This window comes from Nesoenas mayeri, assembly GCF_963082525.1.
Source record: "Nesoenas mayeri genome assembly, chromosome: 6".
NCBI classification, from domain to species: domain Eukaryota; kingdom Metazoa; phylum Chordata; class Aves; order Columbiformes; family Columbidae; genus Nesoenas; species Nesoenas mayeri.
Genome location: NC_137545.1, coordinates 7,294,001 through 7,407,961, shown reverse-complemented (window position 1 = coordinate 7,407,961; position 113,961 = coordinate 7,294,001). Strand labels below are relative to the sequence as shown.

Below are 113,961 nucleotides of genomic sequence, written 5' to 3'. Positions count from 1 at the left end.
AGATCTGATGTTTGAAGTGAAAAATACCCACCCAAACCAGAGGATGGAAAACCAGAGCAAAATATAATGGGACCTGAATGTTTTACCTGCCTTTCCAGCCCTCTGATCCAACAGCCTGTGGTCAGGATCCTGCTGTGTAAGGGAATTATTTCTTCCTGTGAATGGTGGAGGACACTATAACAGTCCCAGTTGCTTGAAATTGCTTTCTCATTACACAGAAATCCATTGTTGTGCCACCCTTACTTAGATTGAGGCATTTTGATGAGGGAATAGATCTGGGGAGGAAATGGATGGTCAGAATATGTCAAATGCCTACATAAATATATGAACGGAGTATGGAGGCTTAGACTGTGGTCCCTGTATTTCAAAAGTAACTTGAATTTGCTCTTGGACAGTGCTGACTGAGACAGCTTAACGTGACCACGAGCACTACTACAGCAATTTCTGTACAGTAATTCTCTAATTGTATAGTTATTGGTGTGTTTCGGAGCAAACTAGACTGCTCTAAGTTGCATTTCAGAAAGAGATTCTTGTTAGGAAGAGAAACATCTCTTTACGTAAGCTGAAGAGATGAGTGGAAGCGTACTTTGTGTGACTGTGCTAAGGCTGATAGTCAGGCTCTGCCAGACTTCAGTGCTATGGACAGTTGGAGTTACCATTTTTTAATTCCTCTTAAATTAATGCTTGTGCAAATAGCACTGGGTTTGAGGTGTCTAGATGATTTTCATGCTTGAGAAGAAACTGGCCTTCATCTTAGCTGGGATAGGCAAGCAGTCAAAAGTACTCTGTTTGTGTCACTGTTTAGCTGGACACTGTCCAGGTTAGACTGTGTGGGGACTCTTCCTTTCTGCAGAACAGGCAAAACTGATATTATGGAGCCACAATTACCGGTCTGTAATGAACAAGTGTATCATAGGCTCACACCTTGGCCCTCGGTTCATGGCTGTAATGACCTGTACTTTAATGGGTATCTACAGGGCTTCAAGCAACAGGCAAAGACGTAGGTAGTGCAGGTGAAAACCTATTGCTTCACGGTCCCAAAAGCAAATTCAAAGCGTGTCTTTGCTCTGCTGACTGAGGAAATCTGTCAACATATGATATATGAACCAGTAGAGAATTTAAGTGGTGCAGTGTTATGCCTATGAATTCTGAGAACTGGACTTGCACCAGATTTGTTCTGGTTTCTGCCTCTTCACAGTTGTTGCCCAACAATGTGTATCCTGAAAAGGACTGTGTCCTGGTGCTGGGCCAGCAGCTCTGTGTGGGGACTGCTGGGGGACTGAGGCGTTGGTTAGATCAGTGCTGAGAGCAGGGGGTACAAGGGATGCTGGGCACAGCTGTGTCCTGCAAGCAAGAGCGGGTAAAAATCACGGTTAGCTCCCTCCTGAGCTACCAGCTTTGGTGGGGAAATCCTTGTGCTGGCTCACTGAAGCCTGTTACGCTATTAGTGGTGAAGATGAGGGGTGTCCTGTGACTTGTGACAAAACCAAGCTCTTTGCTCTTGTTAAAATTTTAAAAGAGACTGGCACTCAATTATTTGGTTTCTGCAAACGAGAGTGTTCTGAATTACGCCACCTTCAGAAGTTCGTGGTTGCTCGGAAATAATATGTGTTAAGTGAATGTGTGTGCTGGTCTGACGTGGAGTCCTTGCATTACACACTTCCACTAAGTCACCTATTCCAGAAACCTGCAAAAATGCAAGGATGTACTGTTGTGCTTGCCGAGTTCTGAAGAGTAAATCTCTGAATTACAGTATGTGCAGCTCTAAGATGATTTTTTGGTGACCTTTTGCTTTCAATAGCATTGGTTTGAGTATCACTACTAGTAAAATTCCTGGTTACTTACGTAATTTTTTTCTCCAAGCTTTCTGAGGGCACCTAAACAGTCTCTATTGTATTTCTGATGGATGATTCATGTTGAATTAATTCTTCAGCTCCTGTGGGTAGGAATCTGTAGTAAGTTTTTTTTCAGGTTTGTACATGACTTGCTGTCATGCTGTGTTAGTTTTGTTCTCAATAGTAAGTGCCACAGCAAGATCGTTCTTCACTATTTCGTGCTGTACTTGTAGAAGTTTTCTGAAAACAATTTTAAGAATTTGTCTTGTAAGATCGGAAGCAGACGCGCATCTATCTAGATATTGCTTTTGTGTTCATACACTGCAAAAGGCTTAACTCCTATTTTAGGAATGACTGTCTACTATAATTATAGCCAAAATGTTACATGTTCATATTGAGGTTACAGAGAAATCCTCCTATAGCCAAATGATAGGAAATAAAAATAGATGATAGTGGGTCCGTTAATGGCAGTGTTCCCTCACGCTGTAGCTCTAAATGAGAAACATGAATTGATACACAGCCTTGAGAAATGATATTAAGGCAAAGGTGTGTTTTGTTTCCCTGTCTGGAGCTGGAGAAAGCAAAAAATAGGGGTAGTTATTTGGGAACTGTGTCATGCATGCATTTATTTTTCCCAGGCTGGCTTCACTAGAGTTAGTCTGGCAAAAAAAACAAATACAAAAACAAAAAGGGAAACATTAAAATGACCGTATTATTTGGTTATTATGAGGCCTTCAAGATATTTTTTAAATAATTATATCATTTTAGACTTTTTGTAATTACCCAGATTTTTGAACTGCAAAAGGCTTCCCTCAAACCAACACACACATACAGGTCTCGTTCAACTCTGTGAAGGCAGCGGGTGGGTCTAGAGAAGCCCCAGTAACCCCCCTGGTGTGTGCTCAGCCCCAGGCCATTTCCAATACTATAAAGGTGCTGATACCCCCAACACAGAAATTAAATAAAATGGAGAGATAAATAAGGAAAAAATGATTGCAAATGAAAAACTACCCCATTCCATGTTCATGACATTTTTAATACTCATCTTGCTAAGATGCAGAACAAGGACTATTGAATTTCCATTCATTAGCAGCCAACAAGATATGAATGAGTATTAACGTCAAACAAAAACTGATTTATAACATCAAGTTGTGCACTTAAAAAATAATTACAAACCATTATTAAAAGAGTAACAGTGGAAGCAATAATGAATGTAAAACATGACTGATTAGGCTTAAAACATAACTTCAACTATTCTATGGCATTTCCTCAGACATTTGTCTTAAATTTGGTTGTGCAATACCCATCTTTGCATAGTAAAGGAAAATTGGTTAAACTCCAGTCTTAAGTAATCTGCTTCTTTTAACATGCACCTATACAGCTGTGAATTTGCCCAGGCGACGTCTCTGGTAGGAGGATCAGCTCAAATCAGTGAGATCATGCAGCAAACTGGAACGAGCTACACAGTTACCACAGTTTCTTGTCCAGATGAATAGATAAATAATGGAGCAAATGTATAGTGGATGAAATGGAGGCAGCGCTGACCAGGTCTTCTTTTGATGTTGCTTTGTGATGAACAAATTAACGCTAAATGCATGTGTACTTCCTAAAGCACAGCAAAGGTGGGACGTAGCACATCAACACCTACCAAAACCAGTTCTCTGTCTGCCACCTCAGCCTGTACCTGCTCTGAGCTGCGTTGTTCACTGTGTTGTGTGCACACAGGGCAGAAAACAAATGTGTTCTTCATATACACACAATGGCTGATGCGTGGGGAACGTTAATTCAGTCAAGAAATCATAATTCCTATGAAACTGCTGGTGTAAATAAAAAAGTTACTCCAGCACTGAACATATGTACATAGTAGTTGGGGACCACTGTGGTCTGATTTAAAACATCACATCACCCACTAACAACGTTGTTTGTGAAATGCTTCTCAAAGGTTTTACTACACAGGTAGTTTATGTATATCCAGTTGATTTTACTTATTTTCATTTTTGGTAACTGCTGGAGTTTCTGTTGTGGGTTACAGTTGCTTTGGAAGCAGAGGCCAAACAAAGTTCAGGATTATGTTCCCGAGCCAAGTACTTTTTAAGAAGACAGGTGCCAGTATTTTTGGTTTGCCATAAAAGTTTTGTCACTAACTTCATTCTGCTTGAAGCCAGGCAGGATTTTTTCAGAATAAGATTTAGAATATATTTCAATGTATACTACCTGTGTGCAGCACCTTTAACTCACCACATAGTAAGTGTTAATGTGATTATGTTAAAGCTGTTTAAAAACATTTAATAATAACTGTCACCCAAAACAATACATCGCTGCTTTCTTGTGAGACTGTTGGATTGACCATTATCATAATAAGAAATATAATGCAAATGAGATATTGTAACTCATAGGAACTCTGCAGCATTTTCTTAATGATTTGGCTCTTAAAGCTAACTCAGAAAATGGATTTCCACTGAACAAAGACGGAGTAAGCAGTGTAACTGGATTTCCGTTGTGACTAATAGCCAACCTTTAGATTAAAGCCAAATCACAGAAGTTTTAAATTCTGATTATCAGATGCAGCAATGAAATGTTCAGCTCACTTCAATTACATAAACTGAACTACCTAAGTTTTAAATCAAGATGAAAGGGATGAACCAGACCATACAGCTTGAATACTTTAAGGGAGGCCTGAACTAGACACCTTCATACCTTTCTAGGGGAAAAGTGCTGCCTAGCACTTCTCTGCAAAAATCTGTTTGTACATAAGGTGTATCTAAAAGTAATTACAGCACACAACCCCCTGAGATTTGATGGGATTTTGTGCACTCTGTGATGGTAACTAGCTCTCGATGGCCAAGGCTCAGAGTATTAATTTTGCATTATACTTTGAAGAGTGAGATGCATCAGGAGATCCAGGGAGTGAGTTACAGAAGTCAGTCACCCTTGCGAGCCAGTTTGGGTGGGTGGGCACAAGGCAAGAAAAGAATAACTAGTTCCAAGCTTTTAACATTTGTGAGTAATTTAAGGCTTAAGTCTTTAGTTCACAGGATCTAGACAGGAACAAAAAATAGCTATAGTTTAAAATAAAAAAAAAAAGCTTGGCACTTCTGTGATTAGTTTGAGAAGGTGTCACTTATCTTACATTATATTATGGAAAATCTGTATAACAGCCAAAAAAGAGTAATCCAGACTTGTAGTCAATACATAGATGTGCATTTATACATTTTAATAGTTTTTGGTTTCAAGCATACAAACTTTAGATCACAGCTGTTTGGTGTCAGAACTCCCTGCATCTGCATGCTATTATCTGCCTTTTTTTGAGCAAGCCCAGAACATCCGCTGTACAACATGCTACAGAAAAGAAAAGGGAGCAAAAAAACCCAAAACCAAACCCAACATCAAAAATAGATTTACATAAAGAATAGAACCTTTTCATATGGAAATCCTTTTCTCTCATATATATATTTATATATAATCTGTGAAAATGATACGTCAAAATCTTATTTCCATATTTACACTTTTTCCTTCTTGGAAGATTTACATCCATCACTTGACAGCTTCCAAACCCAACAGCCTCTTGGCCCAGGAGACCAAAACAAGGTGGACAGTGGGCCCCCCTGCGCAGGGAGCCCCGCAGTCCAGCGGCAGAACGCGCCGCCTGGCTGGAAAAGCTCTCAGAGCCTGGAATCAGCTTCCCAGAGGTTTGTTTGTGTTTATCGGGCTGCAGATTCTGCCTGGGGTCAGCTTGGTTGGTTGTATGTGAGCCATGCAGGTTACCCTTCCGGAAGGAGCTCCTCATGCCACTGGAGTTGGATAAGAAAAAGGAAGTCATGCGAACTCAAGTGAAGTTAGAGTGCCAGCAGGCTGGGGAAAAAATCTTCTATTTTGTTGGTTTGGAACAGTTCTCTTATTGCACTTGGTCTGTGTGTTTCCTCCTTTGTTTGAGGAAAGAAAAGAAACCACCTGATTTTGAAACAGTTTGCTTGTAACACTTGTCAGTTAATGTTAACAAGAGAAAGGTGAATGAAGTATTTCAAACTTATCTCCAAAAAGGACAGTCTTCTACCACCTCACATCCTAACAGTGTATTTATAGTTACTATTTCTCACGTTCTTCCTTACTGATTTAGTTCCTGTGCAGCTACAGCAAAGACACCATACCCAAAATCCAGTAGTGCAAGAAGCAGCTTTTGAGTCGCGTTTCTTCAGATAGGGCCTTGTTGAGTTGGATCGAACCTTCGTTTTTTGACATTTCTTCCAGGTTGCATCAAAAGGAAATGAAAAGAGAAAAATGCAAGGCATTAGTTACATATAACAGGAACAAAACCATTGCCAAGGCCATAGTAAAGTAAAAGGCTCACATTGAGACAGTCCAACTAATGTCTCTAAGGTACAACAATTTAAGGAATTTGGTTGCATGCTTTCTGTAGCATACTATCAAGTATTAGTTTCCTTATGCAGTTTCAAGATCATGCTGGCATACCAAATTCAATTATTCCTGTAGTAGTTCAAGTGGTGCTCTGAATTTGTAGAAACTTTCAGCCCACAGTGCCGTGTGTGTCCAGCAGGCCAAGAAAGCATGCACGTACCTAAAGGGAATGACTCAGAACTGCCAGTGCTGGAAATATAATACAGAAGCAGACGGAGACTTGATTTCTCCAAGCTGGCTACACCAGAATTTAGTTTAAGTATTGCAATGTGATGAAAGAGTGAGTGCCTCTGTGAGCTCTTACCGCACTACTGACCGTAACCGCTGTGAATCTTAGTAAGGTGCAAAATAGAGCCAAGACACTGCATTCGAAGGAGACTGGACAGTTTTGTAAATGTTGTGATTAGAATTTAATGTTACTAGTGGATAGCAAGCTGGCTGGGGAGATCCAGTCTCCTGCGATACTGATATCCTATGTCAAACAGCAAGACAGTAGGAAGCAACAACAAAAGTTAGGTGCAACCTCCCCAGTATCTGGCTTTATGTGGGGCATCAAGCAAGGGGCTCATGCATTTAGTTTGAACATTGGGCATACGCACCACTACTGCCACCAAACTGACATGCAAAGAATACAGAACAGGAATTCATAAATTCCCTAAAGCTACATACCAAGCCCAGGATTTTCTGTGCTCTGCAGCCCTGCTAACTGCTACCCCTGCTACAGTATTTAGAAATGTACTATACACAAAGTTTGCCTGGTTTTTGCAGAGACTCATGGATGTAAGCAAAGGCAACTTATTTTTTTAGAAGACTTCTAGGTACTTCTTGGGTATCCTTTGTTTTGTTCTTGGGTACCAGAGCCTGCAGTTTTGCAAAGTGAATGCTTAAGAATTGCTGGTTTCTGAAAGATCACGATGCTCATCTTTCAATAATTTTCTGTATATTAGTACTGTACTAATGCTCCTTTTGAATTAGGCTGACATTACTTCAATATCCTCCTCTGTACTACAGGTAAATTTGAGATAAGCAAATTTATATTTTCAGGCCAACCTGAAGAGCTGCAGGATCGGAAGTACAAATATAATGTAATTTTGTTAAATGGGAGTTAAAACCTGCTTTGTGTCTGCTCATCATGCCAGTTTCAATAGGGAAAGGACATGTCTGCCTCTCTTCCCCTCCACCCCCCCTTTATGTATTGTCTAGCATACTTGAATTCAAACACTACCTATGAGCAACTAATTAGTCAGTCTCCTTAAAACAAATCATCAATGCATATAAAAAAATCCAGGTGACGCAACTTGCCTTCCTACCCTACGGAAAGAACCATATTCCAGTTCACTTCAAGAGGACAAGTCATTAAACATTCACTGAATTACATTCTGTTATCTGAGATTATTTTCATTAAAGAAATGGACTTTATAATTCTTATAAAGTACAAGGTACAGAGGCCAGGAACTATGCTAGCTTCCCAGTACAACTCTTTTATCCTACCAGGTGTTTTCTAACGTGACCTCCACCAGTGCAGTGTTTCACTGAGGACTATATGGCTCCCCCAGCAGCCGGGCTATCTGACACCAGGCAGTGCTGTGACCTCGCCATGTGTTCTGCCATCTGTCCAAACCATCTAGTTACTCATTGCCTACTACGCACTACAAGGAACAAGATACTAATCAAACCACTACCTTTCTTCACTTAGGATATTCTGCTAACAGTGTTGTATAAGAAAGAGATAGTGAAGAACTAAAAGAATATTTAAAATAAAAGCCTGAAATAGTACCTGAAAGATGGAACATCAGGTATAGTGTCAATAAGAGAACATGGTACACATGGGCAAAGCATTAGGAGGAGCCCAGCACATCTCTGCTGTGATTGCAGTCACGTCTTATCCCTCAGGAACTGGAGTTCAATTCTGATTCCCCAACCTGCTCTGACAACTTCATCCCAAATTACCATTTTAATACTAAAATGAAGACAGAAGTCTTACTTAAATTGACAAATAGAACCAGTCTCTGTCTTCCCCAAGCAAATGACAATAAAAAGGAAAGTAGGTGAGTCCTGGATATCTGCACCTCTTGATAGCTGTGTATTATAGCAGTACAAGGTTCCTTCCAGTGTGCTCCAGTACCATTATAAAGGCAGGGGCAGAAGAGTCCTCTTTGGAAGGACACGTAGGAGAATGATGCTGTTTCCCAGTTCTGTGCTGGTTTATGTGGACGATCTTAGAACATTAACTTCTTTGTGCATTCAATGTTTTAATGCCTCTTTAAATAACAAGGGTCAGCCTTTCGGTCTGTAATTCAACCAGGAAAAATGTCTCTAACAGAAACAAAATTAGAGGTGATTCTGAATCAAAACCCCACACCATTCTACAGCACATCACTGCCTCTGTGACATGGTCATCTTTACAAATGAAAAATAGTTCAGAAAAGTAGTTTCAAAAAATGCTGGATGTATATAAAAAATACCTTGTTGTAATTCTCTGCAAGGTTTTTTTTGCAACTAATTAGAAATGTGGTTGGACAATATATTAATTGCAAATCTATGCCTTTAGCCGTGTCACTTCAAGTATTTAAGTAAAGCTTTATATTTAAGATTTATCCCAAAGCAGTATTATAACCACTTCAAATAGCTGATGTATTCACAGGCCTTCCTAAAGCATAGTTCAAATTTTGAAGGAGAGATTAAATAAATTATCTTTTGCTGCAAAACTGATTAAAATTACCAAAACCAGGGACTAGAATTAGTAGCTTAAAATAAGACATCAACCTCCCATTTATTCTAGTAGTTTGGAAAAAAGTGAGAAAATATCTCACGTGTTTGATTCTGATGCCGATGTTTGCGTAGTGGTGACTGTATTTAGGTCACGATTGAGGCTTTATGGAAACTCTGGTAACAGACCCAATCCTCCTTCCTCACCAAGCTGCCATTAGCATTCTACTGCCTTATCGTACAGAACATTTTGAGGTCTAAATGCATCTATACATACCAGTTAAAAACCTGACATCTGTCTGGACTGGGTAAGTCTTGGGTCTGTTCATTAATCCTCCATTAAAGGAACAGAAAACCCTGTAGCTCCTCAGCTAAAAAAGAGTTGCTGGAACCAGAACTGTGCATGTCATCAACTCTTCTCTGGCAACCACTTTTGCATTTTGATATAACAAGAAGCAGCTTTTCATATGCATCTCCACATCACTCTTACTAGCATTGCCTCTTAGCAGCGGTGGTTTATTACCAAAAATTGCTTTAATACTGTTAAATTCAGCAACAAAAGCATTTAAATGACTTATATTACTGCAAAAGCTTTGCAAAAGTAAGTGAATATATGCTATGAAAAAAGTGAGCACAGGCTGCTAGACACTGATTCTAGCCAATGCATAGAAGAACTACCCTAATGGTAAAAATGTCCTTCCTACATCAGTCCTACATTACACACTGTATCTTGAAATCTTGCCACATCAAAGCAAACTTCACACTTCAAGACTATCTGTTCCTTACCCAGCAGCGTTCAGGCAGAAATATGTAGGGCTCCCCTACTGCAGTCTGAACAGCACCGTACTACGCAAAGCTCAGCTGAAGGAAAAGCTACTTCTTAACAAGGTTTCCACCTGCAGCCTTTAAGACACCTGAAACTGTCAGTTAACTTTTTTTCTTTCCTATTCTTATCCACACATTAACTTGATTAGAAAGCTAACCTAGTGGAAGTTTGTTTGCTTTTGTATTTATTTTACTTTGTTTCTCCAAACTTTCATCGAGCTTTCTTTCACACTTCCCCTCCAAGCTCCCCCCACCCCCCGTCTCAGTTCATGAACAAAGTTTGCTTAGTTGCAGCTTACGTTTGATATGGACTTGACACCACAGTACCGTATGTTCATATGAACATCTGATAACCTGTGAAACAGAAATCACATCTCCCAGTTTGTAAAGCATTAGCTACCTTCTCTCGTATTTGCAGAGACTAAACATATCACTTCTTTAAAAAGGAAAAGTTAAAATCCTCTTTATTATCCTCATCTCTCCCTCCAGATACATCTAAAGCAAAGTATCAGAGGGTCTACGTGTGCTTGCCCTCTTTTGTACACCAGCCAAAAAGCCTTTTTGGTTCCCCACTGACCCCCAGAAGAAACATGCACTTCAAGCTGTGAGCTAGGCCAGGCCAGTGGATTTGAGGTTCTGCTACAGAATAAACATTTGTATCTTGCTCTTTCGAGAATAAGAGCATCAAGAGACATTGCCAATACAGATCCTCTATAGGAATAATGAACGCCTACATTTGGGGAAACAAATGATACCAGGATGCAAAGCTGAACAACTTGTGGGAGTAGTCTGGGAGATGTGGAACACAAAGAAGAAATAATCAATCAATTAAATAGTGTGTTGTTCCAGACAGACAGGGATTCTTGTAAAGATCTGTAGAGACCCCAGCACTGCTGGAAAAGAGCAAAGGCTCTTATGGCACAAGGTGGCTTAGAAAGAGGAAGAAACTGCCTAAAGTTTTTCTATTTTAATGACTTGTACTGTCTTTTCAACAAATTACCTTCTGCAATACAAATGTATTATTTTGGGATGAGTACTCTGTGGCTAGAAAGTAAATGAATTGCTAAGTAAGACATATGTCTCTGATAGCAGAATACTAGTCCAAAACTATCATCTGTCATTCACTATTTCCAACAAAACCCAGCTTGGTTAATTCCCATGGGAACTCACAATATCATTGTTTTTTACGCTATTGCTTTATATGTGCGTAAAATGTTGTTCTCAATAAATTAAATATTCTAACAGAAATGTTAATGCAAGCCTTGCAGAAAAGTTGGCTCTATTATTTTAAAGCTTATTGCAGTGAAGTGCAGGGAAAAAAAGCCCTCAGTTCCGCAACTAACTGAAATCCTCATGTATTGCTTCTATGCTTTAGGTTAAAAGACAACTCTCCTATAATACGTAGTAGGATACAGTGGAAAAAATGTACTTGTATTAGTTAATACTACAGAATATGTCCGAGTATTACAGAGAGGCTGTAAGAAAGTGTTATTCCCAGACTTGGCCTTTACACACAAGAAATTTTTCAATCATTCAAATGAAAAGAATCCCCACTCCTTCTTGTGTTAACACCAGGTGTGAATCCATGCCTGTCGCTGCGTATTCTGAAATACACACACCTCATTTGAATTTCTGCCCTTAAATATCGATTTAATTAAACACTATAAATCAAAAATGCATGAATATTATTTTACTGTTTATAAATATGGAAAATATAAGTCTCAGCCATCTGAGACACAATGCATAAAATATATAGGACTGAATTAAAATTACATTGTTTATGGCTGCCCTGTAGTAACTTCTAAGTACTGGAGGCTGACCTAGGGGTGTTTATTGTACAAATAAGTGGATTTAATTTATTTAACTGAGAAGAAGCTGTAAGGAAGAAAAAAATACAGCAGCTCAAGATAAGTCTATCAGCAGGAGTTAGAAAGGCCTATGACGACCATACACCTATGCTTAAAGACAGATCTTTTGCTATATTTTGTATTTCATCTTTTCTTCCTAAAGCAGGTGAGGAGCCCTGAACCCACTGAACACACAGCTCTGCAGCTCCTGCGGCATCAAGGAGAAGCAGCGTTTGACCTTTGTAAGTGAATGACCAGATAAATATGACTTGATCACTCTCTTCTACTTTGATAGGCTTCTTAGGGAATAATTTTTTTAATTCTCACTTCAGACATAGAAAATTAATATAGGCCATATAAAATATTATTTGAATTATTATAAAAACCTGACTGAGGAATTATGGTTTATTGTATTACAGCTTAATCTTGATACATATTATTGAAAAGAAATAGCAGCTTGAATACCATGAGAAATTACTTGTTCCTGTGCCTAACACTTCTGTGATTTGTATGGTTTTAAACATTGATTCTAAATTTCGATCTACAATGCATGTAGACTTGACACTACAAAAAAAGGCAAGAATTAAATACTTTTGTACAAGACTCTCTCTAACAGTCACAAGCAAAATAACTAGTATGTTACCCTCCAGAGTTATAAAAAGCATTGAACTAGAATAGGGTGAGAAATGTTTTCATTGTCCAGAAGTCAGTTCAAGATTTCAAAACATTCTCTCTAAACCTGAGTTTTTAAAAAATATTTTGAATTCATAATTTAAAAAAAAAAGCTGTAACCACAAACCAAAGTTTGCTCTGGCACTTCTGAGTCAACTGTGTCAACACATTTGTTACTCAAAACTACTCAGCTACGGCCACCACTTACCATTTACACATGTAGTCTTTAATTATAAAAAAGTTTAGCAGTTTTAAAGAACTACTGCATTCAAAAGAAACGCCCCTGAAGCCAAGTATCTTTTGGGGTTTTTAACCACTGTAGTCAACTTCTGAGAGTAACACTACTTGTTGGAAGTGAAGAAAAGACCTTGTTCCCTAAGTGTTAGGGTGAACTCACAACAGTTAAAATCATTTGTTTATTGTTCTTCAACTTTGCACCCTGATGACATCTGCTAATTTCAAATCAAATTTCCTCCTTTTGTTCAGTGTAATATTTATAGCAGTTTGTTGTAGGTTGGCAGGGGAGTTAACTTAGAAATCTTGTAGCAGGAACTCAGAATTTCGTGATGTAAGCAAGAATTAGAAACGCCATCGCCACCGAAGAGAAGACATGCGGCATTGCTTACTTAAAGCCCCATCCTGTCCCCCCAAGGACAATAGCTGCTACCAGGATGGCACCAGCGATGGAGCCTATTATAAGATTGGTGGCACTAGGACCTGTGATAAAGGATTACGGTAAGACAGACATAAGAACCAACCACTTTATTCACATTAAGTGAAGCAACTGAAGGGTAGTCAAACAATTCAAGGAATATAGACAACACACAAGGTGATGTCTCTAGACAGTTTCAACAAGCTCCATGTACTTTTCTTTAACAGTAAGAATGAACAAAGCTGTTGGTCTCTGCATTGTGCTATGTTCACTTCTACCATAGATAAAAATCTAGTGTTAGACAGTAAATTCCTTTGTGACTTACTCCACTATCTAGTGAATGAACTGTCAACTGAGGACACTAAGATATTGGTGAATAATTCCTTAACTCAAAGCAAAAAACTATGAATGCTTTATGTTTTATGACTACAGAAAATGAGAAGAAGAAAAAAAAAAATCAAAAAGCCTTTTTTCGTGGAGATCCTGAAAGGTGGTAGGTATTTTAATATGAGCTGAGAGCATCTAGAACCACTTGCTAATCAGAGTCCAGACTCCCTACAGTTACGTCAATGCTAAATGTACAAACAATTGTTTGACAAAAGCAAAGGATGATATAAGGAACAAAAGTTGAAATAAAAGCTGTATTCCCATTAAGCTTTCCAAACATCAAAGCATCTCTGCAACATCCTCAAGAAGCTACTTAACAACAAAGTGGGGAAGGGTGGAGCAGGAAAAAAGAGCAACAAAAAGAAGCAGCACAGAATATGTTTGTGCAATTTTCTGAAGAGAGCAAGAGAACACCTGAATAAGATATTCATAATTGACCCTTAAGTGCTCTATTTACACAAGGTGGAGGAAAACTGACAATAGGCTTGAGTAACATTTTAATTGCTCTGTACAAAACTTTCCAATTGTGCAGTCTTTGATGTAAAGCTACTTGCTTCTGAGCTCAAGGCAAAATGAAATGAACCCAACAGTTCTTTTGCAGCATATCACACACTTTTTGTTTAAATGTTGCAGGAATAGCCTTCAAAAGCAGTTCTTACCTCCTACTGTGGTCTCCCCAAACCAAGCAATTGAAATTTTCCTATTTTAAGTGTCTGAAACTGAGTTTGGAAAACTGTCAGACAGCTAACGTAAGGAAGGAAAAAGAGCAGCCAGAGATCAGCAAAGGAAAGAGCCAGGGCAGCTGTGACAAATCAAAGTTTTCAGCTGTTAGGTCAGTATCACAAAACCTTCTGCCCAGTCCCAGACACTACAATAAGTACATGCCCAAAGTTTTAAAATTTACTGCAGTGACCTAACTTCATCACATCCAGTACATGTTTCCCATAGCGGTGCTTTTGGAAATCATAGTAGGTAAAAGGAAACTAAGGTTTAAAAATTGCTTCCTGCACTTGCAACACAAAGAGTATAGGAATATTAAAGACTTGGACTGAAAAAGAACATTATGAGCTTTACAGATATGAGCAGTGCACAAATGCCACAACAATAATTAAAAGGTAATTCTTCACTATTTGGAAGAACGTATCATATTTGGACTTACCTTTAAAGTCACACCTGGCTCAAATCAACAGGAGTGACACAGTGGAAGGTAAATGAATGCCAATTAAGGCTGGCTTCCAACAGCAGCCTCATGAGCTACTGTATCTGACTCAGAGGCTTCCTCTGGATTTTATCAAATGATTGGACACAGCAGAAGGGTGAAAACACAGCAAGTAATTTATCTGGAATAAATTTCAGAAGCCTTGAAAAATTCTAAAGCTGATTTCTTTCTAGCCACAGAATGCTGTTCCTCCCACACAAAAGGTGCAATGATTAACTGATAGTGATACAGTCCTTTAGGAAGGAAATACTAAATGGCCACTTCTTAACATCCCTCTTCTGTGTTCCCAGGCTGTTAAATATTTGGGAGAAGAAAAAGAAAGGATTTCATAGTCCACATGCATTCAACAAAAAGCAGTTTGTTCTTTCAATACAGAAAATAAATATTGGTTTTATTTACTATAAATAAGGAAGAATTCAATCAGAAGTTGAAACAATTTGGCCCAGCTAATAGAAAAGTTACTAAAATTATTTTAAATATAAACGGGTCCTGATAAAAAAAACTTTTTGGATCTGACCCAATTTGATACAGTGTCAGTGACTAAAGAAGTGATGTTCATTATTAACAGAAACACACACAAAAAGGAAAATCCAATGCCTGTGAGAATTAGGCTATCAGGTAACGGAGTAACTGGTAGATGGCTGTGCACAAAGGCACATCCATGCCTCTGGAATAGTTTCTAAACTGTTCCATGGTATGCCAGGAGTGGCAGTTGCTATGAATGCAGAAAACCAGCTATTTTTCTTAGTAAAAAAACCCAAAAAGAATACATTCAAGGTAAAGTTTCACTGATCATCAACAAGATGATAATCTCATTTCTGACTTCAATATAAAAACAAAGCCAGTGGAATATTTATGATTACTGAACAGCAACCACTTGTCTACCAGAACAGTTCTCCAATTAATAAATTCCAGTTTTGAAATACAGAGGTTTAAGAGCATTATTGGTGAGCCATTTTAAGACCATATCTGACTGCACAGATAAAAGTACTTAAAAAATGAGGCTACTTTTAAATGTTATACCTTACCTTAAATATGTATGGCTTGTGTTTCATACGATTTCCTTGATAATGCTTAATTACTAATAAACCAGAATTTTGCTACGAGCTCATTTTAGTTAGTGACATTTACAAAAAGTGTGAATCAGTATGTTTCAGCTAAATAAGCTTCTCAAGTCACTGGGCTCAGATGCTTGATATAAATACGTGTAAACTGAAAGGAAGAGGAGGGTTTTAACCCCCACCATCCTGTGGGATCATTTTCCATGCAGACGATCCCAAGGTGTGACACTTTGCTGTTCTTGTTCTTTCTATCATACTCCTGCTATAACCTGCAGACACAGATTGATTGGGAAAACTCCTGCACTGTGACCACTGGCCACGCCAGCCTTTCCTGCAAGGCACCACCTGCTCTGGCACAGCCATCGTATCATCTCGCGTCATCTTTTAGAACCCTGCTATAATCCTACTGGCGATGTTGGAACACACCTGAAATGTCAGTGGACTTCAGAGTGTTCCCTAAATCTTCAATCAGATACATTAATTCTTGTATAATCTATTGTACATTGGTTTGAAACTCTACTAGTTGTAGAAGAGGCAAGTTTACTGCAGATTGTCCTGCAGGTAACACTGCACCGTGGTGGTTGATGTTCTCTTTTCTTGCCTGTCACTTTCCCAGCCAAATCCTCTGGTTTAAGCTATCCTGTCCACTTTAGGATGAAATCTGGAAAAAAATGACTCTGCCGTTTTGTCCCCCATGATTATGAAAATAAATTCGTAAAGCATTAAGAAACTACAGTTATTTCAGCACTTTGAGGAAAAGTTTGCAATTTGCAAGTGAAGTGGGGAGGAAGAAGGGCCGGACCTGCTGAACACAACCTCCCCTGTGGCCACAGCCAGCAACAGCCACCAGAGCCTGAAGGGCATTGGAACAGAGAGGACATTTGTGTTCCTCACTTGCTTCCTTTAGACCATGCAACAAAAAGTAGCAGCACCTTGAGCGTACATTTGTATTTGAAGGAACCAGAGGACACAGAAAAGACTGACGGGATCCAGGTGACAAGAATGGGTAGAAACAAAAAGAATAATGAGTTAGGTAGTGAGTGGTAAGAGGTGAGGAAAGATGAAGAAAAGCTTCAATTAGAGCAGAATGATACAGAAGCAAGAACAAATGGTCAAGGACGCTGGTCAGAGCGGAGTGGATTGAGAGAGCAGGTAAGGGGAGATAAAAACAGACGTGTACATGGCAGAATGTAAGCAAAAGGCAAACAGTCCTCAACCTGTTCTGCTCTAGAAGCTGAGTCCCAAACCTCTACAATCTTCAGAGTCTTCAGTTCTTAGCAAACAGCTGTAAAAGCCACCAGTAAAACACCAATCTGATCTTTCACAAGCAGATGGTCCCTTACCTTCTTCCATTTGTTTTTTATTAGTTGTCCTCTGTGAGTGCAAAGGCCCATACTCTTCTCAGAATTTAAGATGAGTTCCATGCAACTGTCCAATTCGGCAAAAGCTAAAAAAGTTCTATCTAGGGCGGCAAGCTCAGACACACAACATGTTGCCTACCAGAAGAACTGCCTACACAGCCTTAATTACAACTGCACCTGAAAGCTTTTTATGCAGTCTGATTGGAAATCACAAATTGTCTTGTTACAATTCCCTCTTCAGAGATGGCGCTGTGACACAACAGAGGCTGTATATAGTGTTAGGAACACAGTGAGGCTGGAAATCTCAGAAGAGCAGAATAACAGCCATTTATTCTGGAGCTTGCGCAGAGAACGCAGAATGAAGAGAGTTCTTATACTGCCATTTTTATATGTGTATATATGTACATATATATATACACACATACATAAATTATAGTTTAAATTGAGGTAGTGGGCTAACAAGATTAGTTTCATAAAACTAGGAAAAGACAGTAAAAATTGTTTATACATATAGTTTACAATAAATTCTATACTTCAGCATTCTACTGCCTTGAGGTAACAGAATCCCAGAACACTGAGCCTTTACAGTAGAACTGGTTGGCTGTCCTGTTATCATCAGCTTTCATCTTCCTAGCCACATGGGGTGACCTATGAGCAGACTGAAAGCCCCATAGCTTTGAATAAACAATTTCTGCATTTTACTAAATAGTCCACATTACTCATTCTATTTTGCAAACTAATCACAAACTTCCATCTTTTCTCATTATTTTTATAATTTGGTGTCATGGAAATGTTTAGACATTTAATTTTACTGTGACAATGTAAAAATTCACGTATTGTTTTATGCCCCACATTATCCCAGACAGGAGAAGGTTCAACACTGCATGAGCAAAACCACACGACAGAGACACAGTCAAATCACACGACAAATACGGTCACCACATGACAAAGCTCATGGGGAAATACACAGAGGGCTCGGCTGCGTACAGTTACCTCACACACTAGGCACCAAACAGAAAACTCAAGCTAAGAAAAGTGCTTACTCTATTCCCCACCCTGTGCCTCCAAAAATCACCCCCAAGGCCAGAATGGTCCCTGCCACTGCACCTATCAGCCTGTTAGTGGCCATGCTCACTGTGCGGAGGGAAAAGGGAAGATTCTTTAAGGAAATGATCACATATAGGTCTGAAATGAAAACATGAAATAATTCCTCAAAGGAGTACATTACACTATAAGGCATCATCAGATAAACAATTCAAAGCTCCGAGTAAACCTTTCCTTACCAAAATACTGCAGCTTTGGTTTTCTTTGAATGCCTACAAATATTTCAATGAGAAGTTTTCCTGTAAATGTGAGCTTGTGAGTCTATTATTTACTTTAAAAGGGAACATCCTCAACCTACTGCCTATTTAAAACAGCCAAAATAGAAATAAATCACCAATAAGATTTCCTTTTGATCACCATATCCATAATATAACTAACCAAATGAAAACTATTTGGTAACAGTTCCATAGCAGGAAAAGAAAATAAACAACTTTCAAATTCATTCCTTTACTAGTTAGTAATATTTTCCTTTGTTACTGCATTTATCAACAGGAGTCTCTATTAATCTGTAGGACCCAAAGATGGATAACACCTTTTAAAAGGAAAAACCTATCCTAGAACTGTGCTTCAGGTAACACTCCGGAAATTTCAATAAGTTCAGATAGTCTCTCTTAAGACACTGAGGCCTTATTTTTCATTTTTAAGGGAACTCTTTTGAGAAAAAGCATCTATATATTTCCTGTGTTAAAGATTAAAAGCCTGGTAGATTCATTGAGTCATAACAGACCACAAGAAAGCAGCTGAATTCCCTGTCTAATGGGAACTTTTCCAAGGGACAAAAACTGTCTAAGTCTTCATGCTGGATAAAGTCTGCTTTGAAATGATTTCATAATTTATTCCTGTTTTGGAAATATGCACACACACAAACACATACACACACTTGAGACATAAGTTTTATATTAAAAACCAAACAAACACTATTCCACTAGTCAAACAGAGGCAAATGAAATTGCAAAGGAAGAATCTGGTGTGCATACGGAGTCCGACTGATTTCAAAACTACCAGCCGACATTCTAAAGTAATTAAAAGTTTCTGCAGTAGCCAAAAACTAACAGCAAGAACTCTGTCTGAGTTTAGAATAACTGAAGACTCATGGATTACTACCAACATAATTAAGGACCGCTGATCTGTTTTAGAACCTGAAATACCATATGGAGCCAAAAGCAACTGATGGATGATGGAAAGGTCTGAAAAGGGCAGCTGGAGTAGCAGTCAATTGTCAATTATCGTAACAATATATAAATCGATAGCAGTACTTCCTAGCTATACATGCTCTAATTGTAGTAAGAAAAATGCTTGGATTTATGGTGTGAAAAATCTTAAATCTGTTAGGTGAGTTTTCACATCATGAGTGCTCTGTTTCTGAAATGTAACAAAATTCAAATTTATTCCTAAGGAAAAACTATTTTGGTTTCTGTCTCAGACTTGTGAACAGGCATATGATACTTGAGTACTGGTAATAAGGAGAAAAAACTTAATAGAAACTAATTTAGTACATTGGATCTTTACAATACAGAACACTACTTTTGTATTCTTCTGACATCTTCTCCAAAAGGAATTCCTCTGCTCGCATGCCAAAAAGATTAGAGTAGCTGTCAGTGTTCAGGCTCCTAGATTCATTTCTGAGTGTATGTTACTTACGTATTAACAACAGTAAAAATAATACATCTTTTGAAATCATTGAGCCGCCTTGTACAAAAACACATTTTGCCTTTTTGCAGAGGACTCCATTGAAAAATGCAGTCTAACCTTCATGTCTGTACCTACTGGCAGAAATCCATGCACATACTATTCATTTAAGACTTTTTCCCAGAATATTTCTGCATTGACATCTGAGTTTTCATAAACGTATTTCCATTCTGAATTAGATGAGTTAATCTGAATGACAAAAACCTCACCAAGATAACCATACCTTCTATGTTGCCTCTCCTATAGACCTTTTTGCAGAGGAGGGAATTATTTCTTACCTACAGGACTTGGAAATGAGCAATATAAATTTCATGTACTGTCATTGTCACAACTGTAAATACTGCTCTCCTCATCCACAAAGAGAAGTAAATCAGCTCTATAGTGCTGTTCTCTGCTACTTTTTAAGGCTCTGTAATCAGCTTTTTAGTTAGGAAGGGTCTTTTTCGCTAAGGGGCCAAAGAATAAGGCATACAAGACAGAAATAGAGCCGTTCTGGAGGGACACAGCAAAATCCTGTCCTCCCTTGAAACCTTGGATATTTTAAAGAGTAATCAATTAGAGTCTGAGCTCTAAGGATGACGTTTTTAAACACCTCTGTCTTCTTTCCATCAGCCTTGTATCAGTGATAAAAGAACCTGGAGCTGGGACATAGCAGAAAAATTGTATTTGGGTTTCTCAGTTGTTTATTGGGAACTCTATCAGTGAGTGCGTAACGCCGGATATATATCGTCTCATGTTGGACAATGTCCTGGTGTCAGGAAATACTTTAAAAAATTAGCACAATCCAAAAACATTCTCCGGCAAAGAAGTCAGAAAGAATGCCAAGTGCTTTTCTTATGCTTTGAAAAACATCTTCTGATGAACTATTTCCTCAATAGCTCCTTTATACTTCATATGCAGTTGAAATACCTACTAAATACATAGGAGTAAGAATAATCTAAGTCCTTAAAATCTTCCATTTATTTCTTTTTCCTCCTATTGAAATCTCATTTCAAGGAACCAAAGCTTTTTTTGTCAGGAAAGACATTCCAATTTTCCTTTTTTTTATGCCACAGTTCTCTGAATTAGTTAAGAACAACTAAGAGAACTGGAAATCTCTAATAAAACAAATGCTCAATTATCATACAAAAAATAAGGGCTACACCTACATTCCAATTGCAAATAAAATGATTGTAAAAAATAGAGAATAAAGGATGAAGGAAAAAAAACCAGAAAGCACATACCATTACCTACTGAACTCTTCTCCAAATTTAGGTTAGAAAAGTTTCATCAATTCTCAAAGCAGAAAGACCTACTTCTGGGTCTAAAACAGGACTGCACAATAGTATCTCTACATGCTAATTCTACTACCACGTATAAACAGAAAAATGTCATAAATACTTGAAAGCAACAGCAAAACTGAAATCACACAAACCCTTGGGTCCTTCTTCCTTTTTGCCACCAGTGTTCCTGACGGGATCGTCAATGCTGCAGTCCGTCCCGGCCCAGGAGAAATTGCAAATGCAAGTAGCTTCATTACTACAAACCTGGAAAAGAAAATAAATGACAGCAGTTGTTTTTTAACTACAGTTTATGAAGTTTATTTAACATGTAATTAGGTATTTCATTCATATTCAAAACTTACCCATTTATACGTTGTAACAATAGCACTGAGTGTTTAGAATAAGTGTAATATACCAATAACCTGGAAGTTTGCTTTAACCATTTAAATACAGTCAGACGGTAGGAAACACACAAGTGTTCTCAGTGGTTCTGTCATCATTTGCACTACTTACCTGCATAGAATTTAAAAAATAACAGAAATTCTCATCCAAAAAAACTCCTATCTAGACTAGTTTCATCTTCACTAACCAACTGTCTAGACTTTGAGCCCGGGTGTGCAGAGGAAATACAAGTATTTGCCTTTAAAAGGCTCAAGACATGGTTATGCTTTAAAACCTCTCATATACAGCTTATTCCCATGTAGAAAAAATAGTGAAATTTTAATTGGTTTTGTCAGCATTTTTTTTTCTAAAGTGCTTGCTTATCTTGTAGAAAGAGAGGAAATAGTTTTTCCTAAGTTTACATTTAGTTGAATGGCCTCTAAAAAGGACTTAGGACTCACTAAAATTTGCACTACTTTTATCAGATACAGGAAAACTTCTAACTGACAAAACCTAAAATATCAAATCAATAGAGTCACAGAATCACAGAACGTCAAGGATTGGAAGGGACCTCAAAAGCTCATCCAGTGCAATCCTCCCATGGAGCAGGAACACGCAGATGAGGTTACACAGGAAGGTGTCCAGGCGAGTTTGAATGTGGGCAGCCTGGGCCAGGCTCTGGCACCCTCACCATGAAGAAGTTTATTCTCAAATTTAAGTGGAACTTCCTGTGTTCCAGTTTGAACCCACTACCCCTTGTCCTTTCATTGGTTGTCACCGAGAAGAGCCTGGCTCCATCCTCCTGACACTCACCCTTTATGGATTTGTAAACGTTAATGAGACCACCCCTTAGTCTCCTCTTCTCCAGGCTAAAGAGCCCCAGCTCCCTCAGCCTTTCCTCACACGGGAGATGCTCCACTCCCTTCAGTATCTTTGTTGCCCTGCGCTGGACTCTCTCCAGCAGTTCCCTGTCCTGCTGGAACTGAGGGGCCACAACTGAACACAATATTCCAGGTGTGTGTCACCAGGGCAGAGTAGAGAGGCAGGAGAACCTCTATCAACCTACTAACCACCCCCGTTCTAATCCACCCCAGGTACCATTGGCCTTCCTGGCCACAAGGGCCCAGTGCTGGCTCATGGTCACCCTGCTGTCCACCAGGACCCACAGGTCCCTTTCCCCTACGCTGCTCTTTAATAGGTCATTCCCCAACTTATGCTGGAACCTGGGGTTGTTCCTGCCCAGATGACAGACTCTGCACTTGCCCTTGTTATATTTCATTCAATTTTTCCCTGCCCAGCCCTCCAGCCTGTCCAGGTCTCTGGATGGCAGCACAGCCTCTGGCGTGTCAGCCACTCCTCCCAGCTTCATGTCATCAGCAAACCTGCTGACACTCTATTCCCTCGTCCAAATCGTTGATGAATACGTTAAATAATATAGGCCCCAGCACTGCTCCCTGAGGCACTGCACTAGATACAGGCCTCCAACTAGACCCCACCCCATTGACCACAACTCTCTGGCTTTGTCCCTTCAGCCAGATCACAGTCCATCTCACTACCCGATCGTCCAGACCGCACTCCCTCAGTTCAGCTGTGAGGATTCTGTGGGAGACTGTGTCAAATGCCTTAACCAAGTCAAGGTAGATCACGTCCACCGCTCTGCCATCATCCATCCATCTTGTTATGTCCTCATAAAAGTCAGTGAGGTTGGTCAAGCATGACTTCCCCTTGGTGAAGCCATGTTGACTGCCTCTAATGACCCTCTTATCTCTGATATGCCTTGAGATGGCACCAAGGAGAATTCGTTCCATCAGTTTCCCATGGATGGAGGTGAGGCTGACCTGTCTGTAGTCACCCGGGTCTTCCTTCTTGCCCTTTTTGAAGACTGGAGTCAATAACTATAAACTTTCCATATGAAAAGGGACATGGAATGTGTTGTTAGAAGAGGCCACTAAGGAAAAAATATGGCATGAGAAATAGAAAACAAAGAATGATGTTTTGATTATGGGACTAGAAGTCAAATCAGTCATTACGCATCAGCTAATAATGTCAAAAAACCCAAAAAATAACCTACACACTCATGTTTACAAGTTAGAAGTGCATGTGATTTTTTAAATTTAACGTCTATTTCACTCTGCTTCTTCAAGTATTCACTGAAGAATCTCACCTAGGAAGCTGAAGCTAATGACAGGTTTGATAACTGAAATATTACTTTAAAATTATGAACTGGAATAATCCAAAGCAAAACAAATAAGGTAACGTAGTTCTTTTACCACTCATGCCACTCTCCAGAAGTACCGAGATGTTTTCTAAATCTCCTAGATCCTTTACTTTCCAATTTTAAATTTTTTCTTTGTGATTTTGAACCTAACCCTTTTCTTTGAAGCACTCAAATTCATCTTCAGTTACACATACCAAGAAGGAAAAATAGAAACTTCTTGTCTGAAGCCCAGCTCCTCAGACAAGTGTCTGTCCACAGAGTCCCACAGTGGAAAGGTTTTATCAGTATTACAGTTAAGACGTGGAACAGTGAATCTGTTCATCAAAACATGCCTAACATCTTAGACAGATGGGTAGAAAAACAGAATATAATGTGCCTGAATGTAAAATGATACACTTTGCATCTGTTCAGGAAGATTATATCACCTCTGTTGATGTCCAACAGTTTAGAACTTAAATTATGTAAGTCATGAGGTATAAATCAATTAACGTGGGACCAATTTTGCAAATGTGTTAGCATGCAGGAAAAAGTTTAATCGAAGATGGCAGGTAGCTTGAAATATGGGTAGTACCTGCAGAAGTCTCTACAGTAACTGATGTCAAAGCTCTTTCTTGCTAGTAATTAAAACAACACTTTGGATATAATTGCAGAATTCATTTGATGACTTTGCTTTCTAAACTGTTACCTGTGCTTCACAGACTGGCAGTCTTCTCCTGTATCTAACATTTGAGTTTCCAGATCAGCAGGTCTTAGGAACGCTTCAGGTAGAGAACTCACACATTAAATCAGAGCAGAGAGAGCTGGAGCAGCTCAGCTGCTGACTCACCCCATGACCAGAACAGACTTTGCCATTGGAACCAACGGGACAGCTGGTGATGTTCAAAGACTGAATTGGCAGGCACTTCTTGTCCAGACACATCATGTGAGGGCCACAGGGAGCACCATCCTCCACATAACCTAAATCTGTATCATCATCTAAAAGAACATGAGCACCACTAGGAGAAATAAGTTTTAAGATACTATTAGTATTATGACGGGAATCTTTTGAAAATACTCAACATGTTAGTGCAGATACTAAAAGCCCCATACCTTTCTCTCATTCAACCATACAGACAGATTGAACAGAATTATAGTTTTTCTGTCTGTCCACAGCACTGACAAGTGCTCCAGTTGTCAGACTAAAAAGGAGTCTAGATAATGACTTAAATACTCAAAACAGGCACCTTGGGCTTTAGAGGTTTTTTCACCGTCTTTGATGGGCTGTGATTTTTTTTCTTTTCAAATGCTGTGAAATATTATTTCTAGAAAAACTGTTAAAAAACTAACTTCCCATGTGGTGACATTTAAACAAAAATACTAGTGGGATAAGAGAAGAATTAAGAATCATTGTTCACTCAGGATCTAACTATGTAAGAGAATATTCTTAGCGTGACAGCAATGTTGCCAATGTCTTTAAGACACAAATCTAGGACTGTGTTCAGTAGACTAAAACCCATTTACTTGCCCTTTAACTGAAATGTAGCTTAACATCTCATCCCGCCACAACTCCTCAGTTGACTCCCTCTCAGCCTTCACTTCCCTACAGCTATTTCTCTGAGGATATAATACTTTACAGTTAATCAGGTTTGACAGAGCAAAATCACATTGGAACACTGCATTATCTTTTACCTGCAGTCCACTATTCGGCCTTGATGATAAAAGGAGCTGGGGATAATTTCTCCTTGAACTTGACCAACACGTGGAACTTTAGTAAGATTAGTACAGAGCAAAAAGCCACAGAAAACATCACTGTAAGATGAAAACATAAAGCAAAAAGTTACTGGAATAATATGAAGTAAACTTACAAAAAAAGAAAGACTGGCAATGATGCTGCTGATTACCATTAAGTAATATGTTACCATAAGCTGCATGATAGACTTCCAGAGTAGAAGGCTGGAAATAAAATAATATTTAATATAAATGACAAAAGGCAGAAACAAGTAATGTTAATATTCACATGAACAAAAAAAGTTACCTGTGCTCTAAATACAATACATTAAAATTAGGAGGAGCTAAATTGTACAAAGCTTTGTCATATCTGGCTAAATGACATCTCCCTCTCTCTAGCAACTTGGACGCCATACATTAATGTAAAGTTTGAATTTTTAATGGAATTTTATTTCCCTTGCAGGCCAAGAGAGCCATAATAACAATCATTAGCATGCAGTGTATGTGCCTGAATTTTCGGTAGAGTCTGCTTCATTTGATGTTATTTTATATATGCAATCTTCAACAAAAGAACATCAGCTTAAAACTTCCATCTCCTGCTCTAATTGTCCTAAGCCACAGAAGCAGCTGGATGAATGCTGGAAATTGTATTTGTTAAAACTGGAAAAAAATTAAATGGCCCTTCAGCTAGACCATTTTTCTGCATCTCGCTACTGACCAAGAAAAGCTTCTATACAAGTGAGGTTTTTAATACACATATCAGAACAACACTATTCTTATCTTAATATAAAAAAGCCATTAGACAACTCATTCCCTTATGATCCTCTCTGAAAAGTGCATCATGTAATTCAAAAACAACAAAAAATTGCCACTTGACAAGCATCAAATAATCAAAGAAGGAAGACACCATTCTGAGACTGCAATTTTTACATGCATACTTAAAAACTACAAAACAGTAAGGAAAGCAGGAGAAATTTAAGTCTATCCGCTCATGATCATTAACTTGAAAAGTAAATTTAATGAAACATCCATCTAGTAATGATCACATGCAAATGAATCAGCCGTTTTCTCTATAGTATCCAAATGTCTAATAGTCCTCTCTGGTCAAAACAAAGGGTTGGCACAACCTTGAAATAGCATAATTTGGTATCAGTCCCAGAGTGAGTGAAAATAGCGTGTGTATTTGCAGGCTGATTTATCCCTACCAAGCCTGAGGCATTTGTGTATTATGAACTTGTGACTTTTTGCTGCCTTGTCCCCCAGCGTCTCTGAAAGACTTAAATTCCCAGCACATTTTTCCGAAAATCTAGAAATCTTTAGAAGTGTATTGCTGAGTCACCTATGGATTTGTCAGAATTAGCTATGGAACCTTTTCACAATGAAAATCTCATGAGGGAAAGAACATTCAAAATAATGCAAAAGAAACCGCTGAAACCTTCATGAAAAAGTAGAAAGTTCATCTATTTAAAATCGAAATAGTCTCTACCAAGCTGAACTTACTGTTTGCTACACTGAATCCATCGGTCTCCATCCTTTCCACAGTTTCCTTTTTTTGTGCCTTCTGTGTTAAGCTTTTCATAACAAAATTTGTCAGATCCTGAAGACTCTGTTGATGAAGAAAGGAAAAAGGAGTGTACTTTCCACTGGCAACACCAGAGCTTTGAAAACCTGTGTAATTTATTGTAGCAGTTCTCTGTATTTTCCCAGTGACCACAGTGGGAACCTCGCAGACTGAACTGCAATACCTACTGATGGCTTTTCTAAAATAATGCTCAATCTTCAAAATTTGCTCTGAACTTCAAAAAAAAAAAAAAAGCCATCTCCACAGTATCTGCAGTGTCTTCTGCATTTGAATTTATCTGTGGTCTAATTTTGTTCACTTTGTAACAGTTGCACATAGAATTTATCAAGTTGTTTTCACTGTAATTATTCCTGATCTGTATTTCAGGAGATCAAAGATTTTATATATGACCTATAGCATAAGCATATGTTCTAAGATCAACTCCATGTTTATTTTATTTTTTTAGGAGTTCACAGAGAAAACAAGATTGAACAGTCAGTGTAATTTCTACTGCTTTTTGGAGTAGAAATCTGAACTGAAAGCTTTAAAACCAACAAGCTCATTTGTTTTTTCTAAAAAGCAATTGAAAAAGAAAAAAAGAAAAGCACAACAAATACACAGAGGAAGATTAAAGGTAAATAAGACAGAGTAGTTTCAGTAAAATCACTTGTAGAGAAGGCAGACCAACTACTTTTAAATATAAGCATGCAAGATACAAATAAATCGGTTAACAAAAACATCTTTTGCCTTTAATATTATCAGTTAATGTGAGATGGCAACATAAAGTTTAACAAGGCAGAAGACAAAGAAAATGTTGTCTCTGTCCAATTTTACACTTAGATAGCATCTTTTGTATTGTGTAAAACAAACAATAAGTGGTAAAACTATATCCCTCCCTTCCTCTCTTCCCTCAAATGGAATGATTCTGCCTCAAAGAGGCCGTGTCAGCAGCGGCCGTTGTGATTAGACAAAATGCACAAGAGTGCCAGAGTCCAGGACATCCTGAAAGTGCTGCTCTGCTCAACTGTGTCAAGGTAACGATACAGAGCATTTATCTCCTCTCAGCTGCAAGCAAAATCTATTGCAAATGCAATTCTATTTTACTCAACAACTCTCTGGTTAAGTTCATACTATGTATATGTAAATTCACACTAATGTGCTCGTTTTCCTGACTATAGGATGGTATAGCAGAGTCAAGGTGGTGCAGCTTTACCATGAACTACTGCTGGGATAATGGATTAAAAAAACCCAAAACATCTGTTTTGAACTATACCAAAAAAATCTTCAAACCCATTTTTTCCCCCTTGGTAACAGTAACGCCAAGTTACTAATATTTTGTATGCTTTCTCACCTAACTACAGCAGAGTCCAACATTTGCTGCCCTGCCTATGTCTGCAACCATGTCACATCAGAACAGTCATCACTCTCAAACCTGTGTACAACTTGAAGTTTCACTTGCAAATCAAGCTTGAGTTCTGAGTTTCTCACTGCAGCCCGCGCTACCGAGCAGAGAACTTACAGTGGCAAGAACAAAAAATAAAACCACTAAAAATACAAAACAAAGGCAGGAATGAACAAGAAATAAAATACATTTGAGGTAGTTAAAAGCCAACCTACTAGATCCCCAGATATATTTGCACTGATTATCTCTTGTCTTGCATTCACCGTTATAGCAACGACCCTAAACAAAAGACAACACGTTAGCAATGAGAACTGAACATTATTTCATTTCTTTCTCCCACAACAAATGTCTCATTTTGATTCTTCACACACATATCGGGATGTATAATAGTTTTCATTAATTTGGGTAGATGGAGTACACATTTAGGCCCAGATTCTGTCAAAGTCAGTTGGTGTCTAATAGGTACTGACATTTCAGCAGCTGCTTTATACTTCTCATTTACATTGTTCTAAAGAACATCTTAACATGTAGTGAAATACAAGATCTACATGTAAAACATAAAGATACAAAGCACCTTTTTACTCAAACTAGAATTTTTTACTATTCATAGAGTGCATAAAGCACAAGCAACGTTCACATCCAAAAGACAAGATTTATGAAGAAATATAGCAGATAGGATTAAAACAAAAATGACAGCTTGTATTTGGTTGATTTCTGTTTGCTGATGTGTGGGGATTTTAAAACGCTGCATACCTGATTAGAATCACAGGCATATCCATCTTGTTTATGAAGATTTGGTGGACACTGAAAAAAATGAAGAATTTTTTAAATCCTGTAATAATACAACAAAAGATTATGTGTGGAATTTTCCTGGTTTTAAAAGACAAGCACACAACATATAAAGGGGGTAGCTAACACAATTAGTGCAGGAATCTTTATAGCTACAAATACCAATGAGCCATGAAATATGGGGTTTCATCCTGACTTTTTGCATATTCCAAGTAGAAATTAAGGAAGTCGAGCAAAATAAAAAGCAAAGCAAATGAGTTCAGTAATAGGATATTTGGTAGCTAATACTGGAGCCATGTTTGCAACAGGACCACTGTGTGCATTTCAGTTCCACTAAGAGCTTAAGCCGGCACCCAGTTGTAGCCTACCAGTCTACTGCTTACAGAGCTGGCGGGGTTTATGATATTGTCATGTTCTCTTGGCATTAGAAGCTTTTTTGGTATGAAAAGTTGTTAGGTCCAAAAGCCTCAGATTACTCAAGCTAGGAGCAGGCTAATCTCAAAGCTGTTCCTCATCACAGAGGGACCTGTGAAGATTTGGAATGTTGCTGCTGCAACGTACCCTATTAGCCAACAGTTATAGGGCGGCCTTTCTAGCCCTTCTTCCTCCTGCTGTGAATGCTCCAACTATTTAATAAAAGATTTACAATAAAATCGCAGCAATAGCTACTTATGTGTAAATGTGCATGTCCCAGATTATAACAGAAGTACTTGCTGTTCATTTATTGGCATCTATAATTACAGAGAGGTGATCTATCCTGAACCTTATTTCTTCAAAGCTAAGAATTTGATGCAGTAGATGACTGCAGCAGGGTTATGAAGTTCTTATATAACCTTGACGTTAAATACTCAATATTAAAAGGGAGCATGTATCACCTAAAGCGCCAAAGTTGCTGCGAAAATGGAAGATGTACAGAATGTTGACTATTTAAGACTCAAGTTAGAGCAACCCTTTGGTTGCTGTTTATTCTTAAACTTTTGAGTATTAGCCAAACGTTTTCAAGAAAAATGCAAGATACCCACAGCTGCTGAAATCATACATGTGCACACTCTTAAAAAATATAATACCTCATGTAAGTCTGATGAGGAGCAGCTGAGGGAGCTGGGGCTGTTCTGCCTGGAGAACAGGAGCTGAGGGGAGACCTTATCGCTGTCTACAACCACCTGAAAGGAGGCTGGAACATGGAGGGGGTTGGTCTCTTCTCCCAAGTGACAGGGTGAGAGGAAATGGCTTCAAGTTGCACCGGGGGAGGTTTACATTGGATATCAGGAAAAAATTCTTCAGGGAAACGGTTGTCGGGCATTGGAACAGGCTGCCCTGGGAAGTGCTGGAGTCACCATCCCTGGAGGGGTTTAAAAGATGTGCAGACGTGGCGCTTACTAACTTGGTTTAGTTGGACTCAATCTTAAGGGTCTTTTCCAACCTAAATAATTCTATGGTTCTATGTGGAGGGGTTTTGATAGATAAAGATGTGTTGCTGAATTAGTCAGGCTCAAAGGTATCTCAAGGCCGCTTCGAGAAGCTGAGTGCAGAGTCTGCTGTGAGAAAGAGGGGCGTTCCTCAATCACCAGGGTCCTGGCGTGACGTGAATCATCAGACGTATCATCAGTGAGACTCCAGAGCACGGACAGCCCACGACACTCATTTAACGAATTCGTGCTTGGAGCGTGGACGCATGATTAGAATATAGTTACGTATATAAGGAGACTTGTTTCTGTAATAAATGGCTTAGCGTGATTCACATTAAATCGGCTTGTTTTGCTGAGTCCTTATCTCGCTCTAACAGTTCTATACTCAATTAGTTGTCATTTTCTATGTTTATATTTTAAACTATTTTAAATAATAAGATCCTTTGAATCCATTCACATTTGCCGTATATTCTCCATACTTACACTATAGGTCAGGTAAAGAGTAAAGGAGGATGTCTGACACAAATACTATACAGACACACAAAACCCCCTGGGTTTTAAAAAATAAATAAAACTACAGAAGTAATGTTTTGAGTCCACCTAGATTAATTTTTTTGAGCTTATGACAATTTATTCTTATGTTTAAAAATTTTTGTTAGGATTAAAAAATAACCCTGTTAGTTATTTGTGGGTATATGAGAATCCAGTTTATTAATCTCGATTTTCCTCTTAAGTTGATATAAAATGAGTGCAAACAAAGATCAATAGTGTAAGCAGAGAAAGCTGCTGCAAACATACCTGGCCAGAATCCCCAGTGCACAACTCTGCAATATCACATTCATTCACCGCATAGCGACAGTCATAGCCTCGTGGGAAAAACTAGGAAATGAAGAATATAGTTCAGGACTAAGATTATGTAAAAGGAATATTAAAGGCTCATGTTCGGAATTACTCCTCATTTTAACACAAACACACTGTAAACACTATACTCATGCATATTTGTCTTTTTTTTTTTTGCTTGGCTAACAACAGAACACCACAATCTCAATAGTTATTTCAAAGTTTCTTAATCTTTTAAGTGCAATATATAAATGCAAATAAAAGGCATTTTTACATGAATACATATCAAATACAACCTATTTATGTATGGGTCAGTAACCACATTATTGTCTGGAATAACCATCTTACTCTACATAAGCTGTTTCTCTTCATTCTACATAAAGCATGCTTTGAACTATAAGAGGCTGCACACGACTTCCATGGCCAACGGAAAAGACCTCTAGATACTGCAGCACCACTCACCTGACACGATATATTACAGCAGGGGCCATCGCTGCAGTGCGCTCCGTTAGAAAGAGAGCACTTCTTACAGCAGTCTGCATAGCATTCCTGAAGAAAACAGTAAGCCACATTTTTAGTATTCCATTTTAAATAAGTTTTTTCTTCACAATCTTTCCAACAAAGTCTTATGTACCAGCAGACAAAAGATCAGTTCAGCACTGATGGCTTGAAATTATCAGCTGGCAGAATTATTTGCAATGCTTAAATACTAAAGTAAAGGGAAAGCAGTGACACGTAAGCTCTAGCAACAAGGAGATTCTCACACCTTCTGAAGCCTCTTCAGAGGTGTGGAAATAGCCTGTGCCAAATGCATGTGCTTAGTCAAATTGCATTAAATGCAGAAAAAAAATTAAGAAAAATAATTATGGGTGCAATTCTATTTAAATACTAGAACTAGGAATCGAATCTACAGGGCAGATTTTTGCAAAAACATTATCGGAATATTTCTACAATAGAGAAGAAAACAACATTTTACTTATTCTGTCTGAACACAGGCACCTGTCTCCAAAGCACAGATAAGGGCACTATCACTCCAGCCACGCTAACCAGGAAGAGTAAATGTCTAAGCACTTCTACAGGGCGACTCTCAGATTTCTGAGAAGCAGCTACATGTTAGTACAAGAGGAAGACTGTTCTGAGGACACACATTGTCTTTGCACTCATTCTCACTTGAAAAAATGTTCCCTAACAACAGGCAAAACAAACTCATTTCCATAACCTTTCCTCCTCTCTTGACAATTACATAATTTATCTTAATATATTTTGTAAGAAAGACTTGTGCAATAACAGAACTCTACTTGCCATTCGGAAACCGCAGTCACATTCTTCTCCTGCTTCTACGTATCCATTCCCACACTCTGTAGTTTCAAAAAGCTGAAAGCAGAAATGTCCCCACCGCCCCAAGTCAGAATAAAACCGGTATCAAATGACTTTTCTGTCCCACACAGCCCATTTGTGCAATACTACACAGAGTACATATGACTTGCTACTGTGTTTTTCAAGTGCTGTCAGTCAGAATTGTTCAGACATAAAAGATGCACAGCTAAATCACTTGATTGCTAGAATTCTTTAGGAGAATACTGATTTGGAAAATTACAACAAAGAGACAATGAAATAATACTCAAGGCAGTAACATTTGAACTTCGTTCCAATTCTCTGGACACCCATTTATCTAACAATTCCTCCAAGAAACCAGTCTGCTGTATGATCTCTGGCATCTGCTCAGGTACTCATCCTTGCTCATGCAATTACCCACTGCCTATTCCAGTGGAACATGGTTGTGCAAGAAAATAACAAATATTAAGAAACTCTGCCAAAAGGAAGTTCTATGTGCGTTATTAGTAAGTTAGAACACAACCACATATAGATAGTGCTAAATAGTTACTCCTAGGTGTAGATATATACAATACAGATAAATTCTACAGCTCAGGATGATATAGATTCTATACTCTTTTCACATATCATAATTTTGATTACGGTGATTTAAGATCTTTTTCAGTTTTGTCACAGAAATAACTTCCCAAAAACCTTGTCTGTTTTCAATATAATAATTCTGCTTTTAAATCCTATAAGGCTGCCGGGAATTTCCAATTTAACTGGGATATTGGCAACGGAAACACATTCATCAAGAGAACATGGTTGAAAGGAGAAGTTAAAAGTTAACAAGTTAACATGAGAACAGGTAAATCTACAGCTGGATGAGGGTTAAAGATGTGAGTAAACATGTTCTTCCTGCATGGCCTGGGTAGCACTACAGCTGTTGAGGATCAAGATATGAAACCTAATTACAGAATCCCAGAATGTCAGGGGTTGGAAGGGACCTCAAAAGCTCATCCAGTGCAATCCCCCCATGGAGCAGGAACACCCAGATGAGGTTACACAGGAAGGTGTCCAGGCGAGATGGAATGTCTGCAGAGAAGGAGACTCCACAACCCCCCTGGGCAGCCTGGACCAGTGTTCTGTCACCCTCACTGAGAAGAAGTTCCTTCTCAAATTTAAGTGGAATCTCTCATGTTCCAGTTTGAACCCATTACCCCTTATCCTACCATTGGTTGTCACCGAGAACAGCCTGGCTCCATCCTCCTGACACTCACCCTTTACATATTTGTTACGTATTTATAAACATTAATGAGGTCACACCTCAGTCTCCTCTTCTCCAAGCCCCAGAGCCCCAGCTCCCTCAGCCTTTCCTCACACGGGAGATGCTCCACTCCCTTCAGCATCTTTGTTGCCCTGCGCTGGACTCTCTCCAGCAGTTCCCTGTCCTGCTGGAACTGAGGGGCCACAACTGGACACAATATTCCAGGTGTGGTCTCCCCAGGGCAGAGTAGAGGGGCAGGAGAACCTCTCTGATCTACTAACCACCCCCCTTCAAATCCACCCCAGGTACCATTGGCCTTCCTGGCCACAAGGGCACAGTGCTGTCTCATAAATATTTATAAACTTGGTTGGAATTATTCTGCAGTACTTGGAAGGGGAGGAATCATAATGCTTAATCAAAAAGAAAGAAAATATTTTACTTATCTTGCATAAACCACATATCTAATCAATAGTGTCTACAATTTTGGGTGCCAGAAACAAAACTACGCTGAAGCAATTAATACTATTATGTACCCTTCTTCACTAGCAATGCCAATATGACTCAGAAAACTGACATTTCTTTTTTCTCTGTAAGTCACTGTTACTACTGCACTTCAGTAAATCTCTCATTCTGAACATGAAATTCAGTTTTTCATCAAACAGACCTGGTTATCTGACCTGCAGCCTGTAGGAAATCAAAAAGGGAGAATAACACATAAACATTTCCTACAGCATTAATCAGGAACCATTGAATGTCCATAATACGTGCCAGACCATAACCAAAATGTGATCATTAAAAGTGCAATCATGGTGACTGCTTAACACAACCATGTTTTATTTACCTAAAGATCAGATATGCTATTTTCTACCTTACCTCCCAACATCCAAATAACAGGATTCAAAACATTTTATGTTTTTTTTTTTCCCAAACTACTTTAACTTAAAAGCTGTGAAACACTGACACATATAACATACAAAGTTAATTCAGTCATTCTCCTGGGAGCATTTTCACAGAACTAAACCAGTTTTTTATTCTGTATACAGTCAATATGATTAAATTTGTTAACACTACCTTGCTAGACAACCATCATCAAACAATGAAGCTGTATTTTTCTTTCTACTTTTTACTGTAAGAATTCTTACATTCTTATTCTAGAAGCAAAGATTGCTACCCTGGGAAAAGAACAAAAAACTCTCTAACAAGCACATTTTTTTTTAGTTAATTGTGCAATGTGGTGGCCCTACCAAAAGATAAAGAACTGTAAACAGAACAGCCTAATAGTCTCATGTAGTATTAAATTCTACAAGGACAGTAAGTTTAACACCATTATTGAATAGAATATTAATACTTCAGATTGATCTTACTTTGCAAAAAAAGCCACATGGAATATTTTTATACTACTCAGCTTTAGAAGGATGTCGTGCAAATATTGCCTTAGAAAAAAATCATGACCTTGAGAACTTTTTAGGCAAAAAACAACGGGGTGGTACAAGTGAACAGTTATAAATTACAGAGTTTGCTAGATGTACATCTGAAATGAGATGGAATTAAGTTAACTTTGAGAACAACCATAAGCTGCTACTGTCTGTACAAAGTAAGCTGGTTGATTCTAATTCCTAGTGTGGAAAACAAGTTGCATTCCTCTTAAGATTCTTTTTAAATGCTATGGGAATAAATAGTCAGCTAATAACAAGCAACCTCAAGAAAATACAAAAACATTTGAATAAATTTCAGAACCGACGGGTGTTGGTGAAATTGTTACATTGCAATGTTTAGCAGAGGTTCTGACTACCAACATATTTATTACCTTTGTTGGCCTGTTGAAAAGACAGGCACCTCCCCCACGAAGTAAAAATTCTTTGTATTCTGCAATGCTGCATTTGGAGAATTTCCTGGAATGGTATACCCTAAAATGGCAAAGAATTAGCTCAGCAAATGCCCTGAAACACCAACAGTTACTGGAAGGGGGCAGAAGGGTCACACCATTTTTTTAATACTGTAAATCCCAATTTCTTACAACCACTGTGTGCAACAGTATGTCAGCTCAGTCTTATTCTCAAACAATAAAATCAGAATGAAAGAAAAAGCTTTTAAACATCTTGCATTTTTATATTTCAGCTATATGGATATACAGTATATGAAACTGTAGTCTTCTAATCTTGTTAATAATGTGCAACCATATTATCATAATAACTGCTATGAATCCTCTCAATAATAGATAGTAGAGAACAGAGCACTGTACTACTACTTGCAGAACGTTTTTCCAGCTTCCATCAATTTGCAGCTCAATTATGTTCTCAGGAAGAGTTATTTTGTCTTATTAAATAATCTTCATTGTATTTTCTCCCACAAATTTACCCCAAAATCTATTAGCATCTACAAGATGCTATAGCAAGAGGTTTCACAGCTTAATTACAGACTGGTAGAAGAACAATTTCATCCCATTTTTTTCTGTCACCTATTTGCTAGTCTCATTTCAGACCTCCCTAGTTGTTCCGCGGGAAGAATCAGTGATCATTTTTTATGTTGTTCACGATGCTACAGACTTCTCTGCTATTTCCTCATCTCCATCTTTTTCCCAGCCTGATGGAAACATACTTTATAAGCCATTTCTCACACAGAAAGTTGTCTGATGTTATCAGCCATGTTTTGAGATCTGGGAATGGGAACTATTCACATTATTAAAGATGGGGGTTTGTTCCACAACCTCTTCTGCTGATATTCCCATCCAAGACTGACACTTGGATGAGTTCTCCATGGGGAGGAAGCCAGTATCTGTTCTGATAAATGCCTTTGGATTCCAGAAGCAAACTTAGTAAATAATTTTCTGTTGCATTCATATGGTGGTTGACAGTTACAAGTCTACAGGAAAGCTACACAGTAACTCTACTGAAGAACCAATTTCCAAATACAATATGAAGAAACTAAGCTCCTTCTGTCTTATTTATAACTCATTTTCTCCATGATTTTTGCAATCAAGCTTCTACAGTGAGCAAGAATTCTGACAGTACATGATTTATAAGACTCAACGCCCTGTGTTTCAGAAGCTGTGCTCTTCTCATCAATTGCTTACAGTATAGAGAAAGAATCTTTGGCAGTGCATGAGGGTAGAGGGTAAAGAAACCTGGTTTCCTCCCTTACAGCTGTGCTTCCCTCTCACACTCCACTGACCATTTATTAAGGATTCTGAGCACTTTCTGAAAGCTTCAGCTTTCTACTTTTGTTCATGGGCACAGAACCAGAGAGATGTGTTCACTCAAAATTCGAATTTTGAAGGAACTAGGGGAAAATGATTAAAATTTAGGAGGAAAATAGAAATATCACATCTCAAAACTATTATAACACTTTTTCAATTGCATGTAAATGTATAACTGGATTTGTTTAATGAACAATATACATTCTTTTCAATCATTTTAAGTCTTGCAAAGCATCAGTGAATATACTGCATTGCACTTCAAAATAGAAGATTTATGAATGATTTCCTAAAATGTGAACAGCAAACTGAAATAATTCATCTGTATGTTTGGGTTGTTCCAACTGCTTCTAGATTTCCATTTCTTAATACTATAACACATGGACAAAACCCAAAGCATAAATATCTATGTCATAATGTAAACTACGAACTCATTGCAGAGCCCTTGATAACTGATAGTTACGACATACCCTGTTTCCTCCATGATGCAACCACCCCAGGATTCAGTGCAGTCACACTCTTCTCAGACAAGACCAAAATACAACAGAAAAGGAAAGCAGTTATAAATACGCTTACAATAACTATAAAGTACTAATGATAAAAATGGACCTTGACTAATGGTACAAAGATTAGATGGTTGCTTGGCTGTACAGAGACTAATATATTTAATATAAATGCGGTACTTTCAAATTACCATATGTGCAGCTCACACAATACTGATATTTAAAAATGTTCACATTTCCTCCTCCCTAAAATATGTACAGGAAGGAGAATTGTTACTATACAGGACACATTTCTTCCCTTTGGTATAGCATTATTACCAGTAATATGTGAATCAGCCAATCAAACATTTATTAGAAAAAGTAGTTGAGTGAAAATGGATTTACAGTTTACTTACAGCTATAGCATGTAAGTCAACAGTGACCAAATTCATAAAATAAAAACAAAAGATCAACATCTTACAGTAAACCAGGAGTTATGAACTACCTGTTTAAAATTATCTACCAAAGAAGTAATATTTTCAAGAAGAAACGTTCTGTATTCAAGTTATTACAGCAAATCCATAGTGTTTCTTCACAGAAAACCACAGAATCACAGAATGTCAGGGACTGGAAGGGACCTCAAAAGCTCATCCAGTGCAATCCCCCCATGGAGCAGGAACACCCAGATGAGGTTACACAGGAAGGTGTCCAGGCGGGTTGGAATGTCTGCAGAGAAGGAGACTCCACAACCTCCCTGGGCAGCCTGGGCCAGGCTCTGGCACCCTCACTGAGAAGAAGTTTCTTCTCTAATTTAAGTGGAACCTCCTGTGTTCCAGTTTGAACCCATTACCTCTGTCCTACTGTTGGTTGTCACCAAGAAGAGCCTGGCTCCATCCTCCTGACACTCACCCTTTACATATTTATAAACATTAATGAGGTCACCCCTCAGTCTCCTCTTCTCCAAGCTCAAGAGCCCCAGCTCCCTCAGCCTTTCCTCACACGGGAGATGCTCCACTCCCTTCAGCATCTTTGTTGCCCTGTGCTGGACTCTCTCCAGCAGTTCCCTGTCCTGCTGGAACTGAGGGGCCAGAACTGGACACAATATTCCAGGTGTGGTCTCACCAGGGCAGAGTAGAGGGGCAGGGGAACCTCTCTGACCTACTGACCACCCCCCTTCTAATCCACCCCAGGTACCATTGGCCTTCCTGGCCACAAGGGCCCAGTGCTGGCTCATGGTCATCCTGCTGTCCCCAGGACTCCCAGGTCCCTTTCCCCTACACTGCTCTCTAATAGGTCATTCCCCAACTTATACTGGAACCTGGGGTTGTTCCTGCCCAGATGACAGACTCTGCACTTGCCCTTGTTATATTTCATTAAATTTTTCCCCGCCCAGCTCTCCAGTCCCTGAACACTAACCAACTATCTTGGTCCCCTTTACCGTCAAGCAGCTTTGCCCATGGGATTTCCCCTAGCAATTGCCTGAAAAGGCCAAAGTTTGCCCTGCTGAAGTCCAGGGTTGCAATTCTGCTTGCTATACTGCTCCTGCCATACAAGATCCACCATCTCATGGTCGCTGCAACCCAGGCAGCCCTCAACCTTTACTGCTTCAACCAGACCCTCCTTGTTAGTGAGGATGAAGTCCAGCAGTGCACCTCTCCTAGTCAGCTCCTCCACCCTTTGCATCAGAAAGTTATCCTCAAGGCACTGGAGGAACCTCCTAGATTGTGGCTGGCTGGCCGAGTCGTCCTTCCAACAAACATCAGGGAAGTTAAAATCCTCCACCACAACCAGGACCTGTGACTGTGAGGCTGCTCTCAGCTGTTCGTAGAGGCCTCATCAACTTCGTGATCTGATGGCCTGTTATAGATATCCACAACAGTATCTCCCCTGCCAGCCTGCCCCTTAACTTTCACCCATAGACTCTCAACTCGCTCCTCATCTGTGCCTGGACAATACTCAGTACATTGTAGTTGCTCTCTCACGTAAAGAGCAACTCCACCACCACGCCTGGCTGGCCTGTCGTTCCTGAAAAGGACGTAGCCATCCATGACCACATTCCAGTCATGTGTGCTGTCTCACCATGTCTCCGTAATTGCCACTAGGTCATAATCTCCTGCCCTAACACAGGTTTCTAACTCCTACTGCTTATTCCCCACACTGCACACATTGGTACAGGCATTTCAGAGAGCGAGTCAAGTACACCGATTTCACTCCAGGGGTATGGGAAGCCTCCCAGCCTTCATCAAGTCCAGAGTGATGCCCCACTGATGCAAGCCCAGCTACCACCTCATCCCGCTTCGAGTCTAGTTTAAAGCTCTCCAAATGAGCCCTGCTAATGCCTGTCCCAGCATCCTTTTGCTCCTGTGAGGTAAACCTTGCCCACCTATCACCGTCTGGACTGGTGTCTTGTAAAACCAGCTGTTATCAAAGAACCCAAAGCCCTGCCTGTAGCACCAGTCCTGTAGCCAATTATTTACAGACTGAATTTTTCTATTCCATCCCATGTCATCAGCCAAAACTGGAAGAAGGGAAGAGAAAATCACTTGCGCCCCAGACTCTTTCACCATCCGTCCCAAGGCCTTTAAAAAAAAATATTCACAGATAATTTATATGGTTATATCTGCTCAATTCAGGTCTTTCATTAATTAAAGGGTCTCCAAATAAGGAAACAAAGCTATCATTTTTAAATCCCCTATCTTACAGTTTTAAAAGATTCTGATTTTCAAATTGTATGAACTATGATTTACCTGTAATTAAAAAAAAGATATAGAAAATATTTTACCAGTTTCCAAGTTTACACAATTCAAAAACAATGCTTTACAAAACAACATTCCCTGAACATTTCCACGTTGTTTCCTAATTCACAAATTTCTGAAGTGATTCCAAATAAAGTCAGCATTATCTTTCACATTTTTAAAGAAAAAACGAAGAGAAAAAGTAGCCAAATTGCCCACAAGATGCGAGTAGGAAAAAAACAGCAATTCTTTAGCCCCAAAAAGCATTTTTGCAGCAGCTTTTGTGCCTACTCTCTACATGTATTAAGGCCACGTCATTCTGACCTTCTGGCTGGGAAACAGCAACTGGAGAAAATGTCACCCTGGACTTATAGCTTCTTACTGTGTTTCTTCAATTATAAATCAGGTATTTTTGTATTTTAAGAAGTCAGTAATAGTTCTATAAGAATTACAGACTTCCTTGTGATAGATAAGCAATTCTGAGTTAAATTAATGGTGGTTTTACCATTATACCTTTGAATGTTGGTTATAATATAGGACATTGCTGAGGTATTGCAAAACAAGTGCTAAACTGGTGGCTCTTATTCTGGTTAACCTCAAATTCTGGTGCGTACATTTCCAAAAGCAGCAATTCTTGTTCTACAAGCTACAGCACGTTTGGTATTTGTTTCAAATATTCCAAAGGCAGAGCTGATCTATGTAGCTAAGGAGGACAAAAGCAGAGTCCATGTCCAGGTACATACTCGGTTTCCTGGCCGCTGGCTCCCACTGGATTCCCAGGTTCTGAGCAAGACTTTGTGCCAGTTCCTGGGCCATGGCCAGAGGGAGGCCGTACTGCATTTCACAGGAAAAGAAAGAGAATATAAGTTATTGTAATGAACACTACACCAGCTCATTCTGACTTGCCACATACCTGCTACTTCAGTAATTCACAATTCTATGTGCATATAATGGCAAACAAACACAATGACGTACGTAACAGAAAAAATTCCTCTCTTAACCTAAGTGAATCCCTAGTTAACCTACAGAAAGGATTCTGTTTGATATATATGTAGTTTAGTTTTGCATAGTATGATTAACCTATGTTAAAACAGGAGATTTGCATTATTGATTTAACACTGCACTGAGGAAAATAATATTATTTTTTAAAAAACAATATAGTGGGACCAATTTTTTCTAATTTTAATGTTAAAAAAACCCAGTAAGAATTACATAACATCAGCACCTTAGAAGATCAAGCCTTTTACAGTGAGAGGACTACAAAGGATGTTCAGTGCTAGATTTCAAATAGGTCTTATTTAGAGAATAATGTAGACAAGAGAAATGCTTTTTAAAAGAAAATACAGTTAACAGTAGTTTAATGATGATACACGTAGGTCGGCTGTGAGAATCCTAACTTTTTAATATGTAAATTATCTTTAAAGCCCTGAATACTGAAACCATATAAACTCTGAGGTTATAATGTACAGTTTCTACTTTCACTTTAGTAGTGAAAAAAAAATTACCTCGTTCACTCCTACTCCTCTGGTCACAGAGCAAACCCCTCCAAAGTAACTTAAGCTGCTCCTTTTGTAATGAAACGTCACATTCCTTACAAATAAATAAAGAAAACATAACATACTGACATTGGGCACCAAGAACTTATTGAAAGATCACGCTTTCACAGATACTACATTTCATTGCATGCATATTAATCCTCATCTAGCATCAAAAGCAACTGCAAGTTTACAAACAGAACAACAACATTTAAAGAGAATCAGAAACAGTCCAACCCACAAACAAACCAAGTAGAGAAAGCCAGAGTACCAGATTCCTAAGAAAATACAATGTTAACGCTTTCTTTAAAAAGAGAACAATATATTCCAGTTTATGATCTGCTGAGAAGGAATTCTGTACTGAAATGTATCAGTGTTGAGGATTTTTTTAATTATGCTCTTAATGCTATTCAAGTTCTAGTTTCAACTCCAAATGAAAAGACAAAGAAGTACATCTAAAGGGAAAGTAATTTAAATACTGCCCGTTAGCCTTAGCATTTTATTCTATAAAATGTCTATAAACGATTATGAATGATAACTATTTTAACTTCAGTGCCATAATAATAAATCTTCACAGCCTTGGACATGTATAACAAACGACCCTAATATTTGAAAACTAAATTCTTTCAAAAAAGCCAAATCAAAGTTCCTTTTGGGTTTTTTTTTTTTTTTAAATTACAGGATACTCCAGACAAGCATACATTTATTTTTTCAGAACAGCCATCAGAACTTCCAAATTGCTGATTAACTACACTAAACACTTAAAGCCAGATGCTTCACAATAAATGGAACCACAGTGAGGGCTGAGGTTTGCAGGCACTTCTGGAAATGGTCTAGTTCAATCCCCCTGCTCCAAAAAAGCTCAGCTGGAGCACACTGCTTAGGGTCGCGTTCCATCAGCTTTTGAATATCCTCAAGCATGGACACTCCACAGCCTCTCTGGGCAACCTGCTCCAGCACCTGACCACCCTTACACTTAAATGGAATTTTCTGTATGTCAGTTTGTGTTTGGTACCTTTCACCATGAAGAGGAGCCTGTTTGACCACTGTCAAACTCTTCAGCAAGGGACACAATATATGCATAAAAGTAATTAAGAATGCATAGCATCAGCACTGCACAGATCTCATGAAAAATGCAATTAGCATTGTGTTGCAATGCTTGTGTTAAAGAACAGCTATGCCAGAGGCTGGAGAAAATTCTTCATCTGCTATTTTTATCCTCCTCTCCAGAAGATGAATGATAGGAGAATCACATGGAAGACGTTTGTCACTTCATCATTGTAATATGCCATACTGCTGGGAGAAGGCTTAACATCTTTATGCTGTGCAGGGGAACACGTTCTTCCTCCTCTTTGCTTACAATGCCATGAAGTAAAAAAAAAATACTTTTGCGTTGATGTTGTGCCTAGTGATGCAAGTGGAATTCCCCCTCAAAATGCATCGTGACTCAGAAAACAATTCATTACAGCTGTAAAGGAGGAGGACTTCCATTAACAAATCATCACTGCAGCTACATGTATGAATAAATATAGTACTGAACGCTCTTGTGGCAACACATAATGCTGTCAGCTCTGCCCTCTCCTGCTCTTTTCTGGGAAATCAGTGCATTACACACCTGATTAGCAAAGCCAGGTGTACTTAAGGGCTCATCAGAAGACAGTTCAGATATGTGACACAGTCTCCAAGTTGCAAAGACATTAAAATTTCATTACAGATATATATCAACATGACCATGGTATAGACTACACCTATTAAAAATAGACAAATGTGTTAAAAAATAGATTAAGCTTCCTAAGGAAGGCAGGTATTGATTGATGTAGTGACTACCTAGCAAAAAAGTAAGCAAGAAGAGACAGGTAGATAGAAGAGTATATAAAAGTGTAATAGTCTAAACCATTGTATAACGGTACATACGAGAGCAGGTGCACGGCATCAGCGTGCTGTTTGATGTGGTGCTGTCGATATTTGGAGAAATCATGAAGCATCTGCAGAGGGTCAGGGTGAATGTGAATACGATCTCTGTCCGTCCAGGTTTCCACAGCAACCAGAACGACCCTGGTGTTCAGCTGCTCCTTGTATATCTGAGGGCAGAGACAGGACAGGCACAGGAGTAGAACACTGGGTCAAACAGGCACAGTCAGCCAGTCAGAGTCAAGCGGAAGCACAAGAGGGATAAAGCAGGAGGGAAACATGGCAAACAGTTAGCTGGTAATGCCTCGGGTTTCCTAAAAGTTACTATTCTGATCAACTTAAATTTTACGTTTCAGAGGGGAAAAAAAACCAAACAAACACAAAGCACCACCACAAATTGTTGCTCTTTTTCTGAGCTATTCCCTTTTATTTAAAATTCTCATGTTGTATAAATTCACTACTGAGTTTTGCAGTAAACGTTTACAAAAATGAGCAAAGAAGAAATGTAAAGGTACACTGGGTGATTCAAAGAAAAAGACAAAGAATAGCCAGAGACAGTTCTTAAGTCAAGATAAATAATTTCTTGGTTCTCCAATATATCTAAAATGTAATTCACATAATGCTTGCTTTTCATTTATAGTATGATCACTTTATGCTACTCAAGTAATTAAGTAAGACTATTAAATTTTCTATTAATTTTAATGTGACTGTAGCAATAGACAAGGAAGCTACAATCAGGCCTTAATCATTACAAAACAGCTTTAAAATATCAATTCTAACTCTGAAACACTACAAAAGATGCACTTGTTACCCACAATAGACAGTATCTTTTGTAGATCTGCAAGTTCTGAATAAGCTTAGTTAATAAAATTTGCCATTTTATGACCTGAACCTAAAGAGAGCAGCAGTTTTATTTCAGAATACTTACTGATCATACTGAATTATAATCTAAAAGCATGGGATAATTAATGCATTGGCTGCCTAATGCATAAAAAAACCACCAAAGGCAAGTTATTTGGTCACCTCCATGAGGCGCCATATTAAATACATACTTTTATTATATTTTTTCCAAATTATATCTACAATACACAACATTAATTGCAAATATCTTCCTGCAGTTACGAAAGATATTTATACTGAATAAACTAGCGCTGACCAACATGTTAGTCTTTTCTATCAAGGCAGCATTGTCCTTATAAGGAAGTCAAGACATAGTGTTCAGCTTAGGAAAAAAGGCAAGAAATATAGGAGTAAAAGAGAGCAACAATCTAAGCTCAATTTTATCCAGGAACTTTGAAGGAAAACAGAATATTAACAGGCTGCAACTTGAGTGAGACTGGCTGAGGACATACACAGAAACTGGTTAATGACATGGGAAAAATCAATACAATTAAGCCCCAGAAATTACGTATGGGTGGATCAATAAAGATTTTACTTGTGTTTGCCAATGAAGCAAATAGGAAGGAAAGAATGGAAAATGGGGAAGAAAACCTGGAAGCTTCTGAAAGCCAATATACTTTTCCCAATAATATATCAGTAAGAAATACAGCCCACTGTCTATGAACCCAAGGGAAGAACAAGGTACAAATTCCCGCTCCTTTTCATGCTTTGTTTAAAGAAAAGGCCATTAAGATGTGATTCTAGTAACTTTTCTTCAGACCGGCATTTTCAAACCATTACACAAAAACATTCCAAAATGCTTCCAGTATTTAATGTATTATAAACATATTCACCTACATTTTCAACATATATATACAGCATACATAATACTTTATATGTAAGATATTAAGAACAACTACTGTATTGCTTCCTCCAAACTAAACAAACTGTTGACCATGTTTTGCACTGAATCGTATCACACAGTTCTACTGGTATCAATAATGCCACACGGAAAGGGGATTGGAGTCATAATTTTGCCAGCCATTGTACTCAGCGCTACTAGAGAATCCATCCTGTTTTCACTACACACACAGCTCTGAAGTTATGGAGTCACTACAGGTATATCAAAAAGAAAAAAAAAATCACCACAAATCTTACTTTTAGTTTAGATGCTTTATGTGAAATTGGTCTAAATTTAGTCACAGATACAAGCATGGTATCTGTGTCAGTCCCACTGATTTATAATGCACTACAATGGGATTTTGTTTGGTTTTAAGCTATAATTACAGATTCATAAAAAAGAATTTTTATTCACATTTTCTTTCTCCCAATAAATATGCATATCCTTTGTGAACTATACTCACTGCTTCAACCACTTGTGGTCAGATTTGTGTCACAAATCTAAACTCTATTAAATCTCATTCTTAAGCAGTGACAGATACTGAAAACTCATTCAAGTTTCCAATCTCCTCTGCCAAGGGCAAACTGGCAGCTGCAACCTTTGAGAAAAACGTGAAAGATAATTTGGTGGTTTCTTACACATTCACTCCAAGCTATTCTTCTGTCATTTTTATAGCTGCTCATGTTTTTAATCCTGGTATCTCCTCACATTAACTTTTTAAACAGAGCACTAAACTAACACAGTCAGTGAGACAGTTTTCAGAAGAAACATGGATACTTACAGCATCTACAAGGTTTACCACGGACTTTGCAAAATTGTTTGTGTATGCATTTGAAGAACGGTGCTTTTTGAACTAAAAGAAGAAGAAAAAGTAGAACAGAGTGAGAGCTGCAATATTTATTACTAATTATTTTCACAGCAGAAAGGAAAACTAATATTTTAAGAAAGAGTAAGGGAAAAACTATAGACTTAGACGAGATGTATTACAAATTCTGCTTCCTAATTTCTGTGCATGTCATTACAATTGTTTCATGTCTTTCCTCATCCTGCCCCACAAGTCCCCTCTATTCCAAGTCAAATTTTCCAAAGGTGATGCTATGGTATCTGAACATGAATCCATGACTTTCAAAAACCGTAAGATTATAAACCAAAATTGCATTATTAGACAATAGGATTTTTGCAGGCAGGAAAAAAAAAAAGTCTTCAAAATTTCACAGAAAAGGAACACAAAATTGCGTAGAACAAAGTGGTAAGAAGTCTGCATTAAAGCACTCGTACTAATTTCAACTACTGGTTAAAAGCAACAAAACTCACCACCCCAAGAGCAAACATTACCAAGTTCCATGGAAGTGTCAGTGATTCCCACTCCAAAACACAGTACCCAAACTTGCCCAGAAGTGGAAACATAAAATTATATGGTTTGGAAAATGTTCTTCATTTTTATGAAAGTATTTAAATACCAAAATCAATATATAACATGATGTGTTCATGCAGAGCTACTAAAACAGAAATTAAGCTGAGTAAGTCAGTAAAAAGTGCAACAACCTAATTAAATACGTTTAGTTGTGTTTAGTACTCCAGGAAAGGAAAAAATCGTGAAAATACTTAACACCACAATGGCCAAAGGGTTTTATGATACTTCTTCCAACACAGACCCTTGCTGCAGGAGGAATCTGCCCTCTACTGGCAAGCAGAAAACCTTACATTTAGTGAACTCCTGGGACTGGCAGGTTTTGACTTATAATTGTGAACATTTCCTTAATTATATCCATTTTATTCCTTGAAAATAATTATTATCTGTTTCTGAGTCACTGACAGCCCTGAAGCAAAAAATCTTGAATGCTCATGATCTACAGCTCTAACAAATAAAGCCCAAGACATCAGTTGGTGTCTGTAACAAACCGTGAACAGGATGGTTGTCCTTTAAGCATCTCTGGAATAGGAGAGGCCAGAGGAAACAGACATAGAAATATTCTCTCTTCATAAGCAACACCAACCACAGACCCCAAAAAACACAACAAAATGTCCTTGACTTCAGTGACTGTTCCCTACCCCTGAACAACTAATTGGAATAGTATCCTACCAGGTGGCTTTACAAGTGAAAATAATTGAAATTTCTGTCCCTATTCCTTCCACCCATTCAAATTCCCCCCACAGTGCTGAACTGACACAGATAAGGTTATTTTTGCCCAGACAATCTCTACAATTTATTGAACAGATAAGGGAAGGTTGTATCATCTGTCTATTCGGCACTGGAACAAGTACAAAATACTGCACCCTGTTCTGCTATCTGCTATTTCTGGCTCTTCAAAACCATCCTGCAGCATTGACAAAAGAGCCTGTAACAACATAAAAGCACTGGAAATACAAGCAGTATAGAGAGAGATGCAAGGAGCTCTTACAGAAACTTCCAAGTTTATTTTACTTGCACACAAAAGAAGCAGAAACTGTTTTATTAGCAGAATTAATATTTTAAAAAGGTCTTGCTCACACAGAGGCAAAATCATACTAAGAGCTGATGATCCTTATTTGCCTCTTAGTCAATGAACAGCTGAAAAAGCCAAGTGAGACATGGGCTCAGAACAAGGCACAGCCAAGCTGGTTTTAGAGTAACTCACTGTCGGTGGCAGTATATTCTTTGTTACTAGAAAACTTTAAAACGTACACTGAGTATTTGTCCATAACAAACATGCTCTAGTTAAAATGTAGCTATTGGCCTCAAATTTATGATGCTTTTCAAAAAGGGTCAATAAAATAGTTGTTTAGGTTTATGAAACTTATTATTCACCAGGCCCCTCTCTCCTGACTTTTCATAAGAGTAACACACAGACAATTTCATAGCCTTACTTGGCATAATTAGTGAAAGCAGTAACATTTAAATAACAAATTTCACTTGGTCTGATTATTTCAAGACATCCCTCAAGACAAAAATGGGAAAAAAAAAAAGAAAAAAAAGAAAAAAAAATAGAAGTGTGTGCTTATGTTTTTTTAAACCAAAACAAACACTTTCTGAATTGAACCAACAACTTCATTTGCACTTCACAGAAACACAGAATGTCAGGGATTGGAAGGGACTGGGAAAGCTCATCCAGTGCAATCCTTCCATGGAGCAGGAACACCCAGATGAGGTTACACAGGAAGGTGTCCAGGCGGGTTGGAATGTCTGCAGAGAAGGAGACTCCACAACCTCCCTGGGCAGCCTGGGCCAGGCTCTGGCACCCTCACTGAGAAGAAGTTTCTTCTCAAATTTAAGTGGAACCTCTTGTGTTCCAGTTCGAACCCATTACCCCTTGTCCTTTCATTGGTTGTCACCGAGAAGAGCCTGGCTCCATCCTCATGACGCTCACCCTTTATATATCTGTAAACATTAATGAGATCACCCCTCAGTCTCTTCCAAGCTAAAGAGCCTCAGCTCCCTCAGCCTTTCCTCACACGGGAGATGCTCCACTCCCTTCAGCATCTTTGTTGTCCTGCGCTGCACTCTCTCAAGCAGTTCTCTGTCCTGCTGGAACTGAGGGGCCCAGAACTGGACACAATGTTCCAGGTGTGGTCTCACCAGGGCAGAGTAGAGGGGCTGGAGAACCTCTCTGACCTACTGACCACCCCCCTTCTAATCGACCTCAGGCACCATTGGCCTTCCTGGCCACAAGAGCCCAGTGCTGGCTCACGGTCATCCTGCTGTCCACCAGGACGCCCAGGTCCCTTTCCCCTACGCTGCTCTCTAATAGGTCATTCCCCAACTTATACTGGAACCTGGGGTTGTTCCTACCCAGAAGACAGACTCCACACTTGCCCTTGTTATATTTCATTAAATTTTTCCCTGCCCAACTCTCCAGCCTGTCCAGGTCTCTGGATGGCAGCACAGCCTCTGGCGTGTCAGCCACTCCTCCCAGCTTGGTGTCAAAATCGTCCAAATCATTGATGAATATATTGAATAATACTGGTCCCAGCACTGACCCCTGAGGCACTGCACTAGATACAGGCCTCCAACTGGACCCCACCCTATTGACCACAACTCTCTGGCTTCGTCCCTTCAGCCAGTTCACAGTCCACCTCACTACCCGATCGTCCAGACCACACTCCCTCAGTTTAGCTGTGAGGATGCTGTGGAGACTGTGTCAAATGCCTTACTCAAGTCAAGGTAGATCACATCCACCACTCTACCATCATCCATCCATCTTGTTATATCCTCATAGAAGTTAATGAGGTTGGTCAAGCATGACTTCCCCTTGGTGAAGCCATGTTGACTGCCTTTAATGACCGTCTTATCCTTGATATGCCTTGAGATGGCACCAAGGAGAAGTTGTTCCATCAGTTTCCCAGGGATGGAGGTGAGGCTGACTGGTCTATAGTTACCTGGGTCCTCTTTCTTGCCCTTTTTGAAGACTGGAGTGACATTTGCTTTCTTCCAGTCCTCAGGCACCTCTCCCATTTCTCAAGACTTGGCAAAGATGATGGAGAGCGGTCCAGCAATGACCTCAGCCAGCTCACTCCGCATCCGCAGGTGCATCCCATACGGACCCATGGATTTATGGATGTCCAGACTGCCTAATTGCTCCCTAACCCAGTCCTCATCAACCAAGGCAAACCGAGCAGCTTCACCACCACGCCTGGCTGGCCTGTTGTTCCTGAAAAGGACATAGCCATCCATGACCACATTCCAGTCATGTGTGCTGTCCCACCATATCTCCGTAATTGCCACTAGGTCATAATCTCCTGCCTGAACGCAGGTCTCTATCTCTTCCTGCTTATTCCCCATGCTGCACACATTGGTACAGGCATTTCAGAGAGCGAGCCGAGCAAACCCATTTCAGCCCAGGGGTATGGGAGGCCTCCCAGCCTTCATCAACTCTAGAGTGATGCCCCACTGATGCAAGCCCAGCTACCACCCCATCCCCCTTCGAGTCTAGTTTAAAGCTCTCCAAATGAGCCCTGCTAATGCCTGTCCCAGCATCCTTTTGCCCCTGCGAGATAAACCTTGCCCACCTATCACTGTTTGGACTGGTGTCTTGTAAAACCAGCCGTTATCAAAGAACCCGAAGCCCTGTCTGTGGCACCAGTCCTGTAGCCAGTTGTTTAGGGACTGAATTTTTCTATTCCATCCCATGTTATCACCCAAAACTGGAAGGAGGGAAGAGAAAAATCACTTGCGCCCCAGACTCTTTTACCATCCGTCCCAAGGCCTTGAAATCTTTTAGAAGGTTTAGTGTATTTGCTCTGGACATAAATGTTTCGTTTCTTTACTTTGTTGGTTATGGGCATATTAAATTATTGGTATGATACAAACGTGTTTCAGACGTATTTTGAATCTATAATTGCTGTGGAAAATCTTAGGCAACATTAAGCATCATTAAATATTATGGCCTATACTGTGTCTTACAGTACAAATGTTGGCGGCTGCTGTTAAATATTTGACCCAAAAGTAGCTGATGCAGCACAGTGCTATACATCAACCTCCAAATTCTAATCAAAAGGAAGATTACCACTGAATTTATATACTTACCATTTTATGGTCATTGACTATCATGAGTTCCAGATATTTCATTTCTTCAAAGACACCACGAGATACCTGATGGATTGAAGAAGTTCTCTGAGAAATCACGAAGTTGTAGTGATTTAAAAAAAATAACTGCAACTGATCTAACAGTATTACCCATAAATATTACGTAGGGTGTGTAAACCTGTAAAGACTGGGTCAGATGTTCAACTAGGGTAAATAATCATCGCTCCAGTGACTTAGTGAGTTATGATAAGACACGACCTGAGATTCTGAGCCACATCATTAAGAAAGTTTTGAGTCTATTCCTTTTAGTACAGCACAGAAGCCACCCCTGCTTCCCTTCTCTCTTATTTCACAAATGAGAATAATCTCAAACACTAAAAACTCTTGGTCTACTGTACAATTCATCACAGATTTAATGGTGAAGGAAGTTACTAAAAACAGATGTGCCCTCAAAAAACATGCAACTCAGAGAAGAAATACAGATTAATCTCCTTTACCTCAATTATTCCCCTAGCTGACAAAAATTCTTGTGCAGACCATGAGGACTGTCCACTTCTGTTCTATCAATAACCCAGTTCTGGGTGTCCTCATTTGAATTTTTCATTTAATCATGCTACTTAATGAGCCAAATGAAAATAAAGTCAGATATCTACAAAGTAGCAAGGCTTCCATTAAAATTTATTCTTTATTCTCGACCATAATCAAAACTTAACATTCTAAACTCATTTTCACTACCAAACTTCCATTCAACTGATGTATAGTATTGCTGTCACTTTAAAAAGTTCATGCACTTTTCTCCAAATATTCTATTTTTAAAGACTAATATTCTTGTTTTATCATTTGATAATTACATTATGGGACAAGATTAAGCTACCAAAAATATTTGTCTTCTAAAGCCCTTGTTCTCTCAACAGTAAAAAATCCAGAAATTAGTGGGTTTGATTGTTATTATAAATGGTTTTAACTAAAGTCACACTTCTACTCACTGCTCTCTTTCTTCTCTTTCTCCTCAGCCACTGTAGTTCAGACAGAAAGGGCCATTCAGAACTAGATTCAGTCTCTGTACAAATTACAATTTAAGAATTTCGTGGCATTATTTTGAACTACTTATGTACAATATCCAAACCAAAAGTAGACTAAGATCACCAAAATTAGAAGAACCTTTGTTATTGAAAAGTTCTTTTTTTTTTTTTAAATACACAAATGTAAAATACCTAATATCAAAACCCAAGTCATTTAGAAATCTAAAGCTAGAGTTAAAGCATGCAACAGGAGGTAAAGAGATTTTAATCTAGGCTTAGAATATATGCTTTCTGCCATCTCATGTCCTCAGTAGCTTTAATATCACTGAGGAAATTAAATGATTTGCGGAAGAAAGCTAAACACAGGTCTTCGGGGATGGAAATCTTAGAGCTGCTTGTTTTTTTGACAACTCTAAATTCCACTGCAATAATTGTGAAAACAGTCAGGCTAGTACATATTTTTCAAGTTTTTCTAAATAATCAGTAATTTTTTAGCCTAATATTCAAATTTTTCAAGTTATATATACAATTATTTCCAATATTGAAAAAACATACCAATATCCTGCAACTGCTTGGAGCCTTGTGTTCCGTACGTTCTTTGGATGATATGCGGCCTGCTTTTACTTTCCTGAAAGATACGTGACATTTCCTTCCAATTAATAATGTCAAGTGAATATTAGGCACCTCTTTCAGTATTTCTCATTCTTATAATTTTTCCATAAAATGCAAGCAACCATAGTACCAACTTGGCATAGTACTAATTTGAAGCAATGTGTTTGCAATCATAAAGCCTCTCTCTGCTTTAGCACATTTACTGACCTGTACAACAGAAGTGTCACAGATGTCTGAGATTACTATAAAAAAGTCCTTTAAAAGCCCTAGTGTTAGAGAACACAGACCATTTATTCCAATATATCAAATTAGAATATATATCTAGATGAAGCCTTCCTCCCACAGATGAAAAGCAACTATTGCTATTTATGACAAAAATGTATCTTTCTAATTGCAGCAAAATGCAAGAAACTAATCAACACACTATCTTTAACACGATTATTTCACCCTGTTTTGTTAATGCATATGATACTTAAAAAATGAGAAGACTTTTAATGTGTATTTTCTTTAGAAGTCTGACACACCCCAAATCACCACATTTTGGTATCTGCTTTAGAAAACAACTATATTTTCTTCTGTAACGCTTCCTCTGCAGAGCCTGCCGAAACAAGCATTCCTTTTCAAAGGGTAGCATGCTACTATTCCATAACTTTGATAAGAAATAGATGACACATCAAAGGAAAATACTGCATATTTTTGCTAAGTTTTTCGAGGGATTGGGGGGGCAGGAGGCAGAACAGTTTTATATTCTATCTACTATAGTTAAGGTTAATCAAGCTGAATAAACTACATGCTGAAGGCGGTGTCCAAGATATTTATCTCATGTAGCAGAAGCAAAAAATGAACTTCTGAAAGCTCTCTGTAGCTGTATTATTTTGATCTCCATGAATCTGAGAAAAACATTGATCTTATCTGTCCTCTTATCATTCATAATTCTACTTGAATCCTCAGAGTTGGCAGACAGCATCTCACTTTTATAACTAGACCTTTTGCTCTAATTCTAAGTTTTACTGAAATACAACACTGATAGAGATCTTGGTTTCCTTTGCCCACCCAAGCAAGAAAATAATTTAGTCAAATTCTCCTCTGCCTACAACATGGATACCATTGTATAAATATAATCTCCATGAATTTACTGTATTCTGTGCTGTCAGTTTTCGGTCTTACAACAAAATACATTACATAGCTTAACACATGGCATGTAACATTATTCCTGAGGAGGCTGAGAAATCTTTTTGGATGTAATATTTTTGTGTGTCTCTATAGTTTCATTTACAAGCCAATAATTGACTATCGAAATGACAGAGATTTCTCTGAATGTTGATCCCGTTTCTTTGAAAGTGTCAGGAGTCAAGAGATTCTGCAGATCTTTCTTTGGATTGTAAATTCAGCTTTACAGTCACTAAAACACATCAGTTCGGCAGCATTGCATTATTTGTCATACGCTGGTAAGTACTAAAGCAAGACCAGCCTGAGAGCTGTGATACAGCATCTGGAATATGTCCTACAGACCAAGCAGGATACAAACCTGAAGAATTCTCCACCTCAATAGTGCAGAATCATTTCACTGAGAATCACTCAAATCTTTGCACCATTGAATAGGTAGAACTCTACCTGTTTTTACTGCTGTCTGTGAAAGTGAGTCAGTTCTATTAACAGCTAACGTTTTAGGAACAGCTGTATTATAATACTTAAGTACAAAATAATAATAGTTAGCAATATATTTATGTAAATGCAGTCCTGCATGTTGATCCAGCATAGTCCTATATTTGAATATGCTGGATCAGAATCATTTAAGCTATATGGTGACCACTGACTTAACATATATAAAGTGTAAGATACCCAGATACCATTATATACCTCATTAAGCCCTTTGTGGAAACAAAAGAGCAATCTGACCCATCTATTTAGAGGGAGATGAATAAATGACTTCCAGAGATCCCTTCTGTGAATGTATAAATCCTTTAGTTCATGTACAAGTGCAAACTGATAACAATTTTTGAAAGTCCATAACTATGGAAACAGTCTTATTAGCCTACTCCCAACATCTAAATGATCAAAGAAAAGCAGAGAAAAATCTTAGGTCATTCATACTTACACATTTCTTACTGAAATAACTTCCAATCAAGTGTTTTAAAATACTTTTGTTTTTCATATGAATGCATGAGAGAAGTCACTCATTTATCCATTTATTCTAATACTTCCATTTGTTATTCCTTGAGCACTTTCCCAAATGAAGTGAATTAGATAAAAATAAACTTACTGCACTGTGGGTCAGATCCATCGGTTCTATCAAGTACAAATAGGTACTATCTTCAAACATGCCACTGGAACATGGAGAAAAAGAAGTGATATTTAGGATTACATGGCAATTAACTTGACGCCAGCATATGGTTTTTGACAACACAAAACCAAGCTTAGGGCCGAAAAACTGATCAGTATTAAAATAAATTCCATATATGTTTATTACTACTGTATGTGGCTAAAGCTAAGAATTCTTTGAAGAGATCAGTCGCATTTTAACAAACTAACACTGAAGGCAATGGTAATGATAAAGCATCAAAAGTATAGATTTGACCTTGGAAAGAGGAAGTCCCAAGAAATACATTACCATGCAGAATATAATCAACAGCTGAGCTGCACTTAACATTAATTAATCATAGTAAGGAATAACTTATTACATTTTTTCCTTATGCAATCTAACAAAAAGAGCAATTTTTGTACTGGCTGATGGAATCATACATAAATACTGAGCATGCAAACTGCTAATGTACAATTTTTATTTGACCTTTACCATACAAAGTCATCTTGGGAAATATTTGCACTTACCTTATTCAAAGGTTTTATGAGACAGCATTAGAAGACTTTAATCCTAATGATACTAAAAAAATGCTAGCAGTTTGGTGTAGCTGGTACTGGCATTTCAAAACATCAAAAATCTTTGAGCCTGTAGAGTTTCAGTTCCTCACATATTAAGAGATAATATTCAAGGGTAATAATTAATTGATACGCTTATTTGAAAATTGAGAAAATGCACTTACTGAAGTCCATTACAAGTTGAAAGAGCAACTTTGGAATCCTTGATACCTCTGATATTTCCATGGTAGTAACAATGCTCTCCACCCTAATAATGTTTAAAAACAAACAATCAATCATACACAAAATTACCCTGATTTACTGTCTTTTCCTTAAAACCAAGGCAAAAAATCTAACACCTTGCATTAGGTAAAACTTCAGAGAAAGCAGTGATTGCTGAAGTAAATACCAATGACTAGCCCTCATTGCTTATAAGAGAACAACTGTGCCCAGTAAAGACTGATTTATAAAAGTCTTCAAGTCATAATATGGGTTATTCTTTTGTTGAAGACACAGCATTCTTGACCTTTTCTTAAGTGCATTTCTTTGCTGCAAATTGATTCTGCAAAAATGTTATGTAATGCAGGTTACATGAGCACTGAACTGTTTCTTGGTGCCTTCCAGGTCTGTTAAAATTACAGTGTTCATCAATCAGCTGGCATGTGTTTGGCTTAGATCTGGATTCTACCAATTTTGTCTCACCAAAAATGTATCTACTAAAGTGCTACATCATTAGACTGTAGGTATCAATATCACTAATGGTGAATGAGCAACATTAAGGCATACAGCTGCATTTTTACTGTACATATGAAAAGTGTACTAAAAGTCAACACTTGATTTTAACTGCATAAAATTCTAAATAGATGCAAACCAAATTTATTCAAAAAATGGCAGGACTTTTGTGTTTCCTTAAGGAAGTCAAGTCATTCATGTTTTAGACAAGGTCTTGCCTTTATTTAAAAATAATGATGTCTATATTAGCTAAAAGTGGGGGATTTTAACTTCCCTGATGTTTGTTGGAAGGACGACTCGGCCAGCCAGCCACAGTCTAGGAGGTTCCTCCAGTGCCTTGAGGATAACTTTCTGATGCAAAGGGTGGAGGAGCTGACTAGGAGAGGTGCACTGCTGGACCTCATCCTCACTAACAAGGAGGGTCTGGCTGAAGCAGTAAAGGTTGAGGGCTGCCTTGGTGGCAGAGACCATGAGATGGTGGAGTTCAGGATCTCCTGTGGCAGGAGCAGGATAACAAGCAGAATTGCAACCTTGGACTTCAGCAGGGCAAACTTTGGCCTTTTCAGGCAATTGCTGGGGGAAATCCCATGGGCAAGGCTGCTTGAAGGTAAAGGGGCCCAAGATAGTTGGTTAGTGTTCAGGGACTGTTTCTACCAGGCACAAGACCAGAGCATCCCAACATGTAGGAAGTCAAGAAAGGGAGCCAGGAAACCTGTGTGATTAAACAGGGTAAGCTGGGTAAGCTCAAGTGCAAGAGGAGAGTTTATAGATCATGGAAGGAGGGGAGGCCACTTGGGGAGAATATAAGGCTGTTGTCAGAGGGTGTAGGGAGGCAACTAGGAAAGCTAAGGCCTCCTTAGAATTAAACTTGGCGAGAGGGGTCAAGGACAACAGGAAAAGCTTTTTCCGATATGTGGCAGATAAAACTAAGACCAGAGGCAATGTAGGCACACTGATGAATGAGGTGGGTGCCCTGGTGACAGAAGATACAGAGAAGGCAGAGTTACTGAACGCCTTCTTTGTCTCTGTCTACTCTGCCAGAGGCTGTCTGGAGGAGCCCCGTACCACTGAGGCCTCAGAGGAAGGCAGGTCAATGGAGGAGTTTGCCTCAGTTGATGAGGACTGGGTTAGGGAGCAGTTAGGCTATCTGGACATCCATAAATCCATGGGTCTGGATGGGATGCACCTGCGTGTGCTGAGGGAGCTGGCTGAGGTCATTGCTGAACCACTCTCCATGATCTTTGCCAAGTCTTGGGAAACGGGAGAGGTGCCTGAGGACTGGAGGAAAGCAAATGTCACTCCAGTCTTCAAAAAGGGCAAGAAACAGGACCTGAGTAACTATAGACCGGTCAGCCTCACCTCCATCCCTGGGAAACTGATGGAACGACTTCTCCTTGGTGCCATCTCAAGGCATATCAGGGATAAGAGGGTCATTAGGGGCAGTCAACATGGCTTCACCAAGGGGAAGTCGTGCTTGACCAACCTCACTGACTTTTATGAGGACATCACAAGATGGATGGATGATGGTAGAGCGGTGGACGTGATCTACCTTAACTTGACTAAGGCATTTGACAAAGTCTCCCATAGCATCCTCACAGCTAAACTGAGGGAGTGCGGTCTGGATGACCGGGTAGTGAAGTGGAGTGTGAACTGGCTGAAAAGAAGAAGCCAGAGAGTGGTGGTCAATGGGGTAGAGTCCAGTTGAGGCCTGTATCTAGTGCAGTGCCTCAGGGGTCAGTGCTGGGACCAGTATTATTCAATATATTCATCAATGATTTGGACAAGGGAGTAGAGTGCACTGTCAGCAAGTTTGCTGATGACACGAAGCTGGGAGGAGTGGCTGACACGCCAGAGGCTGTGCTGCCATCCAGAGACCTGGACAGGCTGGAGAGTTGGGCAGGGAAAATGTATTGAAATATAACAAGGGCAAGTGTAGAATCTGTCATCTGGGCAGGAACAACCCCAGGTTCCAGTATAAGTTGGGGAATGACATATTAGAGAGAAGTTAGGGGAAAGGGACCTGGGAGTCCTGGTGGACAGCAGGATGACCATGAGCCAGCACTGGGCCCTTGTGGCCAGGAAGGCCAATGATACCTGAGTTGGATTAGAAGGGGGGTGGTCAGTAGGTCAGAGAGGTTCTCCTGCCCCTCTGCTCTGCCCTGGTGAGACCACACCTGGAATGTTGTGTCAAGTTCTGGCCCCTCAGTTCCAGCAGGACAGGGAACTGCTTGAGAGAGTCCAGCACAGGGCAACAAAGATGCTGAAGGGAGTGGAGCATCTCCCGTGTGAGGAAAGGCTGAGGGAGCTGGGGCTCTTTAGCTTGGAGAAAAGGAGACTGAAGGGTGACCTCATTAATGGTTACAGATATATAAAAGGTGAGTGTCAGGAGGATGGAGCCAGGCTCTTCTTGGTGACAACCAATTACAGGACAAGGGGTAATGGGTTCGAACTGGAACACAGGAGGTTCCACTTAAATGTGAGAAGAAACTTCTTCTCAGTGAGGGTGCCAGAGCCTGGCCCAGGCTGCCCAGGGAGGTTGTGGAGTCTCCTTCTCTGCAGACATTCCAACTCGCCTGGACACCTTCCTGTGTAACCTCATCTGGGTGTTCCTGCTCTGGTGGGGGGATTGGACTGGATGATCTTTGAGGTCCCTTCCAATCCCTGACATTCTGGGATTCTGTGAATAAATTGCCTAGACTGTTAGGGGCTTACAGAACTACTTATCACGACTAAGGGTAAAATGAACTGGCTTCAGAGGAATGGTTCAGCTGAGTAAACAAGAAGAGTGTATTTCTTTTCTATCAACAGCAACAAAGCATCAAGAGCAACATTAATAGACTGTTTAAGCTATGAAAACTTAGAAAGAAACCGAGAAACATTATTTCAACTTTCTAAAGCATTACTTTATCTTTCCTGAAGAAAAAGGACTAGTGAATTTAGAAGCTGCTGTACATCAGGAAAGCTGAATGACACTAATTTACCTCATTTAAGTAGTTGGTCTTTCATGTCTATCAACAAGAACCTTAGCTAAACTAAGGATTAAATGTATTCTCAAAAAGTTTTATTAAAAACCATTAAGTGTGGTTGTTTCTTTCACACATGGTTTGAAAAACGTACCATTCATTATCAAAATATTAGTAATTTTGGTGTCATATGTCTTCTGACTTCCAATAAGCATATTGGACCCATTCCTTCTGCAATTATTGTAACTCAAGGAAGTACCAAAAATGTAAATACTCTTTGTTCAAGTGTGCACAGCATTATTTCCATTTTGCATCTTATTTAATAAGTTATTCAGATTCCAAATTAAATTCCTAACAGACTTTTGTGCATAATTAAATCAAAGCACTACAGAGAAATCAGTCACTACATATTTACTTTTCCATCAGTGAGAAGGCATAAGCCATATTTTTAACAGCTAAACCATTATTAACTTTCTCACACAGTAGCTTTTCAGTAATTTTTTAAAGACAGTCATCAAGCGAAGAAATTGCTGCTTGTTCTCCAGTGTTTTCACTCCTGTAATAAACTACGCCTTTCTAGAAAACTACAATACTTTTTCCTCAAGATCTCACTTCTTTACATCCACATCAGGAAACAAACCATTTTACTCACTGAGGTCTAAAAAGGATTGTAAGATACTGCAAAATTCCTTATTTGACCTCTTACACAAATTGAGTGTATATTTTCTGAACTCATAATGAAGCCTTTTACAGATTAACGTAACTTCAGGAGCTCTATTATTGTTTCTAAATAAATCAATTCAGAAAACATCCCCTAGGAAGTCTGGATCAAGTTACTGCAGCATGCCAAGGCAGTCTGTTTGCTGAGTCTAAAGTTCTAATAATTTTCCAGTCAGATTCATGATTCAGCAACCGCAGTGCTCAGTGCTAGTGCTGCGGCTGACAAATGCATGAGCTTGTCTGAATGCCAAAGGGAATCATTTTCTTGCATCATTTAGCATTTTTGCCTGTTCTGCAGAGTACTGAGTCTTAATGAAACAACTTCCTTACTATGTTATGTGAAACTAGTTTTCTTCTTCAGTGGAAGAAAACAAAACAGTATATTGCAATAACTATATTGCAATGTAATTAATTTTGCCCTCATCTGTGATACATTGTTTTATTTGAGGTTCTCTATAACACAGGCAAAATAATAAACTAGACATCTCATATTTGGATAAACAACCATCCTGACTTGCTGAAGGCATAAATAGAGATATATTTCACATATAATAAGCTCACAACAAATATTTCAGCATTCATAACAAATATGAAAAAAGTAATTCCCTGAAAATGTAGCTTATAACCTTCCTAGGAACGTACCAGTCCTCATTTTATTACTATAACAAACAAAAAGACAGATCTGGTTCCCTTAGTCAGGGCTGAACTATCTCGCATAACTTTAACCTTTTAATCTTTGGATCAATAGCCTATAGCACTGAATTCAATTTGGGAGCTAGTATGTTGATGCACAACATTTCAACATTTTATGGGCATTGTTCCCTCAGAAAGACCAACCTGACACGTTTTAAGAGCACAATACCTTAGAAAACTTTGGTTTTCCATCCTCATAGTGAATCTCCACATAATTGGAAGATAATAAGTCACTGTCAAAGAAAGGAAAAATCAAGATGAGAAAAATCTGAATATTCTTTCTACTACTGTGGGTGGGTTTGGGGTTTTTTGTTATAATTTTCAAGCCCTTTTTTCTGTCCTTGTAAATTAGTTCAAAAAAATCAAGCAGCTTGTGTCCAGCAAATGGTTTGCTGGTGCACTCGAAGTCAGAGTGTGTTACAGAAGGGGGAATTTCATTCTGCACTCTAATCCCCTGTCATTTAGCTTTACAATTAGACTATAATATTTTTAAATACATTAATAAAAAATCTCATGGCTTTAGAACTTTCTTTGCTGCCAGTAACTGGTACTCAAAATAGGTATGTTTAGTTCGTTACTGTTTTCAAATAAGTTTTATATTTTATCTAAAAGTTAAACAGACTATATGTAGAGCTGAACAAATACACATATGATTGTTCTGAAGGCAAGAGTGTATACTTTACCTGTACCTCACTTTCACAACTGGAAATACTCAATTTTTTCCAAACCCAGTAATATTATTAAAAAAAAAAAACAAACACCACACACAGACAAAAACACCCCACCCATACTACCCTTTTTCTTCCTTTCACTTTTCCATCTCAGATTCTTTTCTCACCCTTATGTTTTCCCTAACTCCAGCAAGACAAATTTCTGAAATATGGAAATTTCCCATTATGTATAATTTACAGTTAAATTTTTTTTTTTCTTTATTGGGTCTTTTTTTTTTTCTAAATAAGATTATCTAGACTGTACATATCCTGGGATAACTTCAATGCCCCATTCACCTCTCATGCCATGACAATCAGCGTTGCAGCACAGTGGTCCAGGAAGAGCAAAGCAGTTAATATGTTAACTGGCCCTATCGCATATGCAAGATGAGCCTTTTACTTAAAGTAATCCAGAATTCTCAGCATTTTTCAAGTCTTTATCCTTCCAAATAAAAAAAAACCAAACACATTAAAGGGTCTGATAATGGTACATATATGAAAATAAAAATATTGTTGCTATGAATAGAAAACATCATAATTATAGAAGTTGGGTCTGACAAAACAGCTTTGAGGGGAATTAACGACTAAGAACAATTTACGATAATGGGTATCTCAAACTTGGGTTAGGCTATTAGCAATCCTGATAATGCTTTCATTCTGGGACTACTGGCTCATAAAATCAACTCTATATGCTGCATTTATCAGACACTATACTTCTCAGAGAAGATCCTGCAGAAGTCAGTACCAGCGGTTCTCTTAGAAGTTGTTTTTCATGGACCTGACAGATGACATTCTGTGCCTGCAAAACCAACACTAATAGCCATGAGTAATTACTGAAGTTGCATCATTTGTCTTAACCTTTTGACAGCAATATTGAATATTTTTAAAGGGCAGATTTAAAAATAAACTCAGTTGCATAAAATAATTTTAACTTTCTCTACTTGTATCACAGAAAGCTATAAATTTTCTGCAGGAGAATACAGATATTTTATAAATAGTGTAAGCACTTGTCTACAATGCAAACATTCAGTTCTTCAATGTGGCAAGGTTTGAAGCTTCTGAAGAGGATTACATATACAAAGAAAACTTTAGTGTTGATAATGTGCTTTTCTTCTTTGCATTTTTCATACTTATTACAAAGTACTTAAGATGGTATAGACAAGGCTAGAGGTAACCAACACAGTAGGGAAATGGAAAATTCTGATTAGATGTAAGTTTAAAAAAATGACTGAGGATGGTTAAACATGAACTACGCTCAGCTTGAGAAGTCCTTGACCAGATGCAGACTTTTACAGGTGCTTCTGCTTGAATTCATAGACTGGTTTACTCCAACCAATTCCAGGTTCACCATTTATCTACCCATTTCCAAATCAAGCTCACCTTCTCAGGCTCCCTTTTTTGCCTTCTAGTAACCTTACACGACTGATCTCAGAACTGCTTGCAGTGCTACCTAGTGCTTTTGGCATCTTGTAAGGCTTGCAGTAGGTGATTTCCTACTGTGTCTACTGACTCAACTAACTGTAGTTTAATTACAGCATGTCCTCTTATTTATCCCATTTCATGTGACCTAAGAGCTACTCAAAACTTCTTTAGTCCACCCTTTGCAGAATCTTTTCATAGTTCGATACTCTTTTCTTGGACTTTCATTGAACTTCTGTTGTAACCCAGTTGTTTCCTTTACCTGCCAACCTTTTCCGTTATTTAGCGTCTCATTACTTCCCAACTACACTTTTTTTCATTGCTGACTTTCCAGCACTACTTTCCTGTGAGATCTGCTGGCTACAAGACACATCGATGAAATTTTCCATACTGAACAAATTCCCTCCAGAGAAAACTGAGGCCTGCTATTCATAACACACTTCCCAAATGCCATGCTGTGAACAGAATGCACCTTTAATTTGTGAACCGTTCTTCTGCCAAATGTAACACAGTATCTACCACCTAGAAGCTGGAGTAGAAAATCTATTATAACGCTATTGTCTTTCACAAACCCTTTCTCGTGCTACACTGTGACAGGGTATTTTAAACTAGTTTCTGATCATTGCTGTGTTCTAAGACTTGTCACACATGACTACCATACTGCAAGAGCATTTTTCTCTTAACGCCTCCCACAGAGCAGCAAGAATTTTCAACTTTCCATTGAAAAGAAAATCAGTCAGCTTTTTCTTAAACTGTACGCCTCTGATAGGTACCTGATTTTTGCCAGGTGCTTGGTATCACTTATTTCAAGCAGCTGTCTAGGCCAGCAAACATCCTAAAGAATATATTACTTCCAATCATGCAGAAATCCCTCAATGTACAATGCTAATCTGAGACAATTATGATCTCACTCAGGGAAAGAGGGGGGAATGGAAGGGGACAGTGTGTTTGCAGGTGTTTTCCAACATGGTTCTGCTAGTGGACACAACCAGCTGCTTCTATAATAAGGCTAATCTCAGTCCTGTTCCCTAAGTTAATAGCAAAATCTGTACAAACACAGCCGTAACTATGCTTACAAACAGTATTAAAATGTGATATTGCAAGGACTGCTCTAGGACTGAAAAATTCAGCAAAAATATTCCACTATCGCTGCAAAGAAAAAGACAGTATTTGGATAAGGGGTTTTGTTCTGTATTTTAGTAAAGCTCCGGAAATAACAACAGCTGTAAAAACAAGCCTAAAACTGCTACTGCAAACTTTCCCTGCCAAAACTTTTAACTGTTACCAACGCTGACACATCTGACAAAAGACAGGAGAAATTATTTAAGGAAAATTTTAAAAAATGGCCACTTAAACGAAATTACTTACAAATATTTTTTCCAACATGAAAGACATACCCAGCAGAGCACTGTAATTTCACTAGTAGGTGTGATGGGATCCTTAATGCAAGTGGCATCAAAAAGAAAGGCTTGGGACCCACTTTTAAGAGCTCATGTAGAAGTACAAGTGCCTGAAGAATGAGGTACAGAATTCATGCATAAAGTAGAGATCTCCACATCACAAATTAACCTTTCTTCCTTCATTATAATTTACATAATACCTAAATTTACCTCTGAAAAGCAGCTCTGAATTTTAGAAAATACATTTGTGCCTTATCTACACGGGACTGTTTCATCATCTTTCAGTTGATTCCTTTATATTTTGACTGAGCAGAAACACATCCAGCACAGCAAATTTGTTGATCAATATTACGAGCACCAGAAACAGGGCAAGCTTTAATTGAAACAATTGTGTAAGTCACGATCACATCAGAAAAAAGCATATTTATGCTAGTGCCACATTAACATGATGCCTTATAATGAATACATCTAATTGCAACATGCTGAATGAACTCATAAAAAAAATTCCAACACATTAGTCTGCTGTGTCCTTTTCTATAGTTCCTGTTCGGCTGTTCTTATGGGAGTTCAGTATTTAGTTTCCAGTATGTCTTTACTTAGCTGTCATCATTGAAGCTGCTCTGCCATGAGCGTCTCCAAAGAATAAATATACTGCAAACATTCATTGTTAGTTTTTAAAACACAGAAAGGCTACTTTTTCTTATATTATCTTGTAGGAGCTTAAAAATCAAAACGTGATACTGTGAATCAAGCATCTGTGTTTACAAGCAATAAAAGAAACAACTGATGATGCAGGTGTACAGGGTTAACTTTTTCAAGTCTATGGAATCAAAGAAAGTCCTCCCCTCACTTCTGCTCTTGATACCATAATGATTCTATAACAGTAAAAAATACAATTATTTAAAAATCACTTCTTGCACGACCTTGCTCTTGTTGCTTTTGTTTGGCTTGTCTTTCAGGTAGAGAAAAAGATGACACAATATCTGGACAATACTTTAGGGTTTTTTAAAGACATCCTCAAATGGGGAAAGATCTCCAAAAAAGACTGACAGGAGAGTATGTTCTAAGACATATAGACTGGTGCAGAAAACGCTCCAGATTCTTTTCTGGATCAGTCTGCCTCACTTGTGTAGGAAGCCCTGAGTCAGTGCAAGGGAGTTCGGACACCAAATTTTTCATGATCCTTTCTCTAGTTACGTCCTGAAGCCATCCATCTGAGAACAGAGAATACTATATTGTAACGGCTACTTCAGCAAGCATTTTAAAAGTAGGAGCTTGAAGAGTTCTTCAGTACATTAGGTACAGTATGTCGTTCACATTCCACTACAGTTTCCTTTACCATAGCTCTGAAGACGATACCACTTTTAAAAGTGCTATGGAAGAGGATATGAAGAAATTAATGGCTAGACAATATTACAGAAGATACGAGTACTATGTCATAGAAAGCACCTCAATGTAATTTGCTCTGACAGGACTTTCCTAGAAAAGCAATTAACAAACTAAAGATTTTATTTAAACACTGGTCAAGGCAATTTAATATTGCATTTTAGTGGATCCTCTTCTTCTACCACCAGTTTGGAAAACAGGCAGCTTTGAATTATTAATAAGAATTTTATTAACCTGTAGTATAAGGTTGAGGCGACTGCCATCCATCTTTGCCAGAATGGTCTCATTCAATGTTAACTGCATTTGCCAAAGCTTCCTTCAGTTAAAGCAAGATTGTTTTATACACAAAAGAAATCTAGGTGTCTTCTCCTCTTAAAAACTTCACTGAATGCTCCACATGTTCTGATACTGTGTGTCTAATGAAACAGTCCCATTTAAACCAATTTGTATAATGAAGAAACAATCCAACCAGATGTGTGTGTGGGATTTTATTTTACTTCTAACACTAAAAGTAGTGAAATAAGTTTATTTATACTTACAGGGAGCTGATTTGACCAGATGAGATTAATGACTATAGCAAAAACAGAGATACATTTTGGTATTCCAGAAAACTAAAAGTTTATTTTGTTTCCTTTAACCCAGCCTTCCACATTGAACTATATTGCACAACTTTAATCCTTCCATTGAACCAAGTTAAACTCAGTGATATAGGCTTTTAGGAGCTAGTTTGATGAACTTAATTAATCATATGTCAAGCATACACAGGTTTTATACTAGCTCCGAATGTGAAGATTTCAGCTTGATGATAACAGAATCCCAGATGCTAGTAATTCACTTCAGTATAAAGATCTTGCTATTGTCAAGATTGGACCATCCCAGAAACAGACTGAAAAAACTCTACTAGATTAGAAAGACAACATTTCTTTCCCATTGCCACATTACAGTGGTTACATGTGAGCAAGGAATACAAACATAACCTAAGAAAGTATATGTCAAGTCAGATGCTTAGTATGTTGTTTGACGGCAAATACATGTAGCAATTTTTCAGGGAGCTTTCTCAGCCCCAGTGATCTGTGATACCTGTTCAGCACACACACACACAAAAGGGGGAATTTCCAACTAAATACCCTATATAGAGTATCTTATAGCCTCACTGAAATAAGCTCTGATGTCTATGATTTTATTGAGGCCGTCTTCTGGAGCACAACTCTACTCATGCATTGCACAGCAGGCATAGGGACATCACTTAATTACTACAGGGAAATCCAAAACTTGAGTGCTTTAAAGTCAGGGACTGCAACATTCATTTACATGGCTATAGCTGTAAGTTCTCCTCTATAAAACATATAAATAAACAGACACACATAAACATGTTTTATTTTATAAATATTTGGGAAAAATAAGATAATGAGATGAAGAAAAATGGGATTAAAAAAATATTAAAAGGACTGATCTGGAAAGGTCTGGGAGGAACGAAAGAAACACATGACAAGGAGTTGGTGCAAAAGCAATTGCTGTTTCTGCATTGTTAAAATTTGCCATTTGATATTGGTTATATGTTATACATCATTTTAATGCACTTTTCTTTATGGTTTTTGCTACTGACTTGAGAAGACAGAATAACCGAAATATCAATTATAATTAATGCTTCTAATTTACAGCTGAACACAGTAATTGAGAAGGAAGATTCTTCACATCTTCAAGCTTTTATCATTTTTTTAATGGACAATGTCTTCTCAAACATTAGTGAGTCTTGAAAAATATGGAGAGGTTTCAGTGTCTGTCTCCAAGCATTTCTGCATGCAAAATGCCCACTGAGGCAAATGATAACTTTTAATAGGTTGCCTCCAGTTCTGAGAGTGGCAAATGAGGCAAGTAAAGCTCTGTTCTCTACAGCTGAGACACTCAAGACTGCACTTACTCATAAGAGTACAAACACATTGTTTTAAAATCCTGACACTGAGTTCTTTGCATCTCATCTGTAACACATTTTTAAAAGCAGACTATAGTTAAATTTGCCACAGTAATATTATCATATTTAATTTATACAGCTTGTGTATCTTACAGGATACATTTAGTACCCTAAATGTTTAAGCTTTTATTCAAGAAAATGTCATAAATATTTAAGTTTCCTTCTGGAAAACTGTGACTAGTCTTCCCATTTTCACTAAAAATAATTTTGAGAAAAAAAAAAAACAAGAATCAAATAGATTCTCAAATAATGCAGTTACTGCCATACTGTTTTTAAAATTATGCTAACAATGTCATCTCCTCTGAGACTATTCTCAAGTTAAATTCAGCCCTACAGAAATATACCCCACAAAAACTACACAACAATTATAAGCTTTAAACTGATGGATAAAACTGGCTGTAATGCTGCATTTCATATAGGAAACTAACTGCTCACAAGTCATCATGTTTTCATCTCAAATATTTAAATCATGTTACAGTCAATAGAGGTGCGGGTTTTTTTCAGCTCATGCCAAAGATGCCAGTTTTCTTTCATATGATTTCTTCATTTAAAAGGAAAACCATTTTCAGAGAATCCCAGAATGTCAGGGATTGGAAGGGACAGGAACACCCAGATGAGGTTACACAGGAAGGTGTCCAGGCGGGTTGGAATGTCTGCAGAGAAGGAGACTCCACAACCTCCCTGGGCAGCCTGGGCCAGGCTCTGGCACCCTCACTGAGAAGAAGTTTCTTCTCACATTTAAGTGGAACCTCTTGTGTTCCAGTTCAAACCCATTACCCCTTGTCCTACCGCTGGTTGTCACCGAGAAGAGCCTGGCTCCATCCTCCTGACACTCACTCTTTATATCTGTAACCATTAATGAGGTCACCCCTCAGTCTCCTCAAAGCTAAAGAGCCCTAGCTCCCTCAGCCTTTCCTCACATGGGAGATGCTCCACTCCCTTCAGCATCAACTCTAGAGTGCATTTTCCTGAAAATGGATTTTCCTGGAAAGGTGGACTTATCCAGGGAAAACAACAGTTGAAAAAATACAGAGTTGGCAGAGTCTCCTTTATTTAGAGACTGGTGCTAGACCATCAGCTGAAAACTGCCAGACAATTCAGCTAACTTCTCTCATTACTTAAAAAAAAAAAAACCCAAAACCTGCAATTAGACATTTTTAATTCCCTGCTTTTGGTAGTATTGCTCTCTAACGTGTTTTAGTACTACACAAGAATATAAAGACTCCTAGCTTGAAACAGGAATTAAGAGTTACCTGCAGAAACACTTGTCCTTCAACATGAACAGCAGCTTAAAAGCCTTTTACATGTTGGTGGAAAAGATCATTAAGTGTAATTTGTTAGCACCTCAGAGACCTTTGTTTATGTATATATTACATAGATGAAAAAATAAGAAAATGTTCAGATATACTAGGATCATTGATTACTCAGATACACTGTTACAACAAATGAATTGACATTATTGTTTGAGGACAAAAAACATGAATTTACTGAAATTAATGAACACTTTTAAAGACAAAGGGTTTTAAGACAATGCTACATATTACTTGTTGCATAGGAATTATTGAGTTTGTGCAGACAATAATAGCTGAATTATAAAAAGTCTAACTTTTCAAATGGGATTGTTACCCCACTAGTATCCTATAATCTTTCATTTTTGTACTAAGAGCATTAACTAAAAAAAATTATTTAATCCATTACAGATTAGAAAAACTATTACTTTTTGCATCAAATTGTTTCCATAATCCACATATCTGCAATTATTGTGCATTGTCATAAATTACATCACACTGACAGCCTGAAATTGGTCAAACATTTAAGTGTAACAAGGGGTAAGGTGTCTGAAACTTCAGAGTAGCCCACTTTGTTAAAAGAGTTCAAAATTAATCCTTTTTCCCCCCCGAGTCTTCTTGTCAGATAAAGCTGCCAACAATGACCTTCAGGATAAATTATATGTCACCTGAAGGCCTTGTGCAACTGAGTTGATTACCCATTCAAACTCCATACAAATCTTATATTTGAATTGTCTCTGCACATTGGGTTCAAGAGGTTTTATGGGCTTACATTTTCTTCAAGCTGTTTGTGCCGTTGTACTAAAGAAAGATAGAGAACATTAAATAAAAATTTATATTAACATGCTCCAGAAACTTTCAGGTTGCCACCTGTTCTTACAAAACCTAGACAGTCATTTATGCAAGTGAATATCCCATTTTCTTTACCTCCTGGTTATAATACTTGCTGTGGGGAGAAAAAAAAGCAGCTGGAACACAGAAGGTAGGCAACCACATGGATTCCAACAAAGTTAAAGAGTGGCTGACATTAATTCACCTTAGGGTAACTGATATAAATATTTTTCAACATATTCAAGGGTATTCAAGATTTTGCATATGTATTCCACATGCAACTGGATTATTTTGTCCAACAGCACTTAACAGCTCAAGCTTGTGGCCCTGTTGTTCTTCTACGTAGACATTACTAATACCAGTATGCTAACAAAAATTCATTGTAATCCAACACAGTAGCAAAAGGCAGCATTTTGCCAAAAACATAAATGTAACTGAGATATGTGAATGGGTCTTTTTCAAATCTTTGTCTACAGGTATTTACAATTTATGATGTTACAAGTTTTATGACTTACAGTTTGAGAGTCCTACGTTAGGGCAAAAAAGTAGGACAGGTTCTTGTAGTCATTTTCTGGAGCAGAACCAGATAAAAAGTCAAACCTTTAAAGTCAAAAACCACTTAGGAAGCTAGGAGAAGACCTCATGTACAGAGAGGTAAACGGCAGGGATACCAGTAAGGCACCGGAACACCCTGCACCTCACACATTGCCAGCAAGAAAATTCTTGATACCCCAAGAGCAGAACTTCTTCGCATAAGGCACCCAAGCAAGTGATCTCTGTCTTTTTTTGAAGCGAAAGGCACTGTATTTCTTGATTGCTGATTAAGCAACCACAGTTTGAAAAAAAATACATACATTTACTTTCTTCATGCACAATCTGTTATAAATAAACAAGGACAAACAGCAGGGTTGGACAACCGGTAACACTGCAAAGACATTGGAATGTAAGGACATCAAGTATGTGATAGGTATTTAGTTAAGAGCTGTTCAGCATAAGAGACTAGGACAGGAAAAGCAACCAACACCCCTACACACAAATCCTAATGAACAAGAGACAAGAATTCTGGTCTTTCTCATAATCTCTGTTAGGACACTGACTGACATGCCACAGAAGAAGCTACTCAGGCACCGCCTTGAAAAAGTTCAACCAGAACTTTAGAACAGATAAAAACTGGTAAACAGTGTCATCATGGGTCTCCTGGGAAAGGACAAACTTATTACAGGCTGCCTGCAGGGGCTTATGGAAACATGTAAACATTTTGATGGGATCTTCAGGGGAAGTGCCAAAGGTACGGCAGGTGCATTAGGACAAGTGTGGAAAAATTGAGATGAAGCGGCATGAAAAGTCGCTAGTGTAAGCTGCAAGGCATTACATTTGTTTGGCCCAGCCCTGCACCTAATCACTGCAGTCTGTCCTGTGTTTTTATTGAGTTCTACTTGTAATATTTTCTATGTGACTTTGCTCTCTATTCTGCATAGTTATGATGTGCAAGCAAAATTCAGAGACAGTCAACAACTACGAGGAGACCTTTATCTGGAAAGACCCCAGGTTTAAGACAGTGACCAAGAAAGAGACCTCAAGCCTAAGCATGGATGTTTAATGAACTTAAAGTCTGTGTCAACATTTGAGTCTAGGTACATCAGCATGCTTCTGAATCAGGAAAGGGCCGTGCATGTGTTTCACTAGCAAACTTCCAATTTCCATCAGCTGGAGAACTTCATCAAGCTGTTTGTACTCTTGTTCACCCAAATGCTGTTTGTGTTGGTATGTGGTGCCAGTAAAGGCAATGGTTTTTCTCTGGGATGGTCTGTGTGACCAGTTGTATCCTACATACAGTGCTGTCTCGGGAATGCGTGCTCAGTCTTACTACCGGCTGGATGCGCAAACAGAAACCATGGCAAGCAGACCAAGAGGAGAAATTCCCAGCAGCTCAGAGGCCACTAGGTATAGATTCCCTTCACAAATGTCACGAATATCCCACTGGAATTACTCTGCATGAGTCCAACTCTCATTAAACACCAGTCTTGCACTACATTACAGTTCTTCCAGAGGCTAGCGAACACCCCGTTATCTTCAAGATTTCTTTCTCCTTCCATTCTTTGTACCATTCCCTGCCTTCATACTAATTAATCTTTTGTCAGCCAATCAAAACTTTGTGTAACATTTTAAAAGATGGAACTGCAAGAGCAATTTAACTTCAAAATCATACATGGATGAAGGAAAATGTTTCCAGTCCACCTTTACAGCAAAACATCTGGTAACTAGTAGCCAAGCAGCAAAACATGTGACTATAACAGTTCAGCAAATTTTATAAAGCTATAGCTTGCTGCTTTGGAAAGCCACTGGATTTAATAAGTTTGCATTTTTCTCTCTAACACAACTTTCACTACATGACAGTTAAGACCAAAATAAGACCTCATATGGACCTCAAGACCCAAGGAACACATTAGGTTTTTTTAAACCAGTATGCAATTGTTTCTGTAAATTTGTTTCTTCTTTAAGTGTGCTGAAAGGCTCAAGGGCAGAAGGGGCAAGTGCACTTTTAAACAATACTGTAGATAATTTTACCTGACCAGTATTTAGTACTGATCTTATACTTCTACCTTAAACTTTCTCAGTGTAAACTTTCAGTGGCAAAAAAAAATATTACTATTTTCAGAAAAGCACGTAGTTGCATACCTTCAGCTGGGGATTTAAATAGATGTGAAACAAATAACTAAAACATCATTGACCAAGTCAGATATTCACAATTCTGACAATTGTGTAAAATTGTCTATCTTACTGATAAACAGACTCTAGCTGCACCTTGCAGTACAGTCAAAACACTAGGATTACAACCTCTTTAGGAACTTCATGATTATAGCGACAATAGCATGTTTTCCAGATCATTAAAGATAAGCCATTCATACAAGTATTTGCAATAAACCTACACATCGACTTGACCAACTAGAATAACATCTGCATGACAGTTCGTCAATAAGTAAAAAAATGCACAAGAAAATCCACTCCTTTCAAGCACTACTGGTACTGGAATCTCTCATAATTGTTTTATCATGAACGATAAAATTTCAAAGGTATGTTTGCTATGGGCACCAACAAGGATAACAGCTACCTCACTTTAAAAAACGGTAGATATTTGGTATTAATAAACTTGGAAACAACATTTTTCCACAGATCTTGGGATTTCACATACTATGATCTTGTACCATAAGTGAAAGACAGACAGACACCTCAAATTGTGCACTTACTTATTCAACGTGAGGTCAAGGATGAATTTGGAGCCAAAGGCCTCAATCTGGAAACTTGTCTGAGCCAGATGTACAGCCTGTAAACATGAACACACAAGAGTACTATACAGTTTTGCAGAACATTTAAGGAGTCAAAAGAATCACTGAGCTTTGTATGGAACAAATGTGTGAAAAACACCAAAAAACATGCTTATTTTCATGAATCTCATAGGCATATGAAAAGTTTTGCTCTTACACCATATTCTCATTCAAAAGGATTTGTCTTTTTAGAGGATAAAGGAAGACAGAGAAGCGAGTGGTAGCTGAAAAGCATGTTTTCAAATACACACTCATTCCTCACAAAAATAATAATAATAAAAAAAATTGCATAAATGTCTATATTTTGCCATAACCAGATGGCTATGTAACGAAAGTATAAGTAATGTAGTATACCGTTCTTTTAATTTTGTGACTGCATTCCTTCACTTTAAAAAGCGTGAAATAATTAAAGCATTTACAATACACGCCTTCAAGTAAGAAAATCAGAGCAAGGCTTGTATTATATGTTATGAAAGACTCCTTCAAAGTAATCCCTTCACAATTAAAGGCTTTGTACTTGGCATTGTAGCCAAACCAGAGTACAGAAGACTGATGCAGCTCAACATACAACAACAAAATACAATGTTAGCTTGTCTCACATAGGGAGTTAACTTCAACTTTCAAGATATTCAGGTTTTGTCAGATATATGAATTGTATTCTTTATTCTTTTCTATACTGCTGTAACTGAAGCCAAAGACATTTAAAACATGCCCAATCTGCCTTGTATAATAGAAAAATAAGATTATAAAAGATGATCCAAGAATTTGTTTTTGTGAAGACACTGTTCCAGCAGGGTGGAAGAGATTAGATATGAATTTCATAGAACCTCTTTCCTGATAACGTTCTAATCTAATCATGCTTACTTACACACTAATTTGTTGTAGCATTAATAATCACATAAAGTTGGAATATTATGACTAATCCCTTTAACCAAAAAGAAAAAAATACTATTTTTTTAAACACTACAATGAATCTTCAGCTATGTCAGAAAAACTATTAAAAGTTCTAGCTAGTTTATGGCACAACTTAAATAATATGAAGGTTAGCTTTTACGGCTCCACAGGCATCTGCTACCAGTTGGTCTCAGGGACAGCTAGATGGACACCTAGCCTGATCTGCCCTAGCTTTTCTTTTGTCCAATCAAGCCAATTCGGTGATAGATATATATCATCCTTTACGTTTCTAAGCCAACCACATATTCTTCATCTTTCTGCAATTTAAAATTATTTAAAGTTACTTGTATTCTTAGTCTACAATATTATAAGAAAAAGCTCATCTTGTAGGATTAGATATAATATCATTGCTATTTCTGAAAACAATTACTTCTCCATATAGAAACACCACTTGCCATCTATTACTGTGCCTCACTTAACAGACGCAGCCTGTACACATAAGCAATCACTGCAAAGCAGCTGACGCTGGTTTTCTACCCCACAGCAGGGCATGTCCTCCACCCAACTTGGCTCAAAACACTGGATAAAAAAGAACACTGGATTTCAAATCCCTGCAGTTTAGCAAAAACACTATTTTGAATTCAGGTGAATGTGATACACCACTACTGCAGCAAAATACAGATTTTCTTAAACCAGTTTATTTATCTATTGATAACCACCTGTGAAAATGACAAACCAGAACTCAGGTTAAGGTAATGAGACTAAAGTATTTAATCCTCAAACTGACATTTTCCCTGTAACAAGTTAGCACAGAAAGCTACCAGTGATTTGTCACCAGGTGTTTTCACCTTTATAGCCATCATATACCAGCATGATGGGAGGGAATATTTCAGAAACACCTCTGTGGAATTCTGTTATACAGTTTACCATTTCACAGTATTCTTTTATCAGCTACTGTGTAATACAATGCCTGAAGTATAAACTGAAATAGTGTTCTGATTGGCATAGAAATACATATTCAAACAAGAATATAACGTAGGTTAGCACACAGTTTGAACAATATATATGGGCTAAGTATCTTACCATGTCTTTTCATAGGAAAAGTATTATACACCACCTTCTTGCACCACTTGCATACATATATGTTGTTACATCTGCATGAGTATTCTTTACTTAGATCATCAGGAGAACAAGTTCCTCTGTACATGTTTGTTTATCATCTAAAAACCTCTGCAGAGGTTTCTGTTTCGACAGCTATAAGCTACTCCAATGGCAAAGCTGCAAAATTACATAAAGTTTTTCTGCAGCAAAGACTTACTGATGATATACAGAGGAGCAGGTTCAAGGAGGGTCTGAGCCTTTAAATTTTTTCCTGCCCTCAAACGCAAATTTCAGAGTGGGGAGGGGAAAAAAAAAAAGTCTTTTCTCAGTGTTCTGGAAGCTTAGATTATAAGCATAATTACTGTAATAAGAGATTCTTTATACTAGGGACATTCTCAGAGTTCTGTAGCCATTTGTGCAAAGCAGTAGCTCTCACAATTTTTTCCAAGCTAAAAATCCATATGCATAAAGAATTCCAGTGTCTTCTAGTCAGTCATTAGCTTACTGTAAATTTCAAGCTAAAAATGGACTAGAAAGCTGTAACTGCAATCTCAGTTCCACTAATCCATGTCACAACTTGAATGCTTTAATTTTCATTATTGTGCTTGGGCAGCATTTGTCCATCATTCACTTTTTCCAGACTTTCCAGAATTTTCAACAATCATCACCAAAAGTAAAGTACTATTACATATTGGTTTTACTTTCTTCAGAGTAAAACTATGCCAAATGCAATAATGTGTTACACCTTCAAAAACACTAAGACACAAGTCTTCAAATAAAAGCAACAGCATTATTTAACTGACTGATAGTACCTACGGGACTTTTGCTATATTCATACAGATCATGATCTCCAAACAACAAACGCATTGCTTTTAGAAATCGGGTTTTGCATACAGTTCTGCTGACTAAAATAATGGCCAAAGCTGCCTCTCTTATTTCAGTAGCTGAGCAAGGGGCTTCGTCACTCCCATTTTGGAAATGGAAACTCAAGGCAGACTTCAATTTACACCATTACAACATTTCTTGATCTAGACATTCATTCTAATAATAGTATAAGTTTTGTCACAAATCAATATGACATCCTATGTATTATTTCCTTACTCTTCTTTTAGCTTGTTTGCCCATCCTCAGACTTCATACAGAAGCTGTCCTTCAGTGTTTGGAAAACATGGTTGTAAGCACGTGAACAAAGGCTCAGGCCTACCTCTGAAAGCAACCCTACCATTGCACTTTTAACACCAGGGCCAGAAAACACCATCCTCTCCTAAAATACCAATAGTTAGATACCTGCCTGTAGTGATGTTGGCCTCTCAAACCATATCCCTTTTGGGGTTTTGTTCACAAGACTCTACAAAGTAGCGCATCCACATGTTGGACCACCTTCCTGCAGTACCCAGCTTCTCACAAATGCTAAAAAACCTATAAATATTTTTTCTTTTAGTTTCAGAAAGAAGGCCTAACAAGTGCATGTGTTGCACTACCTAACACTTAGCAACTTAAACCTTTTATAGATTATCACATGAAAATCATTAGAGGACCCAGAAATATATTTTAAAATAGGATTTTAAAAGTTTTAGAAGTATTGTGACCCACATTTCAGCTAGGAATCCAAGTAGTAGATCTACTTGAGGAGAAGATAGCATAAGGAAGATGTCCTTCTACTCCCAGAAACCAAAGAAGATAGGAAGACAAACTTCAACCCTCCTGTTAGTAACTACTGAAGACGTAGAGTACAGATAAACCTTCTGCATTAATATAAATTCAATATAGAACAGAAATACGAAGTATACAAACCCATCTATATGCAAGTAGTGTAAATTCAAGCTGCATCACAGAAAATGCTGAAAAAATGCACAGCCAGCTGAAATACTGCAAAGATTCTCCAACACTCTTAAACTCATACGCATAACCCACATGAAGTTCACTCATTCTGATCAGTTTTCATTACGTTGGGGATTGAAAGTGAAGACCTGGCCTAAGATAGGCAAGGAAGACAATAATTAAAGCACTGGATTTTTATCTGGATTTTATTAAGAATTCATATGATGTGACCTCTTGAGAGATTACTAGCCAGCATCTTTTATATTTTACAAAACAGACCTGCTTCTTCAATATGACCTCCTTTGCAATGGCTGTGATACAGTTGTTTTCCCTTCACCTTAAGGATGTTTTCCCTCGCAGCTTTCATATGCTACATACCAAAGTTGCGTAAAGGACTGAGACAGACTGTATCTCAACCTTCAAAGCAGGGCAACATAGCAGAAAACATAACATTCTCTGGCAATCCTATTATGTTGAGATCTCGCATCTTGTGTTGTGAGATTCCCCCTACACACACTGGCCACTGTAAGGCAAGTTGTACCAAATGTAATCTTGCTAGGTCCTAACAATATAGTATATGCAGTGTGCAAAAGCAAATCAAAACAGTCATTTGGTTCAATAAAGAGAGTACCAGTTCATTCAAAACACTACCTCCATCTGCAGAAGTTTAGAAAGATAGAGCCACAGACGACAGATGACTCAGATCTCTTCAGCAAGTTTGAGGATTCTTGTTATCTTCAGTGTGTTTTTATAAACAGACGCTCATTTTGAAGCATTTCATACTAAAAATAGCTTCAGAAGAACTCAAAAGAAGCTAGCCTTAATTTGACTATGAGGAATTAGGTATGCAGATTTTAGACTCTTCAAGCACTAAGTATTTAACATATGCTTTTTTTAGAGGACAAGAAAACAGGTTATACACTAGAACTCTGTCCACCTTGGAGACAGACAACTTGGCTTAGTGAAAACTATGGTGAACATTCCTTTTTTTCCCAACAGTGAGAAAAAGCTTCTTTGAAAAATAAGAAGAAATGAAAGAGGCTCTACCAACAGTTTAGATCATATACACGCTTTCATTATGATGGTGTTTCACCAAATTCAAAAGGGGATAGAGAGGATCAGTGCTAAGAAAGCAATTTATTATTTAAATGTTTGACTCTCTGGTAAGCTGTTTTCTCCTTCAGTCCTTCATGTCTACCTACATTTCATGAAGAAGGCTGGAGAACCTGACTTCTAGGAAGGGACTTCAAAAAATAAAATACCTTAAAACATTTTTACACAATTATATTTCTCTAGCTTTACCTCTTCCCACACGCACACAATTTATTTTACTCTTCCCCTCTCCTTATAGTGACTCAGCATTTCTGAAGTATTCAGGCCAAATCCCACAGAATATCCAAATGGCTTATATTCTTCTGGCCATTATAATGATGTTCCACAGAAAGAGGTCTACTGAATAGTAGGGAATCTATCTACATCAAATGCCTATAAGTGGTATATTAAGGCTGACAGAAAATACAGATTAAAAAATGTATAGTTCCGAGAAAAGTATAAAAATTTAAAAATTGTATTTTTCTTCCTCAACTGTCCACTGTGTATGTCATCATATTTATCTTTGTTTTTTTTCACAGGCTAAAACTCAATCCTAAATACAGATTTATTTCTTTACCGAACTGTAACGGTATCCTGGTTATTTCCTTTTGTTACCAATGTGGGAAACAGTAAAATCTCACAAGTAAGGTTTATTACAATATAGCATTTATTTTAATTCTGGGAAAGGATAAAAGCAAGTATTAAAAAATACTCCCCCACCCAAACCAACCACACCACCAAACCACAACTCAACCCACTTGCACCTTTCACAATCCATTTGCATTCTGTTTTCCTTATGGGTTGTTTTCCTTTTACATCCTAGGCAGACTCCCCACACACTCCTCCCCCAATTATTGCTCTACATAGATTATTATAGTGAATGTTAAACAGAACAAAATAAGCAAAATACTTTTATTATATTATTGGTAAAATAGATGGAAGGGCAAAGGAATGAATTCATGCAAGTTGACGGAGGGTGTTGTAGAAGCAAGACGTGCAAAAATCAATCCAGACAAGGAACATAATCAATCCTTTCCTTCCATTAAATGGATCAAAGCAATAGAAGTTTCAGGCCAGCCAAATGAAGTCAACATAATGTCACCCTCCGCAAAGCCCCAAGCTTAAAGAATCCTTCTGTGGGGAAAAACTGCAGTGTTAGCGTTTGCTGTGCTTGAAAGGGACACAGTGAGTAGAAAGAAGATCCACTTTACACAACACTCAGCAGCCAAGAAATCAATACCAATTCTGTCAGCACTGATTTCTGCAAAGCTTTACCCCAACAGGTAGAGATAAGGCAGGGCATAGGAAGGATAGGCAACGGCAGCAATGTTCTTGGGGGAATGCTGGGTAAGAGACTGGCACACATTCTCCCTTGTGGATTCACAAGAAAAAGAATAACTTCCATGAAAAAGGGAGGAAGCACTATTGCCAAAGGCAGGACTGCAATTGCAAATCCCTTCCTTCCCACACCCTTCTCCAAAGAGGGGAACAGAAAGTCCCTAACCTTTAACCTTAAAGAGCCGTTTCACTTTAAAGGGTGTTAGTTCTCAATGTAGTAACCTCTTAAGTAGCTTGAGTTTCCACCAACCAGTTTTTCTGTGCCATCCATAAGATATCAGTGTATTTAGATGCATCCAAAGGCACATTCTGGCATCCCGGGTTCAATAAGCTAGGAAGCAACCTTTCTTCCCACGAAAACATAAAAACTATACAACTATCTCACAGTGTCTCCATATTAATTCCACATCTAAAATGGCACATAATCAATATCAACAGAAGTACATATAATGCATAATAAATTTGCTTTCTAAAATTTTTAAAGAAATGTAATTTAATAGTAGGAACTCCATTATAGCTAAGTCCTTCAGTAAGATCATGCACACTGATCTGCTTTGCTGTCTCTCTGCTCTACCATGGCAATCTCTTCCTATACAAACCACCTTTACCTTAATTTTTTTAAAATCTGTGGGAAGAAAATATTTTTTTAAATTAAAAAAAAAAAAAAAAAAAGATGGAATCATTTTAAGAGGTGACTCCTAAGTAATATAGTCTAGAATAGGTGTACTTCACCAAATTATTTCATAAAAATTAAAGTTTGTTTAATCCTTTGCAATTTCAGGAAAAAAAAATACTGTCTGCATCTATACAAAATGAAATATTAGAACTTGTCATTAAAAATGAAAAACACAGTTACTATTTGACAAAAACAGGTAACACTTTACAGTGGTCTTCACTGGTAATACACTGGCAGAAAACCAATAATGTATTTATTAGCTACTGCACAATACCTTCAAAGTCAAGTAACTCCTGCTGTAAATTCAGGATTCTAAAGAAACTCCCTATGCAGACATTTCTGCAGCCTAGAGCTGGAAGAAGTATTTTGTTGATGATGGTATACTGTAAGTTAAGACACCGGAATCTACACTGATCAGACAAGTCAACTTTGCATAATTCCCATTTGTTCTATCTACAGTTTAGCTTCTAAACCATACTGAAATTCAAAATCATTATTTTTAAATTAACACAAGGGAAATCACATTCTTGTTTAATGACACGTCCTCCTTTACTTCCTAAAAAATGGTGGCAAGGACCATCATTAAGTCTTGAAGATCTACAAAATAAAACATCCAAACACAGTTTCATATCACATATTACTGTTCCAAAAATTCTGCAGATGAGCCCCTTTTTACCCTACCTTGTCATGTTTCTGCTGGTGCCTTGCCCTCGTATCCAGGACATGGTAAGGGGTTTCAGAGTCTCTGTTGATGTAATAGATTAGTCTTGAAGGCAGTGTGATTTCTTTCTGGATTGCATTGCTATAGCTGTTATTTTTACTGTTGCTGCTTTTATTCTGTTGAAATGTACTCTCTTCATCTGCCAGTGCTCCTTCTATACTGCCTGCTGTTTCATTCCAATGGAGGTCTGAGGAACAAAGATATGCCAGCCATAAATTCTATGACAGAATGTGTTTATTTCCATAAAAAGCTACATATTTAGCTTGCAATATTCTAATATTTTATTAATCACTCAGGCAAACAAAAAGATAGCTTACTCATTGAGCTAGATCTGACTCATTTTTCACACATGAAATGGTCTCAGAAATAACATTATTTATTTAAATGCATATACAGTTTCATATGTGGTCATGAATTATAAATATTTTAATGCCTCTCAGCCTCCAAGATGAAAAAAAAAAAAAACCAACCAACAATTTAATTGATATGTAGTTATGTAGTTACTTCCTATACTCTCTTTGACAGCTGAGTTCTCTTCTTTCCCAAAGACACACATTCACAAAAAACCAAATACACATCTGCAAAAGGCTAAGAATACTCCCCATGTTCCTAAAACAAACTGAATTCAGAGTCCATGCGCACGGAATGCCAATCAATTCCCTTTACATAAAAGGAAGTTCTCTACCTCTCTCTCTTTTAACTTTCACAAAGAGCCCTTTTCTTCAGTGGCAGCTTTTCGGATGAAATCCTGCATCCTTTCCCGTTAAAATCCAAAGGTACAGGCAATCAACAAATAATGTAACGAGAACAGCAATAACATGATGCACGAACCGACTATATTAAGCGTTTCGCATGTCACCTACGTGCAATCAAAAGCAAATAAACAAAAGCACAGACAAAAACCCAGCTCCAAACAGAACGGGTTTCCAGTCAGATCCCCGCACACACGCATCCTAACGCACCCAAGAACCACCTCAGCCTGGTTTTGTCGCATACCTCACCCGCGTATTTCTACGCACACAATCTATCTAAACCACTGCAGCACCGGATTGGGAAGATCAAAGAGGGAAACCTCACGTTTCTCTATTTTTGGAAGCAAGCTAGCCAAGGAAACCTTTTCTGAGCGCTGTTTTTCTATACGCTGAAACACACACGTACACAAAAGGGCGGAGGATGAAATCGTTCAGATGTGACCGGGATTTATCCCCCTAGGTACGGGGGAGGAAGGGACCCGAGGGACAGCCGACTTCTCCCGCACACAAGCCCTCATACCCACCGGCGGCCGCCGCAGCCCGGGGGCAGGAGGAGCCGTGGAGGAGCAGGAGCAGCGGGACGAGGCGGCCGAGGAGCGGCAGCAGCGCAGGGCGGCAGTCGGCGGCGAGGCGGCGGCCGCAGCGAGGCTGCCGCAGGGAGATGCTGCCGGGCGGCTTCATGGCTCATAGCGCCCCGGGGCGGCGCGGGGGGCGGCCGGACGGCCCGGGGGGCAGCGCGGCGCCTTCACGCCCCAACGGGCTGTGCCCGCGGGGCGGAGGGAAGGAAGGAGGGAGACGAGCGGCTCCTCACGACGGCTCCTCCCGGCGGTACCGCCCGTCTGGCTCCTCTCTCCACAGTCAGAGACCGTTACCTCAGCGCGAGGGCGGGCGGGCAGCGGCGCGCGCGCGCCTTCCCTTTCACCTCAGCCCCCACCGCCGCGGCAAAGCGCATGCGCACCGACCTCGTCCCACGGGGGCCGTCGCCCCTCGCGCTGCCGCCGGGGTCAGGGGTGTCGTGTCCGTGTCCCCCCGTTTCCCCGCAGCCCTCGCGTGCGCACCTGGTCCTCCCGCAGCCCTCAGGTGCGCAGCGGGTCCCCACCCCCGCAGCCCTCGCGTGCGCACAGACAAGCAATAACGGGGTTGAACTTGCACCTGGGGCGGGCGGGGAGAGACAGCGAGCACATGATTTCCCAATTAGGGTAACACAGAAACGTCCTCTTGCAGTGTACGCAATGGTGAGGAGAGGAGTTTGGAAATTTTCAGATTATTTAAGAACCTCACGCAGAGTGAAATAACTTTGAAAAGAGACAGCCCTGAGCAAGGCTTGGAAGAGGCTTTGGAGACATGAAGAAGCAGCCACAGATTGTAGGAAACAATCACCTGGCCAATATAATAGGCCCGGGCAGGATCTCCCAGTAAAGCATATTTTATTATTAACAATTTTGCAAGACTGGGTGTTCTACCTAAAGGCAGGCACACATAACAGGGAAAGAAGCCCCTGCTTATATGCCACCCAAATCCTGGCCACAATTTCCCTCCCCTGTTCCCTGTTGTTTGGGTACTTGAGGGTTTACAGACTACCCAATGCCTGCCTCAGTTTACCTATCTCATTCATCTAATTCTAACAAAGCCCTTATCGATCTATTTAGACTACGGATTCTTGGCTCTTTGTCTAATCTTCCCCCTAGATGGACTTTTTAAATACAGGTATCACTATGTAATCTGGGATTAGTTCTAAGAGACTTTGTTTTACATTAAGGATTCATAGTCTGATGTGTCTCAGTCTCCCCCGTGCTGGGGTCAGCTGTCAGATCAGTTGTAAAAACAACATTCCTTCATTCAGCATTCCTTACAGGGTCAGTTTGTTTCCTTTAGAGCAAAAGCAGGCAGCTGTCTTCACCCTGGACACTCTGCACACGCACAGCCATTGCACAACTTGCAGTCCCCATGTGCTTCCCACGTATCCTCCCCCTGAACTCTGCTGCTCCAAGTGTTGTGTGGAGCTTCAGCCTCCCCTCCGCTCCCTCCCAAGGCCTCCAGCCAATACATTTGGTCCTCGCACCTCTCCCCTTGTTCTCCTCTTGGGCCCCTGTGACCATCCTTCCTGACTTCAGCCAACATGCAATGAAACTGTTGCAAGAACCAAATGTTACCAAAAATGTACAGATATTGACACAGAAAATGCAGGTGTACATGAAACAAGACTGGACCACAAGCACAAGTATTAGTGCATTTCTGTACAGCGAGTATCTCTTCTGCTTCAGTCCAGCATGCCGGGGTGAACCGCCAATACAAAGAATATTTGCAAAGATAAAAATAACTTCAAAGAGATACAAGAAGATTAATCTGCTGCTTTGTATTCGTTCCATGGCTTTGGGAGACAGAAAACCTGGAAGCTGAGTTCAGAGACAGGTTTAGATATTGAGTTCTTAGTGCACATTTTGCCCAGCAGACTTCTAATACCCAAGAATAGATATGTTGTATTTTGGTGCAGGCCTCAGTGCTGAGGAAATAAAGATGTTTCTGCTTTTTCATCTAGATATTGCTTTTTATTTGCCAGCTTATTCCTTCTAATCCAAGTCTGCAAACCACACAGATTTCCAGAAACACAGGAATTTTCTCTGCTTCACATAATTTTCTTTAGATTCTGGCCTAAATTCATTATCACTGTTAAATTTAGGAAGTATAAGCAGTTTTGCAAATCATTACCATACAGACTACTTCATATAGCGATAGTGTTATTACTTAAAAAAAAACAAAAAACAAGCAAACAAAACAACAACAATTAAAAAAAAAAAAACACAACAAAACAAAAAAAACCCCAAACTAATTCTGAATTCTCATGCTAGTCAAATAGATACTACTTGTAGAAGCTCAAAATCTGAGCATGTAACAGCAGGCAAATACATAAAAGGCACAGATCACAGAGATGACCAGGTGTGAAAAATAACAGAAAACGTGCCTTAGGATTTCTCTGATGTCTGGATCTAGGGAGAAAGCTGTGCCAGTTTTCTATATAAAATGGTGTTCCTTGATGCTCCCATTTCCCAGTCACTTTCCATGCAGCTCCAGATAGCCCAGCTGTTCCTTATTATTAGACATCACTAGAACATTTTAACCAACAGCAGCTCCTGTTTCTCCCTATAAACAGATCAAAGGACCAGTTATGCCAGTGCATATCCATACAAAATAAATACATTTAAAAAATATTTTAGGAGCAAAGAACAAGAGAGTAGAATGACCATAATATTAAAAACAAAACAAAAAAAAAATTCCAGAAACTGACTTACACCACACAGCAAAAAAACCAAGTCTAGCAACAACAAATGCTAGAAACACCTGCTCTCTCAAACTATCAGTTCTTATTTTTGCTGTCCAGATTTTGAAGGGAGAAAATAATGATTGCCTCTTTCTACAAAAGTTATCTAGGGCAAAGATTTCCTAAAGTTCTTTCAACTCATGTAAAAGGCTGCAGCAGAAATAATCACCTGAATAACCATCTGAAGCGGACACACCTGGTCTCCCATTCCCAGATGGACATGTAACTCAAGCTGTGTTTCATAAACCTGCTACAAATCTTCAGATGGCCATGTTGCAGTTCACAGAGCATCATCAGCTCAGGATGAAACACCCCACAAGGAAAAACAGCTGCTCTTTTTTTTTGAAAATACCCATTTTCATCTCTGAAAGACACTATGAATAACCCCAGATTGCCCTGCAGATGTCTGAAAACAAAATACTACAAGCATGGATTATCATAGCAACATCTGTATCCAGTGGAAATGTTAGTCCAGGCTCTGTTAACCTAGTAGTAAAGATACAACCTTCCAACACAATCAAATGCCTTTTCCTACATCACCTAAAGAAAGAAAAAAGTCAGAATATCACTTCACTTGGGGAAGTCCCTATGTAGAATGAGTTTTTAAATAACTTGCTTCTTACCAAGGCATAAATAATAGTCACCTTCCTAAGTGAGCACAAGACTGTGTCTTACTAGGAAATAAAGAAAATTTCTGTATTGCAACAGTAGCCTCTTATCTAACACTTATTTCAAGAATCCAGTTAGGTCCTGTATAGCAGGTGGCGTATTCCTGGATATTCATCACACAAAGTGTTAACTGGTTTAATAAAAAGAGGAACATTACTGCTGCAGATGAAGGAGATAAGTTCAGGAGATGCAAACGTGGATAACTAATTTATAAAACAGCGTTTGCAAGGACAGCGTAGGAACACGGGCTACCAAGTTTACAACAGTGATAATCATTACAGAAGAGGAAACCGCACTATCAAACACTCAGTTTAACAGCAGGTTAAGCATAGGAAGACGAGCACAGTTGTTTTGATAATAACAGGTGCTACCAGTTGGGTAAATCAAGACTGGCCTTGGGTTACCAAAGGTACAATGTGATAGAGAACAAAGAGCAGAGTAGAAGCAGCTGCTGCTGAATTTTGCTGTCGGGTGAGTGCTGTAGTCAATGTATAATTACAATTTATTCATATTACTAGCAGGCTCAGCCATAGGCCAAGGTCCTACTGTACAGACACAGGACAAAATGACATCTGTTAGAGAAATTTCCTTTTGATTTGCAATAGCAAATAAGTCATCCCGTGCTGTAAACAACAGGAGAAATATAACAGCTCTAGGAGGGGTACAAGAGAACGGCAGGTCTAAAAACTGATAATTAGGGGACATTGAACAACAATGTTACATGCCAACTAATCCACACAACCTGTAATTCCCATGCAAAAGAAAGTGGTGGCCATTCTCTGTTTCTCAGCAGGGGGTTAACAGCTAAGAACAAAGCTGTGCTGAAACTTCACGCCACTCATATTTCCTTACTTTATATCATATGCACTGTAAGTATGGGTAATTTATACTTAGAAGAAACCTGGAAATTGCAATGAACAATGCATTGCATTAACTTTGAAAACTTCATCTCCACATTCATCCATTCTCAAAGAGATCCTCAGTCATTAGCGTGAAAGGGAATATTTCTATATGAAGGGCTGCTTGTTAGTTTTTATAATGTGACCATCTCTTGCTACACATCTTACCACCTAACAGCCCAGAAGCAACCCAACATTTGGTCAGAAAAATAGGTACTTTTCATTTATTCTGGGTTTTTTTTTAGCTTCTTTAAATATGTTTTAACAACTAAGGAAAAAAAGTGCAAATGTCATAATTCAACAAACACTTAAGACTGATTCAGAAAACAGCTGTGGCTCTGGATTCTTCTGAAGTATCACTTTCCAAACTGTAGATCTAACAGAACAGGGTTTCCCTTGCCCTTCACTTTTCCATCTTCTTTACTTCACCCTCATGCTCTTCAGGGGAAGAGCTTTCCCCTGCTACTTAAGTCTGTAGTTCAACAAAGCCCTACACCCAGCTTTCCCTTCCTTGTACATTAGTGGAATAATGTACAATATTGGACACAAGACCATTTTAAACACAGCAATATTATAAAACAGAATACAGTAAAAATGCCGCTTTTCTATCAGAGCTATCACTTTTTGCCAAGCTCTGCATGTACATTATCATTAGGTACTTCTCTCACCAGTAGTACTACACAAACTAACTATTTTCTGAGTACTGTATGTTCCAGCACTACAGGTTAGAATATATACGGTAATTAGAATATACTTGCCAGCCCCTCCCCTCAGCATTGTGAAACGTTAATGGTAAATTCAAGTGAAGAAAGTAATCAAGATACTGCAGCAAGGTATTTTTTCCGTCAATGGAAATATTATGATACTAAAGGCTCCAATTATTCACCATATTGTCTAATTTATTAATAAGACACGGAGAAGCAGCAGAAACATGCTGGTCAGTGATGCTATCTAGAACACATTTGTCAGCTGTTCTGATATGGATATACTTAGCAAATAAAACATATGCCACCAGCAGAAAAAAAAAGATGCTGCTCTTCTAATGAGCAAACACTTCCAACTGCGGCTGCGACATCAGCCTGCTCCCTGCTAGCTTGCTTCACTCTTAGCGAAATGTTCAAATGTAAAAACGATGTCAAGAAAGAAAGATGGGGTGTTAGGGGAAATCTTACTTAAATATGTACTTTGATTTATATTTCCTTCAAACTAAATACATGTTCTCATCCCAAGGACTTGCCACAGCTGATCAAATACTTCCAAGTGGTAGATTTTAAAATAACCAGATTGCAGATATTCCAGTGATGCTTTGCAGAGGAGGGGGAAGATATCGTCACTCGTTCCCTGACCCACTTGCACCTGTACAGGGGGAAAAGGGCTGCAAGGGATCTCTTGAGTCACCAAGACCAGCCCCCAGATACCACTGGCTATTCCATCACACAATTCCTTTTATACCTTGCATTTAAAAGTAATTGGGTTTTTTGACCTTTTACTACCACTGGGAGGCTGTTCCAGAAGTTCATTGTTAAGAATCACTAAGTAAATCCTCCTACTTCCCAGCCTAAATTTATTCATGCCTAACAGAAACCCCATTTGTTCTTGTGCCAGCACTAGCATTGTTAGTTCATTCTCCCTGCTGGTAGAAATGGCCAGACTCTCAGTGCTTACAACATCTTAAGCCCAAGTGATGGGTGAAAATTTCATGAAACTGTAGTTGAAAACATAAAGGATGTTATCTTCAGCACAGAAATAGCCAGAATAGCAAGCACTGCATTAGCCTCTGAAGCAGAAGGAACACAGCCATGCCAGGGAGATGCATGATCAAGCTGCTAAACCTCACCTACCTATGGCTACTATTACTTGGAACCTGGTTCACTGGGCAAGGACATGAAGCATTTAAAGGTGTTATGGCTATTTTTCTTATGTACACCCACAAATAAAAATTAAAAACATATTCTTCCAATAATTTACAGGTGCTGAGGCTGATGCTCAGGTGAGAGACTTCGACAGCCTCTTGCCTTCTACAGAGTCTTGCATTCAGCAGAGAGACCTGTGCTGATGCTGCTGCCATCGCTGCTGTCATCCTGTGCTATAAAAGGTAGGTAAAAATGCCAAGAAGCGGCAGTGTTAGTCAGATGGGGAAAATCCTGGCATTTCCATAAAATGCAGCTCTACAAAATAGGGAAAAAATCCACAAATGCTGCTATATCCAATTAAGCGTTTTGCCTTTTCTCCACAGACAAACTTGGACCAGTTTCCCTGCTCCTTCCCTAATTAGGCTTAGGGATGAATCAGCCATGAAACACACTATCCTGAAAGATTCCTACTTGAGGATGTATCTAGAATTTGGCACCAGTCCCTCTAGAGAGCCTAAAATATTCAACCATCATGGCCTGAATTTTTAAGAAAAAAATCAGTGCAAAGTATTATCAAAGTGTTGTGCTATGTCCCAACATATTCAAGTTACTAAAATATATTCTTGTCGCATAAATAGCTTTCAGTGTTGGATGTGGATCACAGATTGGTTTGTTATCATCCCCCTCCACCAAAGACCTTCTAAACTAGTTTCCTTATAAGTTTGCTATACAACCAAAGTCCATCCTCTTTCAGCATCTCCCCACCGATCCACCTGTACCTATGGATCGTCAGATTTTAAAGAGGTCAGTTGCAGCTTTGGTGATTCTCACGAACCAGCTGCCAAAGACAGCATCTGGTAATGTCAACATAGTTGTTTTGTAACATTCCATCAAAATTGCGCACAGAAGCCCGTGATTACTTTGCATAACTTTTGCTCTTAATTCCTTGAACAGATTCTCACTTCCTAAGCAAGCGCCAGTAAATTTTCCATCTCCCAAAGCACAGAAAGAATCACAGCCCGAAAATATTTTACTATAGTTTACCCGACTCAGCAAATACTTGAGGGGGTCATTTCTCCTGCTTTGTCAGCTTGGTACAAAATAAGACCCAAACAATCTTTCCTGATGTGGTAGGCACCCCTCAGTCTTTTTGTTAATTTTCTGGACAACAAAGCCCCCAAGTCCTCACAACCATGGAAGTGGATACTTCTCTCTCACACCCGCAGGAGCCACACGCAGCCTGACCATGTGGATTTTCACGTCGAGAACCCACACTTGGGGGATGTGAAATGATGCCCTTTACCCCGCTGCTTCCATTCTTCCTCTCACCCACATGAACTCACACTTAGTCACCCTTCAAAGATCTTATTATTTCTCTATCTGCATATGTTCCCTGTGATTTTCTGGAGCTGCTTATCCCACTAGTTAACTAGAAGTTTAAATGCACATTATTGTTTGTTGTTACTATGGAAATGTAGCGTTTTTTTAAAAACTTCCTTGGAAATTAAAGCAGCGTTATTTTATCCCGCATGGAGTATCTTTGTAGCATACATGATTGAAAAAGCACTAGTTTTCCTATACTACCCCCCAATAACATGTTTATTTTTCAAACCCCATACTTCAAAAATAACTTTTATTACTCATGAATCTGCTTCATATGGAGAATTAATTATTTTGCTCTTCTCTCTTAAATTCCATCCATATCTGTGGCCAAGAAATGCTCCAACTTTAAACATCTTTCAGTTCTCCTGCTTTTCATTCCATTTTTTACATGTGGGCACCAGAAACCTCATAAATAAAGAAGGAGGTCACTACCTTTCTCAAGACTGTTGCTTTGAGAAATCAAAGGCTTCAATGCATAATGATGCCAGAACATCACCAAAAAGCAGTCCACACCTCCATATAAGGTTTAGTTACATCAATACACTATCACCATTAAAGAATTTCACAAAAATATTAAGAAAACCATGGGAATGCATTAACTTGCAGCAGCAAATGTTTGCTTCTTGTAAGCAGGTCCAGGAAATTAGCTACTCCTACTTGTAGCTGAAAGGTTTACTGATAATCAAAGCATTACAAACATCAAGTACCTGAGCAAGAACCAAAAGAAATCTCACCTCTGATTAAACTGGGTTTCAGACCAAAACCTCTTTCCATAACAAATGCACACACAAAACTTGGATTGTGGAGCTGCAAAATAAAGAATTTAGTAACAGAAACTTGAATTATCTTTCATTTTTATTACTGTTCTCATGTGCTGATACTGCATATGGGGCTTGAAGTGCAAAATAATTTAGTAAATAAATAAACGAATATGCTTCAACTGGTAGAGCCTGGTGGATTGAAATATTAAAGAGCGGGGGAGCATGCCCAAAGGTACAAAGCAGATTAACTATACAGTCCAGAGGACCATCTGACCTCTGCAGACCTCAAGGCCCTTCCCACTAGACAGTGTTTTCCTGCTTTCATTTTTTTATATTATTTTAGCCCCATCCTAAAATATATATTGCTTTCTAATACAGGCGCATAATCAATAAAACTTCTGTTTACCAAAGAAATCCTGCTGAGCACAAGAAGTCTCTTTTTCCTCCTTTTGCTTGTAGATGGACATTTCTTGTAGAAAAGTTTCTAAACAGCCACAGTCACCCATTGATTCAGCAACTGTTCAAGCAACATGACAGTCTTTCACAACATTATACCACCTATAGTCTTTATGGGGGAAATAACAAGAGCAGAATGGATACGGACAAGGAGCATCACTAATTTAAAAAGTCATGCTTAGAATGAAAGCAATGCAATCAAGAATGTATCATCTCTTTGCATTACTTTGCATTCTTGTAACCACAAGAAATCCGTGCTTTCTGCTATTTCTGCTTAAGTAAGGTGGACAACTCAACAACACAGTTCAAAATGTCAGCCTATGTTACGATGGCTGAAGACTCACTCTATTTTGTTGACCCACATTGTTTTAAACTTAACTTTCCCACTCTACACTGCAGTGCAGTACCCAGGCCAGTGTAAAATACCACTGATTACCACCCAGGAGCTCCCATGCTTGAAACCTCTCCCTGGTTTCCAAGTGTGGATATCAACAAAGACTTTCAGACTTTTCACATGACCTTGGATTCTCTGTGGTCCCATCTTCAGCAGTACAGCAACTCTAAATTTGCCTTTATTGCTTTTTTTAAGTGTTCCTTTTATAGAGTTGAATTATTGGGCAGAGCTCACATGGTACCTCTTCTTTGCTGCTGGGCTACAGGGAAAGATGTTTTGTATTTATTAAATCCTGGCACCAGAGCAGCCCTTACAGATGTGGCCATACGGTAATAGCCCTCAGTCTAGGCTTAGGTAAGTACATTAATAGGTTTAAAGTCACATTTAAATGCTGGTCTCTGGAACTCTTTTTGGTTCCAGACACATGTGTAAAGCCAATGAGTTGCAGAGCCAAAACTAGAATCTGTGCTGGTAAGCACTAATGTGCTTATCCAGTCAGGGTATAAAATGTTATTTGGCTTATACGAGCTGTCATGCAGCTGAACTACAGAGCTCAAATTTAAAATATTCATGATCATCCTAGCTTTTTTTTTTTCTCCCCTCCAAGAGAGCAATGAAGGAAGAGTCTTACATTTTCAGATATAACTGTTTTACAGAGGGAATATCTTTTGCTGGGCTGCCAAGCCTGAGTCATCCCTACAGACTCATTTCTAGAAGTGTGCACATAGGACTGACAGCTGATCACAAGCTATCTCCTAACTTCCCTAAAGATCTTATAGATTTTAAAGTATCCTAGTAAAATTAAGACACACTAACCTTTTCTTTATAGTCGCAAACATTAATAAAATTCTCTGTTGCTGTAGTTATGAAGAGGAAAGACTTTTTTATTCATAAAACTAGGTCACCGAGGAGATAACGTGCTCACGCAGCAGGGGAACGCTCTCTGAGCATGCAGATAGCATATTTCCCAGCTTGCTAGCATGGCTTGAACTGTCCCATTTGCGTCTCAGCTGCTCCTACCATGGTTCTGGTGCTGGACCTCACAGGGCCCCCAGCAGCAGCAACACAAGCCAGGAGCAATAGACTCCAAGAGCTCCACCACCAGTATCGCTGTGAATGGAAAAGGGAACTTCTAGTGGGAAGTGAAAAGAGTCCGCACAGAAGCTTTAGCAGCTGGTATGTCAGAGTATTAAGATGGCAAATAGCAGGTGGTAACAACATTAACTTCTAAAAAGCACAGATATCAGGTTTATCATCACCTTCCCTTTGGGATTATTTTTGGCTAATACCCCCACATCAGCCAAAGCTGGTCGGTATTGCCCACACAACCTGTGGGCAGGGAGATCCTTCCAGATGAATTACTGAGGAAATAAGAGAGGACATAACCACTGTCTCTCCAACGGCTGGGTCACCATGTGGCATCTACCTTCTGCAGACAGGCTAGGACAGGGATGGGGGGTTGTTTCACAAGTGTCATCTTGGCGGAGGAAGCCCCTGGGTAAAAGACGCCGAGAGAGCACAGGGAAAAGGGCCAAGCATCATGCCCAAGACCTGCTGTGTTTCACCCTGGTGGCCTTTGCTGGAAATACAAAGACAAGGAGGGCCCCAGATGATTGGGTCCCTCTCCACCACACACTCACAGGTAGGTATGTGGGTCAGGCACTGAGCTCCTTCTCTGTCCCTCTTGCCATCTCCAATCTCTTATTTGGAGGAAACCTCACTGCTGGGTGAAGATGCTGGTCAACACCTCTCCAAATTCCCTGGCTCCCTGCTGGGCACCAGCAACCCCCACAGTGGACTGAAGTTGCAGCCAGGTCACCCTCCACACTCACAGTCCTGCTGAGGGGCAGAAAAGGGGTCAGTGGTCATAGCAAATGGGTAAGGACAGCCAGGTCTGAGTGCCAGGGCATGCACCATATCCCTTATCTTCCCATCATGGCCCTGTTGGAATCGAGGCACCTACAAATGAGGAGTTTGGGCCAGCATTAGGGGTGCCTTCTCTCTTTGAACAGCTCTGGAAGACAGAGGAGCTCTCTGGGTTGTTTTTATGGTGGAGTGTCTTTAGGTTTCATTGAGCACTTTTCCCATCTCAGGCATGCAGAATTTTTCCTGGGCCTCTTTCTGGGTCCTCTACTGCAATGCTGCATTGTCACTTCAATGGAACCGCAAAAAATGAGACAAGAAGTGCCAAATGGTGTTCCTGCTCCGGCAGGGATTGGACTAGATGATCTTTTGAGGTCCCTTCCAATCCCAAACATTCTGTGATTCTGTGAAATGTTTATTCAGTGACCCTCACACCACGTCTTTCACAGGTCTCAGATGGCTGTGTCAGGAAGAGACAAAGATCCTTTGCTGCCTCCCCTGAAAACTGACTCTGTTTTGATGGAAGCAGCTGCAATCTCTTACCATTTATCCTGCCAAACCTAACCTCCATCCAGCACAATCCCTGGTGAGTTTTGAATCAGGCTGACAGCAAGCCCTGTTGCTTTTCCAGTTAACATTTGGAGGTAGTAGAGTTTTCTTCCTTTTTTTCATTTTTACAGTAAAGGTATCCTCAAGGAATTTACATGGAGATCACCTTCCCCAGCAGACATTTCTGCCCCAATATGAAAGGCGTCTGAGTATCTAGAAGGCCCTTTGCTCAAGCCACACAGTAATTCGCAGACCTTGTGCCAGGAGGGAGAGGACTGGACTCTCCCTCCCCAGCCATCTGCTGAATACGCTTTGCCAATGTCAGAAGAGCATTTTGCTATATAAACTACACAAAGCATATATCCATAAACTACTTTGAAACTTAGCAATCTTCCATCAAAAATAAAATCTGGTTTTGCATAGTGCAAAAAGAAGGGAAAATGCGCAGCATCACAAGATACAGTTATTGAATGTGAATTTTTTTAAAATACCCATATAAAGCAAGTTGTCAGAGATTTCACAAATCAGCTTCAAGATATCCATGCTTGCTTAGCAAATATGTGATTAACTGGCTGAATAAAAAATTTGGAACAGGCAGGTAAGATTTAAAATAGAGACTTAGAAATTTATTTGGAGACAGTAATGCTGTAGGGCCTAGGAGGAAGCGACACCCATGTTCTTTCAACTCTCATTTGTTATGCCATCATTCACCAAAGTATTTTCAGTTACAACAACAGATAAGTTGTACTCTGCAGAAAGGTAATTCAATTTTCTTGTGGATTTTGACATATCCTTGCATTGTGTTTCATTGAAGTCTGAAGCAAAAGAGACTTGTTTTGTTTTCAGTTGCCTACCAAGGAGGATGTAGCTCCAGCTCTGGAAGGATCTACGTCTTTCCAGAAGCTGAGCTGCTCAGAAGCTGGCAGATATCATTACAGACGCTTCTCTATGCCTGACCCTACTCCACTTGCCCAGGATTTGGAATTGCTGGGTAGCAGGTACATTGGTATCCTCCAGAATGCCCATGGAGAACTTGAGAGGGAGGACTTCCTAATATTTAAACCACAGCAATCCACCAGCTATACTCCTACAGGGGGACCTTCCTCCTGACAAAGCAAAATAGGACCTCACTGCTGCTCCACCTGCAGCCCTTAATGCAAATAGCAAAAGAAACAGAAGTGAGAGAAAACGACGTACAGCCTACTGCCAATCCATGTCTTGTATCAAAGCATAAAACACTTACCAACAAATTAAGATTTCAATACCAGCCTTCCCCCTGCTTCAATATTCATAGCCTACTAGCTGGATCCTGAAATACAAAAACTTAACCAAGAGCTGCTGAGCAGCCTCAGTATCCACTGATTGCAGAAGCAGAACATAAAATACATTGTAAGAACAAACCTGGATGGAGCTTTACACCTAAAAGAAATTTCTCTCTAATTTTTATAATACCTCTAAAATCTATACAACAGCTCTGTTACGTTTCATGAGCCTTGTCAGAAGTACGAGCCCTCATGTTGTCACATTTTAAAAATAACCAGTGAGTAAGATCCTGTTCTCTTTTCTATAAAGCCCCCCCCTACTGATGATAAAAACTGGTTAATAATTTAACAAAGTAATCTGAGTGTTCTAAAAGCGGCACAGAGCGGTTTATATTTAAAGAAAGTGCTTGGTTATCGGAGATTAATCTGTGAGAGAGGACTATTATTTAACAAAGAAAACACTTCCAAAATCATTTGCATAGACTCCTAGCATCACCTGCCTGTGGGTAACTATAGTTTATTCATTTGTGTTTCTTTTTGGATTCTGGAAGGTTGCTTATGCTCACGTTATCAAGGACCTCCATTTATACTGAATGCCGTTTTTATTGATATTCATTTCAGGTTACCTAGGGCCTGATCCTCATAAATATCTAGCAAAGACTTAGACCAGCATCCAGGCTATTCAAACCTCTCAAAGTCAGTCAGTGCGCATCTTGGTTTGAAACTGGAGAAGGTAAAAACTAGTGAACGTGTTTTAAGTGTTTCTCTTAAGCACCTCACCTCGCTTTTCCAACCTTTAAAACAAGCATAATACCAGTTTATCATTAAGTGTTTTCAAGAATAACAGCTAACTGGAAATTATGGAAAAGGAAAAAAATAAATGTGTGTTTTCTTTATTTGGTTTGTGCATCCCTACATCCTTCACATTTCATCTTGCAGGTAAAGGTATAAAAATATTTTAAAATATTTTATAACTGATATCTATACTCCAAAATTTGAATAATTTAACAGGGTTCTTTTTGTTTTGCTTAATACATTATTTTTCAGACAAGTTGCATTTTCTAACCAGATCTATGAATATGGAATACTGAGCCTTTGGATAGCTGAAAGTGAAGCCTGAATGAAAAATTACAGTTCCAAGGCATTTTCTAATTTGGTTTATAAATAGATGGCTTTGACATACCACTCATAAAACTCAAGCTACAGTCAGCCTGCCTGAAGCAGCTGCACAGCCAGGAGAAAAACGTCTGTGCAGTCGCTTGTGTTGTGATACACGCTGTCAAAACATCAGTTTAAGAATGCAGGATAAAACAGCATTTTGGCTCAAGGCAGAGCTATAGGAAGTGGTCTTTGATTTTATGTTATCCAATATGCAAGCCATTGAAGAAAAGCAAGGTAAATAGATTCTTAATTTGAAGCAGCAGGTAAGGAACTCTAATGCAACCAAGCTTCTTGGGTATTTGGGGTACAAGGCAGGTGTACTCTTGAAAATTACTGCTTCCTGTAGTTGTAAAGCTTTATCATGATTGATAACTGTCTAGCAAAATAATTCAAATATTTAAGTCAAATAAACAGGCACATATGTTCTCAGAGTACAACTAGTGGAATGAATACCCCATAGCATGGCACATCTGCTTTGGGGCCTGATCCACACTCATTTCTGTCACTGGAGGTTTTTGCATTGACACCAGTTGATTTCAGCCCAACAATGAAGATGAATATTCTGCTATACCTGCAGCATTCTGGCTCTGAAATAGCACAAAACCTTCAGGATGTCTGTTGAAGCTCAGAAGTAGGTCCCCTTGAACTGACTGAAGCTTGCGGGTTTTCCCTTAAATGATTTGGGATCTGACTTACTAGATGGATGCTCTATTGTCCTCACTTGAGTGGAGCAGCTATAGCCATCCTAAAGTTTATATTGTATTTATTAAATTAATGTATTCAAACTGCAAAGTTAGGATCCACATCGAAACTTCCCAAAATCTCAGTTACTTTGATGTGATTTGTTTCATACCCATCTTTCAATGAAATACTTTCTAGGGGACAAATAAGCCCAGTGCATGCACGAATTATGGATGGATAAAACCTCTATATCACCACTGAATGCCATAAAGGCCTTTTATGCTACATGCAACGTTTTTTTAATCAAGAACAGTGTTTCCTGCCCCTTTACTTAATACTTTTGCCAACATTAAATTTTCAGCGTAGTTGACACATGTATTTTCCAATCACAAGAGAAAAAATCCATGTGCATTAAGGCTGAAAAAGAGCAGGTATCCTCCCACACGCTGCTTACAATATGATCTCTAGAATTCTGAGATGCTATATGATCTTCACTTACATCAAGTGCATTAAAAATGTACTTTAAATAAAAATAAAAACCACCACCACCTTTCCCCACAGTAGCATCCACACCTAGTATACAAATGCCATCAGAATTCATCACTTAGGAAAAAAAAACCCTCCTTCCTTGAAAGTACAAACCTGAGACTGAGATATAAGTGATAGTCTTTTTCACTTCTAAGTGTTAAAAACATAGAAAGTAAAAACAAAAGTCAGCTTGTGATTGCATTTCACCACTCAACCCTTTCAAATCTACTGGCAGCCTGAACATTTTGACTGTCAAGCACATGCGGCTCTTTAAAACAGTGCTGAAGAAAGGAGGAAAAAACACCCAAAGCCACCACAACATAAACATTTTACATTAAGTTTCCAGAGCAGCCTGAGTGACTTGCAAGCTCATGTTTTTCCCCCCTCTTCATATGTAATTCAATAATTTAGTGAGGTTCACACAAACTGATGACAATGGAACTCTGGTTCATTCAGAGAGAATATACAAAAGAAACAAGAAAAAACAACGAAAAAACTCACAGCCTAAACAAGCTCCAAAGAAATAAGCCACAGCATGTTACCCTCAATGCTACATTTGTAAAATATTTTTAAAAGCAAATTAATTAATACTAAACCAGTTAGAACAAAACACTGGACACAAAGTAAAGCAATCAGAAAAATAGAGACGAGGATACACAAGGTTTGCCAAAATACAACTGTCAGATTTTTGGTTTTTACCCCCATCACAAACAAATGTGAGTCTCCTAGAGAAGAGATTGGTTGAAAATGGACTTTCGACCCATTTTTTTTCCTGCGAATTAAAAACTTGTGTTCCAACATACTCTAGAGATAAATGAAACAAAGGAAAATAGAAGAGTTGACCCACTGGCTGCACTAGGGCGCTTGAAAAGGATGGGGAAGGCAATAAAACAAGACTAAAGACAGACAGGTGTGGATGTTTGGCTCCCCTTTACAGCTTCCATGAAGAGGCAGATAAATCTATGAAGACACAGGCAATAACTACATAATCACATTAAACTATATTCATGATCCAGCCAAGTGACACTCATCACACCCTACTCTGAGAAAATAAAGATGGAGAACTCTGCATTGCAGATGAATTCTTGTTTTAAAATGGAGCGTAAGGGAGGAAAAAAAGAAATTTGCAAGCACAGAAGAAGTGTAGTGTCTCTGTAAAACTGCAAATAAAAGTATGTAAAATACAATTTGTATTCTCTTTTAAGCTCTAGGGAGAAAAAATATTGCGCTTACCAACGCATTTCACAAAAAGCATGGAATGCCGATGTCTAAAATAAGAATATAGGAGATAATTCTTGACAATATTGAACGCTTAAGAGTTCTTTACATCCACAAAAGATGCTGTATGAACATTAACTAATTGTGGCAGGTAAAAATATGCTGACTTTGACTCTGACATTATCCTGACCCCAGATTCAATCAAAACTACAGTGTATTTGCAATAACTCAGAACATGTCCATTTGCTAGAACAGGCTGGAAAGTTAAAGCATTAGACACATTTGGAAATCCATAAAATACCTGTTCCCAAAAGGTCAGTATTTTTATTTTTAGTTGTATGTAGAATGAGTCTACGGCCATTAAAAAGAAAAGCACAAGTGCTTCTGTCATCATTTGGACAACTGAACAGGGCTCCTTTCATTTTTTGGAGAAATCTGCTGGTAGCCACAAACTACCTCATAACTGCTCTCTCTAGACTTCATACAGTAGCAGTGCACAATCTTTTAATAACAATTTTCCCCTCTTAGCAGTAGCTGAAAGGATCAAAAAGAAATATTGTCTAGGTATTAAACAAATGAAAGTAAAATACTAGGAGAAAGAATTATGAAATCTGTGCTGAACCACCCAGGAAATGGATGGATTTTGACAACTGTTTGCAAAGGCTCAGAAAAAACAGAGATCAATACTAAAAAAAAGACCCCAAACTAACTATCCATTGGTCTAGTTCCAATCTATACTACATCTTCAAGTCTTACTCCTCACTTCTACCTCCCTCTTCATGTCCAAACTTCGGTGTAATGAAAAGCCAAGTCATGCACATGCACTGCATCCACAAAGGGACGCAACATGTACGCTGAGAACTACTCACTGTTCATTCCTACAGCACGATCTCCAGGCCAGCAGCCAGTGTCTAAGCTCCCTGCATGAGCTAGCAAGGGTATATTTTCATTCTGCAACTTGCTTATATAATATTAATAATGACTAAGTAAGCTATAACCAGCATTTTCAGTTGCACCAGTGCCAACATTAACACAATATGATACAGCAAATAAGAGCTGACCAGCTTTAACACACTAAAGTACAATTTTATTTGAGGGTGTCAGAGAGTTAAAAACCTGTTTACGAATGCTAGTATTTGGGAAGAACTGTTTTTCAATCTTCCTCAGGGAAGGAACACCAACAAAGAAAAAGCCTGAGTTTTGTATCACTGACACTGTTAAATGACATACACTGTAATAATGATCTTTGTTAATACATTTAATCAAAAACAGCATTTCTGCACTTCAAGAAAAATTATGACTTCCAGCACCACAGAAACACAGTAATTGTGTGCAAACTACTAATATGAATAGCTCAAATGAATACAAAGCCAACTAAAACCATGTTATTAATTTTGTCATAACTCTCAAATATTCCAGCTAAAACTGGATCTCCATTGTACCTGACACTCTATAAGCATATCATTAATTGCTCATATTTCCCATGAACAATGCAACTGTTCAGACTAGCCAGACTTAAAATCTGGCTAGTTTATAACTAAATATTTAGATGGTTGAACAGATGAATTATTATTTGAAAGCACAGTGGTAACTTAATTCAGCATTCAGCCAACTACATAATACGTAACTACCTTCAAGTAGGAGTTGAAAACTGCAAAGCATGTCCTGAAATTTTATGACGTATTGAAGCCTCAGGAAACAATACGCCTATGACTTTTGGCAATTTCTTGATCCAAACTGATCCATCTGCTGTGTGTACCACTCCTGCAAAAGATCATGCTGGATTTAACAAGCACCGTTACAAACAACAAATGACTACTAAAGAGTAAGGTATTCTGCACAAGGCTATTCCATTGTTGAAGGTATTCTAGTAATCTTTTTACCAGAAAAATCTATTAAAAGTATTTTTTGCACACAGGTTTGAAGACAGTTCTGCATGCATTGGAAGATCATAATCAGGACTGATTTGGCCTACAATTACAGAGAAGCCAATTTACTTTGCATAAAGCTACTTAACATGATGATACTTCCAGCCCTTGCCCTCATTTATTAAGTGCACATTTAAAAGAAACTGTTGATGAGTAAGCTCTGCAGGGATCTGGCTTACCATGTGGTTGGTGGGTCTTGGTTTCCTGCTGCCAAAATACAATTAGACATCTCAAGTACATCCGATGCTTTTTCAATACCATCCTAGGACATCATTGCTCCAGTTGCCACAGGATGGGGTGAATCTTGGCTTCACTCAACTCACCAGAAGACTTCACTGGGTCAAGATATCATACAGTTGTGAACAGCTGTTTAAATTACGACAGGCCTTCTTCAAAGTAGTAGCTTATTCCATAGCATTCTGTAGTGTTCTTTCCACAATAAAGTATAGCAAATAGTTTCAAGTTAAATTCTACTTCAAGAATAAAGAAACTACAAAAATGCAAATTCAGTCTTTTATTAAAACAAGATTTGTTCTGCTGAAGGAATGAATAAAATAACTGCAAAACATAAAGCAAACAATGAACAAAACCTTTGCTTCTGGGCATGTTCAGACCTATGCTACCACAAAGTTTTCTGAAAAAGACTATCAGGAATGTTGTAATTCATAGCAGATAAATCATTAAAGACAAAAATTCTGGGATTTTAATTGCATTAGCAAGTCAGATACATTTTACTTTTCTTATCTGTCCCCAAAACATCAACTGTTGAAACACTGTTCTATTTCAGAATAAGTATGAATTCAGATTACTCCATTCTCAGGTAGAACTACCATAGGGGAAAGAGAAAGGAAGACAGCTAAAGAAATCAAGAATCATCATCCCACTTGTTTTGCATGGCTCAGTGAAGTGGATTCCCAAGCACGGGAGCACACGTGCCAACTTGTCCTCGACATTTCAGATCAGGATACCATCCACTGATCGTGCAGTTCAGCTCTTCACAACATAAACATCCAAAAGCACAACAAAGGAAAAAACACGAAAACCATAAATCTGACATTAAATGAGCTGAAGATACAAAGAAAGAACATCCAGCAATAGCAGTGGACAAGTTTGTAACATCACTGTATTCTTACAAACTCACATTGTGTCAAATGAGCACAGATAGTAAAGACATAACAGGAGGTAAAAAAATTACAGCACCATGCAAGAGTATTTAAAAATACATTACTAACTACAAGAACATGAAAACCACAAAAACAGACGTTCTCATTTGGGCACGAATTCAGCATGAAACTTCAGCACAACTTCAGATTAAATCATAGTCACACTATAAATACAACTAAATACTTCATTTTCTCCAAGTCCCAGAGAGGAACACTTTTATACTACAATTACAAGAACATTGAATGGAAACATGTCAGAAAGAACTATAAAGCAAAAAGATCTGATCAGCAAAGAAACTGAAGAACTGCTAGGTGCAAGTGTCAGAAATTTAAAGTTTTGGGGACTTGCTGTTCTGTGTTCAGTTAACACCTGGCACAGCCTGAGTCTGGGTCACACTCAAGGTTCACAATACAAGTAAGTAAGAATCAAGCTGCTTAGAATGACATTGTTTTAAGAGGTTGAATGAGTACTTCATAGAACACAGAATCATTTTGCGGGGGGAGAGACTCTTAAAATTATGAAATGTAAAGAAAATGTCAGCATGAACTAGCAGAAGGTCAAAATTACATGTGCATAGAAGAATGACAGCATTTTTCTCAACTATAACATATCCTCCATCTAACTGCTGCCAATTAGATTCAAAAAGCATGACTTAATTTTTCTTTAATCCAGTTATCTTTTCTTGCTCCTCTAGATTAGGCCAGTATGCAAGCATACTGACCAACATCTTTGTCCATGGTTAAAAAAACCTAACAAACAAAACCAAATAAGCCCCCCGCAAACCAAGCAGCCCTCCCCTCAATTTCAGTGGGAAAGTATTTCAGTATTTTCAGTATTTCATGTTTTCTGTTGGCACAGACTCCGCAGCCACGTTTCCAAGTTTCAGCCACGCTGCTCATGAACCAACGTGCTATTCAATAAAGGCAGCACAATCTACATCATTTGTCTAATAGGGAACTGCTTGACTAATTCCTCAAGAGCCCAGAAAACTCCTCTTTTCTCCTTCATGCACATGATATTCTGAGTGTTTCTGCATTTTTTTGATTGGCATATAACATTGTCAAGTCTCTTTCCAAAGCAGCTTCAACATTTACTTCTCATATCACAGTCTCCCTTTTCCTAGTAGTCGTGGAACATGCACAGAAGAGGTTTCTGAATAGTCAAAAATGAGGCATAGAACAACATCCAAGCTTACAGTAAATCTTATTTTGATGGTGTCAACCACAGAAATGTTTCCACACTTGTACCCCAAGTCTTATTTTTTAAAAAAATTGACTCATTTCATACTTTGTTGTTGTTACAGAGAATAGCTACTTACACTTTTATTTAAATATAATACATTTTTCTTTTTTAAAAAACCCACCCTGACAAGGGGGTCTATTATTTACAAAATAACCCCAAGACATTACAGGCTAAAAATATTAGTCATTCTATAGTCCTCAAGATATTTGTATTACTCAAGGTTTCAAGGAAAAGGTGTGTACTGGAAAAAAACAAGCTTGCAATGAATGAGTATGGAGAAGAGGATTTTTGGCTGTAAACAACTATGCACTAGTGATCTTAAAGTACAATGTGCTTTAAACCTTATTCACACAAAACAATTCATGCTCTTCATGTGTAGTCTTGTGAAAAATAAGATGGAAGTTAGATAGGAAAACATTCTTGTATCATAAAAATATGCTAGAATTGGACTTATCTATAGTTATTTTTAAGCTTTGCTTTAAAACAAACTTTATTTAAAAATCTTCTTTTGCTTTATTTAAAAATTAGCCTTTCTATAAAAACCACTCCTTTAAAACTTTGCTTTAAAAAAATCAGTTTTATATTAGACAAAATATTAAATTATACAGGCACAATTAGTTAAGAGGGCTGTAAGAACTCATATTATAACCCTTCATTTTCCAGTGACCTGCAATAACATTCTATGTCTACTGACAACTATAGGAAAACTTATCCACAGAAAACAACTTCTCTTTTAAAAATAAATAATTAAAAAATAAACCCAAAAATCTGTTAGACCATATTTAACTTGTAAAGCAACTTAGTTTCCAGCTGGTTTAAGTACATGCACATCTTCCATTTATCCTGGGAAATATGCATATATATTAAAAATCCCTCAAATATTTTTTTTAACAAGTGGTTTCTGATGACAGTTTTTGTATTTCCTTCAGATACTGTATATTAAAACAAAACATTTCAACGTCCACTTTTATCCCAATCCAAACCAGTGACCCTTCACACTTCAGAAAAAGAATCAAGAATGATTCTTTTTTTTCCCCCTCAGGTGAAAATGCACAGATTTCGTGTTCAATGGCAGAGAGAGCACAGTCTGGTCTTTTCTATGTTCTTCTTCTGTTCCGAAAGATGTATTGTACAACCATAGGATTTACAAAGACCTTTAAATTAAAATAGACTATATAGTATACCAAACAGCAGATTTACAAACCAGAGCCCTGGTCGTGACGATGTTTAACTATACGTTTAACTTAATACAAACAAACAATTAATATTGGATTTTAAATCACAGAATCATCTGCAAGACTGGGGCTTATATCTCCTAAATACATTAAATAAGCTGTCATCATCATAACTATTAAAAAACAAATAACACTAAATCAAAACACTACCATCTTTTTTTGCCATAAAGTCATAGCAGTTAGAGCATCAGTGGCCAAACATAAATCACTATGCAATATAATTTTAATTCAACTTAATATTTTAAACAGATATTCAAATATCTGCTTAAACAGATATTTGAACCCTAATATATTTAGATGGATGCTGCTTTAGGTTTATTTAAATACTTTACTGAAAGTTTAAAAAGAAAGTTTCAACTGTAGTCCATAAAAATGTAATCAACAGTACAACAAATTAAAAATAAAAAAAACCCCAAACACAGAAATTCTCAAGGTTTAAATTCTAGAACACACTATTTGTTTGTATTAGAAGTTTTGCATCCCCCAACTAAGGAATGTGAAATTCACCATAAACTTTATCAACAAGCTATTTAAACTAAACAAAAACACAAACAAACACACACAAACAAACAAAACCCCACCCAACCAAAACCCAACCCAAACCCTAAGCCTGTATTTCCTTTGGAATTTGAGATTTCACTTTAGCCACTGCCATTTGAACAGTGCCCTAGAGAACCATATTTCTTTACCAACATGGTCCATTATTGCTTGATAAGAGCCCACAGTGACTTTTTGTCCAAAATAACTGCTTTGGACATGTTTTCATGAAAAAAAAAGTCAATATAAAAATGCGCACAATTGTGTTTAAGTTCAAGAAAGCACTGAATTGATCTGAATTGTATCATACTGTATGAATTTTAATGCCACTCCATAGGCAAGTATATATTATGTGTTGAAGGTGTTCATATACACAAACACAAAATACATACATAGAATTCAACCCAGATTAATCTTCATTTAATTTCTAGCATAGGAAATTAGTCATTTTTGCACTTTAGAATTATGTGGAAAAATCAGAATAGGCACAATTAATTAATACGGCTTCTAATTTACCTTATTATAGCGCCCCATTACACACTGATAATACCATTAAAACAATATGATACTATTCAAGCTCATTGCTCTAGCGTACAGGTGAAGTCTAGTAAATAGGATTTCAAGTGCTTTTCAACTCAACTGCACAACTTGTGCAGCTTTACACAGTAGAACAGTGCAATACATGATGTCCCCATACTGCAGGAACAAGAGCCGAGTTTACAGTTGTACTTGTTTCACATTTCTTTGCACTTTCTGCAGCTCTAGCACTTCAACTGCTTTGTCTATGACCTCCTCGTTCCCTTCTATTTTCCTCAATCCCAGGTACTGGCTATATATATATGTATATAAAATTTAAAAAAAGTTCTTTTGGTAGCTAGCTCTCACCTGGTAGAACAAGACAGTTTCGACGTAACGGTACAGTAGTTCTTCTAGAGGGCTGATTCACAGTGCTGGGGTGACCCCGATCTCCACTTACTTCCCTGACCTTGGAAGAAGATCGCTCTGGCTTCTTGGGAAAAGATTCCGATGTGACTTTCTGCCTCTTTTCAGGAATCTCTGTGACAACTGTTGAGTTCAGAAAGGTCCTTTTTGGTTTCTTCCTCACCTTTATTTTTTTTGCATCGGGCTTTTCTTTTTTAAGGTGCTTTCCCACTGTAGTTTTCCTTGTCTGGCACCTATGGACGGAGAAAGCAGATCTCTGGACACGAGGACGAAGTTTCTTCCTTATCCCCTCTTTTTGCTGTTTCTTAGTTCTGGAAGATTGTTTGCCTGCAGTTACCCTATTTGCTCTCCTTCCTACAGTACACCTGACAGGCATAGGTCCTACAGGCTTTCTGGAAAAAAATGGTTCTTTATTAGTGCCTTCCTTTCTCTTCCATATTGCCTTTGGATTCTCCTTCTCTAACCGCTCACTTCTGACAGAGGTCAGAGCTGTTTTGGTAAGTCTACTGTTAAACGGAGCTAATCTACAATCTCCTTCTACCACAGACTGGTGAGAGTTCAAAGGTGAAATGATCAGGTGTTTGAAAGAATTCTCGGAGTGACCGGATAACAGACAGTCTGTTCTTTCTGTGGAAACAGAAGATCCATCTGCTTTTTGACTTGAGGCTCCATCACTCCCTTTACCTGGGTCTAGCAGGAGAGATGCTGAAGATGAACTATGGAAGTCTGACCAGTTGAGTGACTTTGATGGCGTGGTCTCCCTCTGTATATCAGCTGGTTTCCTCATGTTTGCATCAAAGCTGAGACTTCTGAAAAGCTGTCGAACATGCGAGGGCTTTTTGGCCTTCTCTCCAACTGCCGTCTTTGGAGGCACCTTCAGAATTCGATTCGTCAGTGGGTCACAATACTTAAAAGAACACTGTTTGTATTTGTATCTTACAGAGTCCTTACTATCTGAGGAGTTACGATTTCTCCTCATTTTGGGACTGTCTATAGGTTTACCTTTACACTGTTTTATTTCTGGGCATGAAAGTACATACACCACTGTCTTGGGCTGTACAGGACTCATAATCTTGCTATAGGACTCAGGAAGTTTAAGGGCACATAATCTAGTTTTCATGTTTGGAGTTTTTTCATTCTCTGGCCATACGATGCTTGCTTTCTGATCAGCTGGATCAGACTCCCTTCTGGACATTTTTCTTTTTGCTACAGGGTAGTTCAATAGACTTGTTTGGGTTCCATGGCTGACCTTAACCACTTGGCACCTTGAAGCCAGACGCCATGTCCTTTTCCTAGGCATTTTAAGAATTTGTGGGTTGCATAGTGTATGTGAGGCTAAAGATGGGTTATCAAAATCAGAGCCACCACTTAAAGCATCATTAAATTCTGGCAATGCTTTAACTGATGCACTTTCTGTTCTACCACCTTCAACAATATTGTTCTTTTTTTCATCCTTCTGCTTTCGTTTCTTCATTCTCTTCCCTGTACAGTTGGCTGAGGATTCACTGTCAAAGTAGCAGCGAAAACGACCTTCCCTGAAATCACGCACAAGTTCTTCAATTTTTATATCATCTTCATACATTATTTGAGACCAAGTCTTTCCCACAAAAGAAGGAGGCACATGAGGCAGAGCTGGAAGAACTGGTTCTTCGGTAGGAAATACAACATCCTGTTTCACTGCTTCTACTTTCTCTACTGACTCACTTTTTAAAACAGAAGAGAGTTGTGTTCCATAGTCCTTATCTTGCAAACTTATTTGGACCTCTTTGAGGAATTCTATGTCTTTTATAGCTGCCTTGGGTAAGTCTGTTCCTGCCTTAACAGATGCATCACAGTCAAAACTCATTTCAGAACCCTCTAAATGACTATGGTCCAGAAGTGATGAAAAATTTGAACAGAGATTATTCCCTTCTTTGAAATAGATTTCTTCAGATGTAGTTCCATGACAGTATTTCAAAATAACATTTTCAATAGTTTCATCCACTGAACTTTCACCACCTCTGTTCGTCTTCATGTTTTTGCATCTTGCTAGTTGTGGGGACATCCCAAGACCTAGGGAGCTGCTGAAACCCACAGTATCCCTGAGATGGAAATCAGACACCAAAGTCTCATCCTGAGTTCGTAAACCATCTCGTTTTGAGAGAGATTGACCTGAGGTAATACATAAAGAATTGGTGGGGCTGCACACAGAATTCTGATGAGAAACTGAAGGGTGTTTTGGGTGAACTAGTGCTGGAGCAGGATTCAAGCATGGGTTCAACAACACATCACTTTTACATACCTCCATCCTCGTTTTAGCACATCCACTATGCTGAATCAGATGTGATGCTGCCAAATTCTTACAATTTTTTGCTGTTTTAGGATTAAGAGAAGAACTATATATTAAAGGACTGATAGAAAAATGCTGAGGTACAGGGCTCACAGCTGTAAACTGGTCTTCCTGGCTATGATTTGCAATTCGAGTATCTTTCAGGATATCCCATTTCTCATTGCTATAAATGCCCACAGACTGCTGAGATATTCTTCTACCATGTTCCTGCCTTCTTTCTAGTTTTTTAATAAATGGTTGTGTTACAGAAGTTTTCTTTGTGCCCTCACGAGACAGGGATGGAGCAGAAGAGCATATTTCACCAACAGACTCCTGTTTTTTGCTGGAAATCTCCTTTCTGTCTCTGTTCCTCTTTTTCTCCATCTCTTCTGGGGACAGGCACGCAATCCTAGCAGCCTCTGGAGTGACAGGGAGTGGCATGTCATCATAGGTTGGTCTAAACGGGAGGGGAAAAAAAAAAAACACAAACCACAACACACCTTACACAAATACTGTAAATATGCTTACGATTTTTCAAACAATAGTGGGTGGTTTTGTTTGTTTGTTTAAAAAAAACAAACAAACAAACCCTAGAGTGCATTACACCTAATGAACAAACTCAACTTATCAGCTCTGCTACTTTAGCAAAGATATTCAGTTTTTAAAAAGGGGGTGGGGCCGGTGGGAAACATTGTACGGAGCTAAAGATAACAATTTGGGCATTAGTCGGTTACCATCTTCATGCAGCCATCCATTAAAAATGGCCAAACATACATCACATTCATTTTATAAATACAGCAAAGCAAGAAAATGTAAAGATATTTCCTTTGTTTTAAGTTGTGAGGTTATAAAGAGGCTATTTCACTGAGGTAAAACTATCATTAATTAATACTCAGCTTTGGTTGAGAAGTGGAACATTATCATACGGCACAGTATAAAAATACTACTGAGTATAAACGCTCCTTTCCTCACAAAACATGGCTGCCTGATAGGAACTCTGCACATGTTGCCAAGGAATTCCATGCTTACTGTTTGTCACAGCTACACTGCAGCTTCTGACTCACTTCTATAAGGAGCCAAGTTACGATTGTTCAGCTTCACCGTGACAAGAGCAGATTTTTATATATTCCGTAATTGGCAGTTCTGTCCTTAGGACTGCCTCAAATACAAGTGATTATGTCTTGCAGAATTCACAGAACAGACAGATATGGACTATTTCTCCTATGCAACACAGGAACCCATAAGGCTTCAATGTGTAACACCTGGGCAAATGCAATGAAAATCATTTTTTTTAAAAAAGTAAATATGACTGAAGAAAGAATATTATGTTTCATTTGAAAGTCATAGCCAGACCTTGTGAGACTCACATGGATGCTTACTTTAATACATGGCAAACAGCCATGCACCTCTCATGCTGCATTTGTCTGCTAACAGAAGTACTGTGAAGTAGCAAGTCACAAGACAAGAGGAAATGGCCTCAAGTCGCGCCAGGAGAGGTTTAGATTGGATATTTGGAAAAAATTCTTCACGAAAAGGGTTGTCAGGCATTGGAACAGGCTGCGCAGGGCAGTGGTGGAGTCACCATCCCTGGAGGGGTTTAAAAGATGTGTAGATGAGGTTCTTACAGACATAGTTTAGTGCTAGAGTTAGGTTAAAGATTGAACTCTATCATCTTGAGTGCCTCTTCCAACCAAAACGATTCTATGAATAAATTTTATCACACAGTAATTTCCTTTGTTATAAAAATTCAGCTTCCACATTTATTGAAAAATAAAATCAATCAGAAGCCAACAGAACTAGCAATGCCTAACAGCAAACATATGCAGAACTCCTAGAAGGACTCAGTTACTAACAGTTACAATAAAGCCAGCTGACACCAAGAAAACTTGTAGCAAGTATTTCTAACTAGTTACTTTACACTAAAAAACAATCACAAAAGACCTTATCTGAATATCAGTCTGAGTTGGAACCTAAATTAGTAGCTCTGACAGCTGCTCACAAATCTGTCATAAGTAGTACAAATACTCTAAATTTATCTATAGATTACTATTAAAATATTATTGAAATTCATATGAGTAAACATCCTGTAATTCACTCAAACTGAGAATTTTCATAAGCACAGAAGATTAAATAGGCTGGAGAGTTGGACGGGGAATAACTTAATGAAATTTAACAAGGAAAAGTGTAGAGTCCTGCATCTGGGCAGGAACAACCCCAGGTTCCAGTATAGGTTGGGAAATTACATATTAGAGAGCAGTGCAGGGGAAAGGGACCTGGGGGTCCTGGTGGACAACAGGACGACCATGAGCCAGCACTGTGCCCTTGTGGCCAGGAAGGCCAATGGCATCCTGGGCTGTATTAGAAGGGGGGTGGTCAGTAGGTCAGAGAGGTTCTCCTGCCCCTCTACTCTGCCCTGGGGAGACCACACCTGGAATATTGTGTCCAGTTCTGGGCCCCTCAGTTCAAGAAGGACAGGGAACTGCTGGAGAGGGTCCAGCGTAGGGCAACAAAGATGATCAAGGGAGTGGAGCACCTCCCTTATGAGGAAAGGCTGAGGGAGCTGGGGCTCTTTAGTTTGGAGAAGAGGAGACTGAGGGGTGACCTTATTAATGTTTATAAATATATAAAGGGTGAGTGCCACAAGGACGGAGACAGGCTCTTCTCAGTGGCAAACAATGACAGGACAAGGGGTAATGGGATCAAGCTGGAACACAAGAGGTTCCACTTAAATTTGAGAAAAAAACTTCTTCTTGGTAAGGGTGACAGACACTGGAACAGGCTGCCCAGGGGGGTTGTGGAGTCTCTTTCTCTGGAGACATTCAAGACCCACCTGGACATGTTCCTGTGCGACCTCACCTAGGCGTACCTGCTCCAGCAGGGGGATTGGACTAGATGATCTTTTGAGGTCCCTTCCAATCCCAAACATACTGTGCTACTGTGAGGGGCGGGGGTGTGATCGCCCTCGCCATGATAACGCCCACTCCACGTCAGCTGCTCTCACAAGGGCTGCCGGGAGCTTCCGGGTCTCTTGAGAACGAAAGTGCCCGATTGAGAGAAAAAAAAAAAAAACACCCAAAAAAAGGCTTTCTGTATCTCGAAGATTTCACTTAATCGGGACCCAGCAAGCTGCCTCCGATCAGCTGATCTCAGGAACTTTTCTATTATAGATAATTAAAGTAACAAGAGACTAGAAGGCAGTAAATACGCTGCTGGCATTTAAAAACAATGAAATCATAGTTGACAATACAAAAAGTTTCATAGTAACTTAAGGCTTTTAGAGCTGTATCTGGAGGCTAGCTCAAGTAACAACAATTAAAATAGAATAAAATAGCTGAAAAGCTATAAGAGATCTAGCCACCATCAACGTTTCATTTCACTGATCTCTGGACCATGTGTTAGGCGGTGATAGAGGAGCAGATAAAGAAAAAAATATTTACTACTTTGATATGCAAAAGGCTTTCATTAGGGTCCCTGGGAATCTAATTAAAAGTTAAATAATCATGTGGAGAAGAAAAAAAAACCCAATCAAACACCAAGATCCAGTTGCTAATATCAAATCGGAGGGTTGAACAATCAATCGCAACAGAAGATTGAAAGTAGAATGCCCTACAGCTCAAGTTAATTTTTATAACTTACTTTCAAAAACTTTTGAAGAGTAAAGTATTCAAATCTTCAGATGACAAGGAAATGCTAGAAGGATCCTTGGAATAATTTAAGCACCACAATATTCAGTAAAATTTTGATAGACAAGGGATAAAACTTACAACATACTTTGCATGACCCTAACAAGCCACATCGATTCACCAACAGCAGTATACAATTTCTCCCTGCTCAACACATGTTAATTTAAAAGAAAATTAATCAAATTTTATGACACAACCTGCAATACTCCTTGTGTATTCCGAAAATATAACATTTTCCTCAAAGGTGTGCCATCTTTTAGAATACAGTGGAATTCTGGTTATCTAAGAAAAGTAGATAGAATTCAGAGTACAGATAAGGGTTATAGGACTAAGCTAAAGGAGAAACCTCATATAATGAAGCATTAATCTGAAAGTTTCACCACAATGGGCAAAATTTACTGCTCAGAAGTGGAACAGATACAAGAACTTGTAATACATGCATTCTATCTACACAAAAAAAAAAGCCAGCTGTACTATACCTGTTGTCATGATATCTGTGGGGATGATGCTGTAAAACATCTTGCAGGAAACGCTCCATCAAGCTACTAGTACCCATACGATTCCTACAGTAAGTGGTAAAATGTCTGTGTTGGGAGCTGAAAACATGCTGGCGAAAGATAACAGATGGCGAGTTTAATAATACTGTTAACACACTGGCCAGTGCCTACAAATCACTTCCCAGATTAAATATTATACTGTTGCTATGAAAATATTTAAATAAAAAGAAAAATCTTCAGCCTTTCCTACTTTACGGCCTCGATTTAATGATATTTTTAAACATGTTTAGGTAGCATCAAATAATACCAACAATATCAGTCTGAGTTGGAACCTAAATTAGTAGCTCTGACAGCTGCTCACAAATCTGTCATAAGTAGTACAAATACTCTAAATTTATCTATAGATTACTATTAAAATATTATTGAAATTCATATGAGTAAAGATCCTGTAATTCACTCAAATTGAGAATTTTCATAAGCACAGAAGATTAAATAGGCTTCCACCTTCTCATTTTAAAAGTTTAAAAGACAAGAGAATGAGTTAAAGAAAATAGTTGATCTAATGTCTTCAGCCTTGGTATCTAATGTATTAACCTTAATACTTCGCAATGCATAAAGATCATAAGATTAAAGCCACAGAAATAAACCTGCTGGATGCAATGCACAGTAGTGTGCCCCTTAGAAATGCAGACTGCAGTAGCCATGCCACTCCACCCGAATCTTTCTAACAGGTAACAGATAAGAACAGTATCTTTTTCTCAGAGCAGACATTGTGCAATTCACAAATTGATTATTTTTGACTCGGTATTGTTTGTTCAGTGTAGACACTGGTATTTTATAAGCTGATAAAGCCCTTTGGTACTCCTTGTTATCTGTTGCTGAATTATGCAGAAGCCTTCTCACCTGTTCCAGATTACTGTAGTGTACATGGCAGCAATTGCAGTATCCTTGTCTATTTTGCACAGTGGATACTCCAGGCCGAGGATGTTCTTGCCCTCTTGTGTGTAAACTGGAAGAAACAGGTAACATTTCCTATTTTCTAACTGAAATGTCTTGGTAAAGTTTGGTTAATTTGTGTTCTAAACATGGAAATTCTAAACATCTATTTTACTACAGAGCTGGAACAAGCTTGCAAAATAAACGTTTCTATTTCAGAATTGTAATGGCAAGTAGGACTATATATTTTAAGGTACTCCCAAGCAAATTTCACCAAAGAAAACTTTTCCTTTTAGTATTTTGAAATTTAAAAAAAAAAAAAGAAAAATAGACCAAACACTTATTGACACCCACAGATTAGTTTTGGGCACTACGCCACACCTTACCCACAGTTTTTAATAGTCTATGGGTACAAGATAAAGGACCTCCACCATATTGCACCACTGTCATCCATCACACAAGATGACAAAGTTGAAAAACAGATTCTTCTTGTTTTACATTGTGTAAGCTAGATGTCAGATCACCACCTAACTTACCTGCTATTGCTGTCCTGTTGTAGAGAGCCTTCAACACCATGTCTCTCGATTCCTATAGAAAAAAAAACCCAACATAATATTAAAGAGATGAAATAGTTTTACCTCCCATTATTATAGTTACTTCTCTTACACTGCATTTATAAAAACTAGTATTTTAAAGGATGATAAGTTTAGTAAGTTCAAGAAAGCATATAGAGAGAGCCTCTTGTCCTCAAAGTTCCTCTAAGAACTTCATAAGCTAAGCTTTACTCTTTCATGGTTGAAGTGAGTGGGAATTTTTCTACTGATTTGTCTGTGATCAAGACTAGGCAATCTACATTTATACTGTTACATCCATGATCACTGAGATAAAATGAAGCATGAGTTAAAGAGCTTATTACAGGACAAGAAAAATATATCTACATGGAAACTGTGGATGACTCACAAGTTGCTTCTTCCATCTGTTCCATAACAAATTTAGGAAATCAAAGCATCCAATTGAAACCACAAGGTGAACTAATGTTTCCATACTGTTAATTACAAAAATATCTACTTTAAACTTCTCACCCTGTGCTGAAGAAGCAGA

General features: G+C 38.6%; 1 protein-coding gene across 1 annotated transcript; it reads right to left on the bottom strand.

Annotated features, from left to right (window-relative positions):
* Positions 1-5,963: 5,963 nt before the first annotated feature.
* On the bottom strand, positions 5,964-82,073 carry ADAM23 (ADAM metallopeptidase domain 23; the record flags this gene model as incomplete). Its single annotated transcript, XM_080346766.1, is given in 28 exon segments — positions 5,964-6,011; positions 6,017-6,076; positions 10,085-10,139; positions 12,931-13,021; positions 21,192-21,303; positions 24,465-24,633; positions 25,307-25,426; positions 26,846-26,951; positions 28,524-28,587; positions 29,062-29,112; positions 31,305-31,385; positions 31,809-31,895; positions 32,649-32,720; positions 35,735-35,834; positions 37,591-37,639; positions 41,081-41,171; positions 41,843-41,927; positions 43,787-43,953; positions 46,345-46,416; positions 51,067-51,132; positions 52,053-52,126; positions 52,644-52,716; positions 54,964-55,027; positions 55,742-55,824; positions 60,834-60,897; positions 72,920-72,996; positions 80,601-80,827; positions 81,917-82,073. Coding segments are annotated over 28 exon segments (2,565 nt in total).
* Between the last annotated feature and the right edge of the window lie 31,888 nt (positions 82,074-113,961).